Below are 144,179 nucleotides of genomic sequence, written 5' to 3'. Positions count from 1 at the left end.
GGAATTTACAAGGGCATTTTAATAAGTTTGATAAAAAGCAAGAAAAGTGTTTGTTTCATAAACAACTCACATTATTTCACAACATAGTCTCCTTTAGAAGGATATTCACTTGATCCAGTGAGCCTCCAGATTTTTAATTCCATTGGAAAAATAGGTTATGCCAGTCTCTGCAACATATTTGTTGACTGCAACTACCACCTCCTCATTTGATGAAAATTTCGTCCCAAAAAGCCAAAGTTTCAAGTTAGGGAACAGGATGAAGTGACTTGGGGCCAAGTCTGGTGAATAGGATAGATGAGAAACCAATTTAAAGGCCAATTTATGCACTTTCACCACTGTTATGCTGATGTGTGGGATGGTACATTATCCTGCTGAAAGAGCACTTTTTTGAGTGCCAACCTTGGCCCTTTTTCAGCCAACACTTGTTTCAAACACTCCAATAATGAAGTACAGTAGGGTCCAGTTATGGTTCTGCCTTTTCCAAGTAATCTTTGAGGATTATTCCTTGGGAATCCCAAAAAACAATGGCCATCGTCTTAACATAATCAGCGAACAATCTTGGAGAGAAGTATACGATACCTCTAATACTAACGAAAAGATGGAACATTTTTTGAACATTTTCAAGCATAATTTTGACATAGCTTTTCCACAAAGCTAAAGTTATTTCCAAAAGCACAGATAGATTCAAAAACTGGATTACACCAGGCATCAGAGTATCTTGTAAAAGAAAGCAGGAACTTTTTCTGCAGTCAAAAACCTACAGCAGTCCAGAATTTATTAATTATTTCAAAAAATACAAGCTAGTTTTGAAACACATCATAAAGGAGGCAAAAATTAAGGAAAATGACAAATATATTATGAAGTCATCCAATAAAACTAAGTCCATGTGGAAAGCTGTGCAGGATCTTACAGGGAAGAAGACAACTCACAAAAATGTTGTGATATCATATGATGGCAAGAATGTCACTGACCCTAGGGAAGTTGCAAACAGTTTCAATTCTTACTATGCAACTGTTGCTGGGAAATTAGTGAAGGAAAAATTTGGAAATCCACCTAATACAACATGGAAAGAACTTTCATCTATTGAAATAAATAATATATCCATGTTCTTCAGTCCAGTAAGCCCAACAGAGCTCCTAAATACCATTAATTCACTAAAGAGTAAGTACTCAACTGGTATTGATGATATTCCAGATTATATTATAAAAATAACAGCAAGCAAATACTTTCACCTTTATTGGAATATGCAATTCATCCTTATCATGTGGTGTCTTCCCTGAGCAATTGAAAATGGCAAAAGTAATACCCCTATATAAAAAAGGTGATCAGCAATATATGGGTAATTATAGGCCTGTGTCTCTATTGTCAGGGTTTTCGAAAATTGTTGAAAAAGTGTTCCTTTCAAAACTAATTACATTCTTCGACAAGAATAATATTATTTCTGGATGTCAACATGGCTTCAGACCACAGAGATCATTTGAAACTGATAAACCATGTCTTAAATGCAGTGGACAACCACAGAAATATCTCAGGTTTATTCTTGGACCTAACAAAAGCTTTTGACATGATTGGTCATTCTATACTCCTGAGGAAGTTCGAATGGTATGGTGTAAGAGGTGTGCCAAATCAGTGGATTAAATCATATTTGGAATGTCGCTCTCAGGTAACTGAAATTAAGTACGTGGAGGGAAATGAACTCCAGGTACACCTTTCAGAACCATGTGGACTAAGTCATGGTGTCCCACAGGGCTCCATTTTAGGTCCCTTTCTTTTTTTGGTCTACATTAATGATTTCCCATCACATGTTAGGGATTCTGAACCAGTACTGTTTGCAGATGACTCCAGTCTATTGATTGAAGGGAATAATGAAGAAAATGTTACTGCATCTGCAAAAGATATTACAAAAGGAGTGTCTGAATGGTTTACCAGAAACAGGCTAATAGTTAATCCCCAAAAAACGGTACTCATGAATTTCCACACTGATCAAAATACAATTCCCGCACAACCTGTAATATGTATAGATAACCAAAACATTAGTGCTGTCAATGAAACTAAATTTCTTGGGACTCATATCCAGGAAAATCTTAAATGGAACACTCATATCACAGCCCTAAATTAAAAACTAGCAAAAATGAGCTATGTGGTAAGAATTCTCTGCAACAGTACTAGTGCAGAAACAGTTGGGGCTGTATACTTTGCTCGTGTACATTCAATACTGAAGTATGGTATCATTTTCTGGGGAAATGTACATCAGGCCATAATAGTTTTCAGGAAACAAAAGGCAATTATAAGAATAATGAAACAAGTGAGCAGCAGAAAATCATGCAAACCTTTCTTTAAAGATCTAAAGATCCTACCCCTTCCCTGCATTTATATACTGAAAGTAGTCACGCATGTCAAAAAAAGCATACTGAGAAAAGAAAACCTTTTTCCTCAAAACAAAAGTGTCCATGATTACAGTACCAGGTCAGACAGTGACATACATGTTAATCATTGTAACACCACATTATGCCAAAGAGGTGTATATCATTCAGGAACAAAACTTTACAACAGATTACCAAGACATATAAAATCTCTTACTGAACTACAAAGCTTTAAAAAGTATGTGACATCCTACCTTCTGAAAAACTGCCACTATTCAATCTCTCAGTATCTTATGCAAGAAAACATGTAATTTGTATCTTTAATTGTAGAAATAAGTTATAAATATAGAGTATTTCAAAAATTTGTAATTATTAACTGTATGGATCCAATTTGTCATAAAAATTTATAAAATGTATGTTTGACATTTGAAAATCCAATAGCTAAAAGTTTTTCTGTCCAATATCCTGTGTACAATATATGTGCTTAAAAAGTGATTTATATGGACAAATAAATAAATAAATAAATAAAAACAGCTGACAAAATGTTTGCTTGGCTGGTTGGTTGATTGGTTTGGGGCAGAGGGGACCAAACAGTGAGGTCATCAGTCCCAATGGATTAGGGAAGGATGGGGAACAAAGCAGCTACACCATTTCAAAGGAACCATCCTGGCATTTGCCTGAAGTGATTTAGGGAAATCCCGGAAAACCAAAATCAGGATGGTCAGACACGCTTTTGAACTGTCATCCTCCTGAATGCAAGTCCAGTGAGCTAACCATGACAAAATGGTCTTTGCCTTCTTTGGTGAACTTTCACCAGCCTTTGTCTATTATTTTTACTGTGGTGTGTAATGATGGATCCAGGTTTCATCAATAGTCACAATTAGAAGCAAAAGGCCTTGTATATTGTAACTAAACATCACCAGACATTGTGTTGAAATGTTGTGCCGGATGCGCTTTTGGTCAACTATGAGCAATCATGGCACTCATCTTAAGCACAGCTTCTTCATAGCCAATTATCCATGCTGGATTTATTCACTCACTCAGTTGAGATGCCTACAGCCTCAGAAATTTCTAATCCACAATCTTGCAATGCCATATCATGGGTTTTATCAATGGTTTCCTTTGTGGTGGCCTCAACTGGATGGCCAGAGCATGCTTCACTTCATCTTTGGTGCTTGTCTGACTATATTTAAATTCATTAACCAAAAGTAAATAGTCCTCAGTGATCGTGTACTCCATTCAATTCTGTTTTAGTCAGGTGGGCAGTCCAGCTTTTCAAATAAAAATGTTTAAGAACAGCACAAAATACAGTTTTCGTCATTTTAAATCACAGTCAACACACTTACCAATTCAGAGGGCTGTCAACAATGAACTGTACACTATATGTTGTTGAAATTCTTTGTACATCCTTGGAATACTCAAGCTTACCAAACATGAAGGCACAACAAAAACATTCCATTCTTTCAAGGAAATTTATCATACTTATCGAACCACCTCATACTGAATGTATCATGTGCAGTATGATGGACAGTTTTGTCCCTTGACAGGCAATAATGATCTGAAGTATCTGTTACACCAATGTATTGTTTATGTAAGTGTGTACGTATACAACAGATGACACTGATGCATCATTTTTTAATGCTTAAAGATGGAATGGCAGTGAGAATTTCTGAATTTAATGCAGCACCAAACACTGATCGTGTATACAGAACTTGTACAACTGTAGAAACAGTGCCAGCAACAATAACAAAACTGCTGCAACTAATGCAAAACCTCAAGCACCACCATCAAATGTAGCTGTTGGTACTACTTAAATATAAAATCCATGACAGTGACTACAGTACCATGACCAAAATTCTCAGCATTTGCCTTAAAAAATAATTACTGGGGCAGCTATTTCAAAGGACTTAATCACATCATTGTCTTGCAGGTATGTGATGAAAATAACAAGTGAACTCTCTTGTATCTTGGACAAGCTCTGAAATATTGTCACTTTCATGGAAACTATGAACAAAGTGACAATTCCCATGTCAAATTCCTCCACGAAAAGGTGCTGAAATATTTGCAGGTTAATGTCCATGGTGAATCTTTTTTATTTATTTATTTATTTTTTTGCGTCATACCAATGGATCACAGCAGTGACATGTCTAATGGATCACAGAACAGGAGGAGCCAATGACAGGGCAAGGTGGTATTACCTTGCTTGTTATAGCGATGTCATTATTATAATTTTTTGATTTTATGGTTCTTTTCATTAGTAGTTCATGCACAGTAGTTGCACCAAATAATTGATTTCTTGTTCAAGCAGTATTTCATTATTCACTGTATAATTTATTAATTACTGATGACAGAAGTATATTTAGTTCTTATGGAAACATTTTATTTAAAGAAATATTTATGGTTTAATACACCTACAAGCCATGAAAATGTTAAAATTCAGTTATGCTAAAAATTTCTTGTTTTAAGGTTGGCCTAGCTTTTTTAAAAAGCCCTTATCCTCTACTTTTCAGTAAACATCTCACTTCTTCCAAAAACTCAATATTTCAAAAGTTGTTTGTATTTAAAAATTTTCATATTCCACAGTGTTCTACTCTCAAAATGTACTCTTTTCCAAAATCCAGTGCTTTTGTTTTGTAGCCCTAAGTTTTCTATTTCTGAAAATGCATACTTTCACTGAAATAGCATTTCAGTGGGTTTATTATTTAACTTAGAAGATTTCACTTGTTAAAAACTCATTGGCAAATTTTGGGACTCCCTGTGCACATTAAAACTCCTCTCACATACCGAAGCACTGATAATTTTGACATATGCTAGCTGTACAGCTCGTAGTCAAACTTACTTCTCTTCTTATTTTATCTTTGTCCCTTTTAATTTTTCTGTCTTTTATAATTACATTAATATTTAAAATGAAATAAACTGATATTTTACCAAATCTTAATTTCTGTAACACACGTGTTTCAAAGAGGTATTACGCACATAGCCTCAGTCAGTCAGGGTCTAGCAGTGATCTCACAGATAATCTACGTTTTCAGTCAGCACAGTCACTACATTAGTCAGTCTGCGCCTTTTAATAGAAATCTTAACTTAAAAGTCATTCAGCTAAAATGTTTAGATACTGTGTGTCAGTACGGTAAATTTCACAGTGAGTCTGACAACACACACAGTTATTTTGTTGATAATTTCCTTTCATCTTCGAACTAAACTTTGTGTTAGTAAATGTGAAGAGAAATGGAAACCAAATTCTACAGTGATGTATGGATCATTTATTAATAGATTACCACCATTAATAATCACAAGAAGTACATGTCGAATCAGATAAACCTGCCAAGGAAGAGGTCTCGGCAGGTCCATCTGATGCAACATGTGCCTCAGTCTAGCACAGAGCTGTTATATTGTTTTTAAAGTGTTGTGGAAGAAAATTTTAAAGTCAGTTGTTGTTGTTGTGGTCTTCAGTCCTGAGACTTGTTTGATGCAGCTCTCCATGCTACTGTATCCTGTGCAAGCTTCTTCATCTCCCAGTACCTACTGCAGCCTACATCCTTCTGAATCTGTTTAGTGTATTCATCTCTTGGTCTCCCTCTAAGATTTTTACCCTCCATGCAGCCCTCCAATACAAAATTGGTGATCCCTTGATGCCTCAGAATATGCCCTATCAACCAATCCCTTCTTCTAGTCAAGTTGTGCCACAAATTTCTCTTCTCTCCAATTCTATTCAATACCTCCTCATTAGTTATGTGATCTACCCATCTAATCTTCAGCATTCTTCTGTAGCACCACACTTCGAAAGCTTCTATTCTCTTCTTGTCTAAACTATTTATTGTCCACGTTTCACTTCCATACATGGCTACACTCAATTCAAATACTTTCAGAAACGACTTCCTGACACTTAACTCTATACTCGATGTTAACAAATTTCTCTTCTTCAGAAACGCTTTCCTTGCCATTGCCAGTCTACATTTTATATGCTCTCTACTTCGACCATCATCAGTTATTTTGCTTCCCAAATAGCAAAACTCATTTACTACTTTAAACATCTCATTTCCTAATCTAATTCCTGCAGCATCACCCGATTTAATTTGACTACATTCCATTATCCTCATTTTGCTTTTGTTGATGTTCATCTTATATCCTCCTTTCAAGACACTGTTCATTGCGTTCAACTGCTCTTCCAGGTCCTTTGCTGTCTCTGACAGAATTACAATGTCATCAGCAAACCTCAAAGTATTTATTTTTTCTCCATGGATTTTAATTCCTACTCCGAATTTTTCTTTTGTTTGCTGTACTGCTTGCTCAGTATACAGATTGAATAAAATCGGGGATAGGCTACAACCTTGTCTCACTCCCTTCCCAACCACTGCTTCCCTTTCATGCCCCTCAACTCTTATAACAGCCATCTGGTTTCTGTACAAATTGTAAATAGCCCTTCGCTCCCTGTATTTTACCCCTGCCACCTTCAGAATTGGAAAGAGAGTATTCCAGTCAACATTGTCAAAAGCTTTCTCTAAGTCTACAAATGCTAGAAACGTAGGTTTGCCTTTCCTTAATCTATTTTCTAAGATAAGTCGTAGGGTCAGTATTGCCTCACGTGTTCCGATATTTCTACGGAATCCAAACTGATCTTCCCCGAGGTCAGCCTCTACCAATTTTTTCCATTCGTCTGTAAAGAATTCATGTTAGTATTTTGGAGCCATGGGTTATTGTGGGTGAATGTCTCCATTCACTACCTGAATAATTTCTTTTATCTCATCATACATTTCATCAACTTCTTCACCATCTACAGAGCTAGTTGGCATATAAACTTGTACTACTGTAGTAGGCATGGGCTTTGTGTCTATCTTGACCAAAATAATGTGTTCACTATGCTGTTTGTAGTAGCTTACCCGCACTCCTATTTTTTTATTCATTATTAAACCTACTACTGCATTACCCCTATTTGATTTTGTATTTATAACCCTGTATTCACCTGACCAGAAGTCTTGCTCCTCCTGCCACTGAACTTCACTAACTCCCACTATATCTGAATTTAACCTATCCATTTCCCTTTTTAAATTTTCTAACCTACCTGCCTGATTAAGGGATCTGACATTCCACGCTCCAATCCATAGAATGCCAGTTTTCTTTCTCCTGATAACAACATGCTCCTGGGTAGTCCTCACCTGGAGATCTGAATGGGGGACTATTTTACCTCCGGAATGTTTTACCCAAGAGGACGCCATCATCATTTAATCATACAGTAAAGCTGCATGCCCTTGGGAAAAATTACGGCTGTAGTTTCCCCTTGGTTTCAGCCGTTCGCAGTACCAGCACAGCAAGGCCATTTTGGTTAGAGTTACAAGGCCAGATCAGTCAATCATCCAGACTGTTGTCCCTGCAACTACTGAAAAGGCTGCTGCCCCTCTTCAGGAACCACAAGTTTGCCTGGCCCATCAACAGATACCCCTCCATTGTGGTTGCACCTACGATACGGCTATCTGCATCGCTGAGGCACGCAAACCTCCCCATCAACGGGAAGGTCCATGGTACATGAGTGGGGGAGGGGGGGGGGTTAATATCAGTAAGAATTTCTGTTTCCCATTTAATTTAGAGATGTGCAAGATAGATCATACCTTATTTTTGCTCATGTTGTTATCCCCATAAATAATCTTAAGACACCACATGAAGGCAAAACATATTGTTAATAAAAGAATAAATTGCAACCAAAACTGTTTTTAATTAATATATTCTGCATATGGTTGCTGCACCAGATGGCCTAATGGAGTGGAAGAAATTTTACAAATCACAAGAAGGAGATTAAAGCAGAAATTCTACTAGATGTATTAGACAGAGGCATATTAACTAAGTCGGTAGGTTATAAGCTAAGCAAAGACTTACAATTTAAGCATACCTAAATGAATTATAATCCAAGCAGATATAATCAGAGGTGTGAATAATCAACACTCATTCATTTAGGCCCTTTTTATTACATACATTCTTTATATTTATGTTTAAATGCTGGTAAATTGAGTTTATAAGCAGAATCCCCCAAAATTTAATTCTTGGGCATATTGTGGCCAATTTGTTTAATTAAGCTTATAATATGTATAGGGTAACATCAACAGCAACATGAAAATGGTATAACTGGAGAAGGATTTATGATTAATATAAAGGGAGGGCAAAGAGTGTGTTACAGTGAACAGTCAAGTAGTATGGTTGTTCTTGTCAGAATTGATAGCAAACAAACACCGACAACAATATTTTTTATACACTTGCTGACATTGAAAGCTGATGGTGAAGAGATAGAGAAAGTATATGATGATACTGAAAGGATAATACAGTACATAAAGTGAGATGAAAATCTAATAGTCATGGGAGACTAGAATGCAGTTGTAGGTGAAGGAATAGAAGAAAAGGTTACAGGAGAATATGGGTTTTGGACAAGGAATGAGAGAGGAGAAAGACTAATTGACTTCTGTAATAAATTTCAGCTAGTAATAGTAAATACTCTGTTCAAGAATCACAAGAGGAGAAGGTAAACTTGCAAAAGACCGGGTGATACAGGAAGATTTCAGTTAGAACCATGGCGTCTGGTATAGTAGGACAAATGAGTTGCTCCATGAAAATTAATTGCGTAGTGTCTATAAAGTGTGTATTATGTAGTGAAATAGTACATAAGGGAATAAAAATTTGTTCTACATTGCAAAAATGGTACCACATAGAATGTTTTGGTGTTACTAACTTTAATAATCCAAGTTGTGAGTGCGGGGTAACAACATGTAACAGCTGACAGATTGCAGCCAAAATGTTTGCCGATGGACAAGACAAAAGTGTATTATGTTCTCTACAGCATGATGTGGAAATGTGCGAACAGTATACAAATCTACTTAAGAAAATGCTGAGAAACCTTCTTAGCAGCTCGGATAGTATTAACGACGATAAAAGTGAATATGTGCAGTGCATCGTAAATAGTGTAAAAATATGTTTCATACAGCTGTAAACACAGTGATAAATACGCAGAGTGAAGTAACTACAGGTAGTCCTAGTGGTTCTGTAAATCACACAAAGGAACATGTGCAAATTAATACAGTGTTACATTCACAGATTTCTGAATCAAATGTTTGTATATATTCTGACAGCCACGGACATGGTCTTGCTGAAATCTTACATGATAATTATCATGTAAATGTGACCGCCATTGTAAAACCGAGGGCACCCATGTCTGAAATCACAACAAACATAAAAGTCGGAAATTGCCCCAGCAAAACTCAGTGTACAATTATAATAGGTGGAGCTAATGATGTCTACAGGAATGAACTTTACAAATCCACTAACAATTTGAAAGAAATTTTGGGCTTTGCTAGGACACCTGTAATTGTCGTTGGTATTCCCCATAGACACGATCTTATGACTACTTCTATTGTTAATAAAGAAATCATTAAGGCTAACAGACAGTTCAAGAAGATATGCAAAGCATTCCAGAACTCACATTTCTTGAGTGTAGATTCACTCGAGAGAGAACATTATACCCAACATGGTCTGCATTTAAACAACAGGGGAAAGATTCTATTAGGACAAAAAATCCGAGATTTCCTTTGTTCACTAGGCAGATGCAAGAAAAGTGAGCCCATTATTCTTCCACCTCCAGTAACCCAGTCTACAGCATCGTGTGTTGGACAACAATCACCATCTTCAACAGAAGCAGATCAGCCTACACTGCTGGCAGCTTCAACAACAGTACCTACTAAGGAAAGTGAGCCCATTATTCTTCTGCCTCCAGTAGCCCAGTCTACAGCATCTTCTCCAGTACTACAATCACTGTCTTCAGTAGAAGGAGATCAACTCACATCACTGACAGGTTCAACAACAGTACCAACTAAACCAGCAGAAGCAATGAAAACCACCTGCCCCTTAAGCAAAAGAAGAGTGTCACCACCAGGCCATCTCAAAGATTTTTTATTGGAGGCAGGCAGCAATCAGCCAATGCGGTGACCACTGCAACAGATGCTAAGGATAAAAAATTAGTAGTTTTGTATCAAAATGTACAGGGTATAATTAGTAAGATTCCAGAATTAGGAGTACTATTGCTTGATGAACTAAAGAATGTTTCAGTTTTATGTGTATGTGAACATTGGCTAAAAGAAAATCAAGCTTTTACTGCCGGAATAACAGGATTTGAAATGGTTAGTAGCTTCTGTAGAGAAACTTTTAAAGGGGGAGGAACATGCATTTATGTCAGACAAGGAATTGAATGTAAAGAAATCAAGTTCAGTAAGATAAAAAACATTGAAAAAGTTTTTGAATATTGCGTTTGCAAACTTACAGACATTAAAATAATTATTGTGTGTGTATACCGTTCCCCTCAGGCAACTTTATGGAATTTTTGGACAGTGTTGAAAATCTTTTTAGTGAGTTAAGACATTCTACAGAAAGCATTATTGTACTTGGAGATTTCAATGTCAACTTTAAAATCAACTGTTTAAATGTTACAAAACTGATCAATGTCTTTTGTTTGCATAATTTTGCACCAACTATCTTTGAATACACTAGACATGGAAAGAACTCTGAAACAATAATAGACCAAATATTTCTTGGCATACATAAACTAGACAATGTTGTAGAAGTAATTGACAGTGGATTCTCTGATCATAAAGCACTAAAACTTAGTATAAATGATGTACTCTGTAAAAACTGTAGGCCAAGTGAGAAACACATCCACAGGAGATGTATTAATGAGGACAACATTAGGATTTTTAATTCCTTGTTAAAAAATACAAGTTGGGATCTAGATAAGTATGACAGTATAGACATGAAGTTTGAGTCATTTCTAGCTGGTTACAAACATAACTTTGAAATTGCTTTTCCCCTTAATAAAATGAAAGTAAAAGCAAAATTAACACATGGATAACACAGGGCATAAGAAAATCTGGAGAGCAACTCAGAATGTTAAGTAAATCAGCAAGGCAAAATCCCACTTTGAAACAACATGTTAAGTGTTATAGGAAATTACACTCCTGGAAATTGAAATAAGAACACCGTGAATTCATTGTCCCAGGAAGGGGAAACTTTATTGACACATTCCTGGGGTCAGATACATCACATGATCACACTGACAGAACCACAGGCACATAGACACAGGCAACAGAGCATGCACAATGTCGGCACTAGTACAGTGTATATCCACCTTTCGCAGCAATGCAGGCTGCTATTCTCCCATGGAGACGATCGTAGAGATGCTGGATGTAGTCCTGTGGAACGGCCTCAGTTGGACCAGCGTTCGTGCTGGACGTGCAGACCGCGTGAGACAACGCTTCATCCAGTCCCAAACATGCTCAATGGGGGACAGATCCGGAGATCTTGCTGGCCAGGGTAGTTGACTTACACCTTCTAGAGCATGTTGGGTGGCACGGGATACATGCGGACGTGCATTGTCCTGTTGGAAATGCAAGTTCCCTTGCCGGTCTAGGAATGGTAGAACGATGGGTTCGATGACGGTTTGGATGTACCGCGCACTATTCAGTGTCCCCTCGACGATCACCAGTGGTGTACGGCCAGTGTAGGAGATCGCTCCCCACACCATGATGCCGGGTGTTGGCCCTGTGTGCCTCGGTCGTATGCAGTCCTGATTGTGGCGCTCACCTGCACGGCGCCAAACACGCATACGACCATCATTGGCACCAAGGCAGAAGTGACTCTCATCGCTGAAGACGACATGTCTCCATTCGTCCCTCCATTCACACCTGTCGCGACACCACTGGAGGCGGGCTGCACGATGTTGGGGCGTGAGCGGAAGACGGCCTAACGGTGTGCGGGACCGTAGCCCAGCTTCATGGAGACGGTTGCGAATGGTCCTCGCCGATACCCCAGGAGCAACAGTGTCCCTAATTTGCTAGGAAGTGGCGGTGCGGTCCCCTATGGCACTGCGTAGGATTCTACGGTCTTGGCGTGCATCCGTGCGTCGCTGCGGTCCGGTCCCAGGTCGACGGGCACGTGCACCTTCCGCCGACCACTGGCGAGGACATCGATGTACTGTGGAGACCTCACGCCCCACGTGTTGAGCAATTCGGCGGTACGTCCACCCGGCCTCCCGCATGCCCACTATACACCCTCGCTCAAAGTCCGTCAACTGCACATATGGTTCACGTGCACGCTGTCGCGGCATGCTACCAGTGTTAAAGACTGCGATGGAGCTCCGTATGCCACGGCAAACTGGCTGACACTGACGGCGGTGGTGCACAAATGCTGCGCAGCTAGCGCCATTCGACGGCCAACACCGCGGTTCCTGGTGTGTCCGCTGTGCCGTGCGTGTGATCATTGCTTGTAGAGCCCTCTCGCAGTGTCCGGAGCAAGTATGGTGGGTCTGACACACCGGTGTCAATGTGTTCTTTTTTCCATTTCCAGGAGTGTATACAAGAAAGTAATTACTGCGGCAAAAATGTTAAATAATGATTCATATATCAGTAGAAATAATGGCAACAACAAAATGAAATCAGTTTGGAAAGTGATCAATAGTAACTTAGGAAGAAGCAAAGTAAGAAACAACATTGTTATTAAAACTGAGGACAAAACTATAAATGATCCATTACACATTGCCAATATATTCAACAGTAACAGTCATTTTACAAGTGTAGTTCAAAACCTCATATGAACCCAAAGTAGTACAGACATCAGTCATAACATCACATTGAATCCCAAAACTATGTTTTTGTATCCTGTAACAGTACATGAAGTAGAGAATGTCATCAGCAAACTAAAAAATAAATTATCCTGTGGCACAGATGGCATTCCAGACAAAATCATTAAACACAGCTGATATATTACTCCTCTTCTTGTAGATATAATTAATGCATCTTTCAGTACTGGCACTTTCCCTAGAAAGCTGAAACAATCAATTATAAAACCATTGTACAAAAATGGGGATCGTTATGATGTAAAAAACTACAGGCCTTTATCAATGTTATCTTGTTTTTCAAAAATTATAGAAAGAGTAATGTATGGAAGACTCTCTACTTTCCTAAAAAAAAAAAAAAAGTGGAATATTGGTCAATGAACAAAATGGCTTTCGAAAGACTAGATCAACTGAAACAGCTATATACAACTTTCTAAAACTTGTCCTAAATTCCATTGATAATAATGAAGTAAATTGTGGGGTCTTTTTAGATTGATCAAAGGCCTTTGACATTATTGATCATAAACTACTGCTCGAAAAACTTAGTTGCTATGGAGTCCATGGTACTGCTCATGCATGGTTTAAGTCATTCTTATCTGGCAGATCCCAGAAAGTAGAAATAGTTCATGATGGAAAGTCATACTTTTCTGGTTATAAGGAAGTTAGATATGGGGTGCCCCAAGGTTCGGTGTTGGGACCCCTGTTGTTCTCGATCTTTGTAAATGACTTGCCAAACTATTTAACACAAGCTGATTGTGTACTTTTTGCTGATGATACAAGTCTGTTTATTAAATCTCAGAATGAGACTGACCTTAACAAGAAAATTGAAACAACAGTTGAAGCAAGTAAATGGTTCAGGGACAACAGTTTATTTGTGAATGAGAAAAAAACATTATGGATGAATTACAGACATGTTTCAAATAATGTGAAGCCCAATATAACTGTGAAGCTAGGTCAATAGGATATACTACAAATGCCAAATACAAAATTCTTAGGAATTTGGGTAGATGAGCATCTAAAGTGGGACAAGCATATAGATGTGCTCAAGAAAAAATTAAGTAAATGTTGCTATGTATTTAGAATGCTTAAAAATTGCTGCAGTGATCAAACAGTACTGTGTACATATTATGCATTTATGCATAGTCTTTTGCGATATGGTGTCATATTTTGGGGCAATCCAAGTCAGGCAAAACCCTCTTTTATTATTCAAAAACGAGCGATAAGGATCATAAAAGGAGCTGCACCTAGAGATCCATGTAGGGAATTTTTCAAGGAATATAAAACCATGACTCTTCCATCCATTTACATCTATGAAAGTATATTCTTTCTGAAGTCTCACCCCCAGTTTTCTTCTTTAAACAGTGAGTTCCATGACTATACACCAAGACAGAGTAATGACTTTCACAGAGAAGTGCATAAGAAAGCCCAGTACAACAAGAGTGCAATATACCACCCAAAAATTCTCTATAGTGCTCTTCCCTTAAAAATTAAAAGGATTCAGAAGCTGAGCAGTTTTAAAAGTGAACTCAAAAGAATGTTAATTAGCAATAGTTTTTACAGTGTTAGTGAATACATGAATTCTTCAGAAAGATAGCGTGCCTTCACCTATCTTACAAGTCACTCATATACAAACTTGTGTCGTGGGGTAGACTCTTTTATGTACACACAAAAATTAATTAATTTGTCAATATATAGTGTTATAATCATTGTTTCTTGTTGCTGTCCATTATACACAGAATATATATAACTTATTTGTGTCCTATATTGTTACAAATTTATATCATGTAAGCTATAATTGTTTTTGCCCATATATTTAATTCAGATTGTTCACTGATATTTCTTACGTAACAAGTTGTTATTCATATTTTTTCTGTATTTAACACATGACAAATCCCATATCATTGTACATGATAAAACAGGTGCTCAATAATTCAAATCAAATCAAATCATGTTCAGACACAGATTCTGAAGTCAGATACTGGATTGTAAGGCATGCCCAGAGCAGATATAGACTCAGATATAATGTAGTAGTGAGGAAGAGTAGCCCGAAGTTCAAGAGATTAGTTGGGAAGAATCAATACGCAAAGAAGTGGGGTACAGAAATGCTAAGGGATGATGAGAGATGCTTGAAGTTCTTTAAGGCTATAGATATAGCAATAAGGAATAGCTCAGTAGGCAGTACATTTGAAGAGCAGCTCAGTAGGCAGTACATTTGAAGAGCAGCTCAGTAGGCAGTACGTTTGAAAAGGAGTGGACATCTGTAATAAGGGCAATTACAGAAGTTGGAAAGAAAAACATAGGTACAAAGAAGGTAACTGCAAAGAAACCATGGGTAACGGAAGAAACAGTTCAGTTGATTGATGAAAGAAGGAAGTACAACAATGCTCAAGGAAATTCAGGAATACAGAAATACAAGTCGCTGAGAAATGAAATAAATAGGAAGTGCAGGGAAGGTAAGGTGAAATGGCTGCATGCAAAATGCGCAGAAATCGAAAAAGAAATGGTTGCCAGAAGGACTGACAGGAAAGTCAAAAGAACCTTCAGTGACATTAAAAACAAAGGTGGTAACATTAAGAGTGCAATGGGAAGTCCACTGTTAAATGCAGAAGAGAAAGTGGATAAGTGAAAAGAATACACTGAAGGCCTCTATATGGGGGAAAACTTGTCTGATGTGAGAGAAGAAGAAACAGGAATCAGTTTAAAAGAGATAGGGGATCCAGTATTAGAATCAGAACTTAAAAGAGCTTTGAAATACTCAAATTAGGCAGAAGGGATAGACATCATTCTGTCAGAATTTCTAAAATCATTAGGGGAAGTGGGAACAAAATGACTATTCGCATTGGTGTGTAGAATGTATGAGTCAGGCAACATACCATCTGACTTTCAGAAAAATATCATCCAAGCAGTTCCGAAGACTGCAAGAGCTGACAGGTGCGAGAATTATTACACAATCAGCTTAACAGTGCATGAACCGAAGTTACTGACAAGAATAATATACAGAAGAATGGAAAAGAAAATTGAGGATGTGCTAGATGACCATCAGTTTGGCTTTATGCACAAGAGAGGCAATTCTGATGTGGTTGATAATGGAAGCAAGACTAAAGAAAAATCAAGACTCATTCATAAGATTTGTTGATCTGGAAAAAGTTTTCAACAATGTCAAGTGATGCAAGATGTTCAAAATTCTGAGGAAAATAGGGGTAAACTATAGGGAGAGATGGGTAATAAAAGAATATGTACAAAAGCCAAAAGGGAATAATAAGAGTGGATGACCCAAGAGGGAACAATAAGAGTGGACGATCAAGTAAAAAGGGTGTAAGAGAGGGCTGTAGTCCTTCCCCCCTACTGTTCAATCTGTACATCAAAGAAGCAATGTTGGAAATAAAAGAAAGGTTCAGGAGTGGAATTAAAATTCAGGGTGAAAGGATATCAATGATACAATCTACTGATGACATTGCTATGAAAGTGAAGAAGAATTAAATGATATGCTGAATGGAATGAACAATCTAATGAGTACAGAATATAGACTGAGAGTAAATCAAAGAAAGACAAAAGTAATGAGAAGTAGCAGAAATGAGAAAAATGAGAAACTTAACATCAGGATTGACGATCATGAAGTAGATGAAGTTAAGGAATTCTGCTACCTCGTCAGCAAAATAACCAATACAGTAGAGCAAGGAGGGCATCAAAAGCAGACCAGTAGTGGCAAAAAGGGCATTCCTGGCCAAGAGAAGTCTACTAGTATCAAACATAGGCCTTAATTTGAAGAAGAAATTTCTGAGAATGTACTTCTGGATCACAGCATTGTATGGTATTGAAACATGGACTGTGGGAAAACCAGAACAGAAGACAATTGAAGCATTTGCGATGTGGTGCTACAAGTGAAAGTTGAAAATTACGTGGACTGATAAAGTGAGGAATGAGGAGGTTCTGCACAGAATTGGAGAGGAAAGGAATATGTGAAAAACACTGACAAGGAGAAGGGACAGGATGATAGGACATCTGTTAAGACATCAGGGAATTACTTTCATGGTACTAGATGGAGCTGTAGAGGGTAAAAACTGTAGAGGAAGGCAGAGATTGGAATACATCCAGTGACTTCATTTACTTATTTTAAAGTTTATTTGTGTTAATATTTTGCTGTAAAAGTAACTTATTAGTGGATTTTGATTAATCTCAGTCTTTCTTCCTGTGTTATTGACTCAAGTGGTCTATTATTTGTGAGTGTGCTTTCGTCGTTTGTCTAAGCCTCGCGTCTCAGTAGTGTGTTTACATTTTGTGGCATACACTGCAGCTGTAGCGGTTATAACCTAAGTACTGACAAACTTATTTGTGCTCTGTAATACAGTTATTAAATTTAATAGATTGCAGTGGTGCTGCATGCCGTTTGTGGTGAAATAATGACTTAATAAACTTTTGTAATCGTTCGCTTGCTGTGTTTTATAGAGTTTTCAGTGTGTTGAGTCATTCAGTAAATTTCATGCTTTAGTTTTCAACTGACATTTATTATTCTTCCTAGTGAAATATTTGAGTAAAATTTTCATTCAGTGTTTTAACTTTGCTCAGTGTTACAGTGGTCATTTTAATTTTTTGGTTTTAGCTAATAATTTTGTGAAGTTTTGCTGCTATTGGTATCGGCTGTGTTGTAGTAGTATTAATACAAGTAGCTGCTTTCTTAGTAGGCAGAGAATTTCGAGACCATTATTGTTAGTTCTTAAATAGTTCTACTGGTGTAACTGAACTTTGGTAACGTAGACATATAGCTTTTTCTTTTTTTTTTTTCAGTTTTTTTCAGTAACTGTAAAATTCTACCGTGATTGAAAAGTGTGGGCTCTGTCGTAGGTTTGTGAGTAGTGGATTACGGTGTGGGATTTGTTCAAAGTATTTTCATTGGGGGGAATGCAGTGGGGAAGCCAGTGGTCATTTTAGGGAGATCCTGTCCTGGGAATGTAGAATCTAAAGGAGGAACTAGATAGGTTGAGGAGGGTGAAGGGTGGTGGGGAATGGGAACTGGCAGTCAGCAAGAAGGTAGCTAGGAAGAGGAGGTATTCAGACAGTTTTACTTTGGATACATGCAATAGATATGACCAACTGTCAGAGTTGAGTGGAGAGGAGCCTCGAGTAGCTGTAGATGTAGGTAACTTGCAGCAGTCCTCAGCAATTAGGAGGCCTAGGTTAGTTGCGAAGTCTAGCAGAAAGAAGGTTCTGCTGCTGGTAGTTCCCATGGTAGAGGTGTGGGCCAGCAGTTGCAGGAAGTGTTGGGGAGTGAGTACCAGGTCACCAGCATTGTGAAGCCTAGTGCAGGGTTGGCTCAGGTGACTGAAAGCACAGGGGAGTTATGTAAGAATTTTACAAAGGAGGATCAGGTAGTGATAGTGGGTGGAGCAGGGAACAGTCTCGATAGGGACGGGGAATATGATGTCAGTGGTGACACTAATGTGCATTTCATGCAACTGTTTCAGCGTCATGATCAGCCTCACCTTAATGCAGCTGTTAGGTGCGCTAATGTGGGTTTGGGGAGGGCACTGATGGCGGAGGGCATGGATCACATCTCAGTGGTGCCAGTTGGGTCTATCAGTAGATGGGGTTTCACTAGGCATGGCCTGCACCTCAATAGGTATGGGAAGGGGAGGCTGGCTAATCTTATACGTGACAGTGCAGGGGGTGGTGGTGGTGGTAGTGGTGTCACTCATGGAAAAATTCCTGTAGTAGTTGGTGTTAGAGCTGCACCTTTTTTAGACTGAAGTCAGCTGATAAGTATACCTGCTTAAAGGAAGTCCCTCTAACTAAGGGCTCACCTCCAGAGGATGTAATGTTTCCAAGTAGAGAAGGAATTAGCATATTTCATCAAAAATAAGAGGTATTAGAGATAAAGTTAGTGAACTGCTAATAGATGTTAACTCTGAAATTATTGGTATGTGAGAGCACCACTTAAATAATTTGATAATTCAGAGGCTTCCTTTAGCAGGCTACAGATTAGCTGACTGTTTCTCAAGGAGTTCCTTGCAGGGTGGAGGAGTGGCTCTGTATGTAAAAAACAGTATTTCATTTGAGTCCATAGACGTATCACGACACTGCACTGGACAGATATTTAAAAGTTGTGCAGCATTAGTTGAATTTAGTGAAACTAAACTTCTAATTGCTGTTGTTTATAGGTCCCCTAACTCCGACTTCAGAGCATTTTTGCTTAAGCTAGAGAGGGTTCTTGATTCACTTTGTAGGAAGTACCAGAAAGTAGTTATATGTGGTGACTTCAATATTAATTTTGTATATGATTGTGCATGAAAAAGGATGTTGGTAGGTCTCCTAAATTCATATGATCTAATCCAAACTGTGTTTTTTCCAACTAGGGTGCAGGAAAACAGTAGCACAGTCATAGACAATATTTTTATTCATTCTTCATTACTAGATGGGCATTCTGTTAGTAAAAGGGCGAATGGCCTTTCAGACCATGATGCACAAATTTTAACACTAAAAGGTTTTTGTACTCAAACCAATGTCATATTTAATTACAAACTATGTAGGAAAATTAATCCAACAGCAATAGAGAGTTTTTTAAAACTTGTCAAGGAACAAGAGTGGCAAGATGTTTATAGTGCCAATAATATAGATGATAAATACAATGCTTTCCATAACACATTTCTCATGCTCTTTGAGAGTTGCTTTCCATTAGAACATTCTAAACGGGGTACTAGCAGTAATGGACAGCCCGGTTGGCTGACTAGTGGGATAAGGATATCATGTAGAACAAAGCGGGAATTATATCAAAATGTTAGAAGTTGTCACAATCAAGCTACAGTAGCCCATTACAAAAAGTATTGTAAGGTGCTTAAAAATGTTATTAGCAAGGCAAAAAGTATGTGGTATGTAAATAGAATAGCTAATTCACAGGATAAAATTAAAGCCATATGGCCAGTTGTGAAGGAAGTGTCTGGTCAGCAGCACAAGGTTGATGATATAAAGTCAGTTCGCAGTAATAATATTTCTGTTACTGATAAATCAGATATATGTACAGTATTTAACAATCATTTTCTGAGCATTGCTGGTGAATTAAATATAAATTTGGTTTCTACAGGAAATCATATAACTTTCTTAGCAAATGCCTTTCCGAGATTGACGTCTGAAATACTCCTCTGTGATACAGACAAGAGGGAGATTGAGTCAATAATTAAATCACTGAAGATTAAGGACTCTCATGGTTATGATGGAGTGTCTAGCAGAACATTAAAGTACTGTGCTGCACATATGACTGCTGTATTTAGCCATATTTGTAATTTTTCCTTTATGACTGGCCAGTTTCCTGAGCGATTAAAGTACTCAGTAGTAAAGCTGCTTTATAAAAAGGGAGAAAGGGATAATGTGGATGATTTTAGACCTATTTCTATGCCATTAGTGTTTGCAAAATTTATCGAAAAGGCTGTGTATGTAAAAATAAGAGACATTCAATCCAAAATTAAAGTCATAACAACCATAGAACCATTTAAATTAAAAAGCTCTCATTCAACAAAAACTCTATAATCAATTATTAAATAATAAATACCCAAAATAAAAATTATAGTTCTAGAAAAAAATAAAGAAAAAAAACTCAAAGAACAAATAGAAAACAAATTCACGGCCTAAGATGAAAAAATTCATATCATTGATTCCACAAAACAACATTTTTAATTATTATATCACACGATTTGCTATCAAATGTACAGTTTGGCTTTAGAAGTCGTTTGACAACTGAAAATGCTATATTCTCTTTTCTCTGTGAGGTACTGGATGGGCTAAACAAAAAGTTTCGAACGCTTGGTGTTTTATTATTATTATTATTATTATTATTATTATTATTAATTTTTTTTTTTTTTTTTTTTTTTTTTTTTTTTTTTTTTAACGAAGGCATTTGACTGTGTTGACCTCCAGAAGTTGAACCATTATGGAATAAGGGGAGTAGCTCACAATTGGTTCACCTCTTATTTCAGCAACAGGCAGCAAAAGGTCATTATTCACAGTGTTGATAACGGCTGTGATGTGGGATCTGAGTGGGGTACTGTCAGGTGGGGGGTGCCCCAGGGATCAGTTTTGGGGCCACTCCTGTTCCTTATTTATATAAATGATATGCACTCTAAGATATTTCTGTTTGCTGATGACACTACCTTGGTAGTAAAGGATGTCATGTGCAATATTGACTCGGTTTCAAATAGTGCAGTACATGACCTCAGTTCATGGCTTATAGAAAATAAACTAACGTTAAATCACAGTAAGACTCAGTTTTTGCAGTTTCTAACACACAATTCAACAAAACCTGACGTTTTAATCTCACAGAATGAGCATATGATTAGTGAAACTGAACAGTTCAAATTTCTAGGTGTTCAGATAGATAGTAAGCTGTCGTGGAAAGCCCACATTCAGGATCTTTTTCAAAGACTTAATACTGCCATTTTTACTATTCGAACGGTATCAAAAGTGAAAGATACTTTGACAAGTAAATTAGTCCACTTCGATTATTTTCATTCCCTTATGTCATATGGTATTATGTTTTGGGGTAACTCTTCCCATTCTAGGAGGATATTTTTGGCTCAGAAGCGGACGGTTTGGGCAATAAGTGGTGTGAGTTCACGAACCTCTTGTTGACCTCTGTTCATGAGTCTGGGTATTTTGACATATACCTCTCAATATGTATATTCCTTATTGTCATTTCTTGTTACCAGTATTAGTTTATTCCCAAGAATAAGCAGCTTTCACTCGGTTAATACTCGGCAGAAATCAAACCTCCATTTGGATCGGACTTCCTTAACTCTCGTGCAAAAAGGTGTGCAGTATACTGCTGCATCCATTTTCAATAAGCTGGCACTCAAATTCAAAAATCTTAGCAGTAATCCACACCCTTTCCATTCGAAACTCAAGAGTTTCCTCATGGGTCACTCCTTCTATTCTGTCGAGGAGTTCCTTGAAAAATTAAGCTGATTCTTATTATATTGCTGATAGCGTTTACTTAAACTTATGGACTGACTTTTTTTCAAATTCATGAACATTTGTTTTCATCTGTTATTACTTTTATGTTGTAAGTTCATGTACTGACACGTTCCATGACCTAGGAGATTTGCTCCTCAATTTGGTCCTACAGAACTTGATGTGTAAATAAATAAATAAATGAATATTTGAAGATGTAGGTTGCAAGTGTTGCTCTGAGATGAAGAGGTTGGCACACAGGCAGGCCGCATCAAACCAATCAGAAGACTGATGACCCCCCACCAAAAAAAAGAAAAAAAAAACTATTTAATTTTAAAGTAAATTAATTAATATATGGGACCTATTGTCATTTTAAATTGGTATGTTAGTTAAGAAAACCATTTCTGAGAGCAATATGGAGATATGTTTAGTGACCAGTATCCATCATCCAAGGCAACAAAGGTCCAAGATGGCAAGTTGTATGCTGCAGATTATTTTTTGGAAGGTCCCAGGAGAAGTGATACAACCAAAGAGGAAAATTCTGTGTAGTTTCTCTACCAAGACACCCTTTAGGAGGAAAGACGATGCAATTATGTCCTGAATTAATGCTATCTTTTTCTATTAGTTACATTACAAAAAATGACATTTCTTTTCTTGGACTGCTGAAGATCATCTTCATTAGTTGCAGATCTTCAAAAAGATGAAACAGAACAAAATATGAATATGATGAAGGGCTAGGGAGGCGATACAACCTCCATCCTACCAGTCAAAGGGAAGAACGAACCTGAGGGTCAGTGAAAGGAAACACCTGTGTCATGTTCCACTGTCTCCCATCCCAGGCCTTCCTCTTCTATAGGTGAGGCAACCACATTAAACAGCCAACAGTGGGAACCTAAATATCGTGAGAGTGATGCAGCTGCAAATTCACTACTAGCATGTGAGAAACTGCATACTCTTATGTGCTCAGTTTCTGTAATTATCATGTTTTAAATAACTTCTTGGCAGCTGAGAATAATCCAGAATTGTGTATGTAAATGGATGGCAAATTAGTATGTACTGCGTTTTTTTTATATCTGATGAAATTAAATAAATCTACATCACAGCAACTCTGTCAGACAAAAAATACTCTCTTTTGTAACCACGGCTCATGTTATGGCAACCTCTGCACCAGTACTTGCTCACAGCTTACTGTGATGGTCTCTGCTATGTTACTTAACTTTTGGGGCCAAATGCTTTGTACTTTAGCGTTAGGAAAGATCCATTTAATGATATCAAATAAATGAATGTTTACAAAGTACACTCACTTTTGCAACATTTATTCATTTATTCCTCCTTTGAACCATATCCTTTGGCTAATTTTAAGTGGTAGGAGATGTGACTGCCATTATGGTTCTTCACTGATGCGTGATCAGTCCAGAAAAATTAAGTGAGAGCAACTTCATTGAATTACGGTTAATATTCCATGTTTGCAGCAGGTGGGAACAATTCAGTTCCAATACTGAATTTTTCATCAAATTAGCCTTGCTGTTAGCCATAATATACTATAGATCCCTCAAACATAAAACTGTGCCCAGTAGTTGGGAGAAAGTGCAGGTCATACTGATCTCCAAGAAGGGTAGCAGAAGTGATCCACAAAACTACCATCAGTATACCTGTCATCCATTTGTTGTAGAATCTTAGAACATATTCTGAGCTCAAATATAATGAGGTATCTAACAGAATGTTGTCTTCCACATCAACCAGCAAGGATTATGAAAACATTGATCATATGAACCCAACTCGTCCTTTTCTTACATGACATTTTGAAAGCCATGGATGAAGGCAATCAGGAAGATGCAGTATTTATAGACATAGGACTCAGTGCCACACATGTGCTTATTACTGAAAGAATGATTGTAAGAAGTACTAAGCAAAATTTGTGAGTGAACTGATGATTTCTTGGTAGGGAGGACACAGCATGTTATCCTAGATGGAGAATCATTGTCAAATGTAGAAGTAATTCAGGTGTGCTCCATGGAAGAGTGTTGGGGCCCTCACTGTTCATGTTGTATATTAATGCCGTTGCATTGATAGTATCCTCAGATTTCTGCAGTTAATATAGTTAACTATAATGAAACACTGCCTGAAAAAGCTGTCCAAATATTTAGTTGGTTCTCAAGAAGATTTTATTGTGGGGCAGAGATTGCTTTAAGTATTCATAAATGTAAAATAATGCATGCCACAAAACAAAAAAACAAACATAGTATCCTATGACTGCAATATCAGTAACTCACAACTGCAATCAGTCAGCTCATACAAATGCCTGGGGGTAACAACTCGTTGGGAAGTGAAATGGAATGATAACACAGGCTTAGTCATAAGTAAAGCAGATGCAGACTACAGTTCATTGGTAGAATACCATGGAAAAGCAAAATCAGTCTTCAGAGAGTACTACTTACAGGACACTTGTGTGACCCAGATTAAAATATTACTCAAGTGTGAGGGACGCATACCACATAGGACCAATACAGGACACTAAATGCACACAAAGAAAGGTGGCACGAATCATTACAGGTTTGTTTCACTGATGGAAGGGTATTATGGAGATTCTAAAAAAAAAAAAAAAGGATTTGGAAGACACTTGAAGACAGATGCAACTCTCTTAAGGATCATGAGGATGAGATTAGGTACTAACAGCACACACAGAGGAACATAAGCAATCATTCTTCCCACACTCCATGTGTTACTGGAGTGGGAGCAACCCCTAATAGCTGGTACAGTGGGAAGTACCTTTTGCCATGCACTTCACAATGGTTTGCAGAGTATGGATGTAAATATAGACATAGTTCTAATTGACACAGTACCAGTTCTACAAATACCCAAGGGCTGGCCACAGGTCAGTAACAGGGTGTGTCGCACATTTCCTATTCCTGTTGTATTACGGAGTTATATTGGAGAGCAGTGCTCTTGAATGAAAGATAGTATTTATGCTGCAGTAAGAATATTGTGTAAAGTTTATAGCTCCACATCTTGCAAGAGGCCTCTTCCAGAATATGAAATATGATAGAGTGTTACTCATCACATGAGGAGGCATTGGGTGGCAGGCAGACATGTTTAAAAGTACGCTTATATGTAGACTAAGTTACTGGACAAGTCCTTATTCAAATTTAGAAAAACTCACGCACATTCATATTGTTGTTAAAAGTAACTTTCATGTAGACTTTGCCTCCCCCCTGTAGAGTTAAAAGCAGAATTGTTACTCTGACGTAAAAGATGTTGACAATCTCCCATATAACATAAGCAAACAGTTGGGGGCCCCTATAAATTTAACAGAAAATTACAGTATGACAGATTGGCCAGCCACATACTGCTGAGATTCATCAATAGAAAATTCGTGTTAGCTACATGTTCACTACCACTGTTCATTTGAAGTTGCACGGCAAATAGCCAGTTATCTATAGTGGATAAAATGCAGCTGTTTGATAGAACTCCAGAAGAAACAATCTTTTTTATAATCTGGCAGCTTTCCCACCAATTTACTTTGTTACATTTGTCTGGTGCAGCACAATTAGTATTAAGCTTTATAATTATAGTTCATTGTTAATACAGTGAGCATACTGAGTTTTTTGTAAAGTGTTGCTTCAGTCTTTTGTCTATGTACATTGTTACTCATTCCACATCCCTGAATGTTTTTCCTTCTTGATGAGATTTACAAGAGCATCATGAGTAAATAATTGATGAACTAAACAAGAAGCTTTACTTGGAAGTTTGGTCAATTCAATTCAATTCAATTTATTAGCGTCCTTGTAGTACATCATCGAAATGATATAGGACTTGTCAATAAACATTACAATTTAAAATACATATACATGAAAATTTGTAATTGAATTTACATGTCACTTAGACATTACAATTTTAATAGAACTTTTAGAACATTAACATAAAAATACACAAGTAGGATAACAACGTACCAAAAAAAAAAAAAAAGAAGTTAGTGATTCTCACATCAAAGATTATTTACATTCTTACATTAACAGTTTCACACTTTCATAGAAACAGCAAGTATTTAAATGTGAGCAATTACACATATTTAGTATGTCAGGGAAATATTAACTGCGCTTTTATTGTCAACGATTCACAAACTCTTCAATACTGTAAAAACTATTGCTTAATAACATGTTTTTTAATTCTCTTTTAAATATGTACAGTTTTGGTATTATTTTTAGTTCTTTGGGGAGAGCACTGTAGAGGATTTTGGGTTGGTATAGTACACTTTTGTGATACATAGCTGTTTTATGAATTTCTCTGTGGAAATCATTCCTATTCCTTGTTTCGTAGTTGTGAAATTCTCTGTTTAATGTAGAAAATTCCTCGTGTTCTTTTAAGAAACATATGCTTTCATATATGTATAAAGATGGTAGTGTCATGATTTTTAATTCTTTGAAAGCTTGCCTACAAGAGTCTCTATATCCTATACCTTTTATTATTCTGACTGCCTTCTTTTGTAGTCTAAATGAGTGTTTTGTTAGACTGATGTTCCCCCAAAACTGTACGCCGTATCTTAATAAACTGTGCATGAATGAGAAATAAACACATAACACTGTTTTAATATTACATGAGCTTTTAAGCATTCTAAGTATATAACATGTTTGACTTAATTTTTTGTTCAATGATATTACATGCTTTTCCCATCTTAAGTGTTCATCAAACCATACTCCCAAGAATTTAGTGTATGATGCTTGTTCAATCTTACACTTACCCAGTTCTACTGTAAGGTTAGTTTTTATTTTATTTGTAATATGTCTGAAGTTGATCCACGTTGTTTTTTTGGCATTCACAATGAGTCTGTTTTCATTAAACCATCTGTCTGCTTCGTCTGTTGCTAATGTGACTTTTTCCTGTAAGTCAGCTTCACTATTTGCTTTAACAAACAAACTTGTATCATCAGCAAACAGTACTGCCTCTGCTTCAGATAGATGACTTGGTAGGTCATTGATAAATATTAAAAACAGTAATGGCCCTAATACAGATCCCTGGGGTACTCCATACAAAACTCTCTCGAATCTTGATGAATATGTCCTATCTGCCTGGCTTATCTCCACCTTCTGATACCTGTCTGACAGATATGATTCAAACCATTTGTGGGCAACTCCACGTATCCCATAGGCATATAACTTCCTAAGCAGTAACTTATGGTCGATGACATCAAAGGCCTTTGATAAGTCTAAAAACAATCCACAATTTAATTCCTTTCTGTTTATGGAATTTAGAACAAGTTGCAAAAAATTGAAGATAGCTGTTTCAGTTGATTTATTTTTACGGAAACCATTTTGCGCATTAACCAATATTCTATTCTTAATAAGAAATTTGTATAGTCTCTGATACATTATCCTTTCTATTATTTTTGAGAAACCTGACAACATTGATAAAGGCCTAAAGTTACTAACATCATATTTATCACCATTCTTGTAAAGTGGCTTTATAGTAGACATTTTAAGTTTTGATGGGAACACCCCTGTCTTAAAAGATTCATTTATAATTTCAGTGAGATGCGAGGCTATGTTTCTTGCACTTTGCTTAATGACTTTGTCAGGAATCCCATCACACCCACATGACATTTTATTTTTTAACTTATTTATAGCATTTAGTACCTCTGAATCAGATACTGGATAAAGGAACATTGTCATGTCATTCATGGGGATTTTTACCTTGCTATTGGAATTGCATTTAGTTTTAATTAAATTTATGGCTATATTTGTGAAATGTTCATTAAATATGTTGGCAATCTGAAGTGGGTCCTTAACAGTTTTACCCCCACTTTTAATGACAAAGCTGTTATCTTTTCTTTTGTGTCTACCTATATTTTTATTTATTACCTCCCAAGTTGACTTCATTTTGTTGTTACCTTTCTCAATATAGGTATCATTATCAAGCTTCTTAGCTGCAATTATTACTTTCTTGTACAGACTTCTATAACATTTCACATGTGCTTTCAGTACTACATTCTTCCTGGCTGATTTATTTAACTTTCTGAGAGTGTCTGATGACTTTCTAATCCCCTGTGTAACCCATGTTTTGGTTTTATGTTTAGTTTTGACTCTTTTTATAGGAAAGGCAACATCGAAGCAGTGTTTGTAGCTTTCAAGAAATGAGTCAAAGTTTCTGTTGACATCACCACTTGATTCACTACCCCAGTTGTTATTTTCCAGAATGTAATTAAAAATTCTTATGCTGTCATCATTTATAAATCTCCTTTCTCTGTAATTGTTATTGATAACAGGGTCCTTGTAAGATGTGACATTTAAACTCAATTTGATACCCTTGTGATCCGAGAAACCAGTGTCAATTACTTCAGTGTTATATTCACACTTGTCCTTGTTTATAAATACTTGATCTATTATAGTTTCAGACATATTTCCGCATCTGGTAACTTCATTTACAGTTGCCATGATATTATGACACAAAAACAGATTGCACAGTTGCTGTTGTTTACTACAATCATTCTTAAAGATAACATTAAAATCACCAAGAACAATTACATTATGTTTAAGTTCATTCAGCAGTCCCTCAAGGTTTTCCATAAAAATGGCAAAGTTGCCCAGTGGTGATCGGTACAAACACACAATAGTAATTTTTAATTTGGTTAGCTCACACATACTGTATTCAAAATCTTTTTCTATGCATTTTAGTTTACATTTAATTTCTTTTGATTCTACCCCTGTCCTAACATAAATACATGTCCCACCCCCTTTATGGTTGATTCTACAAAATTTGCTAATCATTTCAAAATTTGGAATAATTATGCTAGACGCTTGCATTTCTTTTACCCAGTGCTCACTTATGCATAGAATGTTAATGTCTTTTAGATAGTCAGTTAATAGAACTTCTATTTCAGCTAATTTACTTTCTAGTCCTTGCACATTTTGGTATACAACTGTTAAAGTTTCATGTAGTGGATTTGCTGCACTATTTACCTTTGTACTTTCTTGTTGCTGACACTGTAAAGATTCTGCCTTTTCTTCTTCTTCAAATTGTGAAGGTCCCATAAAAAATAGTCACTACGCACAGCAGCTCTTCTTATCCTGAGGCTCTTCCTTTGAGATGTCTGCAGAGCAGCTGATGAGTTTCTGGATCTAATTGAATGGTTCTTGGCTGTTGGTGTGGTTGCAGTCCTAGTTACAAGTGAGCATGAAGCATCGAGTGTGTCGAATGTGCTGACAGCTTCATCCTTGGAGGTTTCAGGTGCACATGAGTTTACACTAGGTTTGTAGGCTTTCTCATCTGAAGAAATTGTTTCCTCTTCAACTCTGCTGGATGTTCCTGACATTTCTGCTGGTACCCCATATTCTACCACTCCTTCAGATACTGGTACCGGTATGTTAGGTATCTCTCTCATCTTAGACGTTTCCTTGCAAATTTCCATTTGCTCAGTTACTGCTATGGTGAGGATACCAGGCAGTTTGTGTTGATCATTGAAATTATTTATTGTTTTCATAATTTGAGCACAGACATACAGTTGTCCTGCTCTATTTAGGAGATCTCCACTGTTTATGAAATGATGTTTTCTGAAATCTAGCTGGACAAATGTTGAATTTGGGTAGCACTTTGTTATTTTGTGAAGCAGTCTGTTAGTTTTTTTTTTTATTTCTTCGTTAACACGAGATTTCTTAAAAAAATCGTATGGAATGCTGGTTACCATCACATGTACATTTTTGAGCTTTTCGAGCGTCTCTCTTAGCGCTCGTCTTGCTGATAATACATCATTGCAGCGGACGTCTACTCCGCCCCCTAGGATTAGAACACAATCATTTTTCTTTATCTTGATACTCAGATTTTCGCAGTTGTTGACGATCTCTTTCAGCGGAGCATCAGGTTTTGTTACGCTAGTAACACTGCATCCTGAGTTATATAGGGTTTCTGCCAGTCTTTTTCCGAGACTGTCGGCAAGTATATGTACAGTAAAAGCATTATTTGTTGTGCTCAAGTCTTCCGAAGTTTTGCAGTCTATTATACGATCTTCTTTCTTTTCACAGTCTCTATGTATTATATTATTAACAGATTTTAACGTTTTGAGCACATTATAGGCTGAGTTGTTAAGTTTTCGCTCGAGGTTTCTGTTAACAGTTGCTTGTATGTTAGGTGTAACGAACTTTTCGGAGGCTTGTTTACTTTCAGTTCTCACGACACTTACTGCTTCCACTCTCTCTCCGCAAGATTTTATCTCATCACATATTTCCCGAGCATTGTATCTGTTTTGTACAGCGATCTTTTTAGTTGCTTTTAGTTCGTATTTTTTTAAATTTTCGCTCGTTTTTGGAAGAATAGATGTGCTGTAGATTTCGGAGTTTGTGATAAGTGATGATACTCCATTCACTTCACATTCACGAAGCTTTGCTTATAAGTGTTTCTCATTATGTTTACATAGTTTGTCTAGAGTCAATCCTTGTTGTCATACAGAATGTCATCGTGGGCAAGGCAACTGAGATATGTTTTCGCCCAGAAAGAGCAGACTGTAATAATGTTGAAAATTCCTTGTTGATGAAAACTGTGTGTTGGACCAGAATTCCGCTTTTAACGAATATTTCTGTTGGTCCCATTAGGATAATGTTGTTATTACCCGCTTTTAAGGAATAAACATAAAATGTTTTGCAACATGAAATGTTCGAGTTTTTTTTATTTCTTTCCATTTCATTTCGCTTCAGGGGTAGTCGTATTATAGTCGTGTGACGCAATAAATGGTAATCGATTCAATCAGTCGACATGTACGTAGATCGCAGTCAATAACTCGACTTCCCTTGTAGTGCTACCGATATATGCGTCGAAACAATCGGAAATCGATTCGACTTGCATCACGTGATATGATGAGTTTCAGTTTACGAAGCGCGAGAACTGGTTATTCGTTTTCTGAACTGTCGAAGTTATCAGTTTTACTTTTGTGGAAATATGGCCTACAAACGTTGAAAGCTTACAGTTCAGCAAAATCTGACGATCATCCTTGACGTCGACGACAATTTTAATATAAATATTTTCGCCATGGCAAAGAAGTGCGCGATTAAGCGCCGTCTACATGTGCTGCTTATTCAAAGATGATAAATTTTTCTAACAATTCTTATGGATCCAAAAAGGAGGAATAATCGTATGTCTACATTCAGTGACGGGAAAATATTTTTGTACTGTGGTTTCAACCACTGAGAAGTAGAAGCATTCCTATAATCTGAAACCTAAGCTGCAAGAGGAGGTTCCTGAAATCGCTTTGAAAATCGACACAGAAAATTTCAGTGCATCGAATGCACGATGGATCGCTTTAAAAAACACTATTATATCTGCCGTTTCAAAGTGTAAGTGAAGGAAGTGAGGTCCTGATTATAGAAATCGTAAACTATGGAAAGAACATTACATTGCCACGATCGACACGGCGTTGTGACCCCAGATACATTTTCAGCGCTTATGAAACAGGCGGCTACATCCTGCAAAACCATATTCCATTAAGGCAAAAAAATACCAGGGAGATAAAACAAAATAGAGAAACGTTGACGACGCTGTTGGGTAAAAATAGTGATGGAAGTGAAAAGGTGCGTCTACTATTAATTCCTTGCTGTTTCCAAAACGTAAAAACGGTACCATGTACTTACGACAAACCCTGGAGACGTCAGAAATCTTTACGACTTTTTCAGGCATTTTGATACCAAGATGAGTGCAGCAGGAAGAAACTAGACTTATTATTGGCATATGCCCAGTATATCTCACAGATACATAAAATGAGGAATGTAAATGTTGTGTATCTTCCTCGCACTTCACAAGTCACCTACAGCCTCTGCACTTGGGCATAATTTATTTATTTATTTAGCAGCTTATGATGTACATCTACGGAGTAAGTCCAAGTACATATTTGCTTTGTCAGTTCTCCAATAAAATACATTCCTTTTACTGATTCTAACTATAGTTTTACTAAGATATAAATTTTACACGCTGTCACAGCCAAACACTGAGTAACAGTTGCACAGAGGTCAGTTTCATTCTTTGAGTGGTAGGAAGTGATGAGACTGCTTGTACAGGCTAAGCACAATTTTATTGCTGCCTAGAATTCTGTTACGCAGCAGATTATGTTAAAGTGGCTGTGATACGTCAGTTGCAGCACAAGACAAAGTTATTCCAGAAGATGGATGGAATAACAAAACTGATAGTTCTGAAAATGCAAGAATCCAGGACAGTTTAGTGATGTTGATGTTCTGGTTTCCATACCTGAGATGCGAGTCACCTGCTTATGAAGCAACACAGGTATGAGCTGGTGGTGACACTGAAGAAAAAAGGAGGGTGCTGTGCGAGGTGTTGATACGGTCAGGAATTTCTTCTCTTTTAATGTAAATGAACCTTACATAAACCAGCTGGAGTGTTGGCTCCTTCCACTACAATATATTGGAAGGATTAAACAAACAAGACTCCTTGATTTCTTAAAAAAGTTAAGGATTTCCTGCATTTGAATTTGTAGTGCTGTGTATTGTTAATTCGGGTTAACAGAAGCGTCCGATTCCACCCATCTACTCTGACCCATGACGTGACCAATATGGCGGAAACGACAATTCACAACTCCCATATTGCACCTATGACGTCATTACGTAAACATGACAACAAACACGAAAATATCCTGAAAAACCATCAAACACATATTCCTCCAAAAATATAATGAAGCTAACGGGACAAGTGGGGGAAATGGGGGTTTTAGGGTGGGGACAAACTAAAAGTGAACACACACCACTAAACCAAATGAGAAAACTACAAAGTAAAACAACCACAACCTTTCCAAAATCAACTAAAACCCATATCCACTGGAGTTGATCACTTCCCTTGACCTAAATAGCTCAAATGAAACTACCGATTCCAATTCATACAACCCAAAACTACAACCACCTCCACAATCACTGCTACCTCAAAAAAACCACTGACAACAACAAAATTACAATCAAATACTTCCACTCACCTACATAAATCAACAACAATTCACAATACCAAACCACCCACAATTACAACCACCCACTGGAATCGGATACTCCCACGCACCTTCACAGATAAACAACAACTCACAAAACCAACTCACCAATACCAGCAACAAAATCTCCCCCACTCACACATACATAATCCACAAATCCTCTAACCAGTCAAAAAAAATAACAAAAAAAGAAACAACTCACCACAACAAAGCTCCAGCACTGCCCCCTAGGTCGGACACCACAAAATTCCCAACCCACCCACCACCCCTCCAAAAATCAAAACAAAGAAATAAATAATAACCAAAAGCAAAAAAGAACTACAACAAAACAAATCCTCCACAACAAAATCAAAAATCGACAACCACTCCCCATCCGCCTACCTCCCCAAACCTCACCAACTCCCCCTCCTCCCCCCCCCCCTGTCCATGGAGCTGCAGCCGACCCCCCCCCCCCCCCAAATCTAACTAACCCACAACCTTCGGCCTGTACATCTTACTAACAGCCCTTAAGAAAACCCTAAAAATACAATAGCCCTCAGGGATGCTCTTCCGCCAACAGTACTCACCTAAATGAGCCTGAAGGTTGGAAGAGCGCCTCTTCCCCCTCCCAATAACAGATTTAACAGCTCCTTAAAACCCCTCTATAGTATTAGTACTCTCGAAATTCTTAAACTCAATGTTGTGATTAACTACTAAGTGATGGTAACCCTCGTGACCCAACCCACTAAAAGAAGCAAACCCATCAGAAACTACAGTGCTCCCCTGTTCTACATACTCCTGAACCAACCCCACTAACCACCTTTATGTATGCCGTTCAGCAACCCTAAAAACATATTCAGAAGACCCAGACCTCGTTACTACAGCCCCCCCCCCCCTTCCCATAACCCAACCACATGCTCACCCCTCCCATACTTCCTCCTACCAAACTGTGACTCATCAATTTCTACAACTACTCCAGCCCCACCCAACTTATCCCTGTATTTAATGTATTCCGAACAAACCTCACGACAAAAAGAATACCAGTCAAGAACTGTCCGCTCACTCACACCCACCTCATATGCACAAAAACTGTGAGAGGACTGATAACAAAAATGATAACTCATCAAGATAATTTCACGCATGCCCAAACTGGACTTCTCGAACCAGGTACCCCAGCGTATGGAGTGCCAAATGTTATCACACCGGCACCTCCACATATAGCCATCCCTGGTCCAAGACGCCGGAACTTTGGTTAGCCTCATATTTTCCTGCCATACAGCGCACTTCACCAACTCAGCCAGAAGACCAAAAAGCTGAAGAAATTTGATCAGCGATATTGGACTATCGCCCATCATGTTCCACAACCAAAAACTGTTGATCTTGCTGGTCATATCCATTCCTAACAATGACATAACAAAAGTAATCTAAAAAAATTCAGACACAACAAACCAAACACGACACTACATTAACTTAGAAATAACCAAAAACTGAACTGTCACCTCACTGGAAAATATTCCACTATACAGTCAGTAATCACCAGCACAAAACCTGTCAATGTAAACAAACCAAACATGCAACCCGCAAACACAACACCAGAGAGCACCGCCGATAGCACAGCAAGACATCTACAAACACGCGACACTCACAAGCTAAACTTCGCACCGTCATACATCACACACCACAACAGCCTTACGTCACAGGTCTAAGCCGACAGATGGAATTGGACGCTTCTGGTCACCCGTTAATTCTGTAATTAAATAGCACAGATATAATGTAAACATGCTCTAATTATGAATTTGGGTCACCCTTTCAGCATACTCTGGCAAAACTCACGTTTAAGGAAAAAATGTTTGAGTCACTAGAGATTCATTAAAAAGGGTTTTATTGTATATAAAACTGATGATGTAGCAGCCTCCTCAAAGAATTTGAAATTCCTACACTTACTTCTCAGCCTATTTACTTCTTAATGTTGTTTGTTGTTTACACTTGGTTATTCTGAAGTAGCACTACAGTCTACATGCACTCAAAAAGTCTTCAAAAAACAGTAAACCTGTCATAGTAAGGTCACATTATTTAGAAATTTGTAGCTGTAAATGTTGTGAGCTCCCTTAAGAAATGGCATTCTCACAGTACACATTACGCAGAAGTGACAATGGGATACCTCCTAGTACTGTGTCAGGCCTCCTTTTGCCCAACAAAGTGCAGTAACTCGATGTGGCATTCACTCGACAAGCCATTGGAAGTCCTCTGCAGAAATATTGAGTCATTCTGCCTCTGTAGCCATCCATAACTGCAAAAGTGTTACCGGTGTAGGATTTTGTGAATGAACTGACCTCTCAGTTATGTTCTGTAAATGTTCAATGAGATTCATGTCTGGCAATCTGGGGGGGGGGGCCAAACCATTCACTCGGATCTTCAAACCAGTCGTGAACAATTGTGATCCACTGACATGGCGGCGGATTGTCATCCATAAAAATTTGATCACTCTTTTGGAACAGGAAGTTCATGAATGGCTACAAACGGTCTCCAAGTAACCGAATATAACCATTTCCAGTCAATGGTCGGTCTGGTTGGATCAGGGGACCCAGCCTATTCTGTGTGAACACATTCCATACCATTATGGAGCCACCACCAGCTTGTACAGTGCATTTATGACCTTGGGTCCATGGGGTCTGTGCCACACTTGAACTCTACCATCACCTCGTGCTGTCTGAAATCAGGACTCATCTGATCAGGCCAAAGTTTTCCAGTCATCTAGGGTCCCATCCAGAGCTTTTTTTATAAAAAAATGTTTGAGGGTACTCCGACATGGGATATAATGCAGCGAAAATTAGTTATAACTGAAGCATGGGATACCACCCGTCTGCTTTTAGCCATGACATCATCAACATATCGGACTAAAAAAAAAAAAAAAAAAAAGTGTATCAGACTCTTCAATTGACTTTACAGCTCAAATGAAGCAGGCGACACCGAGAAAAACAGAAACAAACAAGAGAAAGTGGTATCGAACACTTCAGTTGACATCACCTCAAATGAAGCACGCGATTTGAGTATATGCGTATCCGTTTAGCACTACCATCGTCCACTATTAGCGGGCGAAAGTACTACATACTTGTCGAACTGGCTGCCAGCGATTCAGTTGTCAAGAACGATTGCCGCAGCTATGAAATGCTTGAAACAGTCAGACATCAATTTTCGCACCAAAAACTACACTGGTGGCGTTCGTATTGCAATTACCAACACGAAAAAATTAAATAAAAAGTTTACGTCCATGAGATAAATGTTTGGCACTCTTCCAAGTTCTCAACATGGTAAAAAAAAAAAAAAAAAAAAAAAATATATATATATATATATATATATATAAAAATCAAAGATGAGGTGACTTACCGAACGAAAGCGCTGGCAGGTCGATAGACACACAAACAAACACAAACATACACACAAAATTCAAGCTTTCGCAACAAACTGTTGCCTCATCAGGAAAGAGGGAAGGAGAGGGGAAGACGAAAGGAAGTGGGTTTTAAGGGAGAGGGTAAGGAGTCATTCCAATCCCGGGAGCGGAAAGACTTACCTTAGGGGGAAAAAAAGGACAGGTATACACTCGCACACAAGCACATATCCATCCACACATACAGACACAAGCAGACATATTTAAAGACAAAGAGTTTGGGCAGAGATGTCAGTCGAGGCAGAAGTGTAGAGGCAAAGAAGTTGTTGAAAGACAGGTGAGGTATGAGTGGCGGCAACTTGAAATTAGCGGAGATTGAGGCCTGGCGGATGACGAGAAGAGAGGATATACTGAAGGGCAAGTTCCCATCTCCGGAGTTCGGATAGGTTGGTGTTGGTGGGAAATATCCAGATAACCCGGACGGTGTAACACTGTGCCAAGATGTGCTGGCTGTGCACCAAGGCATGTTTAGCCACAGGGTGATCCTCATTACCAACACACACTGTCTGCCTGTGTCCATTCATGCGAATCTGAAACCTCTGTCCTATCCAAAGGCCTCACCTTCAGCCCCACTCCCAGATTCAACCAAACAGCCCTCGTCAAAGATTTACTGTCCTACACCCGTACTCTCTGCTGGAAGTATCACTTTGCCACGAAGAAAAATGATCCTAATCCTACTCCTAATGATCCGACTTCTCAAGACACCATCCAAATTGAACCCTGCCTGGAACTGTTCCGTCCTCCGTCACAGCGGGACCCACCTCCTCTTCCTCAAAATCACCCTCTCCAAACCTTCCAGGAATTTCTGACTACCAGCCTTGCATCTCAATCCTTCTTAAAAAACCTTAATCCTACACCCAACATCACCATGCTGAAGCCCAGGCTATCCGTGATCTGAAGGCTGACCGATCCATCGTCATTCTTCCGGCGGACAAGGGTTCCACAACCGTGGTACTTGATCGTCGGGAGTATGTGGCTGAGGGACTGCGTCAGCTTTCAGACAACACCACATACAAAGTTTGCCAAGGTAACCCCATTCCCGATGTCCAGGCGGAGCTTCAAGGAATCCTCAGAACCTTAGGCCCCCTGCAAAACCTTTCACCTGACTCCATCAACCTCCTGACCCCACCGACACCCCGCACCCCTACCTTCTACCTTCTTCCTAAAATCCACAAACCCAATCATCCCGGCCGCCCCATTGTAGCTGGTTACCAAGCCCCCACAGAACGTATCTCTGCCTACGTAGATCAACACCTTCAACCCATTACATGCAGTCTCCCATCCTTCATCAAAGACACCAACCACTTTCTTGAACGCCTGGAATCCTTACCCAATCTGTTACCCCCGGAAACCATCCTTGTAACCATTGATGCCACGTCCTTATACACAAATATTCCGCACGTCCAGGGCCTCGCTGCGATGGAGCATTTCCTTTCACGCCGATCACCTACCACCCTACCTAAAACCTCTTTCCTCATTACCTTAGCCAGCTTCATCCTGACCCACAACTTCTTCACTTTTGAAGGCCAGACATACCAACAATTAAAGGGAACAGCCATGGGTACCAGGATGGCCCCCTCGTATGCCAACCTATTCATGGGTCGCTTAGAGGAAGCCTTCTTGGTTACCCAAGTCTGCCAACCCAAAGTTTGGTACAGATTTATTGATGACATCTTTATGATCTGGACTCACAGTGAAGAAGAACTCCAGAATTTCCTCTCCAACCTCAACTCCTTTGGTTCCATCAGATTCACCTGGTCCTATTCCAAATCCCATGCCACTTTCCTTGACGTTGACCTCCACCTGTCCAATGGCCAACTTCACATGTCCGTCCACATCAAACCCACCAACAAGCAACAGTACCTCCATTATGACAGCTGCCACCCATTCCACATCAAACGGTCCCTTCCCTACAGCCTAGGTCTTCGTGGCAAACGAATCTGCTCCAGTCCGGAATCCCTGAATCAGTACACCAACAACCTGAAAACAGCTTTCGCATCCCGCAACTACCCTCCCGACCTGGTACAGAAGCAAATAACCAGAGCCACTTCCTCGTCCCCTCAAACCCAGAATCCCCCACAGAAGAACCACAAAAGTGCCCCACTTGTGACAGGATACTTTCCGGGACTGGACCAGACTCTGAATGTGGCTCTCCAGCAGGGATACGACTTCCTCAAATCCTGCCCTGAAATGAGATCCATCCTTCATGAAATCCTCCCCACTCCGCCAAGAGTGTCTTTCCGCCGTCCACCTAACCTTCGTAACCTGTTAGTTCATCCCTATAAAATCCCCAAACCACCTTCCCTACCCTCTGGCTCCTATCCTTGTAACCGCCCCCGATGCAAAACCTGTCCCATGCACCCTCCCACCACCACCTACTCCAGTCCTGTAACCCGGAAGGTGTACAGGATCAAAGGCAGAGCCACGTGTGAAAGCACCCACGTGATTTACCAACTGACCTGCCTACACTGTGATGCATTCTATTTACCCAGCAACAAACTGTCCATTCGCATGAATGGACACAGGCAGACAGTGTTTGTTGGTAATGAGGATCACCCTGTGGCTAAACATGCCTTGGTGCACAGCCAGCACATCTTGGCACAGTGTTACACCGTCCGGGTTATCTGGATACTTCCCACCAACACCAACCTATCCGAACTCCGGAGATGGGAACTTGCCCTTCAGTATATCCTCTCTTCTCGTCATCCGCCAGGCCTCAATCTCCGCTAATTTCAAGTTGCCGCCACTCATACCTCACCTGTCTTTCAACAACTTCTTTGCCTCTACACTTCTGCCTCGACTGACATCTCTGCCCAAACTCTTTGTCTTTAAATATGTCTGCTTGTGTCTGTATGTGTGGATGGATATGTGCTTGTGTGCGAGTGTATACCTGTCCTTTTTTCCCCCTAAGGTAAGTCTTTCCGCTCCCGGGATTGGAATGACTCCTTACCCTCTCCCTTAAAACCCACTTCCTTTCGTCTTCCCCTCTCCTTCCCTCTTTCCTGATGAGGCAACAGTTTGTTGCGAAAGCTTGAATTTTGTGTGTATGTTTGTGTTTGTTTGTGTGTCTATTGACCTGCCAGCGCTTTCGTTCGGTAAGTCACCTCATCTTTGATTTTATATATAATTTTTCCCACGTGGAATGTTTCCTTCTATTTTTTTTATATATATATATATATATATATATATATATATATATATATATATATATATATATATATATAAAAAAAAATGAAGGTATATATGTTTGTCTACTATGCGCTCACAAACCATTCATCCGATTGCAATGAAACTTTCGTGAGTTGTTCTCCGAACTGGACGCAGTGTTCACAGGCTCGGCACAATCTTCCACACTGAATAAAATTCCGCTATCGTGTCGTGAATGACACGCTGGTTGAAATCATCGATCATTACTTCGATTTCTCCACTTCTTTTTCTAGGTTAAAAGCGAGAAAGATTTATAAGAAAATGCCTTCTGCACTGCATGTATTTTTTTTAATTTGGAAATGTACTGTACTGTACTGTAAAATGAATGTGTTTCGAAATAATACAGTAACCAGTGGTGTTTCCATACAAAGGAATACGGTAGCAAGGAAAAATGAAATATAAGGTAATTCAGATGAAATAGGGGGCTCCTTCAAAGTGATCGCGAACAAAATATCTGAAATGAAAACTCACCTTTTCTTGCCAGGCGTTTGTGGTGATACGCCAGGATGATTCTTGGAAAACTGTTTGAATCTTCCAATGCTACGCATGCTTTGTCCTGTGTATGTAGCAGCTCTCACTGAAGATTTGTAAATTGGGTGAAGCATTTTTTCTGCTCCCTTTCCCTTTCGCAGCATACAATCACATGCAATATAATTTTGCGAGCATCGCTACGTAATACTGGTTTCCTTCTAACCGTAGGCCTACTGGTAGGGGTTGTTGGCGACTCCCAAGATGGGCCAGCAACTGCCTCTTCACTCATTTTGATAATGTTTAGCACAACTGCACAATAAAAACACGCAGAACAGTACAGTGCAAAACAATAACGAAGCAGACGACAATGGCTACCTTGTACAACACAGTCAGCTACATAATGTTGGCAGCAGTCGAAACTGCGTGCCTACCGAAGCCTCCCGACGTTTACCGACTTCTACCGATTCAGGACAAGGGAGAGGTCTGCCATCTAAACGTTTACACACTGTATGTACACATGCAGATCCTGTGTGCATAATTGAGATCACAAATGCACAGAGTTCAAAGGAACCTAATTCAGGTATTGGGAATGGAAGAAATTTTCATCACCAGAGTTTGCTAGCAGCAAAGCTGCTTGTAAATGCAATATCTGTATTAAAGCAAAATTGAGATAATAAATGTTTGTATTAATATTTTAATACAGTTTTGTATATTGGTATTATTATTTGCACTGTGAAAGTATGACAGTCGCTAAAAGTACAAACAATTGCAAGCAGTTGTTGCACTGAATAGTGTCAGGCATAGTGTCCTGTTGGCAGTGTCATTATTTTGGACAGAGGAAATAATGACCACTATGTTAATAAACTCTAAGCTGGAAATTTACATTTACACATGGTTAAGACTTTGCTTAATGAAAATAAGAGGAATATTTGGTTTATAAGTGAACATTACTGTGATGGCATCTGCTATCATTATTAGGTTGCAGGAGACACTTTTCAAGAATCACAGTTATCAGTGTTTTTTTCTTTTCCTAATTTGCTGATCCAAGTTCAGATAAAACACATTTTTGGGCATTTTCTGATTGTTGAACACCAGTACAATTTTGGCCATTATTCATTTCCACTATTTCAGGGTCCCAATGATTTAATCACTGTATATAATAACCTCTCCTCAGGTAATAAAGTGGCTAAGAACAATGTAATGTAGTTGGACTGATGGCATCATTTTAACAATTTCATTGACTTTTGTATGTGTTGTCAAAACTCTGGGCATTTTTCTGCACCATGATTGTGTGTGGTTCCACGAAAGATTTCATTGGTTCCTACAATTTCTTTTATCTAAGGAGTGTGTGGAGAAAGTTACCAATTAAAATGACTTCCTCTATGCTTGGGGACACCACATTGTGTAACCCCACTGACAATCAATCTTGCTTCACAGCAGACAGTCTTTGGTGTTGACTGTGCAGGGATGACGTATTTTAAGCTTTCATGTATTATAGATGACCTTTTCCCATTGTGTATCATTTGCAGAAAATAAAGAATATTTCTGTACTGTATCGTGTTGTACATATTCCTCACCATACTTATGCCGTATGGATCTAAATGCTTTCCTCAGCTAAGATTAGTTATTACTTTTCTGAGCACAGTCACTGACTACCATACTGCATGCCAAAGATCTTGGTTATATTCCAAGCCTATGTAATGTGCCATGCTCTAGGAAAATGCAACATTGTTGGTATGTTCACTGGATGAGTCTTTAAGCTCCATGATACACTTGTTATTCAAGAGACAGTAGGTTACCATAACACCAACAGAACACAAGTGTTTCAGAAGCGTCCATGTAATATAGATATGTATCTAACACTTTGTGTATGGAGGAAAACATTGGCGACTACTAGTAACATGATATTCAGTTTGGGACTGAATCGCTGAAGTATTCTAGATGTTTGTGGAAAGAAAACAATTATTTATTTATTATGGTTACTTTCATAGCAATGTAACAAACAGTATCAGAATTTTTTCATATAATTTATTTTTCAATGTCAGTGGCCACTGCATCCTGCTAATGGCTGCTGCTTCTGTATTTGTGTATCAGAATGCAGGACTTCATTTGGAAGAGATGCAAAACCTGTGTGGATAGTGTTTTTATATCCTATATTGAGACTATGTTTATTGAACTGACACTGAGTATCTGTATTGTATTCAGCCTTATACATTCACAAAACAAGCAGGTTTTGTTGAAGGGAAAAAATCTCGTGAACAGATTCTCAATATAAGACATATAATTGAGAAATCGTGAGAGGTGTGTGTTCCTCTTTTCATAAGGTTTGTTGACTATAGGAAACCGTTTCACTGTGTTGTCACGGAAAAGTTGGGTTACCTGCTTGTAGAATTCTGTCTCCTAGCACAGTTGACAGAACTGATCAGAAGCCTATACAGTAGTCACTTCATACCTGTGAAGACAAGTGCTGCACATCTGATTTCTTCAGTACATCAAAAGGTGTCAGACGGGTTGTGTTCTGCCTCCCCAATTTTACATCTATGCAGAAAATATCATTAGGAAAGCTCTTAATAACTGACCTAAAGGCATCTCAATTAGTCGTACAACTATTAATGACTTCCGATTTGCTGATGACACCATGCTTTTAGCTAGCACTGAAAGTGAACCTGCTGAACTAAAGGTCTGAGGTAAAGGTCATTAATCTATCCTATGGATTAAACATCAGTCTCAGTACATCCAAACTCATGAAACTGATTGAGAATATTAGGCTCAACTCGCAGATCAATTCAAGGAACTAGAAGTTATGCATTCTTTTATCTACATCGGTGACATGGGAAGCAGTGAAGATGAGATAAGAAAATGGATCACGTTAGAGCAAGTTGCTATGAAGCAGCAAGGGTTAGCAAAACAGAGTGATACCTAACACCACAAATGTCTGGCTTGTTGAAACACTCATTTTTTCTGTCTTTTTGTATGACTGTGAAACAAAGACTCTTATGGCCAGAGACAAACAGCATTTGAGTTCAGATGCTTGTGCAGGATGCTACACACAGCAGGGACAAAAAGTAATGTATCCACTGTCTCCAGACACTTTTTATTCTCATGTCTAGTAAAACATTCTCCAGCTCTTTGGCCATATTGTGTGAGAAGAGATAGTGAAAATTAAGAGAAATAATCATGAAAGGGAAGACAGGGGAAGAGACCAGGGGAAAGAGCAGCAATCAGGTGGATGAATCAGATCAAGAAGATCTTTGGTCTGCCTCTTAAGCAGGCTCTATGAGAAGGTGGTAACCATATGGGATGGAGACACTTGGTTCACAGGGTCACAACACTCAGCAATGAGCACAACGACTTGTGGTGATGATGATGATGGATGATGATGATGAGTGAGCCGACCTACTAACTACCGCATCCAGAAGATTTATTTACACAGATGACATCACTCTTGCATGCCAACATACTAATATGAATGCTCTTGAACAGACTCTCACCCAGGATCTGGAATTAATGACTGAATACTTCAGGAAATGGCGACTAATCCCAAGTGCCCTTAAAACAGAGACCTCATGCTTCCACCTAATAATAGGCTGGCTAGAACTCCTCTACAGATGTCTTTGAATGGTACTGCACTTCCTTACAATTCCCATCCAAAATATCTGGGCGTAGCATTAGATCGCACTATCTCTTATAAAAAAGACATATCAGACCTGGCCACAACACTGAAATCCTGAAACAAGATCCTTCACAAATTACCGGGAACGGCCTGGGGAGCTGGTGCAGACACACTCCGTACCATCGCTCTAAGCTCAGGTTACTTAACAGCTGAACACTGTGCATTAGTGTGGCTAAACAGCCCGCACATGGGAAAAGTAGATGTGGTGCTAAATCAGACAATGAGAATAATTGCTGGAGCTACTAAAACCACTCCACTCTACTGGCTACCAGTCCTCAGTTACATCGAACCACCTTATAAACGATGATGCAACGAACTCATACGGGAGTTTAAAAAGATCTCCAGTAATACAGCCCTGCCAATCCACCAGGACTTTACTGTATTTAGAAGACTCAAATACAGAAATCCTCCTGTGAAGACTGCACAGCAACTTCTGAGCCAAAACTACAATGGCATTGAAATCTGACGAAAGGACTGGAGAAACAGAACCAATCCCAGGTGGCATACTTTATTTGAGACTCCCAAGCTTCCAGCGGGCTTTCACCTCCCAAGGAAAACCTGGGTAACACTGAACAGAATACGGACAGGTCATGGCCGATATGGATCCTCGATGTACAGATGGAGCTTGAGACCTGATCCTGGGTGCAACTGTGGTGCCAAAGAACAAACCATCCACCACATCATCAGTGAGTGTCCACTGAGGGCGTTCACCAGCACTGATGACTACTTCCTGAGGGCAACACCACAAGCTGCGGAGTGGCCGCAGAAGTGTGGAATTGTGGGTGCTGAAAATACTGGAAGCTGAACTTTATGCAATCTTATTGTTTGTAATATAATTTTACATTTATTGTTATGTGCCAATGTTCAATTTACATTATTTTATTATGTTTGTATCCTATATATTAACAATGTATATTCTCTTTTATGTTGTTTCCAAAGTAGTGTCTCATGCCATAAGCTAAATAAATAAATAAAGTGACTGAGAAATTTCAGATTCTGTAGTAATCTGCTCATCAAGATGTATAATCTTTCAGTGACGGTTCACCACAGTAAGTCAAATATTAAAAATAGAATTTGTGTGTGTGTCTTGAGGCATTGTAACTCATGGCATGCAAATTACCCAGACTACATTCATCCGATGTCTGAGAAAGAGTGCTAAGCGACTTCCAACAAAATTTAAACATGATTTGAAGCTGTTTTACACAAGGAAGTTAGATTGTTTGACGAATAAGGGGTGATGGGGCTACTATTTCCTTTGCTAATAATTGTAACAATAATTTGAAGCTGTTTTACACAAGGAAGTTAGACTGTTTGACGAATAAGGGTGATGGGGCTACTGTTTCCTTTGCTAACAATTGTAACAATAATTTGCTTGAGGCATCAGTCATCATTAATAAACTGTCTTCCAGTCGTCCAGCGTCATAATACCACATTCCTTTCTGAGGTTCCGATTGACTGTGCTACTTGCTTAATGCCTTAAATTTTCATTACTCATAAAGTTTATGGGGCTACAGAAAAGAAAAAAAATCTGCTGTGGAGCAAGCTGCATGAAATAACTGACAACTGTGCAATTTCTTGAGCAGTTAACATGGAAACTAAGAACATTTTTTCCTATTTTTTTTAACTTAATGTTAAAAGTAATCTTGTACTCATTATTGTTGATAACTTTTGCTCAAAAATCAAAAAGTTGATTTATCTTTTCATTCCAGGGTAGTGGCCAAAATAATCAATGCTCTATGGACAACAGTTTTTTATATTATAAATATTGTACATAAACAAATGTGTGTGTATAAAAAGCCATTGTGTTTTAACTTAGAGGAAAATAATAATATTATTAAATTCAAATCATGGCTATTTTACATTCAATACAAAATAGAAATAATTAACATTTTACCCTGCAGGTATGTGCCTATGCACATGCAATTGGGGCCACACTTTGTATATATTTATATACAGTATCAGATCTTCCATCAAAATCCAAATTTTGGACATTTAAATAACATTTTTGGTTTCTTATTAAACAAATACCTCATAAATAAATCATTTTTACATGAATGTTTACACCATACAGCTGAATTGTACACTACAGACAGTAAAATAAAATGCTGTCACAGTAAACTTTGGAATGTTGAAATCAGTTCTTTAAAGTAAAGTATAATCAAAGCCTCAATAACAATAATAATAATAACAAATTAAATCTGCAATTCTTATTTGTAGTGTATGAAATGATACGAATGTAAATAAATAATTTTAAAATAGTTTCTGTAATAGGTTGATTAACAATTAGTGACTTGTGCAACACAGAATGATATTTAATGCCGCACTCATTGCTAGATTTATCACACAACTCACTCATACTGTGCAGAATATAAGTGAAGATAAAGGCCTTTGCTCTCTTTCAGAATATACAAGGAAAATGGATGAATGATTCTCTTCTCAACAAGTAAGTCTATGAAATGATGTTCACACAATAAAAGTTTTTAGAACAAGAAGTTGTCTCATTATTTAATAACCTTTTCTTCATATTACCTGAATATATAACAAATTGGGTGGATAATATGTACTCCAGATGTAAGACCTCACAACTGACCTTCCTTTACAGTAAAAAAAAACTGACCCGTTGTGAATCTAATGTGATGGTAACTTATTAGAATGACAACCATCAAGCAGTAGCAGGTTTTTCTTCGCCAAATAACTGGCACAAAATGTCTTTTGCATTTGCGCAGCTAGGTACCCACAAATGAAGAGTCTCTCATAATCAAAATAGACTGTGTTGAATTTGTCACTCTAATCACAAATTATTTAACACTTTTGGAAACTAGCACCAAAGTGAAAAAAGTAAGTGACATAGCACAGCCAACATCTTTATCAGCAAGTATGTCCCAGACTAGAAAACTTTGAACAAGACTAAAACTTCAGTTTTGGAATGTCAGGAAAAAATGTTATTAATAATGATTGCCTTTTGTTATATAACTTGTAGACACCACCATTAGTTACAGCTTTAACTGAAACATTATTTTATACAACTTAGTTTTCACAAGAAAAATATGGTGCAATATTGTACATCACCTACTTAATATGGCCTGAGCTTTTGTATTAAATAAGTAAGAAGTAGTCACTTTATCACATCCTTATATTTTGATTGTCTGGCTATCTAACCACTAAAAGAATAAAAATAATTAGCATATGTTGATGAAACTGAATTATTTTATAACAGCAAATCAGTATCTGCAATGTAAATACTAATTAGCCAGTACCAGTATTTACATTGCTAGCCTCCTGTAATGTATGTTTGTGTTTCACACACTTTATAATTATTTTGGTAATACTTGTTTGATATCTACTCAATAAAATAATCTTACTCATAGAATCTTTGGATATTCTGTAGCTTACGTGTGCACAAAGTGCACCCACCAGCTACATGTTCATGCATTAAGCAACTATACAGACTTACACTAGTGAAGCTATGTTGTAAAAATGTATTACCAGAGCATTCAGACATAATTTACAACAGGACTATAACCATTAACATTCATTATAGTGTACATTTATCATTACTGTATTGTGTTCAACTACTTTTTGGCATGGCATAATACTTAAATGAACTTCAGAAATTAAAGTGAAAACTCTTGAATGATTTTTTGCAAATGTAATCCTACAATGTGAGGTAGAAAACACTGCAAACATAACACACAAAATAACCACACAACAAATATTCTGTTACCCACACATCTTACCACATGTTCAAACAAAATAGTAGAAATATACTGACAACATCACTAATTTAAATATATAATTCTCCTCAAGTCCAATACACACCAAAATTTGTTTATTGCCATATTACTTAAGTCTTTGATCTGCGTGTAAATAATAGTTTCTAGATCTTTCACAGGTAACTGCCAGTCTGTATTCCCTAAGTTGACATGAGAAACTCTTTCATTGTTTGACACCAAGAAGTTTTGCCGCATCATCGGCTGACCGAGCCTGGAGAGCTTTGTCTATGATAGAACGGTCCTGGATGCCAAGCAGATTACCTATGAGATCTGACGCGTCTTCTGATTCACCCCGACCTTTAACAACTGACGGTGTGGTAGCATCATCATTATTGTTGTTGTTACTATTGATGTTGTTGTTGTTGCTACTACTGTTGTTGTTGTTGTTGTTTCCCGGGGGGTGGTTGTTATCAGTCACACTTACACATCCATCACTTTCAGTCACAAGTGGTGTCACACTAGCTGCTGCACAGCCTCCATGTTTTTTGCGGTGTCGAAGCATACTGTGTTTCAATGTGAAACGCCGGCGACAGACATCACAAGAGAATGGCCTCTCACCAGTATGTGTACGCATATGACGGCGCAAATCCTCTGCTGACCAAAAACGTCGCATACAGAAAGCACACATCACCTGTAAAAAAAAAAGAACAACACTTACATTTAAGTGCACAACTGTACTTTTAGTTGATTCCTGTTTTAAAAACTTGCCTATAATTATAGTCTCCCATAGGCATTGATAAAATAATTTCGGTGAACATTATTGACAAAATGAATCAATGAAACAATATCTTTGCTGTAAAAGCTATGAATTTTAACATACATTAATGAACATTCAAGGAATAATGCCTAGGACTTATATCATTCTTCATGGAATAACGTACTTTGCAACAAAGTCGAGATGTTTAGGTTTTCAATCATTAATTCCTGTCTGAAGGTGCCCCAGAAATAGTTGTGTGAGCACAAACATGAGGATTTATCCAACTGTAATTATTTAAAAACCAAACTGCAGTCCAAGTAATTAATCAGTAACATGTTGATGTCTTATTATTTGTAACAACAATACAGAAGGGCAAACTAGTAGTAACCACATAGAGGAGCTAACGAGTCACAAAGAGGCACAATGGAAAAGACTGCCAAACATTTAGCTTACGGACAAGGTGGCCTTATTCTAAAATACAATGAGTTGTGTGACAATGGGTGTGTTTCCTGTTTCAGAAGAAGGACTTTTTTCCATTGATAGACATACTTTCTATGTGATGTATGGCAATTACATTTTTGCTCTTTTCAACTGACTTACAACAGAAAACTTTATGACTCTTGAGTATAGAGGGTGTGAGGCTAGATTCAAATTATTATTGTGTCAGATACAGCAGAGGATGGCTGGGATGATGAGAAAGTACCACAGAACTGAAATCACAGTAATAAAAACTAAAGGTTTACTTGTGGTAGTGTATCCAGATTATTTTATACCATACGACTGGAGTAGGGGTGTGGGATGGAGGAACCGGGGTTGCACTTCATCAGTTGGGAACCTTGCATGGGCTCACAGTATTTTTTAACTGCCAACTGTGGGGGTTTATGTGCAAGCTGGCTTTACCAATATCAGCTGACTGAATACAGTTGTGACTGTAGAAGCCAACCAGCATTTCATTCTCTGAGTGGCCAACTGCTGCTCACTTCTATCAGATGCACTATTTTATAACTATAACAGAGACATTTCCAGAAGAGCAGTGGCACAGTAAGGTGCGTGATGAAAAACACAACTGAGTGACTACTGTTCACTCATCCCTAGGGTGTGTTCCAGCCCAAGCATTGCCTTCCTTCATATAATTTTGGATGCTGCAGCTAATGAACCAAGTTAATGACAAGTTCACCACAGGGCACAGGTATGAGGAACTCTGGTGACTACGTATAAGAACCTCTCGAAGGCATTCAACATTAGCGAAGATAATTTGCTACCCACAGTTGCTGTAATATTAACCAGCAACATCAAACTACTAGTTGACAGTGCATTACTTGAAGTTTCATAAAAAGTCCTAAAGGAAGGAAATGTGTCAATGGGTGGATGAATGCAGGACGCCGATAGTTATACAAAAAGGAGTTATGTGAAATATATTACCTCAACCACTTTATGTATGTATTATATCCCTGTGGAAGATCCTGGTGGAATACATGTCCTATGCACCTACCAAGCACATAATATTCCATTCCCCTCACAGGTATATCCAACCCTATCAGAGACAGGGCCAAATGAAACTTTTTGTGTAATACGTAAACAGTGTTGTAACTGAGGCACAGCCTTTTATGTGGGCATGACCACCAACCAACTGTGCACTCAAATGAGTGCCCACTGCTAAACTGAGTGAAGTTGATCACGCAGTGCTAAAGCATGCCACAGAGTACAGTACAGCATGCTTAACTTCATTAGCTGTACCTGTACCATGTAGATCCCCACCACTCATACCAGCTTCTTTGAATTGCTTTTAGAAGCCATTTTACAAACCCACAATCTGGCCTCAACCTCTAGTAACCCCTGTCCCTGCCCCTCATGCCTCTGGCTTCATTTCACAATTTCCCCTATGTAATATTCTTCTTCCTCCATCTCCTTCCTTCCTCCCTTCTCACAACCTTCTTGCTACTTTGTCATTTTCCACATACAGTTGCCTGTATTTTGATCAGAGTGGTTGCACTGGAGCCACATTTCTATCCTGTTGCCTTGCTGGCTCTCCCTCCTAGTTGTTTTCCTCCCTTCCCTCATGTGTTTTTGTTGGTCTGATAACTCTGAGGAAGGAGTTTTGTGCAGATTTCAATCTAGTCCTGTTAAAACCCCATGTCTTAAATATATTGTGAGTGGTTACCTTTACTCCTACCATTGTTTATATACAATACAGGTCCTTCATATAACATGGAAAGTTACTGAATGTCCACCACAACACAAACATTTACCAAGCATTTTAGGTAGCAGAATGTCTGGCCTCACCACCCTTCGTGAGGTCCCTTACTAAGAACACCAACCTTCATCAAAAGAAAGGAAGCCGTAAGCAGCCTCAAAACAAACCCTGACCTAACTGTCCTACCTGCAGACAAAGGTTTCACCACTGTCATTATGAATCACAGTGACTACATGTCAGAAGGCCTCTGCCAATTATCTGACTCGTCAACCCATTAACTCTGCCAAAGTGATTCCATCCTAAAGTCCAACATAACCTCCAATCCCTGCTTAAAGCCTTGGGTCCTTCCCAAAACCTCTCCCTCAAATCCATTTCCTTCCTCACCCCTCTGACACCCCGCACACTCATCTTCTACACTCTCCCCAAAATTCATGTACCCAACAGTCCTGGATGCCCCATTGTTGCTTATTATTTTAACCCACTGTCCACCTCCATAGCTGAGTGGTCAGTGTGGATGACTGCAATGCCAAGAGCCTGGGTCCAATTCCTGCCTGGTTCAGAGATTTAATTTGCCGATGTCCTCATCATCATTTATCATTGTCAACACACAAGTCACAGAAGCAACATCAAATCAAAAGACACCAGGCGGCCAAATACCCTGGATGGGGATATCCTGCCCCGAAATGCCATGCGATCATTGTGGCCCTACTGATAGAATTTTGGCCCTCATTGACCTACAGCGCCAATCTGTTGCTCAAAACACCTAGGCTCCCACATCAAAGGTATTAACCACTTCCGTTATTGACTCTCCACCATCCCCACCCCTTTGCCTCCTGGATCCACTCTCATCACTGTTGATACCACTTCTCTAATGCACATGGTCTTGCCTCTACTGAACACTACCCCTCCCAACTCCTTCGGTCTCGAAACCTGTTACCTCACTCCTCGAATGCCTTACTAACTTTATCCTAACTCGTAGCTACTTCCCGTTTGCAGGGAAGGTACACAAACAAATATGTGGCACAACCATGGCACCCTCCTAGGCCAACCTGCTTATGGGCCATCTATAGGAGACCTTTGCAGCTTTCCAAAACCCCTGTTCCGGTTCAGGTTCATTGGTGAGGACTTCCCCACCCATTTCACCTGATCCTCCTCAGCCCAGCATGCCACCTTCTTGGGCACAGACCACCTCCTCTCTCACAGCTCCATCCATCCCTCTGTCCACATTAAACCCACAGGCACCAAGGCACTTGCATTTCGACATCTGCCATCTCTTCCATACCAAAAAATACCTTCCATACATTCCGGCCATCTGAGACTGTGCATCTGCTGTGACAAGAACTCCCTTGCCAAGAATGCTGAAGGTCTCACAGAGACCTACACAGAGACATTATCCCCCAGACCCAGTCAGCAAACAGATTTCCCTGGCCATATCCGCACACGCCCAATCCTCCCACCACCTATGACAACCGTTTACAAAGGAGTGCCCCCTTTTTGACCCAATACCGCTCCAGACTGGAACAAATGAACCACTTCTATTGTCAGGGCTTTGGTTATCTATCGTCATGCCCTGAAATGAGGGACATCCTACCCAAGGTCCTTCCCACCCCTCCTACAGTGGTGTTTCATCACACACCCAACTTCCAGAACATCCTAGTGCATCCCTATGCCAGTCCCAATCCCATCTCCTTGCCACAGGAATCATATTCCTGTGAAAGACCCATTTGCAATACCTGCCTGATCCACCCACCCAGTACTTCCTATTCCAGACCTGTCACCGTCTTATCTTACCTCATCAGAGGCCAGGCTGCCTGGCTCTGCTACAATCCTTGTACAACTTTTCTGGTATGACTACCAACCAGCTGTCCATCAGGACGAATGACCACCACCATACTGTGACCAAAGCAGAGTGGAACACCCTGCAGCACAAGGTGCAGCTGAACATAACATGCTTCATTTCCATGGCTGCTTTGCAACCTGCACCATCTGGATCACCCCTCCACCACCATATTCTCTGTACTGCTCATCTGGAAGTCATTCTTTCTCCACTTCCCAAATTATCCCAGTTTCAAACTATGGTAACCTCCTGTTCCCACATCCTCCACCCAACAGTGTCCACCGCCTCTGTCCATCTCCTCCCAATTCACATCCCCTCATCCTCCTCACGCGCTGCTCTCTGCCAATTTGCCATTGCACCCACCTGTCTTTTTCACCTTCTCTGCCCATCTCCTCTTCTGCTACCTGTTTCATTCCCCCTGCCCCACTCACCATAACCTCCTGAATGTGCACCTGACAGCCTTGTCTGGCTACCTTCTAGACCTGCAGGCTCTGACAGGCAGCATGACTCCCCTTACGCGTACCTCGCTATCCCTCCTCCCTCCCTGCCCCACTCTCGACTGTTGCTTGACTGCATCTGGCCAGAGACAGCACTCGTGTGTGTGAGATGTGCTTGCTTGTGTGAATATATGTGAGTGTATGTGTGTTTCCTTTTCTGAGTAAGGTTCTGGCCAAAAGCTCAATGTGAAATGAACAGTCTTTTTGTTGTGCCTATCTGCAACTCAATGTGTCATCTTCATGGTGAGCAGCAGTCTATCCTTTGGATAATATTGTTGAAGGAAGTCTATGTTGCCACTATTTCAGCTACTGAAAATGACCACTGATCTGTGCAACTCACCTTCCGGTTGGCATAATCTGGAAATTTTCCTCTGGCCGATTCCATCCCTTCCTCTGGATTGTGTTGTGCCACATGTGTATGGTTTCCTTCTTCCTTCACAACACCCATTGCTCCACTGTTACTGATGTTGTTATTGTCTTCAGCAGCTTCAAGGGCACCTTTCATTACAAGTAGCTCAAATTCAGCAGTATGGCATTCTTGTATGTGATTGAGTGCATCTTGCCTTTCTGCATAACTCCCATCACATAAGTGACACTTGAATGGCAGCTCAGAAGATGGCAATGTGTCCACTGCTGAAGAGGTTTGATTTAGTTGTGAAGATAATCTGCTGTAAGATTAATACCACTCATTACAACCTTTCTCTAGCTGAAAGTTGATTTTGACATCATAATATTACTGAACCTAATACTGAGGTACAAATTATTACTTAAGGAATAGTGTTAAGTGGACACTGGCTGTTTTTACAAATCACAAATTATTCTAGTTTTTTGAAAAGTTTTTGCATTATGTGCAAACAGGCAACACTGAGCCCTATGGTGTTTCTACAAACACAAGTGATTTTAAAGCATCAGACCACTATCGTGAAATGTCCCACTATGCAAAACAAATCATCTAGGAAATCATTCATCAAGATCATGTTACAGTTATATCACAGTGGAAATTTTATGCTTATGTATTTGGAAGCTGCAACTAACTCAATCTTGTAAGGTGAAACTTTTGACTTTTTTCCAAATTATTTTAACTTTCATGGCTATAATCAAAATTCCATCTAAATCATAAATTTATTTCATCACCTTATACAACGGTGCATGATGCATGTCAGGACAATTGGATGAAAATGTTTGTGGTACATCAAAGCAGTACACTCAGCCCATTCCTGTTCAGTATTTTTTATTAATTACCTGACTTCCTCAATACAAAAGCTCGCCCCCCCTCCCCTCCTTGGAATCTTTCGTGCGTTGTTGACGTGTTTTTGAAATCAGAAAGTAAACAAAAAAGAGGACAGACCTCAGAACAGTGGAGAGAGGCATTAAAGAGTGCTTTCCAACTACTACACAACCAAACTCAAATTATCCAGTGGCAGTGTCCAACTCAAAAGAACCAAATCACCAACTGTTATCATATTCAAATGTCTACAATCAGTAATATCAGACAATAGAGCTATAGACGCAGATGTTAACCATTAGATAACCACATATTACAATAAAACAGCACTTACTTCGGTCTTGTGTGACAGAAAAATTCCTGTTTGCACCAAAGTTAAAGTACAACAAACAGCTCTTAGAGAAGGAGTGATCTTTGGCAGTAAGGTTTAAGCTGTAAAGAAATCACCTGACCAAAATCTGACTTCAGATAAAATTCCCAGGTTGCGATGGTCAGGTGGTGTCACCCTTCAGGGTAAATTCAATATTGAATATAAAGAGTGACTTTTCATTGCATGTGGAAATGTCGCTTGCAGAAAATACAGATAATTTGCAAACAGAAATCGCTCTTCAGTTTTTGTTTGACCAACAGGTTAGTCAATAATTATTGTCAATTTTTACCTTCAGAAACCACCAGTAGCCAGGACAGGCAGTTGCATGAAGGTATTGGAACAAGTAGTGGTGTGATAGACTTCTGGTTCTTCCTGGCAATATGCAGGAGATACATAGAAGGAAAAGTATGCCACATTCTCTTAACAGCAGTCGAGAAGTAGCTTGTTAGCCTGGAGGAAGCATCATTTCCAAAGTTATGACAGCCTTTCGCTTGGTTCACTACTGAAACTTTTTATCCATTTTGTGACAAACGTGCTTCATTTAGATTAAGCAGCTCGATGATAACTTTATAATGTGATCATTTTATGTACAAATTATTTTTATGAACTTCTGACTTTTCATTTGTGAGATAAAGAAAAGCAACAATATCTAAAAAAATGGCCCGAGTGATAAATCGCACACAATCTTTCATTTCCTTTCAGCACTACCTGTAGATTAATCTATTTTCCATACATGTCAAAAAGTCATCCTTTACAAGTGCTAGTATGAAAATAGCACCCATTAATGATAAAGAGTACAAAATCCAGACTGAGATGACATGGCTACTTGCTTTGAGAACCAGATGACCATGTAATGAAGAACAAGTTTCCCATCATTGTAGAAGAGAAAGGAAAAGGATGGTCTCTGCCAACCTGGCCATCAGCAGACCAAAAAGACTTACTAATAGATGGGTCTGATTAAACAAGAAGCATACTCACCATGCAAATGAAACCTCAAGATTAGAAAACATCATGTAAGGGTACTGTGCACAGAAGAGAAGGCCTTATGTTATTTTACATGGTGTGGCCATCGGTATCAAATAAATACAGTACAGATACAGTTTATAGTGTCAGGAATGGTACCTCTTTATACCACTTACTGTCCAAGAACAGGTGCTCTCCTGATGTTTTATATTATACATAATGCATTCATTTTTATTCGGATAATTTCAATAGCCAAAACCTGCATAATTGATCAAGGTACTGAAATGATGTAGATGAAACACTGGTTGTAAGTGTTAACAGGATTGCTAACCTCAACTTAGAATCTTTTATCCTAGCTTGTTAATTTTAATGTCCACATCAAAGTAACTCAACAAATATTGCATAAACATTAGGTGTGCATACATACCTGGGTACAATGCAGGGCACCACTGTAGGTGAGGCTTCCTCTACAGTCACAGCAGGAGGTGCAACGGGTGACACAGCTGGTGTAGCTACTGTGCTCGCTTCAGGCACTGGAGGTAGTGCCACAAGCACAGGAGTTGTTGGAGGAGGTGAGTCCGTCAGAACACTGACTTCGGGGTCTGCAGACGATGGTTCATCACTACCACTGCCAGTGGGACTACTGCCAGTTTGATTCCCATGCTTCGTGGACAAATGTTTACGCAAATTGCTCTGAGTTGAAAATGTTGAACTCGGGCACTGGTGACATTTGTATGGCCGTTCAGGTACGTTACGTGTTGCAGAGTTTACTGCCCCAGGAGAAGTTTCCCCACTGCTGCTTGCGCTCCCAACTGCACTTGCATTAACAGCCTGACTCCCACTACTTCCACCATGTTTACGCAATAAATGACGGTCACAGTTTGATTTTGTAGTGAAAAGCAGTGGGCAGTGTTTGCATTTAAATGGTTTTTGACCCGTGTGGGTCAGGACATGACGCCTTAGTGAGGATGACCATGGGAATTTGCGGTTGCAGTAAGGGCACGAGACCCGATTTGGTGCCAGGGAATATGCACTTTTCTTCTTGACATCTGATGGGGGTGTAAGCTCCGTCTCAGACCTGTAATAAAAAATCATCTTACTAAACCAAAAAATAGTCATTACATTAGTCAGTCATTACAGTGTGGTGACAATTTGGACCATTGTTCAAGGACAAGTGATAAAAGTTCAATGGCTGGCAGCAGAGACTAAAAATTTCACTTATTTTTCAGCATAGACCAAATTAAGCCAATGTAGTTCATCCATATTCTATCCTAGAAGCAGAAAATACTTTTCTCCAGCTGCTAGAACATCATCAGTGGACTCACTGAACTTCCGGCACTAATGGTTTTAGATGTGGGAGCAGGTAGAAGTCAGAATGTGCCAATTGTGATCTCCTGTGTGACACTTCCAACAATTTATACTTCAAAGCCCTCTATTTTATCACTGCCAAATCTTTTGTGAGTGGCTGCATTAAGGCAAAAAAATTGATTTTTCCACCTCTTTGCAGTTCAGGACTTTCCTTAGACGTTCTTTTTTGTCCAGTGGAACAGAATGCTTTTGTTGTGTTCATCAGCTATTGATTTACCATATGTAAAATAATCTATTAGAACATTGTATGTTGTATTCCTAAAATCATTCATTATAAGCAATCCGCTAAACTGCCTTTGTTCTTCCTAGTGGAGGACCACTGGTTTCACCCACTGTTTGAAGTACTGTTTTAATTCTGGAGTGAACTGTTGGATCCACAGCTAGTTCATAGTGATAGATAGGAATATGGATTCATATTAAAATTGTCCAAAATTTTACCTTTACATGCATTTATCTTTTGTCAGCAGTCAACCAAATGTGAAACCCAGCTTACAAAAGGACTCTTACAGTTAATTCTTCTCTTTCATCCGATATGCCTGACATCAGCTGTTTCGCACACCTTTAATCACTTATTGTACATTACTATATTGTAAATTTGCTCAATAATCTGTGAGAATAGTTTAAAGAAAGGCTGCACTCGAATTCAGGTGCCTATATCTTTAAATGCTCCAAATGAAAGATCAACTCCTTACATCATCAACTGTGGGTGATTTTTTGCTGAAAATAAACTGCCCAAAATGTAATAATTTATAACAATATGGTATTCCAGTTTATCAACTTGAATGAGACACACACAAGTACTTTAAAAAAGTTGTAAACAAATCTATTGCACAGACTGAGTTGACACTGCATTATTTCATGAAAGCCAATGGCATCTATGTGCTATGCTTTGACATCAAACAATAATCTGCATCCTCATACTGAATGCTAAACACTGCAGTACATGAGATGAGTGGTGCCACAGGCCTCACAATAAAGTGGATATTATCTGGGTTGGAAATTGCTGTTTTAGAAAGAACTTGTAAATATACTGTGTATTTAGTTGACGGCTACAGGGTTACTTGCATTAGAACAGGCTGTGACTAACATGACAGCAAAAATGTGGAATTATAGTCGAACATGATACCCTATGCAGGCAGAAAAAGAACTTCGAAAGAAAACAAAATGAGATCTGGATCAATCTTGTACTTATGGAAATGTGTTCCTCACACTTGTGAAGAAGGAGTAGTTTACATGGTCTTCACACTTAATCATTGCAGGTAAATAAAGATAAAATTAATCTACACAACAGCAGCCATCTTTCTCTGTACGATGGATGCTCACCTGTTCTCATCACTGCTTCCAGCAACAAGGCCATCCTCATCTTCCTCACTATTGTCCTCCAGTTTGAAATATCGCTGGAAAGCATGGGTTTGTTGATTTGCTGCATCTAGCAATCTGGAGACACTAGCAAGGTCTGTGCCTACTCCTGCTCTCATTTCCAGTTCCTCTGGTGACACAACTGTAATAGAAGGAACTGGAGGCTGCGGAGTTGGGTTTGGGGACTGCTCACTCTCATCAATGACCAGTTCAGCTTCATCATCTGCATCATCAGCTGATACAGACAATTTTGATTTCAGCTGTTGAGCAATTGCATGTTTCACTTCATCTGAGATGTAAGTCTTTGAACCACAATTATTAGTGTTGTGACTGTTATCTTCATTCCTCATGGAAGTGGCTGGAGTAACAACTGTAGTGCCTGTGGTAGGCACCACTGCTGTTGCTGCAATATGTATGCTAGTGGTAGGAGTGACGGTAGCAGTGGAAGTAACACTACTACTGTTGAAGATTGTGCAGTTGTTGCTGGATGTAGACCGTTGCTGCTCCTTCAGAACCTGTGGATAATTAAAAATTTTATTGAATAACTGATTTATTGATTTGTCAAGTTCTCATCAAGAAGGAGAACCATCAGAAATTTAGAATGAACCAATGTATGTGTTACTAACAAGAAAAAGTGGTTATAAAATACCAAAGTGGTATATACTAGATTATGGACACAATAAGATAGTCGATATACCCAGATGTGGTCTCACCGTAAGCATTTCTTGACTTTAGATAATGTTCTGAAGGGATAGTTTCCTCATCTGCTGTCCAGTGTATTTTGAATGTTTGTATTGCACTGCAGCATCCATGAAACATGGCTCAAGGGATTGTGTGGAGTGTGAATTTGAATTAAATGTACATCGTTAGAGTGTTTTTCTGTATGCTTCACTCATTTGACATCACTTTCCCTACCACGCAATAGGCCGTCATGACAAAAACTTTCCTACTACTACTACTGCTGCTGCTGGTGTCCCCTCACTTGCACAATTCTCTGCACAAATACTGTTGTTATCACCATTATCATCACCCATCATCGTTATAGTATCAATCATCATCAATTTGACATCAACATCCTAGACTTTTCTCGTTACAGTCTTTAGAGTCCATATTACTCAAAGATGTTTTCTAACACCAACAACTCACTTTCTGTTAAATAAGCTTCCTTGGTCCATATGCCTTCCATCTGCCAAGCTGGATGTCCAACACCCATCTCCAATGAGTTTTCATTACTGTCATAATTACACACACCTTCGACTGCCGTATGTACCCTGGTCCAGTTTTTATTTTCTTGTCTCTCCTAATACAGTATAACTCCACTTTTATGTTCCTAGAATTAACATTTTCCTGCCGTTTATGACATTTTTTATCAGTCCCGTCAAATTTCCTATGCCCACAATGTTAATTTGCACCTGATTTTGCGTCAACATATTTATAATTTTCCCACAATTTATGCATTACGAAAAAATGTTTGCGAAGAAAAAATGGCACCAGCATGATGTTGGCCATCCAGTAACATTTACAAATATTATGTGGTTAAATTTCTTGACACCAGGGCACTCTACTCAGCGAATTTAAACCAGTAAATGTGTGAAAGTTGTAACAATTCATGGCGTATCTCCTGCCACTGCTCTGCTTGGCATGGTGGCTGATATGAGTTACTAGGTCCATTTGAATGAAGATATCATGACCAATCACAACCATTTCCAAACTAACTCGACTGCACAAATGCAGCTTCGTGATTGTTGTGATCATTGTGACACCTTTGTCGTACCATATTTAGCGTGTTTCAGCATATGGCCACTTGGAGCACTAGTTGACACCATCATTATGTATTTTATTCATCGTGAGCAAAACGTGTTTTGAGAATTTATTCTCGTTATCAAGTGCAGTATTTACGTCTGCATTTTTTGTGATGTTACACAAACAATCAATGTGAGTGATAGTTTGCATGTGTGAGTGGTTTTCCACACAACTGATGAGGCACAGTACCTGATAACATCAGAAAGACGGCTACAGTGCAAGAGTCGCAGAATAACACATATTCAACCACCAAACAAAATGCTTATTTACATATTTGCACTTGTCAACGAGAAAAAAATTCTCAAAAAGCGTTGTGCTAAGCATGAAAAAATACGTAACTAGTGCAGTATTTCAGCTACAGACTTTCAAAAACATCGGTTATGACAAATGAAATTGAGTCAAACGTTCCTACTTCCCAGACAGTTATCATTTCCAGTTACCTCAGCAGTTTTTATGCATAATACCCCTTCATTAGATAATAAACAAGTCCCTGACAAATCTTTTGGTGCCTGTTATGTACATGTATCATGAAAATGTTATTTCCCACATTTTACATTGTACCATGTTTTACACCATTTTTTGAAGTCTCTTGAAAAGTGTAAAAGCAGGGTTTCACTGTAATTGTTATCTTATTTTACTGTCTCCCCTAGTAATTCCCAAACTGAATTTCTTCATTACTCAGTGAACCCCCTCAAATTATAAATGGTCTTCAAATGATTTTTATGTGTTTTAATATAAACTGCATGAGAAATATTGTTTGTCACTACTGCTACACAATACTGGAAAAATAGCACTTAATCATGAAACTTCAAGCTGATTTGGCAATACTAGGAGACGAATTAATAATTTTTGAAAGCTGCAGTTTGCAGGAGTTATGTTAGGTCTAGACTAGAAGGCTGGATTACAGTCAAGCATTCAAAATCAAAGAAGAGAACCAGGAGATGGCGCAAGTCTTATAGCTTCAGCCTATCTGTCTCCAGTAGTGTTAAATGGTTTGAAGACTGGACAAAAGCATTCAGACAAATCAAGAAGTTCTGGTCTGAGAGTGAGGAGCATAGGATGCTGGCTAAATGTAGAAAGAATCATTTTAAGATGACCAAGAAAGTCTTATTGTAAGGTAGCAGTCATGTGAGGAGAATGTCAGAAACAGTACAGAACTCTTTGGGATTTAATATTTTTTAGACAAGGGCAGGGCTCCATAATATCACTTATGCTTCAGGCTCTTTGGGAATAAAATCATGTAATAATAATGGGGTGGAAATAACATTTTAGGCTGTAACCTTAATTGCGCAACTGAGGGTCACACCTGGTACATTGCTGAAATGCTTCTGTCACTACTGACAAGGACATGTCACTGAGTGGCATGATAAGCACAGATGATGCATTCTGTGGAGCAAGGTAATGCAGAACTTGGAAAGTCACTCAGAGAAGAGAATGTTCACACATGGATGTGATGGATGTCACACTCAGTTACATTGTACATGGCATAGTTTGCACCTGTATGCTCCTGCTAAGAGGTTACTTGCATGGCTAACTTTCAGAATATCCAGTATGACTAAAGCAGTATCCATATTATCCCACAAATATTTTTAAGTGAAAATTCATCTGAAAGACAGAGCTGCAGAATAAATATGCCTACAGTTGAAACAGTGAAATGAAATACAGCAGCTTGGACAAAGCCATGGATATTAAATAGAATGCCTTTAGTATCCTCCATCAAAACATTAGAAACCTCATGAATAAGAAGTATGACATCAGCATATCCATACAGAAAAATGAAAGGATAGATGGAGGTATTTTCAGGAACAGGTTACTTGCTTAAATTTAGGTGATATTCATATGAATTTGCATTAGGCAGTACAGCGATAGTTTATTGTGAATACATTATATAGATTAAGTTTCTGTGATTTCCTTATGTTTTGTTAATGTACACCTTGAATCATTCCATATCCCAGAAGATTCTCCTCCTCCTTAGTGGGGCTGGAAGTCCATGTCTCAGTGGTGTAAGTTAGAACTGATTACTACACAATGGGTGTAAAGTTTTCTTTCAAATGCATCATGTGTTTCATTCTGAAAATTTTATTTGCTTTCCCAAAAGCACTTCAGACTTTTTTTTACCTTCTGATTATCTCCTTTCATTCCACTGTTTTCAGCTGCTCCGAATACAAGAATTAGTCAGCTATTCTATGAACTCATTCAATTCTCTTCTTGGTGTATTTTAATATACATTACTTCAGCCTTATTGTCAGGCTTAATTTCCAACTTGCTCTATTAAATTTGTCTAATGAATGAATATCACTAAATTACTTTTTGAAGTTTATCTGCACTAAAGGCAAACAGTAGTGCCATGAGCACAGTGAAGGTGGTTTTGACATTTACATGACCACACAACTTTTTAAGTACAACATTTATTTGGATGCAGCAAGAATGATGGTGCATTTGCAATGAACAATGCAACCCACACTGCAACTAATAGAAATCTTGAAACTTCCTAGCAGATTAAAACTGTGTGCCGGACCAAGACTCGAACTCGGGACCTTTGCCTTTCGCGGGCAAGTGCTCTACCATCTGAGCTACCCAAGCAGGACTCACGCCCTCTCCTCACAGCTTTACTTCTGCCAGTACCTCGTCTCCTATATATCTTCACTCCTTCATTTCAAATTATCAGATGATTTGCAGGAGTGCCCAGTTATTTTCTTTCAGACATATTTGGATTGCTACTTTCTTGAATCATGTCTGATCAAAGCTTGTAAAAGACATGTCCATCATAAAACAGAACCTCTTTCTGAATCTTGGGAAATTAATTGGTGTGAGAAGATGAAAATCACAGTCGATTTTCATTATTAGCAACAAACGCAATTAAGGCATGTTGAAGTACTGTAAACAGAGTGTAAAAACTCCAGGCCTTTGAAGAGCAACTTCAATATTTTGCACATAATCTGAAAGTGATGTTAGTGTAGTGTAAGCTGTATATGAAGACTTGTAGATAGTGTGGATATCAGCTGAAGCACAACTGCAAGAGAAGTTCACAGCAGAGAAATAAACAACGCCACACCAAAATGTGTTAGATAAACATAAATATATATGTATCTAGATGATATCAGTAGGTTCATATGCATTAGGGTATGGCTGATGAGAAAGGTTCATATTTTCTTTCACATTGGGCATCTGGAGAAAATACTCATAATTAACTATTGGTTGAAGAGATATGTACATTCAGTGTGAGATCTGGTGGAATTAAAAACGTAATGTAAGGTATGTGCTAACTTCTGTGGATCACGTTGCCACTGACAGAGATCCATTAAGGGAAAATCCTTTTTAAAAAAAACTGCAAATAAATGCCAAATTTTATACATCTCTAAGCAATGGTTTGTAAATTGGAGAATTGAAGGCAAACTTGGGATTACAGTAATTGTCATTTCAGAAATGGATGCAGAATGAATTTTACACTGCTGTGGGACATAGTTGATTCAGCTTTAACACTATGCAAGCATCGTATCAAAATGGTACCAATGGCTATAAGCACTATGGGACTTAACATCTGAGATCATCAGTCCCCTAGAACTTAACACTACTTAAACCTAACTAACCTAAGGCATCACACACATCCATACCCGAGGCAGGATTCGAACCTGGGACCATATCGGTCGCGCAGTTCCAGACTGAAGCGCCTAGAACTGCTTGGCCACAACGGCTGGCAAGCGTCGTATCAAACAGTGAGATTACTGTGAAGTGTTGAAAAACTCAAGTCACCCATCTACACTGAAGCACCAAACAAACTGGTATAGGCATGCATATTCAAATACAGAAATATGGAAACAGGCAGAACACAGCACTGTTGTCGGCAATGCCTATGTAAGACAACAAATGTCTGGCGCAGTTGTTAGATTGGTTACTGCTGCTACAATGGCAGGTTATCAAGATGTGTCGTAGTTGGCACACGAGCGATGGGACACAGCATTTCTGAGGCAGCAATGAAGTGGGGATTTATCCATACAGCCATTTCGTGAGTGTACTGGGGATATCAGGAATCCAGTAAAACATCCAATCTCAGACATCACTGTGGCCAGAAAAAGATCCTGCAAGAGTGTGATCAATGATGACAGAAAAGAATCGTTCAGTGTGACAGGAGTGCAACCCTCCTGCAAGTTGCTGCAGATTAAGTGCTGGGCCTTCAACAAGTGTCAGCATGTGAACCATTCAACAAAACATCATTGATAAGGGCTTTCGGAGCTGAAGGTCCACTTGTGCACCCTTGATGACTGCACAACAAAAAGCTACTTTACACATCACCTGGGCCCATCAACACTGATATTGGATTGCTGATGACTGGAAACGTATTTCCAAGTTGGACAAGTCTCATTTCAAACTGTCTCGAGGGGATGGATGTGTACAGGTATGGAGACAACCACATGAATCCACGGACTCTGCATGTCAGTAGAGGACTGTTCAAACTGGTGGAGGCTCTGTAATGGTGTGGGGCATGGGCAGTTGGAGTGATGTGGGACCCATGATATGTCTAGATACAACTCTGACAGGTGACACGTTCGTAAGCATCCTGTCTGATCACCTGCATCAATTCATGTCGATTGTGCATCCCGACAGACTTGGGCAATTCCAGGACTACGTGACACCCCACACATTTAGAATTGCTACAGAGTGGCTCCAGGAACACTCTTCTGAGTTTAAACACTTATGCATATCTGGGATGCCTTGCAACATGTTGTTCAGAAGAGATCTCCATCCCCCTCATACTCTTTCGGATTTATGGACAGCCCTGCAGGATTCATGGCATCAGTCCCCTCCAGCACTACTTCAGATATTAGTGGAGTCCACGCCATATCGTGTTGCGGCACTTCTGCGTGCTTGCGGGGGGTCTACACAATATTAGACAGGTACACCAGTTTCTTTGGCTCTTCAGTGTATCATACGCTGTTTTGGTAGTTATTTGAAAATTTTAAGTAGTTAATATTTTAATGTAAAGCAATTATTAATGTTTCAAGTAGAATGTGGAACCAGCTAATAGCGCAGTGATGTAATTACTTAATCCTATGCATGGTTTTGATTTAACACATACTGCTGAATACTCTAAATTTGTGTAATGCAGAAAAAGTAGTGAGAAGGAACTGAGACAGTGAAACGGCTACTAAATTATAAAATAAATACTTGTAGATACAGTGCATTATAGTTCTACAGATATATTTATTCACATTATTGCAACTGAAGCAATGTATAACAGATCTTAGATACGAGCTCTCACCTCTGTAACTGGTCGTGGAATAGTGAGAAGATGAGGCACATCTTGCATATCAGTGCACGTAACATTCGGAGGTGGTTGTGGCCTCCTTCCTGGTCCTCCCACTGTTCGTTGTCGCTGACTCCATAATTGAGGGTGTTGCTGCTTTATATGTCGCTCCATATTTGAACGGAGTGTAAATCGTGCTGAACAGTGTTCACATGCAAATGGCCTCTCAGTGCGGTACCTTCTTTGCTTTTGCTTCGGCATCAGAACACCATTCTTGATCACCATTTTTACAGAGGATGATGGTACAGCAGGTAGGTCCCGGGATATAGTAACTGGTTTTGGTGGCATGTGATGTATTATATCTGCCTTTTCAGCCACGGGGACAGGAACATTGGTGTCAATTTCCTGCTTCAACTTCATACTGGCATTCCTGGCAAAAAGAATATGAAGTCTGTGTTAGTCTACGTCACTCCTGCTGTAGTGTTTATAGTTATTTGGATTATTACAAAGTACAAAATATGATATAATTTGGGTTCTGGTACGGCATTGTTCCCCATAGTTAAAAATTTGATAATAATACTTAAAGTATCTCAATGTGTCACTTATCAGAAGTTTATTTAGTTAAGCAAACATTCTGTACTCTAGTTTACCTGCTACTGAAATCATTTGAAGAATCTTGGAAAGTTTGTGGGTGTCTATTAATCTGTTCATTTCCAGGCACTGCACTTAATACTTTTCCACCACAAGTGAGTCGTATTTCACGAATTAATTCCTTTTGCAGCAAACGTTCCTTCATTTCTTCCACTTCCTGCAAATTTGATGTGGGAGGAAAGATTGGTCTAGAAGGTGAGGGCATCAAAAAATAAGGGAAAATAGATGATATGTATGGTGAACCAAACTGTGGAAAGTATCTGGTTGCAGGAACATCTGTATTGGGTGACTGTGGAGGATTCTGGTTAAGATGAGGTGGGAGATTTGAAGCATGATTGCTGACTGTGTTCAAAATATGCTGTGCCAAAATGGAGCCAGGGCTATTGCTCATTACTAAGGGGACTTGATTTTCAGCTTTGACCTGTGTTCCAAAGAGAGATTTTCGGATTTTGTCAGTGTAGTGACTAGATGATACAGGAGTAGCAGACTTTTTGGATAAATCCTGAGGCTTTTCAGCATCTTCATCATCATCATCTGCTGAAGGAAATGGTGAATGACATGGGGGAGGTGATGGTGAGGGTTCCTTCTTCTTCTTCTTGCGCAAGTCCAAGGCATCCATACTGAGATCCAATGGTGAATTTACATCTCTACCATATGGTGTTGCACCACACGTGATAGCTGAGGTACATATAGGTCTTTGGCTTTGACTGACTAAACTGGAAAACTGGTTTGTGAAAGTGACTAGTGTTTCTTTGTCTTGTATATTTTGCTGAACATCTTCAGGCTCTACCTCTGCCTCTGGTTCATGTTCATGCTCATTTTCCTCTTTCTTCACAGTCACAGACATTACACTCTCCTCTGATACCTGTGGTAGTGTGTTACAAGAAATGGTTGGGTCCTCTATCTTGTCTGGTTTATCTATTAGTAATGGTGTTTTTACACTGTCATTGTTTGTAGTATCAGTAGTAGCAGTGGGTCGTAATCTTTCCTGCAATGACATGGGAATGTCTAGTTTCGCTTCCTCAGTGGTCTCTTTGGTGATATCAGGTCTGGAATGTGATAATGCTGTACTCAGAAGATGTCCAGTGCCATATTCTTCTGATGAGCCAGATGCAAATACAAGACTCCTCTTTACATCTAATTTTGTTGTTATCTTCCCCTGCAGCTCTGGATCATTTGTAGGATCCTCAGAGGGATGATAAATAATAGATTTTTTCACATCATCACGAGACAGTTTGGAATGGCGATTTCTCAGATGCCTCTCACAATTTGCCTTCGTTGTGAAAGCATAGTTGCATAGAGCACATTCATAAGGGCGGTCTCCATTGTGAGATCGCATATGCCGCAGAAGAATGGTGCGATCAGAGTGGGTGAACGGACACACATTGCAGCATCCGGCTGACAAATGTGCTCTGCTGTGACCTTTGAGTGCTCGTAAATTTGGAAAAACTGCATCACACAGTCGACACGGGAATTCCCCACGCAACTTCATGCGTCGAAACTCTGCCGCAAATAGATCTTGTTGTTCCTCTTCTTTGACAGCTGAATCTGGAGGTGTGAGATCACCACTGGCACTATGGCATGATGAAGGAGGAGGAGGAGGAGATGGGGATTTGGAGAGCTCTGGCAATATCCCACCAACTGATGTTACAGAGATCATGCTCTGAATATCTGCCAAATCTCTAGTGCCCATTTGTGGTGACTGATCAAAGTTTGAAAAGTCAGAAGGTTGCTCCAAACTGTCTTCCTTGAACTGAGGTCCTGGTGAAGGTGTTTCATAAGGCACCTGGAAAAAGTTGATTAAATATATTACGGAAAATGTGAACCATAATCTCTTTGTGGCATCAGTACTACTACTACTATTATTACTACTACTACTGCTACCACCACCACTACTACCAAAAAAACAACCAGTGCCTTCAAGACTGATACTGTTTGCTTCCTACCCTACAGCAATATTTCACTGGAAAACCAAATAAGAAAATCCACTCTGACATTCTAATGAAATGGCACTTTTAAATCATGAAACTACTGTAGTTATTTATCACGTTAGACATTTACTCACAAAAAAGAAAAAAAAATCTAACTCACCCACACACACACACACACACACACACACACACACACACACACACACAAAGTGTATTAACTGTCTTTATTTTTACCTGAGATGATACTTTATTACGGAGATCAAGGCATGAAAAGAAATCATGCCTCTTCTTTTCTTCAGGTGTTTCATCTTCTGATTCTGATGGAGAGACTTGCCGTCTTCCTGAGTGACAACTGAGATCAGTAGGACCATCACTTTCAGCACTATCTGAAGAAGTCGTCGCTGCCAAGCCACAGCCAGCATGTATATGAATCTTAAGAGCACTATCGCAGGGGAAGGATCGGTGACAGTGGAGGCACTGGAATCTTGGACATGTTGCTTTCGATGGCCGGTGCAGGGATTGTTCACACACAGCACGGGCAATATGTGGAAATTTTGAGCTGGAGAAGTCAACAAAAGTGAGGTCCTGCAAAAATGACAAAAATTTAACTTGTGAATTACATACATTAAATATTTTTTAAAAAATATAAAAATTCAGTGTAGCAGATTCTTTGTCTGCAACAAATAACCATTTACATTCAAGATCCAGATCTTATTGAAAATGAATTTTGTGGCATTAAGTGACTTAGTATCAACAAAAAATGGTTCCTGTTTCACTTGGGATGAAAAATGTGAGGGGACCAAGTTTAAGTGATGTAGATTGCAGTACACCCAGTATGGTCAAAACCATATATAGGATGATTAAAAAAAAGTTTACAAACTGACGGGGGAAATAAGGCAAACAACAATGATCAGTTATCACATAGGAACTGAGGGTCACAAATGCCATCCTGGACTACTAAATGGCATTGCAGTTATTTAGTCACATGCTACAAATGAATGCCCTCTACAGGAGATGCTCAAAGTTTTGTCCAGCTGCATCGAGACACTCCTGGCATTGATGCTGCATTCAATAATGCATCCTCTCAAAGATACCTGGTGTATCTGTAATCCACCCTGCTGGTGTTTCTCTAAGCCATCCTGCTGCCATAACAATCCTGCCCAATCGGTCCTACAGTGATGTAACAGATGTTTCATACTCAAGGCCCTTCACATACCCCCACAGGAAAAAGTCAATTTGGGACAGATCAGGTGACTGTGGTAGCCATGCAACTGGCCCACTGTGACCAATCTATCAGCCAGGAAAGGTTGCCTGCAGATATGCCCTCATTTGTTTGCCGAAATGCGCAGGGTATCCATCATGCTGAAATCAAATGTGGCTTTGAACAGGCTTCGGAGCATCATTCAACATGCCTGGCAAAACCTCTCACATGAATATGAGATACACGCAAGCATGAAGTTGGTTCAGTAGCCCAATTAAACAGTCTCTAATGATTCCAGCCCACACATTAAGCATAAATTTGCATGTGAGGCATGCTTACATGTAGCATGTGAGTTCACATCCACCCACGTACACAGATTGTGAATGTTCATCACACCCTCAAGTGAGAATGTAGCCTCACTGGTGAAGAAGGCACTTGCTGCGAAGCTTCGGTCTGCAGCGGATTCGTGCAGAAAGCACCAGGCAAATCCCATGCACTTGTAGTCTCCCGTTTGCAATGCCTTGACATGTTGGAAATGAAATAGATGCAATTATTGTGTACAATGCACCAGATGTGGAGGAGAGGGGTGAGGATGGGGGGGGGGGGGGGGGGGTTGAGACATCAGTGGCGTGGGATATTTTGCACGGTATAATTGCACAGCTTCTCGTCCATTCCAGTTGACCGCACAATAAATGAAATGCATCTCAGCCATTTCGCAGTACATGTAGTCACAACCCTTCCACACCATGAATGGCAACTCTACCCATGTTTGTATAGCGACGCCCCTCGTGACAACATCCTCTCATGACTGTAGTGTCCTCCTATGCCATTTGTGACCTCCAGTTCCTATGTGATTAGTGGTCCTTGTTGTATGCCCAATGTGCCATGTTAGACTGTAAACTTCCCCCCCCCCCCCCCCCCCTTTTCATCTTTTATATTGAATGTAGGCTCTCCCAGCATATATTGTAGGTGAATAGCTGTCAGGTTTCCAGCCAGGTGGTGGTCTTAAAATGGCACAGTGTCAACACTGCCACCGGTCTGTAAACCTGAGAACTTTTCCCCAACCATGTATGTTACTAATGTGCTATTTAATTATAAAATCTCAAAGTCTCTGAAACTGCTCATGTACCATTGCACTGGAATATAGATCCATTAAAACATTATGTCTATATAGCGAGAAAAATAATTAATTTTATAATTTCTCTCTTTTCATGTCTTGTGCTATACTGAGAATTAACACCAGGATTAAGATCATCAAAATCTATGTTATTTAGGAAATGAAGATGAGTTGTGAAGAAAAGGAAAGAGAAAAAAGAAAACACAGACCTGGTCATACCTACTTATACGTTATGTTTAAGGAATTTAGTGCTTAGAAAACTGATTTTAAAATAATTTATCAGTTTTATGACCAGCAAAAGGGCACTTTCTGAAGATCTGCAATGACCAACACAGCGCCATAGAAACAGGAAGGAGTATTTAGTTATTGGATAACCAATTTTAAAAATCATGCATAGATTGTGTGTTATATTGTGACTTACCTGAAATCCGACAACTGTGTCATGAGCAGCATATCTGTGCATATCGAGGTCACGACTATTGCGGAAAGCAGCTCCACAAATATCACAGCGTATTTTGTTGTCCTGCAGCTGATTCAACTTGTAGAATGGTGTATCAGTACCTGGGTGCATCTTATTGATGTGTAATTCAAGTGAGGCAACAGAAGGAAATTCATGTCTCTCACACACTGGGCACTGTAATTTGCCATCACCACTTAAATCTTCGGGCGAGCCTGCGCCCACGGAACCACGTAACCGTTGCCTGATGGAAGTTTCACAGGCATCTCCATCCTCCTCCACCTGCCACAAGATGAGAGATCAGATCAGAGTGTCACATGCTGCACTCTGTAAATTTGCTTTGTATTTAGATAATACAGGAAGACAGAGATATTTATAGTATACTACAATAACAGAGCAATTAATACTTATTGGGCTATGAAAAATACAACTAAATTTGGCAGAAAAAACAGCAAATCATTTGTTACAATATTTTTTGAAATAATGGGATCCTGAATTGCCATCTACAATTTACCAGTGTCAGTTACAAATCACAAATATGGTTGAACTGGTTAGCTTATGCAGCTAAATTATTAGTACATTGATTTTTTGTTCTCTCTGCTCAGTTTTAACGGGCACTCATATAGATTCGACAGCAGCACTTTTAAATGGGCCTCACTAGCTGTAACTTGACAGACTAAATAAAGCATAGAGAATTAACATCAAGACAACAATATCAAAATGATAGATTGCTACTCTTTTTGTTGTGCCTGTTTGCAACTCAACATCTCCACTATATAATGAGTACCAATCTATCCTTTTCACAATACTGTCATTATTCTATCCTTGATTTTCCATTGTCAGAATTAACATCAAGATAGCCAGCATCACATCCAAACCACAGTCTCACAAAACATAATGCATCATTGTCATTTATCCACTGTGTTCTGTAATACATAACTATTGGGAACTGCTAAAGTTGATTTTTTTTTTTTTGTGAGTGCGGTGAAATGATCTTAATTCATATTTGTCTTGTAATAGTCATTAGTTACGGCATTACCTGAAGCTCTAATTCATATCTTGTATGGGTTGGAGTTACTTATTTGTTATATTTAGGAACCGAAAATGTCTCACAGTGTTATCACCTATACATAACTTTGACTTCAGTGAAAGACCCAAATTTCACAATTCAAAGATGACTCACCAGGATGATGATACCACCAATAATCAGTCTGAAATAGTGATGATAGATGATGTAATAACATAATAATGAAATAATGACGATATTATTGTAGTGTGGTAAAACTCTGCTGATTTTATTACAAGCCAAACAAATGCATTATCTGCAATGTTAAAAACTACAAGAACACTAAAATGGCTGGCCAGCATTCTTACTTCCAGGAAATGAAATTCCAGTACCACCAATAGACACATTTAAAAGTGAAAAAAACTATTTCTAGCTTCCAGAACTGTTAGTTTCATGGAGGAAAGAGAGATATATTTTGTAAAGAGAGGCTCATCACTCAGACCCCCAGGTTTACACAGATCCACGCATCCCCATAGCCCCAAAACTTAGCTTCCTTTGGAGGATTGCACAGTCTCTTTGGTAGACCTGTTGCACCTTCTAAGTGTTCTGCCAACGAATCGCAGTCTTTGGTTTGCTCTACCCACAATATTATCTATGTGATTGTTCCAATTTAGGTTATTTGTAATGGTAATCCCTAAGTATTTAGTTTAACTTACAGCCCCCAGATTTGTGTGTCTTATCGCTTAATCAAAATTTAGCTGATTTCTTTTAGTACTCATGTGAATAACTTTGCACTTTTCTTTATTCAGGGTCAATTGTCACTTTTCGCACCATACAGATATCTTATCTAAATCATTTTGCAAGTCGTTTTGATCATCCGACGGTAAATGACAGCATCATCTGCAAACAATCTAAGACGGCTACTCAGACTGTCTCCTATGTCTTTAATATAGATCAGGAACGATAGAGGGCCTATAACATTTCCTTGGAGAACGCCGGATATTACTTCCGTTTTACTGGATGACTATCCGTCCATTACTACGAACTGTGACCTTTCTGACAGGAAATCACGAATCCAGACGCACAACTCAGGCGATACTTCATAGGCACGCAATGTTGTTAGAAGACGCTTGTGAGGAACGCTGTCGAAAGCCTTTTGGAAATCTAAAAATATGGAATCAATTTGATATCTCCTGTCGATAGCACTTATTGCTTCATGAGTATAAAGAGGTAGTTGTGTTTCACAAGAATGATATTTTCTGCATCTGTGCTGACAATATATCAATAAATCGTTTTCGTCGAGGTACTTCACAATGTTCGAATATAGTGTATGTTCTAAAACCCTACTGCAAATCGTAGTTAGTGATATAGGTCTGTAATTCAGCGGATTACTCCTACTTCCCTTTTTGGGTATTGGTGTGACTTGAGCAATTTTCCAGTCTTTAGGTACATATCTTTCTCTGAGCGAGTTGTTGTATATAATTGCTAAATATGGAGCTATTTTATGCGCATACACTGAGAGGAACCTGACTGGGATACAATCTGGACCAGAGGCCTCGCCTTTATTAAGTGATTTAAGCTGCTTCGTTACACCGAGGTCGGCCGGAGTGGCTGTGCGGTTCTAGGCACTACAGTCTGGAGCCGAGCGACGACTCCGGTCGCAGTTTCGAATCCTGCCTCGGGCATGGATGTGTGTGATGTCCTTAGGTTAGTTAGGTTTAATTAGTTCTAAGTTCTAGGCGACTGATGACCTCAGAAGTTAAGTCGCATAGTGCTCAGAGTCATTTGAATAATTTTGTTACACCGAGGGCATCTACTTCTATCTTTTCACACAAATCACGTGACCACGAATGACAGCCCCGCCAATGCACTGCCCTTTTATACATCGTGCATACCTGCTAACTCTCCCGATTTAGGCGGGAGACTCCCGATTTTCCACTTTTTCTCCCGCCTCCCGATTATTCCAGTATTTCTCCCTATTTTTACTAGTTATCGTTGTTCGCTTTTTGTACCGTTTGCCGATGTGATATTTGTGTATCACATGGTGGAAGAAGTGATGTTTCCAAGCATGCGGAAACAAAAAAGCACAGAGACAATTTGAAGTGCGACAATAACAACAACAAACTGGAATTCAGTGACAAAAGTGAAAGTGATGGACTGTAAATGCTGAATTTTATTTACGTCTTTTATTTTAGAACATAATTTGCCGATTAATTGCGCCGACCATGATAGTCACCTGTTTCGGAAAATGTTCCCGGACAGCAGTATAGCGAAAAAATACTGCTGCGGAAGGACAAACACTGTCGCAATTATCGGATTAATGGCAAAAAAGGAAAAAGAAGAAATCGCAGACTTTGAAAAAACTGCCATTTTCTACTGCAACGGACTGTAGTTCCTATGTGTTATATAGGTTGGTGGCGCCTTAAAGGAAAACTTTTCAGTTGTCTTAGGCAGGGGTAAAATACAGGGAGCAAAAGGCTATTTACAATTTGTACAGAAACCAGATGCCAGTTATAAGAGTCGAGGGGCATGAAAGGGAAGCAGCGGTTGGGAAGGGAGTGAGACAGGGTTGTAGCCTGTCCCCGATGTTATTCAATCTGTATATTGAGCAAGCAGTAAAGGAAACAAAACAAAAGTTCGGAGTAGGTATTAAAATCCATGGAGAAGAAATAAAAACTTACATGACATTGTAATTCTTCAGAGACAGCAATGGACTTGGAAGAGCAGTTGAATGGAATGGACAGTGTCTTGAAAGGAAGATATAAGATGAACACCAACAAAAGCAAAACGAGGATCATGGAATGTAGTCGAATTGAATAGGGTGGTGCTGCCGGAATTAGTTTACGAAATGAGACGCTTAAAGTAGTAAATGAGTTTTGCTATTTGGGGAGCAAAATAACTAATGATGGTCGAAGTAGAGAGGATATAAAATGTAGACGGGCAATGGCAAGGAAAGCGTTTCTGAAGAAGAGAAATTTATTAACATCGAGTGTAGATTTAAGTGTCAGGAAGTCGTTTCTGAAAGTGTTTGTATGGAGTGTATCCGTGTATGGAAGTGAAACATGGACGATAAATAGTTTGGACAAGAAGAGAATAGAAGCTTTCTAAATGTGGTGCTACAGAAGAATGCTGAAGATTAGGTGGGTAGATCACATAACTAATGAGGAGGTATTGACTAAAATTGGGGAGAAGAGAAATTTGTGGCACAACTTGACAAGAAGAAGGGATCGGTTGGTAGGACATGTTCTGAGGCATCAAGGGATCACAAATTTAGCATTGGAGGGCAGCGTGGAGGGTAAAAATCGTAGAGGGAGACCAAGAGATGAATACACTAAGCAGATTCAGAAGGATGTAGGTTGCAGTAAGTAGTGGGAGATGGAGCTTGCACAGGATAGAGTAGCATGGAGAGCTGCATCAAACGAGTCTCAGGACTGAAGACAACAACAGCAACATAGATGTATACAAAAATAAGCCACAGCCTTTTTATCTTTCATATCTCCTGATTTCTCCTGATTTTTAAAACTGAATCTCCTGATTTTTGAAGGTTGGTAAGTATGATCGTGTAAAACGATACTACTGCCATCTGTGTATGTGCATATGCCGTAACTTTTGTCCCCTCAGTGTAAAGCCGTCAGCTTCCTACCGAGCTGGAACCTACCTTGCGTTTGTTGCACACAGTCGGAGAAGGGGGCGACGAGCCTCTGGTACTCCCCGCGCGGCTACTGCCGCCGCTACTGCTGCTGCTGCTGCTGCCGCAGGACTCGCGGCGGCGCTTCGAAGCGGGCGAGGCTTCCGGGGCCGCATCGTGCGTGCGGAGATGGCGGTGCATGTTGCCGTTGGTGGTGAAGGCGACGCCGCACACGCGGCACTGGAAGGGCCGCTCGCGGGAGTGCACGAGCGCGTGGCGGTCGCGCGAAGACGCCGAGCTGAGGGCCTTCCCGCAGACGCCGCAGGGGAAGGGCGCGCCCGCGCCGCCGCGGTGCTGCTCCGAGCGCAGGTGCAGAGTCAGCGCGTGCTGCGACGGCAGCGTCGCAGAGCACGCGGGGCAGCCGAATGCGCCCCCGCCGGCTCCCGTGCACTCGTCGCCGTCGCCGTCGTTGCTAGAAACAGAGCCGCTCGGGGTAAGCTCTCATCCCAGACGTAGATTTCAACAGCTACCAGGTGTACCGGTACGAAATGAGCGTTTCTTTGTGAAAATGAAACACTAATTTTGAATTCAAAAGTAAAAACATTTTATTCAAAGTACTGACCATTGCTTTCTATGCATTTTGACCACCTTTCTGGCAATTTGTGGACACCAGGCCAATTTCGTCTTTTGAAGCAGACTAATCAGAAACCCAATTTTCGACTTCTTCGTAGGAATCGAAGTGTTCCTCAGGCAATGCGTGTCCCACTGATGAAAACAAATGGTAGTCGGAAGGGGCCAAGTATGGTGAATACGGCGGGTGGGGTAGCAGCTCCCAGCCAAGTGGTTTGGTTGTATCCCGAACCAGTTTTGCTTTGCGTGCAGGTGCATTGTCGTGTAAAAAACTTACTTTGCCGTGTCTTCTGACCCATTCTGGTCTTTTTTCGATCAATGCATAATTCAAATTGATCATTTGTTGTCTGTAGCGATTAGTATTCACAGTTTCACCGGGTTTTGGAAGCTCATGATACACCACACATTTCTGATCCCACCAAACACAGAGCATTGTCTTCTTGCCGAATCGATCTGGTTTTCCAGTCGACGTTGATGGTTGTCCCGTTTAGGATACTTAAAATAAATCCATTTTTCATCGCCAGTAACAATTCCATGCAAAATTGATTTTCTTTCATTTACTTTGAAGCGAAATTTGACAAATGGTTTTTCGGCCTTTCATTCAATTCATGTGGCACCCATTTTCCACACTTTTGGATCTTTCCCATAGCTTTCAAACGGTCAGAAATTGTTTGTTGTGCAACATTTAGCATTCCTGCCATTTGCTTTTAACTCAAAGTATCATCTTCATCCAATATTGCTTGCAATTCGGCGTCTTCGAACTTTTTTTGTGGTCTTCCACGTTCTTCATTTCTTACATCAAAATCATTATTTTTGAACCGTTGAAACCATCTTTTGCAAGTTGCTTCTGATAGAGCATGATCACCATATGCCTCGAAAAGCATTCGATGCGACTCTGCAGCACTTTTTTTTTCTCAAATGAAAACAAAAAATTAATGCTTTCCGCAAATCATCACTTTCTGGTACAAAATTCGACATTGTTAACACGATGAAAACATATGATGTTTGTTCCATGACTTGATGTATACTAAATATCTTTGACAAGTGCCTTACCAACCAAACAAAAAAATTAAGGCTCGTTCACAACAAATGTTCCCTATCGACACATTTGTATCTTAACGCTCATTTCATAACGGTACACCTGGTAATATTGCTTTACTGGACACGATCCACGCGTATGTGGCGTGCCCATGTGCGGATCCAGGATCTCGGTCAGGGGGGATCCGCCCCTGAGCGTGCCATTGCGATCTTTGAACTTAGGCAGTTACCTACAGTTGAGGGAAGCTGCAGCTCGATGTTGAGCCCAAAGCATGGTGATTTACTGGCTAATAATATGCAATTAGAACAGTGGTCATCAAACCTCGTTGCTCAAGAGCCAATACTGACACAGTGGACAGCACCTCGGGCCCCATATGTACCAATCTCATAAATTAGTAACCTACTTAATATGTTAATGAGTCCCCAACAGCAAGAGAAAGGACGCGGTAAGTTGGCCACTGGCCCCTAATATAGCAGTCGTGAAAAGTCACCGCCATTCGGAACACTTGATGACGAATTACACTACTGGCCATAAAAATTGCTACACCACGAAGATGACGTGCTACAGACGCGAAATTTAACCGACGGGAAGAAGATGCTGTGACATTCAAATGATTAGCTTTTCAGAGCATTCACACAAGGTTGGCGCCGGTGGCAACACCCACAACGTGCTGACATGAGGAAAGTTTCCAACCGATTTCTCATACACAAACAGCAGTTGACCGGCGTGGACTGGTGAAACGTTGTTGGTGGTGGTGGTTGTTGGTATGTTTAAGGGGGACTAAACAGCGAAGGTGAAACGTTGTTGTGATGCCTCGAGGAGAAATGCGTACCATCACGTTTCCGACTTTGATAAACGTCGGATTGTAGCCTATCGCGATTGCGGTTTATCGTATCGCGACAGTGCTGCTCGCGTTGGTCGAGATCCAATAACTGTTAGCAGAATATGGAATCGGTGGGTTCAGGAGGATAATACGGAACGCCGTCCTGGATCCCAACGGCCTCGTATCACTAGCATCGGGATGACAGGCATCTTGTCCGTGCAGCCACGTCTCGATCCCTGAGACAACAGATGGGGACGTTTGCAAGACAACAACCATCTGCACGAACAGTTCGACGACGTTTGCAGCAGCACGGACTATCAGCTCGGAGACGATGGCTGCGGTTACCCTTGTCGCTGCATCACAGACAGGAGCGCCTGCGATGGTGTACTCAACGACGAACCTGGGTGCACGAATGACAAAACGTCATTTTTTCGGATGAATCCAGATTCTGTTTACAGCATCATAATGGTCGCATCTGTGTTTGGCGACATCGCGGTGAACGCACACTGGAAGCGTGTATTCGTCATCGCAATACTGGCGTATCACCCGGCGTGATGGTATGGGGTGCCATTGGTTACACGTCTCGGTCACCTCTTGTTCGCATTGACGGTACTTTGAACAGTGGACATTACATTTCAGATGTGTTACGACCCGTGGCTCTACCCTTCATTCGATCCCTGCGAAACCCTACCGCATGTTGCAGGTCCTGTACGGGCCATACAGAAAATGTTCAACTGCTGCCCTGGCCAGCACATTCTCCAGATCTCTCACCAATTGAAAACGTCTGGGCAGTTCTAGTATAATACATTTGTCCAATGAGTACCCGTTTATCATTTGCATTTCTTCTTGGTGTAGCAATTTTAATGGTCAGTAGTGTATTTATTTCATCTTGCAACCACCCTCAGTAACCCGACAGGCATGCCTAACGACGTGTTGTTATATTGCCTGTGTGAATGAATGATTAATTGATTAACAACAGTACTTGCACTTAAATTTAAATGCACTTTACAAAATGACACGCAGTCAAAAATATCAACTACATGTTTCGAACGCCATTTTTCTTACACTCACTGCGTTGTATTATAACAGCCTTAATTTAATTTCATGTACTTTGCTACAAATACGTACCGCATTTGCATGTTACTTCCACGTTAGAATTTATACTACAGCGTCTTAGTCCGCCCCGGTAGCTGAGTGGTCAGAGTGACAGACTGTCAATCCTAAGGGCCCGGGTTCGATTCCCGGCTGGGTCGGGGATTTTCTCCGCTCAGGGATTGGGTGTTGTGTTGTCCTAATCGTCATCATTTCATCCCCATCGACGCGCAGGTTGCCGAAGTGGCGTCAAATCGAAAGACCTGCACCAGGCGAACGGTCTACCCGACGGGAGGCCCTAGCCACACGACATTTCCATTTTATTATCGGTACGAGTCGCGCATGCCTGTGAGTTGTCAGTACTGGAAGACAGACAATGAAAGATTCCCCTTCTCACATCCACAGCTTAGTGGCCATGCTGCTTACCTCTCTGCCCCTGAGGTAAACGACCAACGTTACTTATCTCACAGCCGAATTCACCAACGTCAATTAAAATCAAGCACATCTTAAAAGTATTACTGTCTCTGACAGTACGTTTATTACAGAGCAGGAAAATTACACTCTCAAGAAGCTCTTAACGTTAGCTGACGTTAGGATTCGGTTATCAGATACATATTACTACAGGATGGGGCTGAGAACATCGGCCAGCGCGCTCACAGCCGCACAGCAGGAGAATCGTGCGGCCATCAGTAAGAAGGTGCTTGGAAATAGAAACGGCGATCACAGGTTCCTGGAAAAACCTATCGTGAAACGTGAAGAATAATAGCGTGGGGCGGAGTGTCTTTTTCGCATTCCGTGTCCGTGAGGAAATAAAGAACTGTAGGCCTACTACAGTATTTAAAGTCCGCCCCCGGTAGCTGAGTAGTCAGCGCGACAGACTGTCAAATCCTAAGGGCCCGGGTTCGATTCCCGGCTGCGTCGGAAATTTTCTCCGCTCAGGGACTGGGTGTTGTGTTGTCTTAATCATCATCATTTCATCCCCATCGACGCGCAAGTCACCGAAGTGGCGTCAAATCGAAAGACTTGCACCAGGCGAGCCGTCTACCCGACTGGAGGCCCTCGTCACACGCCATTATCGTTAGTATTTAGAACTGTGCACAGAAAGAGGCCTCAATCTACAATAAAACTAATCGTGGGCTGTTCAACGCAATTCGACACTGCACAAGTTTCGTGTCTCATCTATCCCACTGTCCCTCTTACCCCCTGCTGCCTCTCCTGTAGCCGATGATAAAAGAAACATTAAAACACCACCGCTTGGAGACCACAGACGTGATCCAAAGCTACTGCACTGGTGGAAGCGTTTCGACAATGACGGAAAAGGTGGGAGTCTTCCGTTATGGATTACTCTGAAGGGAAAACACAAAAATAAAAGGTTTATGACAACAGTTTTATTAGTACCGCTGCTGCGCTCCCTTACCTCTTGGCGACGGAATCCTCCTTTGGCAAGACGTCCTCATCTTCCACAGGCTTGGCGGTCTCCGCTGCCACAGGGCGCTCGCCGGACATTTCCACGTCCGTGCGAGACGTCTCTTGCTGCACGGCGGGGCTGCATTTGTCGTCGGCAGAGACCGGATCCGAACTGGCATCTGTGAAATAATACTATGTGATAGCAGTTGTATTTCACTCGGAAGACGATAAAAATCACTTTCCAGGGTAGCCGACGCGCTGCTTCCTGGACTTGGGTAGGCGCGCCGGGCCCGGATCGAATCCGCCCGGCAGATTAACGACGATGGCCGGTGTGCTGACCAGCCTGGATGTGGTTTTTAGGCGGTTTTCCACATCCTACTAGGTGAATACTGGGCTGCTCCCCACGTCCCGCCTCAGTTACAGGACTTGCAGACATTTGAAACACATTGACACTATTTCACAATTTACACTAGACGCAGACAGCTGGGGTACACTCATTCCGTCCCGGGGGGTATGGGGTGGCGGCAGTAAGGGCATCCGGCCACCCCTTAAAATTAACCATACCAAATCCGTACTTGACCCTGCGCACAATGCGGGATAAAGGCAGTCGCGAAAGAAGAAAGAAGATTATACTTGTGACCGCTGCGGTCGGGTTCGAATCCTGCCTCGGGCATGGACGTGTGTGATGTCCTTAGGCTGGTTAGGTTTAAGTAGTTCTATGTTCCAGGGGACTGATGACCTCAGATGTTAAGTCCCATAGTGCTCAGAGCCATTTGGACCATTTGAAACCAAAGCACAGTTTACACAATGTCACGCCGCTAACATCCTTAACATGCAGTTGCAGTTGCGATAGTATATTGAGCCAATGATGTACTAATCGAGTAACAAATCAAATTAAAAGCTTATAATAAAAGAACATTCTCAGTATAAATATAAAAGTGTGACATCTTCACTTATCTTGTTGCAAAGCCACACTAATTCACATTTCACCAGCTGTCCGTGTCTGTTAAAAACTTACACCATTTTATTGAAAAAGTCTGCAGTTACTCGCATATAGCGGTAGATAAGAAACTTCTGCGCATTTACCATCCGGCAAAATACTCTCTCCTTTGCGCGCTACCATTTCCCAAAATCTATTTCGGTATCTCAAACCGTCAGTGAGTTATGAGGGGGTGTTATGACTACTTTTCTAGCTTTATCGCTGGCGCTTGCGGTCGCAAATTTTCATTGCAATCTTTCGGAACTTCAGGCACTGTGATTCTTATATGCAATATAACACAACTACTATGATCATTACCGAAATGTTAGGCACTTTGTAATGAAGCTGACATATAAGGCTACAACTGACGTAAAAACCAATTCGCTAAAATCCGCTCGTGTGCGACCAGCTCCGAGTGCAGTTCGCCTGTTCTCCAAAATCCTCATCTGAAATCTCACAACAATCCGACATCGACGGTGATTATGTTATAGAGAGTACGTTAGCACGAAAATATTTTTAAGTGGTCTGAATCTTCACGTTTCGCGTAATCCTTTTTCTTCTTGGTGGTGGATGCCTGTGCTGGGTTAAAATGTTACGTACTGAGACCAGTAAGGAATGTTCGTGTTGGTACTCGACAGATTATAAAGTGATGTGTTATTGATACAAATGATGTAGACACGTTGAAATATTTCATCCAGACGTCGTCGTTGTGCTCGCGTTGTTTTCTTTTCGCTGGAACAACAAAAGCTTTCTATTGTCCAGCAAATTTCTATTATGTTCATTGTCTCTGTAGTACTCAAGTTGAGCAGTGAGGGCGCGAAAGCAAAATTTGTTTGAAATCCAAATTATCGCCATTGCTGTCTAATTGTCTCCAGGCTCGAAGTAAGCAGTTCGTGCATTTTCCTAGGGCCTCCCACTTTATCCCGATGACAGCATATAAAATAGAAACATATTCTTCACCGCAACAGCCTTGGCGGTGCTGCATGTGGTCTTAAGATTGCTGGTCCCTCCAAATGAAGGACGCTTCCATCGTCACACAATGACGAGCCTAAAGCTGCAGAAACGGTCAAAATTTCGAAGGGAGAAGTCCTTGGAGCACGTTCCCGGGAACCAAGATTCACTGTCTTATGTAAGCAGTAATACGTCGCCAGAGAGGAAAAAGTCACTGCCATTATGTGGTCGTGGGAAAACGCGATTATTCTCCCGCACAGCGCGGCGACATCTCTCGTGGGTAATCTGCGCAGAAGATTACTGCAGGTCACAAACTTCAACCTCCCACAGTTTGAGTTTTCCACGCATTTCAAAGTTTAATATATTATCCATCACTGTTCCAGAGCAATCTTCTGCCCGGAATTCAGCTGCGGAGTTAGCTAGTTCGTCAGTGTTAGTGGTACACACGGAAGAGTTGCGATCCTGTCACCAGTGGCTGTGTTTGCAAAGTGCTGCGCTCTGCCGGCGCAGCGGAATACCACACCGGAGAACTTGGGCGCTCTTGCCACCTGCTGTCGACAGGGGGAACCACTGTACAACAGCTGAACGTAAAAAAAAAAAAAAAAATTATTTTCACATCTCCAAGGCCACAAGGAGTTTAATTGTTCCATCATCGACGTACCTGCATTGGTTCTTGAATTAAGAAAGACAGGGTTTTTTTCAGGTCCAGCCGTTGTAGAAAATATTAACTTTCTCATTTCGTTTAACAATACTCGCTGTAAAAATCTGAAGTCTGATTCACCGCTCGTTTACTCAGACATCATTTTACCAAATATCTGCCTGCGACGACGATAGTTTCAAGAAAAAAATTAAACAAAGGTCCATCTTCTAAGCCTATCGCAATTTTCAGGTGCTGTCCGTTGATTATGCGGTTACAGATTCCCTCCATCAATGTATCTCTTTGGAAGTTCCCTTGCCTCCTATCGCGGTCCGCTGTTATCTGAGAGTAAAAAAGGAAAGTTCAAGATCGCGGAAAGAAAATGAAAGCCGACAAATATTGCATTAAAACACACAGCGGCGTTCAAACGACGCAGTATCATTCGGAGAGTAACTTCACTTATATTAAGTACCGGCGAGCCACGCTGCACTAAAGAGTTTTTGGTTGTTTGAGAGATATCAAATCCTTACCTGTGTGGCCTAACATTCGAAACGGGCATTTCGTTGATTCTGGAAACTTAAAATTGCTAATAGTCGTTGGTCGTCCATCTATAAACTTCGGATTTAACATCGGCAGGTGTCAAGTGCCGTTCTGGAGGTATCAACTCAGCATTTTATTTCTTCTTCTCTCGCTCGGAGGTTACTTTAGCATCACAGCTGTTACAGTCCAGTAACCAGCCTGAGATTTTCCTCTCTATTGTCTAAATTTTGAACAGCGCGTTATTGTGAGAACTGGACAGTCTAAAGCATATTTCGTTAGCGCTATGTATATCAGCCTTTGCCTCGCAATCAGAAATCTTCAAATCAGATTTCGATACATAACGATCGGGAGAAATAAGTGTGTCAACGTATATTTGCAAGAAATATTAGTGATGAGTGTAAGATACATCCAAGTTAATCGGTATATATAGCTTATCTCTTAATTTTTAAATTAAAATTCCTTATTTCTTTTGGTAATTTCCGGGAGATGAGAAGACGCGAGGGACCACAGGCATCTTGGGGCTGATAGGTGATGCAAGAGACGGCGCGATAAGGACTGCGGGCAGATGGTATTGCTCAGCCATATAATTCTGACCGCTTCCTGGCTGTGGTAAGACAGACGCTTCCACATCCGCCTGTAGCGCATCTTCACTGTACCACAGATCTCTGCGGGGCTCCATTCCACAGGCCTCTATCCTGTTTTCCTTTCTAAAAAAAAACAACACGTATCTGTGACCCTCAAATGACACAAACGAAGAAAAACCAGGAAAGTTGAAATCTAAAGTGCTTCCTGAATAAAATGCAAGCCTTGTTTCGCAGGAAAGCAATGCACGGTGCTTCATATAATAGGAACAAACGCATGCTTCATTATATCCATGGAAAGCCACAAAACTGACCAAAGTACTCAACACACACGTGTATGGGCTGAACATCCAATAACCGAAGTAGAAATGCAGGAGGAAATACAAAACCTCGATTTAGAGGATACGAGAGAAACACCTGTAACTACTGCAACTGCATGCGTAATTACCGCACTTTAAAGGAGGTAATAAAAAAAACCAACCAAACAAATCTAAAAATTTTCCCATGAGGTTCATTCTCGCTGTGTTATCAATCACTTTTAAAAATTGCTTCGTTCAAGAGGGAGGGTCATTTAACTTATTGCTGATATAATCCTCTTTCGTGAGGACGTACGTTGTCTTGCAGACATAATTTGAGACTTCCCCTGCTGTGGGAAAAGCCTTCGAGAACGTGTTTCATATTCTTGTCTCCCTTTATTTTGATTACCTTTAAAAAAAACTACAGGAGACATTTCTACTTTTTCCACATTGGAAAACAAACTGGTATCGTAATATGGATTGTTTTTGATATTTAAATTGAGGTTATCCATAAGATAATGTAATCATAACCACTGAAGCACAACACCGAAAGTAAAGAATCTCATTTCTGCTCCATGCTGTAAATCTCATTGTTGCTTGTAGTTAGTTCTGAATGCAGATTATGAACTGATTTATTTACTCCAAAACAATTCAATGTGCAAGAACGAATGGTGTTGGTTCACACAAGAGAATAAAACAAAGGCTCTCAGTATGTCCAATTGCTGCATTTGATCAATAAGGCTCACAAAACAGAGTCTTGTTAGGGAAGATGTACATTTCGAACGGATTCTATCGCTAAGCTGTACTATCAGATCAACAGAGTGTTCAGTGGCAACTGTGACAATTTGAGTATTAATCTTGTAAATCCTTCGACCAAGGTTTCAGAAGCTAGTAGCTCCACACAATACTGGCAGTTCATATTCCACCCTGCCGCCGTCCGTGACTTTTGGGCATTGTTGTGCCGAAATGAATGCAGATTCTCCCATTGCGTAACTGCAAGCACGCCAAGCTATTACTCGTGAGATGTGGTTGCTTATGCAGCGAAACAATTACAGTCTAACCCTTTGTAAACACCAGATTTTCTCTGTAAAATTCCACTGTCCGAAATTCAGATCAATCTAGTACCCTATGTTTATGGATTATGTGCCTAGAATACAATAACGGCAAACAGTTATTACCAATGGAAGCTGTTACTCCATGAGATTCTCAAACGATGCAAGGCTACCACGTAAATAACCACAACTTTACTTTGCACGGTATATAGAAATGACGCAGCGGATAACGTCGGGAAGTTCCATGAGGCTTGCCGCGGATCATGCTTTCGTATACAGAGAATCACTAGAAAAGTGTAGCCAAATGCAGGAAGACACGCAAAGACCAATTATTGTACGATTACACTATTGAAGTATCACCGAAAACAATCACATCCATAACATATCTAGGAGTATGCGTACGGGGAAATTTGAAGTGGAATGATCACATAAAAGTAATCGGAGGTAAGACAGAGGCTAGAGAGATTCGTTAGAAGAATCCTCAGGAAATATAGTCCACGCATAGAGGAGGTAGCTTACAAAATTCTCGTTCGACCGATACTTGAATACTGCTGGTCAGTCTGGGAACCGAACCAGATGGGATTCGATAGAGGAAATAAAGCAGAGCCAACATGTTTCGTTACACGTTCATTTAGTAAGCGCGAAAACGTGACGACGGATTATTTGTTACTTATTCGTATGGCTCACATGCAATTTAAAATTACAGTTATATAACATTAGTATTACTACACATAACAGGAGTATGAAAATACAAAACTACGCATAAAACTAAATAAATGTCAATATCTAGGTTCTTAATCCATACAAGAGCCGTATCACCAGCTTTCATGAGGTCGCTCCAAATCCCCTGGTAGCAATGCAAGGGGGATTCATCTCTAACGTGCTTGATTGTCTGTCTGAGAGCCCCACAGTCGCAAACCAGAGATTCTGCAGCACCCCATTTGTAAAGAGAGTCTGCGCATTGTCCATGCCCAGTGCGAGTTCTGTTCAATCTGACCCAGCTTCCTGTCGAGTTCTGTGCCAGCATGCTCCCAGTTATACTTCTGGAACCACTCATGCTCGTCAGGATTTTCAGTAAGTTGACAGCTCTGGTTCCACAGGTCTTTCACTCTAGTATTATTCGCGTCTAGCTCTTCTGCTCGCCGTAAAGATGTGTTTTTTGAACGGAGTCTACTTCGTCGTAAATTTGGTATGTCCTCCTGTATGAGTAATTCCAGGTTCTCCTGTAGCTTGCCGTATTCCATAAACAAGGGCTCGTTTCTGCGGTTTGCTGGTGGATAGATGTTGTTTCTGCGGATTGCTGGTGGATAGATGTTGTTCAGCAGAGGAAGCAAATAAGTCGGTATTGGTCGGATTACCCTGTTATTAACCGCGCAATGGATGATGTGCGCAAGCTACCCATGTCGTTCCACACAATTTTTGAATAATATTGTTACGGGTTTTTATCTTGGCAGCACTATTTTCAAGATATTTTCTATATGAAAGGGTGCGGTCAAGGGTGACACCAAGCGTACTTGTTATAGCAAAGAGTGTTTCCACTAAGTTTCACTCTGAGCTCCGCGGTAGTTTGTTTGTTTGTCAGATGGAATGTACATACTTCAGTTTTACTTTACTGGGTTTAAGTCGCCACTTTCTAAAATAGGCGCTCATGACGGCTAGCTCTGTGAGAATTGTCTCTGCACGCCTAAGATCCTTGGTTCTACGAGCAAGAGCGATATCGCCCGCCTAGCAGATGCTCTCCGCCAACGCAAGTGCCACACGTTTCAAGAGAAGCGTTCTGCACCACGGCATTCTTTACTGTTGAAATTCCGAGCGCGTACATTCCTGGAAGAGCCAACCAATATATTGCTTCATCACACGAATCGTTCGCGAGAGGAGCATGAAGGCGAGATTAAAGAGATTCGAGCTTGCACGGAGGCTTATCATTCCCGAATGGAACAGGAAAAGCCGCAAGTGAGAGTGGTATACAAATTACCCTGCGCCACAAACCGTAAGGTGGTTTAGTGTAGATGTATATAAATTAAAAAGTAATGGAACATGCTGACCCTTTCTGGCAACGTCCGCTGTATTAAAACTGAATAGCGCAGTTTGTTCCTTAAATTCAACTTAACTGTAATAGGTACAGATGTACTACCTAAAGCGAGGAATGAAAAATCAAACCGGACCGGGGGTCTTGACTGGGTTTACAGTTTAATTCCTTTATCTACACGCCGAAATCTCGAGATTCCTGTCCAGTTTTAGAATTAAGACCACGAGAAGTCCTAGGCCGTCTTGTAATTTTTGTCACAAGCACATCTTCGTCATCAGATATGAATAGCGTAGACAATATGAACTCCCCACGTCCTAACAAAACAAGTAAAAATCCTACTGCACTTCTCTGGCACATGAAACTCTCAACGGTTCCGAAAACGCACGAGAGAATGTAGAATAATTACTCTTCCTTCAGTATCACTCCCACAAAACACCAGAGGAATACCACACTTGCCACCGAAATTACTGATGAGTTCCACGTCTACATCAACATACTCAGGGCATCTCTAGAGGAATGAACAACATTTAGGGATACGATCATTCGAAGCATACAAGTCCAGTAAATATCGACGCTAAAACGCTTACCTTAAGAGCTATGAGCACTTGTGCGATAGAGGATGTGCGTTTCACAGTAACCAAGAAGAACAAGTGCTCATAGGTCTTATGGTATGCACTTTAGAATAATTTTTTTCTTATTTTAATCCATACTATAACCACTAAAAATATGGAAAGAAAAGAGCTAGCAGTAGAATAAATTTGACTCACAGTATCGAAGATGTAGTGTTCATAGCTTCTAAGACATACCGCCGTATGTTTAATGTGTAACTGCCGGAGGGTTCACTGTTGTATGTCTGTCAGTTATTGTTCAGTGCTCTATTGGGTAGAGCCGCGCGGAGTGGCCGTGGTGTTTGAGGCGCCATGTCACGGACTGCGCGGCCCCTACCGCCGGAGGCTCGAGTCCTCCCTCTGGCATGGGCGTGTGTGTTGCTCTTAGCATAAGGTAGTTTAAGTTACTTTAAGTAGTGTGTAAGTCTAGGGACCGATGACCTAAGCACTTTGGTCCGTTTGGAACTCACACACACTGGAACCTTTTTACTGGGTAGAACGTTGTGTCGCACAGTTTCCGAATTTCGAGATAGCAGAGTAAGAGGAGCAACGCGTCTGCATTAAATTTTGCGTGAAGAAACTTACGAAAACCTTTACAGAGACACGCCAAACGATACAGGAAACCGATGGTGATGAGTGCTTAAGCCGCACTCGGTGTTACGAATGGTTCCCATGGTTAAAAAATGGCCGGACCGAAGTTAAAGATGGCCCTCGTTCAGGACGTCTACCAACGACGCTCATGTCAGGAACTTCAACGGAAATGTGCATGCCAATGCGAGGCAGACTGTCCGAGAAATTGCAGTAGAACGTAATATTTCAGTTGGATCATGTCATGAAGTCCTGACACAGCATCTTGGAATGCATCGTATTGTCGCCAAGTTCGTCCCACGGTTCATGAGTCAAGACCAGAAACACCCCCGCCTCGCAACCTGTGAAGAGCTTTTGGATCGCGCAAATGAAAACGAGATGTTTCTTAAGAGAATCATAGCTGGTGATGAGACGTGGGTCTATGGTTATGATGTTGAGACCAAGATTCAGTCTTCACAGTGGGACGGGAAAGGTTCTCCAAGGCTTTTTAGCCAGCTAGTCAGGTCATATCAAACGCCAAAGTCCTATTGACAGTTTTCTTTGACTTTGAAGGATTAGTTCATCATGAATTCGTGCCACAAGGACAAACTGTTAATGATGGTACTATCGGGACGTGATGCGGCGCCTGAGAGAGAAAATGCGAGAAGGAAATGGTCTGAAAAGTGGCGAGACAATTCATGGCTCTTGCATCACGGTAACGCATCCACACATTCATCCCTGTTGTTGCGTGACTGTTGCATAAAAAACGAAATCACTGTGCTGCCTCATCCTCGGTATTCTCCAGACCTGGCCCCCTGCGGACTTTTTTAATTCCAAAGTTGAAAACCCCGTTGAAAGGACGAAAATTTGCGACGATAGACGAGATAAAAGAAAATTCGCAGGCTACGCTTCGCGGGATCCAGCAAGAGGCGTACCAAGGCTGCTTTCCGAAGTTTAAACGGCTTTGGAAGCGATGTATCAATTGTGGAGAAGAGTATTTCGAAGGAGACCACGCACAATAAGTAAAAGGTAAGCGTAGAAAATTTTGTGTACGAAGTTCCGGAATTTTCTGAACAAATCTCGTACACACACACACACACACACACACACACACACACACACACACACACACACACACACACACACAAGATCTGTTCAAAAAATGCCGGAACTATGTTACAGAATTGTGAAGTCTTCCTCCAACACCGGTTCTCGAAAGTTATCCAAAAGTATATCCCCAGTATAGTACCACCCTTCTTAGAACGATTCCCATTTAAGATAGCCAAGTATCTCGGTTAAACTTTCGTATGGTCTATACCGATGTGTCACAATATTAGGAGCAAGTTCAAATTCGTTAGATTTCTTCTGGTAAGGTAAGGACTCCAACCGCTGGAACAGCAGCCTAGAACTGGCCACGCTAACGTCTTTTATGCTATTTTCTCAGCTGCATCGGAATTTCCTAGAAACCTTCCAGGAAACATAAGTATTTGTAAACTGCACACATCAAATCATCCCTATCGCTCAGTGAAGAAAACCAAAAGTCCTCCACAAGACACTCAAAGTCTTGCGTCCCAGAATTGGTTTCCAATAGTAACTGCGCAACGTCTGCTTACCAACTTCCACTTATACTGTTGGCTACCCTCGTAGACCTGTAAAGTTAAGTGGCCTACATTTTCTACCGATTGTCACCACACCACTTGGTAAACACAAAAACACGAGATTCACACGTGATTCACTACATCGTACGATGCAGCGAAGAATTCTCGCAGTACCGAGACGCTGAGTCCCGGGTCCTAATGCTTTTCCCCTCTGGGTACGACACTCTCGGGTTATTCCAGCGCTACTGATCTCTCCCGCTTGCACAACTGCGTCGGCTGGACCTCCCCTATAATCGTTAGCTTCTGCCCAACGGCGGACTTCCACGCGTCATCTCTCGCCCGCGATAACCAAAACTCAACAGTATCTCAGAGTCATCGTTTCCTTGTAGCCATTCGGTTTGCCGGAAGAAGGAAGATAGGTTCTACGTCCCGTCCACGACAACGTCATTAAAAACAGAGCGTAAACTCAGATTGGAGGAAGGTGAGAAACGAAATCGATCATGTCATTTTCAAATTAACCTTCCCAACATTTGTCGAAATGTAATTAGGGAAACCAAGGAAAACCTAAATCTAGGTGACCTAAGGGAGATTGAACCATTGCTTATTTTAATCAGAGTCCACTACGTTAACCACTGTGTCACCTCGCTCAGTCCATTCGGTTGATGTGATTTACACGTCGGGGAGCACCCAGAAGGGCAGGAATAATCGAATGAAAATGTCTATATTTGGTAAATAATGAAGACTTTTACAAACGCGCATGTCCAGCAATAAGACTTTATCATCAAACAAAATAACTTCTCCTACGAGGAAATGAAAAAGAAAAAAAAAAACCTCAAAACTCAAGTAGTGTAGAAAACGCAGTCTTCAAGCTTTCCACTGAGCCTGCACTTTACATAACCTGGACTACCTGCCCTTGTTTTACTATCTGCCGATAAACAACTAGAAACCGTCGTGTATTTACCTTGAGTAACACCCACTGTAGTGGCCGGAGCAGGTGACGTTGCAGTGTGTTGCTGCATTGTTGCCATATCTTGCATAGCTGTAGCAGCTCTAGGCTAGACTCGACGACGGACGGATTGTCTAGAGTTCCCAGCAGTGTGGGCAAACATCAACCACGCCCGCTAGTCGTCTCTCTCTCAGCATTGCGCACACCTGCAACACAAACAGTTCCACATGGTGTTAAACATTTTCAAAATCAAATTGAGCATTCTTTCGTCCATCCCCCAAAATACAAATCTTGGTAACAAAATATTTCAAGTGAGACGAAGGTTTGACCCTTCACAGTTTCTGCACATTGTCGTTTTGTGGCAGATTCGTAATGATAACAAGTCTCGTCATCTGTGATGCCTTTTTCAAAACAAAAAATTTTCCGCGCTTTGCATGTCAATCGAGTCGTTGTTTGGGAGAAAGGTGTGTGGGACAAACTTTGAACACACTTTTCTCTTTTTCCAAACATTCTGGAGACTTTCTTAAGCAATTGATTTACAGATGTTGCTCTATTGCGATGTGTGACAACGCTCACAAACCACAGTCGCATGTCCACTACTTAAAGATTGTTAGTTCAACCTGCCGCCGTAGTTACTTCGCTGACACCGGGTAAACGCCACGAATAAAACCAGTCTCGAAACTTTTTGGACGTAATTATTATGTAAGTGTTAAAAGAGTGTGTATTGTTTCGAGAGGAGATTATTGTTGTTGTTGTTGTTGTTGTTGTCTTCAGTCCTGAGACTGGTTTGATGCAGCTCTCCATGCTACTCTATCCTCTGCAAGCTTCTTCATCTCCCAGTACCTACTGCAACCTACATCCTTCTGAATCTGCTTAGGGTATCCATCTCTTGTTCTCCCTCTACGATTTTTACCCTCCACGCTACCCTCAAATACTAAATTGGTGAACCCTTGATGCCTCAGAACATGTCCTACCAACCGATCCCTTCTTCTAGTCGAGTAGTGCCACAAATTTCTCCCCAATTCTATTCAATACCTCCTCATTAGTTACGTGATCTACCCATCTAATCTTCAGCTTTCTTCTGTAGCACCACATTTCGAAAGCTTATATTCTCTTCTTGTCCTATTTATCGAAATAAGAAAAACGCACTCTTTCTGAATGGTTCGAATGGCTCTGAGCACTATGCGACTTAACTTCTGAGGTCATCAGTCGCCTAGAACTTGTAACTAATTAAACCTAACTAACCTAAGGTCATCACACACATCCATGCCCGAGGCAGGATTCGAACTTGCGACCGTCGCAGCAGCACAGTTCCGGACTGAAGCGCCTAGAACCGCTGGGCCACATCGGCCGGCCATTAAACTCCTTATTACGTGAAATGTTCAAATATCCTCATGGTTAAGTCTTTTTACGTTTTAGTTGCTGGATTCACCGCCAGTGTTTTGTGTTCCATTTCAAATGGTTCAAATGGCTCTCAGCACTGTGGGACTTAACATCTGTGGTCACCAGTCCCCTAGAACTTAGAACGACTTAAACCTAACTAACCTAAGGACATCACACACATCCATGCCCGAGGCAGGATTCGAACCTGCGACCGTAGCGGTCACACGGTTCCAGGCTGAAGCGCCTAGAACCGCACAGCCACACCGGCCGGCTGTGTTCCATTTGAGAGCAGGTTATGTTGACAACCAATTCACTGCTTTGACTTATTTACGCTTAGCATCAACTGTTTAAAAGATCATTACAGACTCTTCGTGTTCGTGTTGTGGAAGGCTGTGTAATCAGACGCAATATTCCAGAGATACGACAGTGATTCGTTACTCAGTGCGATGGCGGGCTGATGAATAGATCAGTACTGGCAGTGGGAATTTTGGAAACTGCATTTAAGAAAGCCTCATGTGGCATCGTGGTCCGTTCTGTTGCTGTCTGTTTCCCATAATAAATGTACAGTGAAAAGTTGCAGAAAATGTATTTTAACAAGGAAATAAAGTTTCTGGGCTTGGGCCGAGGCACCGTATTTCTTCTTTACAAGTCGTCGTTGCATCCTGTATATGCGCCAATCACAGGTACATCGTGTATACAATACCGCTTGGTCGCCCCATAAATTACGCCAATTTGACTACTACGAGTAACGCCTACAAAACCATCTTTTCATAGGACGTCGGCTATGAAATCAACGTGTTCCTCTGAATTGTAGAATGTTCTCGATGCATGGAGCACAGATACTGTCGAAAACAACAAATGCATCTCGAACTGCCCGCATCTCGTGGTCGTGCGGTTGCGTTCTCGCTTCCCACGCCCGGGTTCCCGGGTTCGATTCCCGGCGGGGTCAGGGATTTTCTTTGCCTCGTGATGGCTGGGTGTTGTGTGCTGTCCTTAGGTTAGTTAGGTTTAAGTAGTTATAAGTTCTAGGGGACTGATGACCATAGATGTTAAGTCCCATAGTGCTCAGAGCCATTCGAACCATTCATCTCGAACTTACAAATCAATTGAGATGGGTTCTACTTTACTTCAGATACCATAGTTAACGAACTAAACAGGACGAGCCAATTATTCTGAAGCGTGGAAAGATGTTTTGCAAAAGAAAGCGGTGGATACCTGGAAGATTACACCAAGCGAAGTTGGTGAACATATCTTGGACGTCCGCTAGTAAAGCAGTTCTGGGAAGAAATGAATGCTTAGACACGGAGACCAATTTCCAGCCTGTAAACTCTACGCTTATCTAGTCTAATGAGAGACCGTACCTGCTGTGAGTTACGCCGCCGCAAAGTGATAAGGAGAGACGTCCGAGGAGAACAAAGGAAAACAGTTTCGACAGGATTTCCAAAGTACTTCATCCATTTTCTCCGTCATACACAGACACGGCACCACGAGCAGGATTACGTAATCATAACTTTGGCAACACAGGGGAACTTTGGCAACACAGGGAAACAACGAAAGCAAATTGAACACCTTACTGCACTAGCAGGTCCTACTTCTCTGATCAGATGTAGGATCTCGACATTACTTTTACAAAGAGAGGACTTACGAAACGGCCTAAGAATTGTTTTTGGTCCTACTGTAAAATTGCTGACAATCTACATTATATTTTCGTACCATGTAAATAGCATTAACATGATGATCCCAGTATGACCCAATGAATATGACGTTCTTAACTCTGACTGCGGAATGCGGTGTAAGTAATTACAAAAGGCAATAATGAATCACTTGAAAGTGATCAAAGAGCCGAAATTGCAGTAGTGTATCCAGAAGGAAATAAAATAATCAAATGGTGAAGGCAATAGCATTTAGACAGTTGTAGGATATTTGTGGTAAGAGCTTCTGGGACCAAACTGCTGAGGTCATCGGTCCCTAAGCTTACACACTACTTAATCTAACTGAAACTAACTAACGCTACGGACAACACACACACACACACACCCATGCCCGAGGGAGGACTCGAACCTCCGACGGGGAGAGCCGCGCGAACCGTGGCAATGCGCCTCAGACCGCACGGCTAGGCAGTCCTACATGACTAACTTAAGAAGAACAAAAACATCTATTATTTCATTCATTAAAAGATAAATTTCGCTTTCAGATTTTTAAAATAATATACAAACGGTGTATAGGAAGCGCACAGTGATCTGGTGTCTTCGTACGACATTGCACGTTCATCAGGAATACTAACACGGTGCTTCAGTTACGTATGTCTCATTTCGACAGTGGTCGCGAACTATAGGGAAGACAATGCAGACGCAAGGCTCGCTGCAGCTGAAGGAGCGGTCTGCACAATAAAACTACTGCTGCTGTCCCCTGTCATGTCCAGCGAAAATCACTCTAGATTAACCACTGGCAAGTTTACTCAGGACGGAATGATGCTATAAACTAGAACTTTCAGTACCGTTTTTGTTTACCGTTCTTGTATGTTTACAAATGCATCTCTGTTATTAAGAAGGAGCCAAACGCCAAAAACTATAAGAGATGAGCTTTATAGTTCAAGTATTGACAGCAGTCACTACCAGTAAGAGAAAAGGGGTTTAGAGAATCGGTCCCATTCGTAGCATCTATGCCCCACAGAGCATCTTCCCGCTGTTAAGTCTACATGAACGTATGATCAAACTGCATCAGCAGAGTATAATACACAGCAATCATAATCGAAACGCTGTTGATGGGTAATGGGAAAATCCTGCCTGGGATGCGACTACCTCTCTCAAGAAATTCAGCCCAAGTCACAGGCTTCATCTCCTCCCACACAGATTCCGCTGGTGCCTGGCGTGAGTGTGACGTGCAACCGCACACTGCGTCAGAGCGGACAGGAAGACACTGCGACTCGGATCCGGAGTTATTTCCTTTTTCCCGAAACTGAATCATCCACGCTGCGCCACGAAATGACACTGCAAATGTTGCCTTCGCTGCTGCCGGCTGGACCGGAGAACATTTAATGTCTTCCTACTTTAAGTTTTCTGTAGCCTCACACAAGAGAAGGGTAATGCTGCGGTGGTTACTTACTGCGATAGAAACTTGTGGCGGAAGGCAACCCCGCCACCTACCCTACCCTACCCAATCCAGCAGCAGTAAGTTAATCGTAAACGTGAAAGCTAAGAATTATTTTAAGAAATAGATTAGTGTCCGGAACTGCATCAAAACAGTCTTCAGACTGGAGATCGCCACAACATCCTGTTCCATTTGCGTATGCAGCGAAGGAAAAATTCACTGCGTGCATCCACAGTGGCTATATGCATATGAAGATATATTGTGGAAGCCGTAGAACTGTTACATACGTACGCTACTTCGTTCCAGTGTTTCGCGATATAATGCTGCCTTTTTCAAACTAGTCCCATTCCCTTTCTAGAGAGATGCACAGAGACAAAACAGGTATGTTGTTGGAATCAGAGACCAGACAGTATGATTTAATTTTTATGAATTTTGGTTAATATTCAACTCAGAACATTGGGGCCATTGCCTTAGTTCCATTTTTGCAGAAACCATTGATATGTTTATTAAACACGTTATACAACGTTCATCATAGAAAAAACACCACAAAATGGTTAACGTGCTCTCTGATACGTTAACGTCACGTATAAATTTGCAAAAAGTGACAAAAACTATGGTAAACCATAAAAAATGGCTCTGAGCACTATGGGACTTAACAGCTGTGTTCATCAGTCCCCTAGAACTTAGAACTACTTAAACCTAACTAACCTAAGGACATCAGACACGTCCATGCCCGAGGCAGGATTCGAACCTGCGACCGTAGCAGTCGTAAACCATAAAAGTGAATATTTAGTGAGCGCTTCACAGCTTGTTTTATGTAAGACAGTAAAATGAGTTAATGAAGTGATGTTTAAAGCTTTCCCGGCGTACTGATTGTTCCATAAAAACACGGGAGAACTGCCGGATATCAGTAACGTCCTACCGCGATATTTCGGCGCAGAGTCTTCTGGCCATCTTCAGGTGAGTGCCACTGTAGTAGTACCTTTACAGACGGTAAATAATGTGCTGAACCATATATGGTTGAAGGAAAAGTAAATGTTTATGTTAAATGCATATATCAATTTTCTTTCTCAGCTTACTTCTCACATATCAAACAGACAACCGTGTTACGTCACAGTAACGTCATTCAGAAGTTAAGGACTCTGCAAATTGTTACAATAGAGAGGTGCTAATGACATCGAATGCGGTGAAAAGTAAATATCTCAACATATATCCCAACAGCCTCTCAGCATAAAGCACCCTATTACGTGCAACACTAACGCCTTATTACATTGTTAACAGGTGTTCACAAATCATATAGAATGTAAGCCTTTAATCCCTATCAAAGCCGGTCGAAGTGGCCGTGCGGTTAAAGGCGCTGCAGTCTGGAACCGCAAGACCGCTACGGTCGCAGGTTCGAATCCTGCCTCGGGCATGGATGTTTGTGATGTCCTTAGGTTAGTTAGGTTTAACTAGTTCTAAGTTCTAGGGGACTAATGACCTCAGCAGTTGAGTCCCATGGTGCTCAGAGCCATTTGAACCACTTGAACCCGATCAAAGAATCTTTTGTATTTTACATTTATACAACAGGTCGGTATGTCTTTAAGTTACATTTAATCTGACAAATCTTTTATAAAAGCACTCAAACTTTCATAAAACATGTCGTAAAAGTACGACACTGCACCCTCAAAGATTTTGTAAAATATGTTTTAGGAAAAGATATTTTATAAATTTCTTTTAAGAAATAATAAACGCCCAAAAGCGGTCCCGCTAGAAGTCTTGTGTAAGTAGTTTTGTTAGACTCTTTGTAGAATTCTGCATTACAGCCCCAGGAAAATTTCAATATAAAATATCTAACTTATTTGCAAAATACAGAACTTTAACGGAATTACTTAATCCACAAAAACAATAAAACGTTAAAAACTATATTTTGAGCTGCCATGCTCATTACAACCTGTGGTGCAAATAAAACACATACTGGCTAGTGAAACATTGAAGATAATAAATACCATACAAGAGAAAAGCGTTGCTGACTTAGCTCTTTATGTGCGGAAAACGATATTCCCATTAGGAAATCCCATATCTGGATATTATTTGGAACCTGCATCGGGAGTTGGTGCTTTAATTGGGTAACAGAAAGAAAAACTGATGACATCCCTCATATCTCGTGCGCGCAAACAGCACGTCGTTAACACCCCCAAAAGAAACGATGTCACAACAGCAGTAAGGGGCAACTTTCAAACTCATACATTAGAGACAGAAAGTTATTGCACATTCTGATCTCGACGCTTCGTTGCTGACAGAATCACATTAGGTCTAAGTATGGGACAAACACAGTGTCTAACCTCAAATATAATGATATACATATTTCTTTGTGGCACCAAGCTTAGCAAATCCTAACTTTTGTCAAATCCTACCACGGACAAAGGACCTGACGCGGCCAGAAACCTGGAAAAAAATTATCCATAACGTTAGCGGTTGTGCCACAAAGTAATATAATCTTCATTCCATTGTTGTGGTAAAGGGAACCCTAGTACCTCACTAACAGGCCAACACATCTAAATAGCGCTTAGGCAACGCAAGGCATAGTACGTCACAAAAAAGGCGCAGAGAGAGAGAGAGAGAGAGGCGTTAAACTGTTGTATACTCCTCGCTTTTTAGACACCGGAGTTACAGAAAGGGCTGGTTTCGTTTTATTGAGGCATTAAGCTTTCACAACATTCGAGATCTCTTGTGAAGGACTACAACAATGTTTCACATGAAAATGCTGGACATGACATAAATGGAAAAATAATCCAGAAAGGAGCTCGAAGATAAGGATATTAAGCGTCTATAGATCGACGACGAAGTCATTGTACACGGAGCACAAGCTTCGATTGGGAAAGCAAATCGGCCATGTCCTCCATGTCCTCTTCAAAAGCACTATCCTAAACGATGCAGTGAAACCATGATGAACTGGTTGGATCGGGATTTGAACCGGTGTCCTCCTGAATGTGGGTCCAGTGCCTTAATGCAGAGTGCTGATGCCGATGAAAAAATCGAACAACGGGAGAACTATGATGCGGCATCGAATTTCTGCCTCAATAAAACTTCAAATGTTCAAATGTGTGTGAAATCTTATGGGACTTAACTGCTAAGGTCATCAGTCTCTAAGCTTACACACTACTTAACCTAAATTATCCTAAGGACAAACACACACACCCATGCCCGAGGGAGGACTCGAACCTCCGCCGGGATCAGCCGCACAGTCCATGACTGCAGCGCCTCAGACCGCCCGGCTAATCCCGCGCGGCCAATAAAACTTTATTTCCCTATTTTTGCGAAACTGCGAATCATGGTTTTGGATTCAGACTCGCCCTTTCAACACCATTCTGTTTGAAATACTGCATCCTATGCAACGTGTCAAATTTTTATGAACATGATTGCTCTTGCTGCCTATTTGTACTAGTCTTTTCCTGAGCTAACTAGTACCGTTAAATAAGGAAATTGTTATACTTTAAAAGAACGGAAGAATCGCAGCCGGATGTACCATCTGTTTCTTTCATTAAGGGCAGATATTGTTGAAGAGATATCGACGCAGGAACTGGTAATAAGTTGAATATTTCAGCTGAAATAAAATTCTTATCAACATTACAGGTTTTATTTTCTAGCGGACACTATCTAATCTTTGAGAGAGCTGGTTACAACCAAGTCGTCGTAAGATTCCACGACGTGTACGCCTGCCTCTATTGGAACAGGACACGGCGGAGTATATTGTATGTGACTCTTTAGCGTTATATCAATTCGCAAAGATTTGAAGATGCTCCTAGAAGCTGAAACTGCCGATGTTCATCAGACTTACCTAGCCCCTGTGACTGAAACAATAATTTTATAGACTTCTTTATGATATGTCCATTAGATTGATGTTTCTATTAGAAAAAAGATTAACGGAAAGATAAACACAGGAAGTGACGGCTGCTGCCATTTTTCACGAATACTTCCATCGTATGTAGCAGGCTATACAGAAATTATACAAAGAAATTGATGCGAGTCCTGTTTTGAGAAACACACTCCCTTGCGTCATGCTGGACATGCCAAGTGTACCCGATGGGGATCCTTCTCCATTAGCTACCCATATCATCCAGCAATGAAAACCACACCCACACTTGGTTTAGGTTCGTCAATTTCTGCAAGAGCTGTCACAGTGCGCTTTAAGATGCTTACATTCGCGGAAGTATTGCTTACATAATGGTTTTGGATTCATGCTCTCCCTTTCGACGTCATTCTCTTTGAAATATTGCGCCCTATGCATTCGTGTCACGTACCGATACCACTTCTGTTTTGGTCGATGATTTTCCGTCGATTACTACATAGTGTTACGCTTCCGACAGGAAATAACAAATCCAGTCGCAGACTAAGGCGATACTACATAGGCACGCAACTGCATTAGAAGTCTAGAAATATCGAATCAATTTGAGATCCCCCGTCGATAGCATTCAGCACTCATTACTGTTTCACGAGGACATTTTTCTCAGCCCCTGTTACGTGTTAAATGGACCGTTACCTTCGAGGTAATTCATAATGTTCGAACATAGTACATGTTCCAAAATCCTCCTGCAAATCTACGTCAGTGATAAGGGTCTGTAATTTTGCTGGTATTCATGCTTCCTTTCTTGAGCAACTGTGTGACCTGCGCAACTTTCCAGTCTTTCGGTACGGATCTTTCGTCGAGCGTGAGGTTATATATGATTGCTAAGTATGGGCTGTTGCGTCAGCATACACTGAAAGGAACGCAGTTAGTATGCTATCTGACCGGAAGATTTGCCTTTATTAAGTGCTTTAAACTGCTTCACTACATCGAGGATTTGTGCTTCTATGATAAGTTGGCAGTTGTTGTTCATTCGACTTCCCGAATATTTATTTCGTCTTCTTTGGTAAAGCTATTTCAGAAAACTGTGGTTAATAACTCCACTTTAGTGGCCCTGTCATCGGTAATATTACCATTGGCGCCGCAGTGACGGTATTGATAATGTCTTGCCACTGTCGTGCTTTATAAGCGACCACAATCTCTTTGGATTTTCTGTCAGATTCCGAGACAGAGTTTCGTTGTGGAAACGACTAAAATCATCTCGCACTGAAGTTTTGAGCTTCAGTAAAACCGCACCAATCTTGGAGATTTTGCGTTCTTTTAAATTTAGCATGCTTCTGCAGCGAGGTTCTGAGCTGTTTTAATATTTTCGGTATAAATCTCTCAATTGTCTCAGATACTATTTCTTTGAATTTAAGCCACATCTAGTCTACATTTACATAGTCGGAATGGAGCTGAGACTGTCTCTTAGGAAGGCGTCAAGCGAATTTATTTTATTTTATTTATTATTTTTTTTTTAATAGATATATTTTCCGTTTACTTTTGTCCATTTCGATGTTGCCCGTAGTCAGTCTCGCTACAACGATCTTATAGTCACTAATCCCTGTATTCCTCATGATGCTCCCTAATTGCTCATGATTATTCGTTAACGAAGAGGTCAAGCATGTTTCGGAACCTTTTACATTTTGATTGGGCTCCTGAACTAGCTGCTCTAAATAATTTTTGGAGAAAGCATTTAGCACAGTTTCTAAAGATGTTTTATACCTGTCACCGGCTCTGAATACGTATCACCGCTAACATGTCGAGGTTAGATAGAAGTCATCACCAACTATAATTCTATGGGTGGGGTACCTATTTGACATGCTGTTCATGATTTCTTTGAACTGTTCAGCAACTGAATCATCTTAGTCGGGAGATCGGTAAAAGGTACCAATTATTAATTTATTTCGGTTGTCAGGTATAACCTCTACCCATACTAACTCATAGGAACTATCTACGTAAACTTCGCTATTAGATAAACTACTTCTACCCGCAACAAAGACGCCGCCATCAAATCTATTTAATCTATCCTTTGAACACCGTTACGCTCTCTTGTAAAAATTTTGGCTGATCTTATCTCTGGCTTTCGCCACCATTCGGCACCTATAACGATATGAGCTTCAGTGCTTTCTATTGGCGTTTGAAGCTCTAGTTCCCTGCCAACACAATTACGAAAATCTACAACTACAATATTGATTATCGGTATGCCAATTCTCTTCCCGTGTTCGTACAGCAGTCTTCGAGAGTGAAACCGTTTCTGCATTTTCCCGAGACTAACCTAAGAAACCGTCCAGTCCTTTTCACACAGCCCCCGCTGCGCGTGTAGACGGCCTCCTCCGTGTAGTGGGCACCTAACCTATTAAACGGAACCCGAAACCCCACCACCCAGTGGCCCATCTCGAGAAATCTGCAACCTGCATGTCGCAGATCGTTAGTACCAACATATGTCCTCTTCATGACATCCGGAAGCACCCTTTCCACATTTGGAACACCTCCTCCCGGTATGCATGCAGAGTGGACACTGGATTTCTTTCCCACCTTGGCAGTGATACCCCTAAGGAGCCTCTTTACGCGTACAGAGCGTGACGGAGAACACTTTGTATCAGAGTAAACTATATTTTTGTCCTGTTCCATTGTATTGTAAGAGATATTATGACTGTCTCTATGCCTATGTATATATCTTTCACCTTCCGTCTTTCGACTAAATATCCGAATTTAGGACCCATGACCGTCTCTATTACACTTTGGTGCAAGCTATACCAGTCTTCTACGACTCCCGCAGGGCTTCTCTGAATGCATTCCATTCCTGGTATCAAGCCCATTTGATGACTGCAAACGCTACAATAACCGATCGCATTTGCGTGTTGTATGCGATTCCCTTTATAAATGCACTGTGCTCTCCCGGAACATTACCAAAAATCTTCATCTTCCATTCTTCTTTTCTGCTACCGGGTGGTTACAATTAAAGTGTAGCTACACACAGAGATCCAGTGCGGGCTGTAATTACACTACTGGCCATTAAAATTGCTACACCACGAAGATGACGTGCTACAGATGAGAAATTTAACGGACAGGAAGAAGATGCTGTGACATGCAAATGATTAGCTTTTCAGAGCATTCACACAAGGTTGGCGCCGGTGGCGACACCTACAACGTGCTGACATGAACAAAGTTTCCAACCGATTTCTCATACACAAACAGCAGTTGACCGGCGTTGCCTGGTGAAACGATGTTGTGATGCCTCGTGCACGGAGGAGAAATGCGTACCATCACGTTTCCGACTTTGATAAAGGTCGGACTGTAGTCTATCGCGATTGCGGTTTATCGTATCGCGACATTGCTGCTCGCGTTGGTCGAGATCCAATGACTGTTAGCAGGATATGGAATCGGTGGGCTGAGGAGGGTAATACGGAACGCCGTGCTGGATGCCAACGGCCTCGTATCACTAGCAGTCGAGATGACAGGCATCTTATCCGCATTGCTGTAACGGATCGTGCAGCCACTTCTCGATTCCTGAGTCACCAGATGGGGACGTTTGCAAAACAACCATCTGCACGAACAGTTCGACGACGTTTGCAGAAGCATGGACTATCAGCTCCGAGACCATGGCTGCGTCTACCCTTGACGCTGCATCACAGACAGGAGCGCCTGCGATGGTGTACTCAACGACGAACCTGGGTGCACGAATGACAAAACGTCATTTTTTTGGATGAATCCAGGTTCTGTTTACAGCATCATGATGGTCGCATCCGTGTTTGGTGACACCGCCATACTGGCGTATCACCTGGCGTGATGGTGTGGGGTGCCATTGGTTACACGTCTCGGACTCCTCTTGTTCGCATTGACGGCACTTTGAACAGTGGAAGTTACATTACAGATGTGTAACGACCCGTGGCTCTACTCTTCATTCGATCCCTGCGAAACCCTACATTTGAGCAGGATAATGCACGACCGCATGTTGCAGGTCCTGTACGGGCCTTTCTGGATACAGAAAATGTTCGACTGCTGCCCTGGCCAGCACATTCTCCAGATCTCTCACCAATTGAAAACGTCTGGTCAATGGTGGCCGAGCAACTGGCTCGTCACAATACGCCAGTCACTACTCTTGATGAACTGTGGTATCGTATTGAAGTTGCATGGGCAGCTGTACCTGTACACGCCATCCAAGCTCTGTTTGACTCAATGCCCAGTCGTATCAAGACGGCCAGAGCTGGTTGTTCTGGGTACTGATTTCTCAGGATCTATGCATCCAAATTGCGTGAAAATTTAATCACATGTCAGTTCTAGTATAATATATTTGTCCAATGAATACCCGTTTATCATATTCATTTCTTCTTGGTGTAGCAATTTTAATGGCCAGTAGTGTAAATAATTGAAATCTGTTCTTCCTTTTTGGATCACCCTGTACCTTCTGCCGGGCGGGCGATCTTATTTAGTGAAGGACGGAATACCGGCTTGGACAAGACGCGGAGGGCAGCGCGGCGTGGGAGCTGTTCTTGGGGAGACGCAGGAGGGCCCTGCGAGGGTGGGCGCCCAGCGAAGCGTGCCCTCCTGGGGAGGACTTCCTCCGCCCAACGGCTGCCCGGACGCCGGCCGGCGTCTCCGCTGCCCACATCCCGGCGCGCCGACGCCTTCAATCCCAGAGCCCCTCACAGCTCTCGAGCAGTAAGTCCTCCGTCTCAAACGCCGAAACCGTTCCGCACGACAATCACATTAGCTTAACACAGAATGTCTATCATATGAGCCGACGGGTGCATTTTCTCTGGATTTTCGGCCAATTGCAATTCGTCCAACGCGTAGCTGGAGTCAGCCCAAACAAATCTTGCTCCACACGTCCTTCAAGCAAGCCCAGCGCCGACAGAAAGCGTCCGTCTGTTTCCCGTTACAAACAAAAGTATTTTTAAGGTGGAAATTTTACGTGTCCATTCGACAGAGCAATGCTAGTCTAGTGCAACATTCGCTTTATAGATATCTATTAAGAGGGACAGCAGAAGACAAAGAATAACCACTACTGCAGCAGCGGCAGCCCGCACAGAGTGCTACCGCCATGCAGAGGCGCTGCTCAGTAGCTGCTGGAGTACTGCTTACTCTGGGTCTTTTACTCTTCTTGCCAATACATACTGATAAAATGAATAACGCACTAGGCTAATATGGGGTCGCTCTGTTCAACCGGCACGAAAAATTCCGATTGAAACATATATTTGTTTGTGATGGTAAACAAATGGACGCCTTCCGTCGAAGCTGGGCGTCGTATGAAAGACGCCATTATCAGTACTTGTGCTAACTTCAGCTACATATTACAGGAACGAAATTGTAAATATCCGTCGAAGCATAAGAGAAAATGCGCCTGACGACCCATAGGAGAAACACCTGGTATAGGTTGTGTAAAGTAAAGCTGACCCGGGATGATGATGCATAGGGGCGCATTTTCTGTGAGTTCATTTACGCTGACATGCTGAACCAGGCATCTGCAGGATTAACTCATGCACAACAGCACATTTGTAAGCGTAGAGCATCAAGTCTTCTTTAATAATCCAGAATGAGATTTCCACTCTGCAGCGGAGTGTGCGCTGATATGAAACTTCATGGCAGATTAAAACTGTGTGCCGGACCGAGACTCGAACTCGGGACCTGCGTGCATTCACTAAAGATACTGCTATGCGTCTGGTGGAATAGCGACGGTGTGGTCTACTGCGAACTGCTTCCCCAACGTGTAACCATCGCTGCTGACATTTATTGCCAAACAACTGTGACGTCTTGATGACGCAATACAAGAAAAAGGACCAAGAAGGATGCGTAAAGTGATACCACTCCACGATAACACCTGCCCGCATTCTGCTAGTTTGAGGAAAGTACCATCTTAATTACCTGATTTGCACCCTCCGATTTTCACGTTTTCCGCTCTCTATTAAAAAGACTTCAAGTAAAGTCCTTTCCGGTCGAAAGTGCGCTCCGAACATGGCTCTACGAGTTCTTCGCCTCTAAACCACATGATTTCTACAGTCGCGAAATCGAAAAGTTACCCCAGCGTTGGTAGTCTGTTGTACGTAATGAAGGAGAATATATTATTAATGACTAAAGTCTCTGTTATGTACATCTGTTGCGCTTATTAAAATTACGAAAAAAACGCTATGAACTTATGCACTAATCCAATACCTTACAGGGTAATACTGCCCTAAAAGTCGTGAAGGGCTGGGGAAAGGAATTGGCCGCTTCTTTTAAAAGTACCCACCCTGTCATTTGCCTCAAACAATTTGGATGGCCAGACTTTCTAACCGCCGTCCTCATGAGTGCGATTCTAAAGAAGGAAAGGAAAAGAGGAGTGACACAAGGAAATTCTGTTACAACTCGTTGCTGTCCTAGAAGGAGGTCTCCGATCCTAAAGCGGGAAAACGATAAAGGAATTCCTAGTGAAATTAGTCTTTTGAGCAAATCCAACGGCGAATGGAATAACGTAGCACAGCAAGTTTGAAAGCAGGAAAATCAACATAAATGTACAGCCAACACACTAAGAAGGAAAGAATACAAATTGACCACAAAGCCACAGAAACATCTGATCTGTTTGAGTATTTATACTTGAAGAAGGCAATCACTGGATGAATACAAAAACCACTGCAGGCAATTTTTACTCTCCTCTTTCTTTTGTTAAACTAATCGTTTCCAAAACAAAGCTTCTGGTGTGTCTGAAAAGCTAAGTTCACAATCCGTATACATTATTATTTTTGCGTAATGGCAGTGAAGCATGGACTTTTAATGCGAAAACCTTTTAATAGCCTACGGCTCATTCAGTGAGCGAGGGTTAGATGTATGTCGGAAATTGTTGGGACGAACATGAAAAACAAATGGGAAAGGTTCAAAATGGTTCAAATGGCTCTGAGCACTGTGGGACTTAACATATGGGCTCATCGGTCCCTTAGAACTTAGAACTACTTAAACCTAACTAACCTAAGGACATCACACACATTCATGCCCCAGGCAGGATTCGAAACTGCGACCGTAGCGGTCGCGCGGTTCCAGACTGAAGCGCCGAGAACCGCCACACCGGCCGGCCCCAAACGGGACAGGAAACAGACTGGAGTGAAAGACGTAATTGCGACTATAAGCTGATGGATAGTACATGGATCAGAAAGTCCTTTGTTGGATTTGAATAAAAAAGGAGACGAGACTATGGCGTAGGAGGAGGAGGGGGCGGGGGGAGGGGGTAGGTAGGTAGGTAGGTGACATTAGAAAATCGACAGGATCAACAGTGATGCGTGTGTGCAGTAGTCCAGAGGAACCTTTTATAACAGCACTGGATGTCATACGGATCATGCTGAAATCAGAGTGACCGCCTGACCACTTACATGTGTTATCTGAATACGCTTGTTGTCCGCATGAACACGGGGCTGTTACGTAGCTACACTTGATTATGTTCAGGCCAAAGGAAACCTACCCAAGAGTAAAATTCTCAATATTCATAAACTATTTAAAGACTGTAATCGTACTAGGTAATTCAAAAAGAAGACTGATTTCCTACCAGAACTCTGGGGAAATGTAGTGTATCCGTTATGGAGAGCACTTACCACGCCCAAGTACGATCTATTTTAGTTGTGTACTGATGCAGTACCTGGCGCATGGAACAGAGGGGCCATTAAGGTGGTGCGTCGGTCTACGCACGATCGGATCACGCGTGTCTAAGAGAAACGGAGCGTTGCAAAAATTCTAGATTTTGTCGGTATTTAATGGCGATGAAAAACTATTTGGCAGCGCTATTGACTGGTATCACAGCAAGACCCGAGCCAAGGCTCATCTGTCACGAACGCAGAAATCTTCCAACTTCTGACATGTGACACGAAATGAATTATTACTTAGATTCTGGCGACTTTGTGTGTGTGTGTGTGTGTGTGTGTGTGTGTGTGTGTGTGTAGTTTCTCTTCATTCCTCTCAGTGCTTAATGGTATTCCGGTAGACCGTAACGCTCCTCACAACGCTTTGGATAGAGTAAGGAGATGCTATTGCTTTAATCGAAGCGTACTGTATCACAGTACTAAATTCCTCAAAATTTTAGGCAGATTCCTCTAGTCCTCTTCCCTGCATATTGAAAAGTTGGCTTTGTAGCTAGCAATGCTTCTTCGGCTTTCCAGTTCCCTTGCGACGTAGAACGTCCAAAACAAATGTAATTCCAACGTACAACAGGTGGTTATAAAAAGGATAACGCACACTGCTGCCTGACACTCCACTCCGGAATGGTATCAAAATTTCCGTATGACAACATTCGACATTACGCAAACGCTCCGCGTTTCTCTGAAGAATGTCAGATTGAAATTCCCCGCCGGAAGAGGACATGACGAAGTTTTGTACGTCAAATTATTGCAGCTTCGGAGGATGCGTAGTCCCTCTGGGTCAACTCAAAAGGTGTTTTATTTCCTCAAAGGTGTTTTATTTCAGCTCACCGATATAGGCATGTCGGGGTTTTCAAATACCGTCTGCTGGCTTTTCAGTAGCGTCTTTGGTTCGCCAGTGTACATTTCTAAGCTTCACCATGAAGCACTGAGCTGTTAGCTACGGACCTTCATCGCAATGTTAATATGCCAAGAAAATGTATTGTTGTATGACTTCATAATGAAGTAGTGTCTACATGCTATTATGTGATCATATTTTGTTGTTCCACGTTCTAAAATAAATAGAACTGCATATGTTTTCAAGTGTTTTCCACTGATGGAATGTACTGAATCAAGTACAGTTCCCATTCATTCGAGGTTACGGCGCAAAAAAGGGGCGCACATCACGTAGATCTAACTCCACCTAGCCGGCCGTAGTGGTCGAGCGGTTCTAGGTGCTACAGTCTGGAGCCGCGCGACCGCTACGGTCGCAGGTTCGAATCTTGCTCGGGCATGGATGTGTGTGGTGTCCTTAGGTTAGTTAGGTTTAAGTAGTTCTAAGTTCTAGGGGACTGATGAACTTAGAAGTTGAGTCCCATGGTGCTCAGAGCCATTTGAACTATTTTTTAAGTGTAGTGAACAGATGTCTCTGCGCCTCCGTGCTAACTGGACGAGCTCTGACGTTCGTCAATCGAATATTTCGGGCTGAAAACCAAGAACCTGATTTATTACACTTTTATTTTAATACTCCTTTCATGAGGTTTCACATCTTCCAATCCTCTGCATCTCAGACGTTTAACCTTCACACTATCTCTATCCTGTGGTCGATCTTGTCGTTATGCCTTCTCATACTTTGAATCGTGTATGTAACACAAATCACGTTAAATCGTAGTGTGAGTTATGTAGGCTTGAGTATCGTTAGAGATGAGGGACACAAGGATATGGAAGGAAATCAATGAAGGAAGGAAGATAGACATAAATGCCCCGATGGCGACAAGGAGCACAAGATCGAATTAGACAGAGGTGGGGAAAGGGAATCGGCCTAATCCTTTTCGAAGGATTTACCCCGACATTTGCCTTAATGAGCGAAAACCATAAATGTGGATGGCCGTACTGGGGATATGAACCGCCGTCTTCCCAAACCCGAGCCCCGATTGCACCACAAGGTGCAAAGAAACCGCCTGCGCACGTTAGACCTGACGGTGCTTATGAACGCTGTGGAAGTCATTAAACAGGTTGACCGGATAGAAATTCTGAGTGCTGCTCATTTCCTTGCATCTCAACGCCTGCATAAATTGGCACGGTAATTTTCTGACTAGGAGAGCGAACATGCTACCTTCCACGGCTAATGCAGCGGGAACCGGTGACATTTCAACATACGTTCCTGGTCATACATCGACGTACGTTTGCCAGAATTTTACTGTTTGTACATTCTTCCAGTCGCTTACAGGAATACTTAAAATCAATAGATCCCGCTGTAAAATTTTGTACAACACATTTCCACGCCTGTACAGAAATCCCTAATATTATTTTGTCAACATCACATCAGAAGTGTGTATTCCGATTTTCCAAAGGAAACAACATAGAAAACACTGAACCTGGGTAGAGCTACGTGAAACATGCCGTCAAATGCCAGCAGAGTTACGAGGTGCACGCGCGAATCGTTTCGTATGGGGGAGAAGAGTCCTTTAAACGAGTGGATACGCTGTCAGGAGTGAATGGAGGCAACGAAAATATTGACAGAGAGGCTTCGGGTTCACCACTTTCCGTCCCTCCGCGGAGGCAAGCGAAAGCTAAGAGCTATGCGGCTCAAGACGTCGATAGCCAAACCCAATATGTAAAGTAGTGAGTTGCGATGCGCGAACCATGTGCGGATGACGAACAGTCTTAAAGAACGTTTCTGAATCAGCCGCATAGTATCCAGGAGAGAAACAACGTATTCCCAAAAGACGCCAATCGCACCGATGACAGGTAATTTGGAAACTCAATACTGAGCCAAGAGGCCCCACATGTGGGTAACTTCAAAGGTCCAAAAATTATCTGGATTCGTTGTACATAGCCTCATTCTTAGGGCAAAGGCGTGAAGCATTCTGAATGGGCGTACAGTATTCTTCCACTAGGAATTAATGGTTTAAGAGAACCTCAGAATATCTACCGGTCATAAACTACCTCATAATGTTTTAATACTAGTTTGCCTGACCATTGTTTCAAGTTCAGCTTTTGCTTCGGAAAGAAGCTATAGCAGGACGGCACCAATCTATTTGTATTGACGCGCTAAGAAGTGAATATAAAAGAACGACATCGCACATTAACATTTCGTAGCAGGAGAGATTACGTGTTGTCAACTGAAAGGACATTCGATCGTCTGGTTTGCATACAACACTACATGCTACACAAGTTTGGTGTGTCATCTCTGGCGTATTGCTTTTTCAGTAAGACCACTGGCGATTTCACGTCGTCCAATAGAACCAATCCAACAAGCCCGATGTAGAAGAAAACTAAATGCCATTGTTTTGTGCTTGCAACAGACCGATCTGTTAATTCGCTACTATATTGTTCTGGCTAAATGCATCACACTGATTTGGATCATACAAGTATCATCCTATCAAACGACTAATGAGTTAGGTGTTACAAGTGACAACTATTGGCTATACGAGAGGCAAGATCTGAACTGTAACAATGTAACAATTCTTATCTCGAATCTTCTAACCATCACAAATCTGAGATAATAAAAAAAATTCTAGGGTAGCTATCACGTAAGCTGTACCGGCGACCCGGCTCTACAGTCGAAGCGGCATCTGAAGGCGACGATCGGCTTCCTTGCAGAAACACTGCGCAATTACTGTACAGAACATCTGACAGTAAACCGTAAAACCACGTAAGCAGTTAATATGTCGTGAATGCCCCAAATGTCATGTTACGAAGCTCTTTCTGTAGACTGGCGTCCGTATCTTACAAGTAACCAAGACGAGAAAAAGCTAAGAAAAGTACAGGTACGTGGTTCTAACCGACACGTTTTCAATTAGCTGCGAAGATGCAGCCGATCTTCATTTACATTGTACTATACAAAGTGTAAAAACATAAAATTAACAGCAAATGAAACTGCAGCTTCAGGTTTTTGCAATCGCCGCTTCATAGAAAGACAGAGCAACTTTTTTGTTAAAAATACTGTACTTTTGACACAGTTAAAATTACTAATGCGATCGGTGTTTTTACTTATAAATTCCGCGGAACATGAAAAAGGAAAGAAAATGCCCGACAGTGATATTAATGTTATAGAAGCGTGCAAAATCATGTAGATCAAGATTAACGATTATTTCTGGAGAAAAGATGTAGCGGAAAACAATACTAAGAGATTTAGTACTCGTTCGGAAGTAATCACGGTTTTTACACAGTAGAAAATATTGCAACGAGCCACAAGTTTTCTTGAAATGATTTTTTTTATACCATGGCTAGTTTCGGGCCTGAGCCCATCGTCAGATAGTAGTAGCGTTGACTTCTTGGAAGTTTTACATTTGCGTCTCCTGAAAAGCCCTACTTTACATAGCAGTACTTCCTACAGTGTAATTTTCGAAAACAGCTGCGGTATTCTCCAACCAAAATGGATAGAATAAACACGTTTTTGTCCCATCAGTGAGAGTTTTATAAGAGTACAATGGCGCGCGTCGACCGCGCAGCGTATATTTAAAAGGCGCAAAACGCCTGGGCGACGGCTATGCTACGCAAGACAACGTAACTAGAGACCGTAGGCAGAGCTGCTCATTGGTCCCAGACAAGAATACGGCGCAGCGGACAACATCCCGCTGGTGCTGGCTGGTTCTGCGTGCAAACGGAACTCACCGTATCATCTGGTCAAGAGCTAAAAGTAGCCACACCACGCCACTTTCTAATGCCTAAGTTATTAGATTGGAGCTTAAGTAGGTTGGGATCAGTTTAAGCTATCATTAAACGTTGCACGTTTGCGTTTTCCCCTAAGACATTTTTACAAGGATGCACCCAGCTCTTTCAAAACAAAAGTTCGAATATCTCGAATAAACACTGCTTAAATGGCGCAAATGACAGCGACGTTATAAACACAAATTCCTTTTTGCGCAACCACTGGCTACACGTAATCCCCCAGTGCTAGACTAGTACAAAAATACAAACAAAGCAGCAGATTTCTACTGAAGAATCAAACTGACATTAGAAACTTCCTAGCAGATTAAAACTGAGTGCCGGACCGGAACTCGAACCTAGAATCTTTGTTTTGCTCGGACAATCGTTTTGGCGACTGAGGTATCCACGTACTACTCACAGTTTTACTCCCGCCAGTGCCTGTCTCCTAACTTCCAAGCTCCCAGGTTTCGAGTCCCGGTGCGGCTCGTATTTTTAAGTTTCGAATCAGTGCTCACTCGGTTGCAGAACGAGAATTGATTTCGGAACCTGTAACTAGACAGCTAACAAGATATTCCTAGGGATGGCAACGACGACAAGTGAATCGATACATTCGTAGGCCGCTGGGATCACCGACTCTATAAGGGAACATCGATTCAAAATAAGAATTTAACATCACAGCATCCCCTGAATGAATGTTTCAGTCTACGCTGTAGTTCTTACTTTCCTGTTTGTTCTCGGTGTTCAGCTTGAAATCATGAAGACTTTACCCAAGCATGCTGCCGCGGTCATCTCCAGAACACATCACTTTGCTGACAGATGTAAGCCTACTGGTATGACAGATGCGGATTGAGTTCAAATCCTGGCACGGCACGCAGCCACAAACATTCTGGCGGGTTCACCGTCGTACGCACTCCAAGACGCATGGCCTTTTGTGAGACGTTACCCTTAAAAAGTCGGTCAGTTACAAGCGGAAATAACTACCGTTCATCATGAATACGTTCAATAGTGTAGCTGTTACCATGTCCCCTACCTTCACCAGTTTTAAAAGTCGCATGTGTAAGAAAGAGTGGGAGCACAAAACAACGATAGAGTAACAAATAGCCGCGCGGGATTAGCCGAGTGGTCTTAGGCGCTGCAGTCATGGACTGTGCGGCTGGTCCCGGCGGAGGTTCGAGTCCTCCCTCAGACATGGGTGTGTGTGTTTGTCCCTAGGGTATTTTAGGTTAAGTTGTGTGTAAGCTTAGGGACTGATGACCTTAGCAGTTAAGTCCCATAAGATTTCACACACATTTGAACATTTGAGAGTAACATATACCAGAAAACAAATAATAATAAATCCGTCAATCAACCGAACTATAGACAAAAGCTCCGTTCAGACAAATTGTCACCGCACCCGTGCTGTCCTAAACTATGTGATCACGCTAATACTTTTGAAGTCAGCTAGCAATTAAGATACAGAAATTGAGAAACAGTTGACTGTGGAACGAAGATGGTTGACAGTGAGATTTGAAAATATAGCACTTTCGTAGCAATGATCGAGACGCTGGTTAGGCCCTGTCTCGGGCGGCAGATCAAATGAAAAAAACCTCGTAGACTTCTCTGTGCTGAAACGCAGAACATTGAATCTGGCATCCTCACTACAACTATTCTTGCTTTGGTAACAACAAAGCCCAGGAAAGCAGGCGGTGTTGCAAGAACCCGCCGATTCTGTAACGCCACGTCGCGAAAATCAATTGCAAAAGTTGCTAAGTGTAAGCAAGGAAAACATTTACTTACATCATCAGTGTACTGGATGCACGCAGCTCTCTCGCCCGCGAGGCAGATGATCACTGTCCACAACCGAGAGTTCACAGAACGAAGTACAACACCCCGTGTCACTGTACACAAATGTGAGGAATGGTGAACACACACTGTGCGAAGCTGCGAGAGGAACCGCAGATCACTGTGCGCGCGGCACTTGTCGACCGGCTGTCACGCACGCGGACCGCTGGCTGGAGCTTGCCCTTCGCCTCTCCGGAGCTGACTCCATCTGACGCCCAGCACACGCTTCCTTCGCAGTCGACTGGCGGCGCGCGTCTGAGTGGCTCTCCTGGTTAGGACCCCGTCCTCCCCTCCGCCAGCGGCTGCTGCTGCTGCTGCCGCCCCTCCACGCCGCCCGGCTCCCCCCCTCCTGGTGGATCAACGCCCCCTCCTCCCTCTCGCGCTCGCCCCACCTCGGACAACTGGTGCAGCGAATTCGCTTCCCGGCGGAGCACGGAGCGGAATGGGGAACTGCCTTTCCCGATGGCGGCGAAGACAACAGCAACGGCCGCTTCCCTGCCGCATGCTTAAGAGCGCGCGTATTACTCACCGAGTCCCAATAACGCACGTAAGAAACTAGGCAGCTGCACGACGATCTCGTAAATCTTTACTCCCACAAGCCACCTTAACGTGTGTGGTTTTTGTTGCCCAGTGACTAGCCCCCTTTCCTGCCACTAGTGAATGGTGAGAGGAAGAATGACTACTTGCAATTCTCCGTGTGAGCTCGGATCCCTCTAATTTTACGAGGGGTCAAATACAGGGAGCGAAAGGCTATTTACAATTTGTACAGAAACCAGATGGCAGTTATAAGAGTCGAGGGACACGAAAGGGAAGCAGTGGTTGGAAAGGGATTGAGACAGGGTTGTAGCCTCTCCCCGATGTTATTCAATCTGTATATTGAGCAAGCAGTAAAGGAAACAAAAGAAAAATTCGGAGTAGGTATTAAAATCCAGGGAGAAGAAATAAAAACTTTGAGGTTCGCCGATGACATTGTAATTCTGTCAGAGACAGCAAAGGACTTGGAAGAGCAGTTGAACGGAATGGATAGTGTCTTGAAAGGAGGATGTAAGATGGACATCAACAAAAGCAAAACGAGGTTAATGGAATGTAGTCGAATTAAATCGGGTGATGCTGAGGGAATTAGATTAGGAAATGAGACACTTAAAGTAGTAAAGGAGTTTTGCTATTTGGGGAGCAAAATAACTGATGATGGTCGAAGTAGAGAGGATATAAAATGTAGACTGGCAAAGGCAAGGAAAGCGTTTCTGAAGAAGAGAAAGTTGTTAAAATCGAGTATAGATTTAAGTGCCAGGAAGTCGTTTCTGAAAGTATTTGTGTGGGGTGTAGCCATGAATGGATGTGGAACATTGACGATAAATAGTTTGGACAAGAAGAGAATAGAAGCTTTCGAAATGTGGTGCTACAGAAGAATGATGAAGATTAGATGGGTAGATCACATAAATAATGAGGAGGTATTGAATAGGATCGGGGAGAAGAGAAGTTTGTGGCACAACTTAACTAGAAGAGGGGATCGGTTGGTAGGACATGTTCTGAGGCATCAAGGGATGACCAATTTAGTATTGGAGGGCAGCGTGGAGGGTAAAAATTGTACGAGAGGCCAAGAGATGAATACACTAAGCAGATTCAGAAGGATGTAGGTTGCGGTAGGTACTGGGAGACGAAGAAGCTTGCACAGGATAGAGTAGCATGGAGAGCTGCATCAAACCAGTCTCAGGACTGAAGACCACAACAACAGTATGTTGGCGAGATCTGTTGACTTCTGGGAAAGTGCGCTCTCAGAATTTCAGCAGTAAACCACACAATCACGTACAAAGCCTCTCGCTTAGCGCCTGCCATTGGAACAGGATGAATATCTCCGTGCCGCTTACTCGCTTAGCAAACGAACCTGTGACGAAACGCGCAGGTCATTGGATTGTCTTTGTTTCCTCTATCAATCCTAAGTCGTAAGGATTCCGAACTACGGAGCAGTACTGAATTGACGGTCGGATGAGAATTTTATAAGCTACTTATTTCGATGGCAGATTACACTTGCTGGGGATTCTTCCAATAAATCTCAGTCTGGCACCTCCCTTTCCTACGACTGTTTTTGTATGGACGTTACACTCTATATCGCTCCGTACGCATACTCCCACTTATTTAATGGATATGTAGGTTTCCGCCGGCCGGAGTGGCCGAGCGGTTCTAGGCGCTACAATCTCGAACCACGCGACCGCTACGATCGCAGGTTCGAATCCTGCCTCGGACATGGATGTGTGTGATGTCCTTATGTTAGTTAGGTTTAAGTAGTTCTAAGTTCTAGGGGACTGATGACCTCAGAAGTTAAGTCCCATGGTGCTCACAGCCACTTGAACCATTTTTGTAGGTTTCCAAGAATTGTGCGGCAATCGTGTAATCTTACAATAATTATCATTTCTGATTATTTAAGCTCAATATGTTACATCTCTTTATGTTAAGAATCAATTGCCAACACCTGAACCAAGCGTCGATTTTCTCTAGGTCTTCCTTCAATTCGCTAAAATTTCCTAGCGTTCTGATGCCTTTATATACAACACCCACGAACTGCATCATGGAGCCTTCGGCGTTTCCCACTGGTTATTTATTGTGAACGGTAAGACCCTTTTGGCATACGCCCGAAACTACTCTTACATATGAAGACTTCTTTCCGTTGCTAATCTGTTGCTATATTTTATTTATTAGAAACTCTTTAGTCACAAAGGTAGTGCGATCTTCTGGACACTCGTCTTTTGTTTAATAGACGACAGGGTGACGCTTTCCGAAATCCAAGGAAAAAAATTAATCAATGTACGATATCGACATGAAAGATACTGTTGGCCCCACGACTGCATTTTAAAGTTAGGCTTTCAAGCCAGAGTATTTAAAGCCTCATAGTTCAAAGAGGGTGTCTGTAATCTGCGCTTTGCTTATCATCGAAGTGGATGGCAGGTGATAATTTTTATTGCACCGTGTGTTAAACCATCTTCCTGTTTCGTTTGCTGACGGCGCGTGGGAAGAATGTGTATCTACGCTCACGTGCCAACTCATACCTAGGGGCTTGAATATTATTCGTACTGTCTATATTGCCAGAACATCTTTAATTTTCAAGCGAGATGAAGTTCGTCTTCTTTTTTTTTCTTCAAGCGTCTGCCATTTAAGATTTTTCAACATGGCTGCTACACTCTCTCTCCAGTTAGACTGTAGTTAATCACATTGCCCTTCTTTGTACGCGCCAGATGTCTCGTGCCCCAGGGGCCTGTAAACCTGAGCTGTATTCATGGATAGATAGTGGAGGTCTTTTGTATCAAACCTCTTTTGAAGACGAACTCTAGTCGTAACTCACTAATATTGTATCCAATGGATACGCAAGCCTTTTTAGATATTCCTACGTATTTTCCTTATACGGCGGCGATGCCGTGCTGGATCAAAAGCTGTTTGAAAGTCTTACGAACACCGAATCAACCTCGTTCATATATGCATAGTACTGGGGATAACATCCCGTCGATATGGAGATCATTGTGGATGCGGTACAAGCTGAACTGGCAAAGTTGTAGGACTTTCGTTGTTGCCTAATTGCACGAACCAACTTAGTGGTTTACGAAAACCACTAAGTCAGGATTTCCGCTCGCGTATTTGAACACCGACTGTCTCGAATATGACACTCGTTGTCTGAGCTACAGCCTCGATTCGCAAAGTACGCGCCGTCAACACTACCACAATTGCGGAGTGGGTCATGCACTCTAAAAGAGAGGAGTTTCGCATCACAATGTGGTTCCGAGAATGTACGTGTCTGGAAGTCAGTAGAGTGATCGTTCTGTTCGTGGCGTAAACAGTTACGCGCTTGAGAATATTTCAAAGAAGCTGAGAAGAAGCAGGTTGTGCGAGTAAAATTACAACTTCGTTGGCGACTGAAATGTTTCATTAGAAGCATCTTGCAGTCAGCAGCTGCGGAAGTTCGGCCATTGGGGAAGTGAAAACTCAACCACTTTCACATGAACAAAACAATAGGGTCATCTTGATGAGTATCTCAGTGAATTTTCGAACAAGTTCAGTCATCTGGAATTCGAAAAGCTTTGTGCCTATTACGATGTTGGTGGAAACTACGTCAGTATCATACAGTTTAATTAACCAAACTAAGACTCCTATTTTAATTAAAGAACGATGTGTTTCGGATAAATGCATTTATAACCAATTTATGTTAGGATGTCCGAATGAGCCTACCAGAAAACATTTCCACAAAAGCTTTATTTGGAGCACAGGTACTTACGCCTCAGAAATCGGAGGGCAGACTTGGAAAAGCTGTAAATTTTCGAAGCTAACGTGAGTGACACGAGTAAGCACCGCGGCAATACTGAGAAGACCGGAAGAAAGGAGATCCATACTTAATAGTATTGGTTTATTAAGCAATTTATACCTGTTCTATACCCTTTAAATGTTACACGGGCTCTAGAGAGTTGGTAATTTTGCAGAGTTATCAAATCTGGCGGTCAACATCAGATGTGGTCAGTTCGGCAGGTCAATGTCCATCAGTGAATGAAGATAGGTGGCGCACATTTCTCATTCTGTCAGCTGAAACTACACGTTTACTGTCACCAGTTACAATTTATTTCCACTGCGCGTTTCAGAGGTTTAAACCATCAGCAGGTGAGTTTGTATCAATTAATAAGACGTGTATAGGTTGTGCGTACGACGCTGGAGTTAACCTGTAGTGCAGTCTAGTAGCATAAGACCAAAGCAATACAGTATCTTACTTAGTACAAGTCTCAAGTTTTGCGACTACGCTCAATGTAAATATTTACATTTATATTTCTGTTCATCTTTACAACAGAAGATCTCTACAGAACTTTGAGACTTGTACTGAAGCAGAGTTTTGTTTTCGTCTTTAACTACGAGACAGCGCCACAGGTTACTCCAAGGTCGAACACACAACCCATACATGTCTTATTAACTATCATAAATTTACCTGATGATGAAGGTTTAAATCTCTTAAAAGGTGTAACGCAAATAAAATAAATTGTGGCTGCTAAAGGTAAAGTTATAGTTTCAATTAAAATTAATAAGCCATAGTAAACCATAACCTTAAATGTACGCATTTGAAGTTCCTTATTTTTAGTGTACTAAGTATCTGGATGCACAGGAAGCGGAATTGAATAGTTCTGGTGGTGACTAAAACTAGCCAAAAACGGTAATCCTGCAAAATGAATGATGATGATCGAGACTGTATAAAAATTATAAAAAAGGCTTAGTGAATAGTACTATCACTTACTTAACACACAAGCCAATGTATTACGGGAATGATGGAGGAACGAAGTATCGTCGAAGTCTGAAGTCGCTACAAGAGGACGTGGATGGCGTCGGAAGATGGGAGCGAGTGTAAGGGCGTTGAGCGAAGGAGAAGCTGGCATCTCATCAACGTTCAGGAGCGTGAGAACTGGACAGTTTCGAGTTCTTATCCTCGTGCCGCAGTGCTTACTCGAGCGGCGGGTGGTACACGTAACACTTCCAGGACAGCTAATAGTCATATCGCAGCTCAAGAATGCGGCCGAAGGCTTCAGAGAGAAGGCGGCCGCCAAAGTACCCAGAAGCACCGGCGAAGTGTCGGCGACTGGGCAGAGACACTTCGGAGGTCCAGGCAGTAAAGCAGGAAGCGATGCCTACACGCGGTCGCGTAAGCCTGCGGGCCATCCCTGGGAATACCAGGTCTAGCCGCTGAGCAGGTAACAACGCATATGAGGTGGTACCTCGCACTTCCTCTGAGATTTCTGGTCAAGTCCCACACCAGGCTCGTTAGGAATTCCTCAGTCCGTCCCATCTCCCAACGTCACTGCTTACGGGTTGCGTGTTGATACTCACGGCCCTCGATGACCAGTGTATCACTGCTCAGAATCCGTGCACGTATAAATCGGGAAGGCCGTAGTTATAACTTAAAAATAAGGATAGAAGGCGGCTCACACAGAATTTCTAGTTGGTGTGATGAATGGCAGATTACTCTGAATCCAGGAAAATATAAGTTAGTGCGCACGAATACGAAAAACAATGCTGTAATGTTCGAATACAGCATTAGAGGTGTACTGCTTGACACAGTCACATTGATTAAATATCTAGGTGTAGTGTTGCATTAAGATATGAAATGGAGCGAACACGTCAGTTTGGTAGTAGGGGAGGCGAATGCTCGACTTAGTTTCACTGCGAGAATTTTGGGAAAGAGTAGCTCATCTGTAAAGGAGACAGTAATATCACAAATTGAGTCCGCCTTGATGCAAAACACCTTGTTATTCGTTTATTTCTTTATTCTCCCAAAATAGTTTCGGCGACAAATATCACCCTCATCAGTGGTTTTTTAAAACCTTATTTATTGTATAAAACCCACTGATGATGGTGATATTTGTCGCCGAAACTGGTTTGGGAAAATAAAGAAATAAACGAATAGCAAGGTGTTTTGCATCAAGGCGGACTCAATTTTTGATATTACTGTTTTTCTATGCAAACACGAACCAAATGGAAGAGTTCCAAGATAAAAATATTGTAAAGGAGACGACGTGTAGAAGGCTAATACGACCCATTCTTGAATACAGCTCGAGTGTTTGGGGTACCCAGCAGGTCGGATTAAAGAACGACATCGAAGCACTTCAGAGGTGTCCTGACAGAATATGTTACCGTTAGGGACTGTCAGAACGCAGTTATTACGGAGAGGCTTCGGGAACTCAAATGGGAATTCGTGGAGGGAAGACGACTCTCTTTTTGCGAGACACTACTGCGAAAATTTAGAAAACCGGCAATTGAGGCCGACTGCAGATCGACTCTACTGCCGCCACAGTACATTTCGCGTAAGAGGCACGAAGATGAGAGACGTTCTATTTGCGAGTGAAATTAGACAGGAAACGACTATAATAGCAGTGGTACGTAGTACCCTCCCCCATGGCTTGCGCAGTATGTGTACGGATGTAGATTAAATAAGATGAGCAAAGAATATCGACTGATTATGAATTGCCGGCCGCGGTGGCCGTGCGGTTCTAGCGCTGCAGTCCGGAACCGCGGGGCTGCTACGGTCGCAGGTTCGAATCCTGCCTCGGGCACGGATGTGTGTGATGTCCTTAGGTTAGTTAGGTTTAAGTAGTTCTAAGTTCTAGGGGACTGATGACCTAAGATGTTAAGTCCCATAGTGCTCTGAGCCATTTGAACCATTTGATTATGAATTAGAACTGAGACACGCCGCCTGTATCAAATTATTAAATGACGTTATGTTTCCTTAATTAGTCTATCACGGTCAGTTGCGTGATCTGATTGTGACTCGTCAATATATATACGTGTGTGTGTGTGTGTGTGTGTGTGTGTGTGTGTGTGTGTGTGTGTGTGTGTGTGTTTGTGTGTTGTGTATGTGTTAAGTTACTGATTACAGAAATGCACTGTTTACATGTAAATTTCATAACATACGAAAGTATCTGATACATTTGTGTACAGAGACTGATGTAATACTGAATTTTTAAGTCGGTACTTACAGATCGTATGAGGTCGAAATCAGCTGATCGTGATACACTAATAAAAATGACTAATAAGCAAAAATTATGTGCGGTAATAATATGGACCGAGACTGAACCGACGGGAGGCAAAAGTATTAAGGTGCAGCAGAAATAAAAGTAGCGACAAACTTAATATAAAGATTGTAAACCACGTACCAGATGAAATAATTTTATCTGCTACCGAGGAACCCATGTGTGCATCCAGGGTTCGGTTCTAGACGGAGTCAGATATTCTCACTGTCCTCCCCACCCCCCACCCACGCAATTTAATTTGCCGTCACCCCCACATTTAACGTATTGCAGATGCCTACGATTTTAATAATAATCACAATAAAATATATAAAACATTTCAATATAATCATAATAATTTGCTTACGTCGGTGCTTGCTACAGTGGTTTTTCTTTTCTTGAATCCGCACCATTGGAAGCAACATAATCCGTAACGGACTAAGATTGACATAAAAGAAAACAGAAGAGCACACACAGAGACTGCACTCTTCGCCAAAAGAATTTAAACGGTTCAGAGCACTATGGGACTTAACATCTGAGGTCAACAGTCCCCTAGAACTTAGAACTACTTAAACCTAACTAACCTGAGGACATCACATACATTCATGCCCGAGGCAGGATTCGAACCTGCGACCGTAGCAGTCGTGCGGTTCCGGACCGAAGCGCCTACAACCGCTCGGCCACCGCGGCTGGCCAAAAGAATTCCATTGATATCAAGTGAAATAATTAATCTGAAAAAAAAAAATATTTCTGAGGACCTACACCTGGAGCACAATACTCTATGGATGTGGTGAATCACGACCTGAGAAGAGTCTTAGATGTGATGTTATTTTGTAGAATGATGATGAAAATAGTGTGGACTGATAATATACGAAAGTACGAGGTTCCCTGCGGAATCGACGAGGGGAATAATATGTGAGAAACAATGGCTAAAAACGAGGAACAGGATGACAGAGCATCTGTTAAGACATCAGGAAATAACTTCTGTGGTACAAGTGCTACAGAGACGTAAAGAGGAGAGGAAATCTTGCGGGGTAACACTTTTTTAACAAGTCAGAAGAGTGGTGACAAATAAAATTTGTTTCCAACTCTAGATGCGAACATTAGACATTAGGTCATATATAAGTTAAAATACTAATTCCAAAGAATTTTATTTTCATTAGCAGATGGATTAATTTAAATCACACTATTTTTCTCAGCAATGTGTGACACTGTCTGCCAGTGTTCACATACAATTTTTCCGATCGGTATTTACATGAGACCCACTGTTTTCACTTTCTTATATAAAAGCATCTACGCTTATTGCGATAGTTCGTTACGGAGACAGTTGGTGAGAATGCCGAGTTTTATATTACGTGGGAGAAGGCTTTGCATTTCGTGACGTGGCGTCCAGTGTGAATCGATCTTTGGACTTCAACGTCCCGCCGGTATTGAGGTCATCAGAATACTGGTTGAGTTACATAAGGATGAGAGAAGGAATCAGGTGCGGCTTATTGGAGAAATTATACTGGCGTTCGCATCAAGAGACTGAGGAAAACTGACGAAAAAGTAAATCAAGAGGGCCGAGCGGAAATTTTCTATAGTGTCTTGTCATTAAAATTTGAAAGCTGTATCTCTTGAATATGAAACCAGGCTTTTATCTACCGCATTTCTGTCCTTTATGGGGTTCATGGATACTGCGTCACAATGGAAAGATAGCCATTAAGAAGTTCACCACTAGACAATAACATGTAGAAAAAATGGTTCAAATGGTTCTGAGCACTATGGGACTTAACTTCTGAGGTCATCAGTTCCCTAGAACTTAGAACTACTTAAACCTAACTAACCTAAGGACATCACACACATCCATGCCCGAGGCAGGATTCGAACCTGCGACCGTAGCGGTCGCGCTCTTCCAGACTGTAGCGCCAAGAACCGCTCGGCCACTCCGGCCGGCTAACTCGTAGACAGTCGGTTCCCTGCCACTGATGATGATAACAACAAAGGCGGTTCAAGTTTTATCCAGATATGATAGGACAACATAAGCCCGTGTTGTACACGGCACTTGCAACCGACCGAGCGAGGTGGCGCCGTGGTTAGCACACTGGACTCGCATTCGGAAGGACGACGGTTCAATCCCGCGTCCGGCCATCCTGACTTAGGTTTTCCGTGACTTCCCTAAATCGCTCCAGGCAAATGCCGGGATGGTTCCTTTGAAAGGGCACGGCCGACTTCCTTCTCCATCCTTCCCTAACCCTATGAGACCGATAACCTCGCTGTCTGGTCTCTTCCCCCAAACAACCGACCAACCAACTTGCAACCGAGTGATCGCTTTGCAGCCACTATAAGATATCAGTAGTCGATCGAAACCGGTAATCAGAGCAAAAACAGTGCAACATTAGGCTGCAACAAAAGCTACCCGAAAAATTGACTTGTACGTTTCTTCATTTGACGGTGAGCCAAGCCTTCATTTAGACTGTTCCGGTAACCTTAAAGAAGAGCAGCGACATTTTCGCTAAGAATTCCACATGTTTTCACTTCCTCAAACACTGCGGGTTTTGCATGAACACGCTCCAGAGAAATCCTTTCTTGTATCTCTCAGCCACAGGCAATTGAGATAGTATTAAAAGCGGTTTCTGTTTATTAATTAATCATCATCAGACAGTTCTCATCAGTTTGAGTGTTAGCTTCAGGAAATTGTGCACAGATCCTAGGTCGCTCTATGCACAAACATACACATACCAAGTGGGATTTCTACCTAAGCGCAATGTAATGGTTGTCGTATATCGAAATTGGCCTCGAGTCACACAAACAGTATCGGCGTCCACAGCAGAAGCTTTTAATTGGTTTCTAATTACAAAGCCGCTCATACTGTCGCAGTATGCGACATAATTCATTTTTCGATACAACTCGCCGTGTAAATTACTCATGGCGATGAATTACAGTCTTTTTATCTATCTTCTTGTGTCAAAACCAGTATCCAGCATTACGCTATGGAAATAAACATGTAACTTAGATATGCACCATCTGACGATGAGCCTGAAAAGGTTCGAAAGCTGTAACACAGGAGTATTTCAAAGGAGTGTCTGATTGCAAAGTACCGGGTGATCAAAAAGTCAGTATAAATTTGAAAACTTAGTAAACCACGGAATAATGTAGATAGAGAGATGAAAATTGACACACATGCTTGGAATGATAGGGGGTTTTATTACAACAAAAAAGCAAAGTTCACAAAATGTCCGACAGATGGCGCTGGACAGCAAAACGTCATGACAATCGTGTATAAAAGGAGCTGTAATGAGAGGGAGAATCAGATGCGCCAGCAGTCGCAGTATGTAGACGTTACCTAAAAAGGCGCTTTTCGTGAAGCTGTATTATCAGAATGGGGAATGTGCTAGTTCAATGTTACGATCCTATCGCCATAAGAAGGGGATTCAAACAGGTAAAGGTCCGATGACAAATGCAGCTGTGGCGAGAATGATGGTGTGGACCGACGAAGTTCATTTCACGCTCCGAGGGTCTGTCAATGCCACAACTGCAGAATTTGGGCTACCGAAAATCCTAGAACTGTCGTGGAAACTCCATTGCACGACGAGAAAGTCACGGTATGGGTTGGATTTACCACATCTACCGTTATCGGGCCTTTTTTCGTCAAGGAAATGCGTGATTCTGGTTTCGTAACTGCTACCGTAACGGGTGAGAGGTACGTCGATATTTTACAGAATCGCATCATCCCCAGCCTGGCTGATAAACACCTGCTGGAACGTACGATGTTTATGCAGGATGGCGCTCCACCCCATATTGCTAGACGCGTGAAAGATCTCTTGCGAGCGTCGTTTGGTGACGATCGTGTGCTCAGCCGCCACTTTCGTCATGCTTGGCCTCCCAGGTCCCCAGACCTCAGTCCGTGCAATTATTGGCTTTGGAGTTACCTGAAGTCGCAAGTGTATCGTGATCGACCGACATCTCTAGGGACACTGAAAGACAACATCCGACGCCAATGCCTCACCATAACTCCGGACATGCTTTACAGTGCTGTTCACAACATTATTCCTCGACTACACCTATTGTTGAGGAATGATGGTGGACATATTGAGTATTTCCTGTAAAGAACATCATCTTTGCTTTGTCTTACTTTGTTACGCTAATTATTGCTTTTCTGACCAGATGAAGCGCCATCTGTCGGGCATTTTTTGAACTTTTGTATTTTTTTGGTTCTAATAAAACCCCATGTCACACCAAGCATGTGTATCAATTTGTACCTCTCTATCTACATTATTCCGTGATTTATTCAGTTTTCAAATTTATACTGACTTTTTGATCACCCTGTATATTAATGAACGAGCATCTGATGATGATTTACTAAGAAGTCGAAACAGGTCGTACAGTTTGTGTGTCCAGAGGCTGAGAGGTGCAATAAATTAATTTCGTTATAAGATGGACATGATGTTCCCACAGATAGTAGCCGTAGGCCTACCCAATCCTCGCAACTTCCCAAGAGCAAATCTAGGGCCTGGCGAGCTTACTGGTTAAGGCAGAGAGAGAGAGAGAGAGAGAGAGAGAGAGAGAGAGAGGGAGGGAGGGAGGGACGCCAGCGGTTTCCCGATGCTGGCGGGGGCCAGGTGAGGGGCCGATAAAATAATCATCATCGCGGCAGACCGTTGGGGTCGGCGTGAGGCAGGGCCTGGAGAGAGGGACACCCTGCAGTCAATAAGCACACAGCCTGGGGGGACGCAGCACGCGTGCTGCGCTGCGCCGGGCTGTGCGGAGCAGCAAATTGGCGCGTGATGAGATTGGGGCTGCCGGAAGCGGCGGGGGTTGCGGGAGCGCGTGCGTGGGCCGTACCACCCCACCCCCACAGCTGGGGAGGGCGGTCCGGCGGGAAACGCACGCGCTGTGTGCCAAGCAGCGTGTAACGAAGTGGGTCCCCCTGAAGCCACAGGGACCTTCTGTTGTCACATCTTTAATCTAAAATAGGCTAGGCCGTAGTTACCATAGAAAAGGACACATCCCATCATACGCAACCCACACCGCCAAAACAAAGATTTAGGGGGGGTAGGACGTCAAACGGGCCGACTTGGAGCAAGAGAGATACCACAGGACATTTCAATTTCCACTGTCTATACTTTTACAAATAAATTCATAAAACTTTGTCAGCATCACCAGGCAGGATTCAGAATTCACACTCATAGCAGTGGAAGTTCTAAAACATAACGAAGTAAATTTTTTTTACGTGTGAAATTTCATCATTTGTTTCACTTACTAATGGCGGCATTTGTTGCTATAGGTACACTTTTCTTCATAAGTAAGAGAGATTCTTCGATGAATTTTGCGCAGCATGCAAACCATACTTAAAGGTGTATGAAACTCTAAAAATTTCCAAATCTATTAAAAATTGAGGTAATTAACTATAAAATTTATGTTTTTTCTAAACATGAAGTTTAAAATATGAGAGTTCATTCGTTTTTTCATAAATAAAATAAATTCTAGAGTTTCATACACCTGTGAGTATGGTATGTATGCTGTGCAAAATTCATCGAAGAATCTCTTTAACTTATGAAGAAAAGTGTACCTATAGCAACAAATGCAGCCATTATTAAGTGAAAAAATGATGAAATTTGGCATGTAAAAAAAATATTTTGTTATGTTTTCGAACGTCCACTGCCATGGGTTTGAATCCTGAATCCTTCCTGGTGATGCTGATAAAGTTTTATGAATTTTGTTTGTAAAAGTATAGACACTAGAAATTGAAATGTCCTGTGATGCCTCTCCTGCTCCAAGTCGGCCCGTTTGACGTCCCACCCCCCTTAATATCACTTGGCGATAACGTACGTGGGGCGTTCAATAAGTAATGTAACACTTTTTTCTGAAAGCAGGTTGGCTTTATTCAGGAATCCAGTCCACCATATTATTCTCCACTCTTCCGACTACAAAACTCTATTTTCTCAACATGCGAGGGGCGTTTGAAAAGTCCTTGCAAAAATAAAAACCACTTACGTGTTTGGGATAAACCTTTTTTATTTTTCGACATACTCTCCTTTTAGACTTATACACTTCGTCCAACACTGTTCTAATTTGTTGATGCCTTCCGAATAATAGGAATTGTCTGCAAAATAGCTATTAGTTGCTGCAATCAGCTCCTCGTTTGAATAGAATCTTTGTCCCGCCAGCCATTTCTTCAAATTGGGGAACAAATAGTAGTCCGAGGGAGCCAAGTCTTGAAAATAGGGGGAGGGGGGGGGGGAGGGATGTGAAAAGAGTTGGAATCCTATTTCCATTAATTTTAGGACCACAACTGCTGAGGTATGTGCTGGTGCATTGTTGAAATGGAAAATGACTTTTTTGCGGTTCTATCGCCGGCGTTTTTCTTGCAGATCGGTTTTCAAACGGTCCAGTAACGATGAATAATATGCACCTGTAATAGTTCTACCCTTTTCCAGATAGTCGATGAGGATTATCCCTTGCGAATCCCAAAAGATAGTTGCCATAACCTCTCCGGCCGAAGGATTAGTCTTCGCCTTTTTTGGTGCAGATTCTCCCTTGGTAAGACATTGTTTAGATTGTTATTTGGTCTCAGGAGTATAGTAATGTATCCATGTTTCATCCACAGTGACGAAACGACGCTTAAAGTCCTGCGGATTCTTCCTGAACAGCTGCAAACAATCCTTGCGACACTTCACACGATTCCGTTTTTGGTCAAGCGTGACCAATCGCAGAACCCATCTTGAGGATAGCTTTCACATGTCCAAATGTTTATGCAAAATATTATGTACCCATTCATTCGAGATGCCCACAGCACTAGCAATCTCACGCACCTTAACTCTTCTGTCATCCATCACCATATCATGGATTTTCTCCATGATTTCTGGAGTCGTAGCCGCCACACGGCGTCCAGAACGTTCAGCATCACTTGTGCCCATATTGTCACTCCGAAAATCTTGAAACCACTTATAAACTGTTCTAATTTAAGGTGCAGAGTCACCGTAATGTTTATAAAGCTTCTCTTTAGTCTCCTGAGTCGTTTTGCCTGTCATAAAGTAATGTTTAATCATCACACGAAATTCTTTTTCGTCCATTTTTGACAGTCTCTTGACTCCCTTGATTCACACGAATGCCAACACAAAGAAATAGACCAATATGGCTGAAACTTGGTGTGCGTTCTTTGCAAAGATGCTACTAACTAAACATGATCTCGATACGGGCCGGTGGTGCCATCTCTCGGACTCTGCACGGACTTTTCAAACGCCCCTCGTAATCTCCGTTCAGTCTTACTGGTAGCGCCTGTATGTCCTCAAGGTACCACTCTACTTTTCGACGCCGGAGCCAATGTCTTACTGCATCAATAACCTCCCCGTCATCCACGTACTACTTCTCCGGAGTGCATCCTTCGTAGGGCCAAAAGATGGAGGGTGCGAGATCGGAGCTGTTGGGTGGATGAGGAAGAGCAGTCCAACGAAGTTTTGTGCACGTTGTCATGGAGAAGGAGAAGTTCTTTGTACACTACTGGCCATTAAAATTGCTACACCAAGAACAAATGCAGATGATGAACGGGTATTCATTGGACAAATATATTGTACTAGAATTGACATGTGATTACATTTTCACGCAATTTGGGTGCAATAGATCCTGAAAAATCAGTACCCGGAACAACCACCTCTGGCCGTAATAACGGCCTTGATACGCCTGGGCATAGAGTCAAACAGAGCTTGGATGGCGTGTACAGGTACAGCTGCCCATGCAGCTTCAACACGATACCACAGTTCATCAAGAGTAGTGACTGGCGTATTGTGACGAGCCAGTTGCTCGGCCACCATTGACCAGACGTTTTCAGTTGGTGAGAGATCTGGAGAATGTGCTGGCCAGGGCAGCAGTCGAACATTTTCTGTATCCAGAAAGGCCCGTACAGGACCTGCAATCATGCGGTCTTGCATTATCCTGCTGAAATGTAGGGTTTCGCAGGGATCGAATGAATGGTAGAGCCAAGGGTCGTAACACATCCGAAATGTAACGTCCACTGTTCAAAGTGGCGTCAATGCTAACAGTCATTGGCTCTCGACCAACGCGAGCAGCAATGTCGCGATACGATAAACCGCAATCGCGATAGGCTACAATCCGACCTTTATCAAAGTCGGAAACGTAATGGTACGCATTTCTCCAACTTACACGAGGAGGCAACTGCTGTTTGTGTGTGAGAAATCGGTTGGAAACTTTCCTCATGTCAGCACGTTGTAGGTGTCGCCACCGGCGCCAACCTTCTGAGAATGCTCTGAAAAGCTAATCATTTGCATATCACAGCATCTTCTTCCTGTCGGTTAAATTTCGCGTCTGTAGCAAATCTTCGTGGAGCAGCAATTTTAATGGCCAGTAGTGTATTTGCCTAGATACTCCGTATGCTCTATCTTGGTTTGTAATCGGCTATATGGTACAGCGTCGAACGGGGTAGGAAGACATCAGACCGTTCGTTGGCAGTGCCCTGCGCCTGCTCGCGCCGTGTGCTCGCGAGGAGCAGTATGGTGTATCGGCTGAGCGGCGTGAATCATGGCGCTATCTCCCCTTCCCCACGTGCCGGCCACTCCATTAGGCCGCAGCCTGCAGGTAATGTTTAATGCACGCTGGCCCGGCCGGTCACCTGCCTCTGGCTCCCCGCCCCCGCCCTCCCCTCCACCGCCCACCCTCTGGAGCCGATTATTGATTCGCGCTGGGGCGCTGCAGCCGCCGCCCGGTCGCCATGGCGACGGCTCCACCTGCGCGCCACACGACCGCCTCGACAGCGCAGTCCCAGGCACGGCCAGGGAAAATTCTGTACGCGCCACTTCCAGACATGTGTAAAACACAGTTTTCCGTAGAAATTGCTAAGAGTCTCCACTCCGTAACAGCAGATGCGAAGGGGGCGCGTGTGGTCGGAGAAGTTCCTACCTAAATCTACACCTCTACTCCGCAAGCAAAGTGGTGGGAACTCATGGTACCACTATTTATTCCACCCCTCTGTCCCCCAACTGGCCCCACTTTCTTCCCACAAAAACTGTATGTAAGATCCATTATGAGCACAAAATTCTCTGATTTTACCACCATGGTCATATTGCGTGGTACATCTATATCTACATCTACATGATCACTCTGCAATTCACATTTAAGTGCTTGGCAGAGGGTTCATCGAACCACAATCATACTATCTCTCTACCATTCCACTCCCGAACAGCGCGCGGGAAAAACGAACACCTAAACCTTTCTGTTCGAGCTCTGATTTATTTTATTTTGATGGTCATTCCTACCTATGTAGGTTGGGCTCAACAAAATATTTTCGCATTTGGAAGAGAAAGTCGGTGACTGAAATTTCGTAAATAGATCTCACCGCGACGAAAAACGTCTTTGCTTTAATGACTTCCATCCCAACTCGCGTATCGTATCTGCCACACTCATTCCCCTATTACGTGATAATACAAAACGAGCTGCCCTTTTTTGCACCCTTTCGATGTCCTCCGTCAATCCCACCTGGTAAGGATCCCACACCGCGCAGTAATATTCTAACAGAGGACGAACGAGTGTAGTGTAAGCTGTCTCTTTAGTGGACTTGTTGCATCTTCTAAGTGTCCTGCCAATGAAACGAAATCTTTGGCTCGCCTTCCCCACAATATTATCTATGTGGTCTTTCCAACTGAAGTTGTTCATAATTTTTACACCCAGGTACTTAGTTGAATTGACAGCCTTGAGAATTGTACTATTTATCGAGTAATCGAATTCCAACGGATTTCTTTTGGAACTCATGTGGATCACCTCACACTTTTCGTTATTTGGTGTCAACTGCCACCTGCCACACCATACAGCAATCTTTTCTAAATCGCTTTGCAACTGATACTGGACTTCGGATGACCTTACTAGACGGTAAATTACAGCATCATCTGCGAACAACCTAAGAGAACTGCTCAGATTGTCACCCAGGTCATTTATATAGATCAGGAACAGCAGAGGTCCCAGGACGCTTCCCTGGGGAATACCTGATATCACTTCAGTACATGTAGGAGCAACTAATACGAGAGGTAGTCACATAAAGTTTTAATTGTCACCTAAAAATGAAGTTACGTAATTAATTTTCCGTTTGTTTGCAGGTGCTTCTCTGTCGAAATGCCGAAACCCTTGCCCCACAGTATCGTACCATTGATAATTTGACGACAGGGGTGTACCACTTCCTTTTGTCTCTTCTAGCGGCGTGGTTCGATACTGTGTCACAAGATTTACAATGCGTACAGCTTCTCCACGGTAATGTGCGCAGTGGCTGTTGGGAATAGCAGGAGGCGTGCATTGCCCCCTTAAATGACTGTCAATGGCAGAGCAGCGGTGAGGGGAAGGCAGCGTCGGTTGCTTCCCGCAGTGCTGGCACCATTACTCCTAAAATGTATACAGTAATACTTCGAGTCTTGGGGCAACTTTACGTTGGCAGCGCTCTGAGACAAATGAATATCCTTTATCATTGAGCTACAATATAGCAGGTCAGCAACTGGAAGCAGTTAATTCCATAAATTACCTGGGAGTACGCATTAGGAGTGATTTAAAATGGAATGATCATATAAAGTTGATCGTCGGTAAAGCAGATGCCAGACTGAGATTCGTTGGAAAGGCAATCCAAAAACAAAGGAAGTAGGTTACAGTACACTTGTTCGCCCACTGCTCGAATATTGCTCGCCAGTGTGGGATCCGTACCAGATAGCGTTGATAGAAGAGATAGAGAAGATCCAACGGAGAGCAGCGCGCTTCGTTGCAGGATCATTTATAATCGCGAAAGCGTTAAGGAGATGATAGATAAACTCCAGTGGAAGACTATTCAGGAGAGACGCTCAGTAGCTCGGTACAGGCTTTGGTGAAGTTTCGAGAACATACCTTCACCGTGGAGTCAAGCAGTATATTGCTCCCTCTTATGTATATTTCGCGAAGATACCCTGAGGATAAAATCAGAGAGATTAGAGCCCACACAGAGGCATACCGACAATCTTTCTTTCCATGAACAATAAGAGATTGGAATAGAAGGGAGAACCGATAGAGGTACTCAAAGTACCCTCCGCCACACACCGTCAGGTGGCTTGCGGAGTATGGATGTAGATGTAGAATATATCTCAACTAGTGCGAATTTTCTCCGCTCCTGGGAGCACAAGTAAAATCGTCAACGCACTGCGGACAAGCTGTACCAGGACTGGAGATACGTAACGGTAAAAAAAATAAAAAAATTAATTACCTAATTTCTCGTTTGTTTCGAGGTGAAACTTAAAAACTTTATGACTGCACCCCTCATATAATATATGACCCTTCTTGGGCTGCATTCTCTAGAAATTTTAGCAGTAAGTCTCTCTGTGATGCACAACACCTCACTTACAGCATATTTGAGCAACTCCGTAACCTTCTTGCGCTTACTTGAGGAAAACGTGACGAAAGAGCGTCACTTCTCTTTGGATCTTCTGCATCTCCTCCTCTAATACTACCTGATAATTGTTGCAGCCTGACAAACAGTAGTGGCCGGGCGGTTCTAGGCGCTACAGTCTGGAACCGGGTGGCCGCTACGGCCGCAGGTTCGAATCATGCCTCGGGCATGGATGTGTGTGATGTCCTTAGGTTAGTTAGGTTTAAGTTGTTCTAAGTTCTAGGGGACTGATGACCTCAGAAGTTAAGTCCCATAGTGCTCAGAGCCATTTGAACCATTTTTTGACAAACAGTGTTTATGAATCGAGTATTTTGCAAGCGGCTTTTTCCATGGATGAGTTACATTTCCTTGGGTTTTTCCCGGCAAACCTGAGCCTAGTTTGTGCTCTTCGTATAATTAATTTTATGTGGTCGTCCCCTGTTACGTTACTTACATGTATTTTACTACTCCTGTTGCTTCGGCTTACTCATGGCCAGTAGCGTAACAGAAAAATGTGATCTGGTGCAATCTTCTTTCTCACCCTCTGGCGTTCAGGTTGCTCGTCTCGTAATTTCTGCAAGTGCTTCACTCGTCAGACACCGATGATCACAATATCGATCTCTATACCGTTGTACTGTATTTCTTTGTACAGCATTTCTTGGACAGTCACCGTATGTAAGTATCAAGTCTAGCTTCTTCTCATTGATATATATATGTCCCGGGGGGGGGGGGGGGGGGGGGAGAGACGAGGCAAGGAATATTGATTACGAAATAAACTACCCACACAAGACACATTTCCTGCTAGTTTTGCAGTGCAAAGGAGTAAAAAGTCGAAAAACTTGATAAGAAGACTGGCACTTGGCGGTGTTTACACGTTAATAGCCGTCACCGACCGCTTGCCAACCAATTTTAACTCGTTTTCAAGGATCTTTGCGCAAAGTTTCAACGCTAACATTAACCAGAGTTACGTCGCTTTTCAATTTCGAATGGTAGCATAATAATAAACAACACTATGAAATCACGTCCAAAGGTTTTAGTATGATGTTCCGTCGGTACTTGCTTCGATACGGCCTTGATTCAAATGTCCGTCTGGTTATTCACTTATTAATGTTTTCCTTGGAGTCCCTAGCCACTTAGAAACGGATGCTGGGAAGTTTTTTTTCTGCGTCTCCCTATTTCCTCTATCAGTCCCATACTCACGAGCAATATTCAAATCCTGGTCCAAAGAGTATTTTGTAAGCTAGTTCCTTTGTTGGTGGAGTACATTTGCTAAGGATTCTTACAACCGATCTCAGTCTGGCATCTGCCTTATTCGCAATTATTTTTATGTGGTCGTTCCATTTCAAATCGCTCCGTATGGAAACTCCTAAGTATTTTGTATGTGGAAAATTCCTGCCACGGACCGTGGCCTAACTAGTATAACTTTCGCCCAGGGGAGAACTTCCACGTTTCGCCCCACTCGCATCCCCTCCCGCTCTCTCCTGCCGATTTATCCCCATTTTTATGTTTATACCCCTACGTTGCTTAGCCTGTTTATTCGCTTATTGAGTTCAATGCTTTTCAGTGAATTTTAAGATACTCATTTCAATAATACTTTTTCTAGCATTGGACGATTCAAATCGTGTAACTACAAACAATTCGAATTTTCAGTGCGATAGGGTACGCAGCTGTTATGAATTGTTTGAATGATTTCTTGAAGCCTTCAGCTGCCATTTTCTTTATTTCCCGTACGTTTGTACAATTTCGGCCTTACGTCATTTTCAAATATCTAAAACGGAAGTTTCATACATTGGGCCCTTTAGTAACACTTGTGATTTTGATGTAGGAACAAGTCATATCTGTAGATACACTAGGCGCATTATAACTTGCTTTAGGGGTGACTTTTTGGTAACAGATTATGTCATATACGTCCTATGACATCATATCATGCTCATAGATTAGTTCGAGGTGTTCACGCTATTTAAGGAGCACGTTACTTTCGAGCAGTTGTTGCAAAGCTCTTATACAGTATATAACGTACTTCACACAAGGAAGATTATAATTATTTTACAGAATTTTGCTACTTAACTTTCATATGCTTTTGTTCTCTGTTATATTTAATTATCGTTCATCATTGGTGTAAATATGACTGTATGTAATTTCTTTAAAGTAACTTGAAAATATTTGTTCTGTTATTGTAGGAGCACGTCATTTTTGAACAGTTGGTACAAAGATCTTATACATCACATTTATCACACTATTCTAATGAGATAGTATTGGGAACCGCGAGAGTCCAGTAAAAACTGCTTTATGGTTATTTGATGTTTCGCATTACAGTCATATTTACTAATGAGTGTAGCGATAATTTTACATTTATGCTTCTGTAACGCTTCGCCCTAAAACTGCAAGAAAGTTGTCTAGGAATTTCCCATTTCGCAGGTCTTTTTGCTCATTTAATACTCTGTCTGGCAGATCTTTTAATGCACCTAGAGTATCTACAGATACGACTCGTTCCTACGTCAAAATCACAAGTGTCACTAATGTATCCAATGTATGAAACTTTCGTTTTCGGGCTAAGGCCGAAATTGTACAATCGTACAGGAAATAAAGAAAATGGCACTAAAGGCTTCAAGAAAAATTCGAAGTTGATTTGTTTGCAACAATATCGGGATCCTTTTTTGTTTTTTTCATTGCCGATGAATGAAAATCCGTAAAAAAACCGCAAAATACTCTCTTCATGCTTTCGATGGCTCACTTGGCATAACGAGAGTGGTTTATGCTTTTGTTGTTGTTGTTGTGGTCTTCAGTCCTGAGACTGGTTTGATGCAGATCTCCATGCTACCCTATCCTGTGCAAGCTTCTTCATCTCCCAGTACTTACTGCAACTTACATCCTTCTGAATCTGCTTATTGTATTCATCTCTTAGTCCCCCTCTACGATTTTTACCCTCCACGCTGCCCTCCAATGATAAATTTGTGATCCTTTGATGCCTCAGAACATGTCCAACTAACCGGTCTCTTCTTCTAGTCAAGTTGTGCCACAAACTCCTATTCTCCCCAATTCTATTCAATACTTCATCATTGGTTATGTGATCTACCCATCTAATCTTCAGCATTCATCTGTAGCACCACATTTCGAAAGCTTTTATTCTCTTCTTGTCTAAACTATTTATCGTCCACGTGTCACTTCCATACATGGCTACACTCCATACAAATACTTCAGAAACGACTTCCTGACGCTTAAATCTATACTCGATGTTAACAAATTCCTCTTCGTCAGAAACGCTTTCCTTGCCATTGCCAGTCTACATTTTATATCTTCTCTACTTCGACCATCATCAGTTATTTTGCTCCCCAACTAGCAAAACTCCTTTACTACTTTAAGTGTCTCATTTCCTAATCTACTTCCCTCAGCATCACCCGACTTAATTCGACTACATAATTGAATAACATCGGGGAGAGGCTACAACCCTGTCTCACTCCCTTCCCGACCACTGATTCCCTTTCATGTCCTCTTATAACTGCCATCTGGTTTCTGTACAAATTGTAAATAGCCTTTCGCTCCCTGTATTTTATCCCTGCCATCTTCAGAATTTGAAAGAGAGTATTCTAGTCAACATTTTCATAAGCTTTCTCTAAGTCTACAAATGCTAGAAACGTAGGTTTGCCTTTCCTTAATCTTTCTTCTAAGATAAGTCGTAAGGTCAGTATTGCCTCACGTGTTCCGATATTTCTACGGAATCCAAACTTGTCACTTACTTTTACAAGTCGTTGCCCCTTCCCATTCTAGTAGCCCCTGATCAATTCCCTTCTTCTTCTTCTTCTTCTTCTTCTCCCTTCTTACGTTTTTCTTTCACTCTCCTTCGTTTCTCCGCCAGTCACAAAATTGCGCCCCCCCCCCCCCCCCACTCTACACACACACACACACACACACACACACACACACACGGAAAATGCGCCCAGCACACGCTCCCCAGCTGCCACAATGACGAAACGGCGCGCAGAGCAGCTGATGACTGGCACGGAAATGCGACTGCAGCAGTGAGGCCTTCCTGGGGCGAAGTGTGCGCGTGCTGCGGGTAGCGGAGCCGCGCGCTGCAGGCGCTGCGTGCCGGCGAGCCCTCCGTCAGCGGCGGCCGCGTCCCCCGGGCGCCGTTGGCTGGTCGGCGCGCCGCCACCCGCTAACGACGACGCCATCAGGGAGAGACGGCCACGCTAATGGCTGAGAGGCCAGGGAGCCGAGCTCAGCCGCAGTCTGAGACTATCACCTCCAGCTCGTGTCCATTGACTACATCCAAACTTCTCTTCCTACTTACGGTTTGTGGCGGAAGGCACTTCTTGTTTAACTTCAATTTCTCCCTTTCCTGTTTCATTCGGAATGCGACGATCCAAGAGGGGGGGAGGTGTCATGACCTTCGCCTCTCAAAAGTGTTTACATTTTTACGTATCTCTTCAAATTTCTCGACCTATTACAAGGTTTATAATTTAAAACAGTAACCAGCCACAGGTATGCTTTTAAAAAATTTTACTGGAATAAAAAAAATCACCAGTTTTCCATTTATTACAAATCCGAGTCCAGTTCTACATCTACATCTACATTTATAATCCGCAAGACGCCCAACGGTGTGTGGCGGAGGGCACTTTACGTGCCACTGTCATTACCTCCCATTCCCGTTCCAGACGCGTACGGTTCGCGGGAAGAACGACAGCCGGAAAGCCTCCGTGCGCCATCGAATCTCTCTAATTTTACATTCGTGATCTCCTCGGGAGGTATAAGTAGCAGGAAGCAATATATTCGATACCTCATCCAGAAACGCAGCCTCTCGAAACCTGGCGAGCAAGCTACACTGCGATGCAGAGCGCCTGTCTTGCACAGTCTGCCACTTGAGTTTGCTAAACATCTCCTTAACGCTATCACGTTTACCAAATAACCCTGTGACGAAACGCGCCGCTCTTCTTTGGATCTTCTCCATCCCCTCTGTCAATCCGACCTGGTACGGATCCCACACTGATGAGCAATACTCAAGTATAGGTCGAACGAGTGTTTTGTAAGCCACCTCCTTTGTTTATGGACTACATTTTCTAAGGACTCTCCCAATGAATCTCAACCTGGCACCCGCCTTACCAACAATTAATATTATATGATCATTCTACTTCAAATCGTTCCGTACGCATACTCCCAGATATTTTACAGAAGTAACTGCTACCATTGTTTGTTCCGCTATCATATAATCATACAATAAAGGATCCTTCTTTCTATGTATTCGCAATACATTACATTTGTCTATGTTAAGGGTCAGTTGCCACTCCCTGCACCAAATGCCTATCCGCTGCAGATCTTCCTACATTTCGCTGCAATTTTCTATTGCTGCAACATCTCTGTATACTACGGCACCATCCGCGAAAAGCTGCATGGAACTTCCGACACTATCTGCTGGGTCATTTATATATATTGTGAAAAGCAATGGTCCCATAACACTCCCCTTGGCACGCCAGAGGTTACTTTAACGTCTGTAGACGTCTCTCCACTGAGAACAACATGCTGTGTTCTGTTTGCTAAAAGCTCTTCAATCCAGCCACACAGCTGGTCTGATATTCCGTAGGCTCTTACTTTGTTTATCAGGCGACAGTGCGGAACTGTATCGAACGCCTTCCGGAAGTCAAGGAAAATGGTATCTACCTCGGAGCTTGTATCTAATATTTTCTGGTTCTCGTGAACAAATAAAGCGAGTTGTGTCTCACACGATCGCTGTTTCCGGAATCCATATTGATTCCTACAGAGTAGATTCTGGCTTTCCAGAAATGACATGATACTCGAGCAAAAAACATGTTCTAAAATTCTACAACAGATCGACGTCAGAGATATAGGTCTATAGTTTTGCGCATCTGCTCGACGACCCTTCTTGAAGACTACATCTACATCTACATTTATACTCCGTAAGCCACCCAACGGTGTGTGGCGGAGGGCACTTTACGTGCCACTGTCATTACCTCCCTTTCCTGTTGCAGTCGCGTATGGTTCGCGGGAAGAACGACTGTCTGAAAGCCTCCGTGCGCGCTCTAATCTCTCTAATTTTACATTCGTGATCTCCTCGGGAGGTATAAGTAGGGGGAAGCAATATATTCGATACCTCATCCAGAAACGCACCCTCTCGAAACCTGGCGAGCAAGCTACACCGCGATGCAGAGCGCCTCTCTTGCAGAGTCTGCCACTTGAGTTTATTAAACATCTCCGTAACGCTATCACGGTTACCAAATAACCCTGTGACGAAACGCGCCGCTCTTCTTTGGATCTTCTCTATCTCCTCCGTCAGACCGATCTGGTACGGACCCCACACTGATGAGCAATACTCAAGTATTGCTGTGCTCTTTTCCAATCATTTGGAACCTTCCGTTCCTCTAGAAACTTGCGATACACGGCTGTTAGAAGGGGGGCAAGTTCTTTCGCGTACTCTGAGTAGAATCGAATTGGTATCCCGTCAGGTCCAGTGGACTTTCCTCTGTTGAGTGATTTCAGTTGCTTTTCTATTCCTTGGACACTTATTTCGAAGTCAGTCGCACAGGTTTTGTGCGACGAATTCGTCGTGCATTTGTGTTATACGACATTTTAAAGTTACCATATTTTGACAAATGCTGTTAAATTCTCCGGAAAGTACTTGAACATTGGTTTCTACGTTTATGGGAGAACACTGGCTCGAAATTCAGACAACGTCGTTCAGCCCTCGTGTGTTGCAAAAACACTAGAACCTGCAAAGTGGTGCGTTCCTTTGAGAAAGCCACAGACTAATTCCTAGCTCATCCTTTCAAACAAGAGCTGCTATTTCTCTAACAAGCTCGTCGAAAGCTAGTCTTTAACCTCTAATTTTTTTTCCAGGTGAGTTGGCGCTGTCCGTAGCAAAGTACTGTCGGAAGCACTACAGCCAAATTATGTTACAGCACCCGTCAAACATCTAAGAGTATTCGCGTTAGTTAAAGAAAATCCATTTAAAGAAAATCCTTAGAAAGTGCGTGATATTCACGTCCTCAAGGAGGAAATAACCTAGAAAATCCTCCCTTGTCCGACCACTCCCGGATGACGGCTGTCAGGTTACGACTCTTACCTATCGTAGCAGATTAGATAGCGAGCATTCAGGGAGTAGCGCGACTGGTCACTGCCTTGTCACTTGGGCGAGAGGATGTCACAGAAATAACCCACAAATTAGGAGGGCAAACATCAATACAAAGACAATGTGCAGCATTTGGTGCGTTGTGGGTCTGGGGGGGAGGGTGGATGGAGGTGTTACTTTCGCCTTCGAGAGGCAGTTCCCTAATTCATTTTTTGATTGTTTCCGGATATATAAACTCTCTACATTCACTTCCATTCTCTGCAAACCATCGAAGGTGCACAGCACACGGTGCGCCCCATTCGATTCACGTAAGGTACGTAGGTGTTTAAATGCTTCCATGTCTGACGTAATTACTCTAATTTTGTCCTCGGCATCCCAGTGGGAACGATATGTATGGGGTTGCTGTGTACTCCTAGAATCGTTATTTAAAGCCGGGTCTTGAAATTTTGTAATAGGTTTTCTCGGAACAGTTTATGCCCGTCTTCAAGAGTCTGCCCATCCACTTGCTCCATCACCTCGTGGGGGAGGGGGGGGCGGGGGGAGCCTGTGATATGCACTTCCTCGAGGCGGAAACTGCCTAGAAAATCCTCGTTTGTCCGAACATTCTTTAGTGATGACCATCTGGTTAGGACAATATCCCCTCTTAGTCGTATCTGGTACGTATCCCACACGTTTGGGATATATTCTCGAATGGGTCGCAGAAGTTATCTGTGAACAATCTCTTTTGTAGACTGATTGCATTTCCCTCGTATTCCACGTATAAACCGAAGTCTGCTACCTGCTTTACCCACGACTGGGCCTATGTGATTGCTCCATGTCATGTCCTCACAAAGTGTCACGTCCACGTATTTGTAAGAGTTTACCTATCCCAATTGTGAATTTCTGATACAGTCACCGGTTACTACGTTTGTTCGTTTTAGAAGTGCGTAGTTTCACATTTCTGAACATTTGAAGCAAGTTGACAACTTTTAAATCACTTTGAAATCAAGATCTGACTGAATATTTGTGAAGCTTGTTTCGGACATGTGTCTATAGAATACAGTCCGTGTCCCTCACTTCATACACTACTGGCCATTAAAATTTCTACACCACGAAGATGACGTGCTACAGATGCGAAATTAACCGACAGGAACAAGATGCTGTGATATGCAAATGATTAGCTTTTCAGAGCATTCACACAAGGTTGGCGCCGGTGGCGACACCTACAACGTACTGACATGAGGAAAGTTTCCATCCGATTTCTCATACACAAACAGCAGTTGACCGGCGTTGCCTGGTGAAAAGTTGTTGTGATGCTTCGTGTAAGTAGGAGAAATACGTACCATCACGTTTCCGACTTTGATAAAGATCGGATTGTAGCCTATCGCGATTGAGGTTTATCGTATCGCGACATTGCTGCTCGCGTTGGTCGAGATCCAATGACTGTTAGCAGACTATGGAATCGGTGGGTTCCGGAGGGTAATACGGAACGCCGTGCTGGATCCCAACGGCCTCGTGTCACTAGGAGTCGAGATGACAGGCATCTTATCCGCATGGCTGTAATGGATCGTGGAGCCACGTCTCGATCCCTGAGTCAACAGACGGGGACGTTTGCAAGACATCAACCATCTGCACGAACAGTTCGACGACGTTTGCAGCAGCATGGACTATCAGCTCGTAGACCATGATTCCGGCTACCCTTGACGCTGCATCACAGACAGGAGCGCCTGCGATGGTGTATTCAACGACGAACCTGGGTGCACGAATGGCAAAGCATCATTTTTTCGGATGAATCCAGGTTCTGTTTACAGCATCATGATGGTCGCATCCGTGTTTGGCGACATCGCAGTGAACGCACATTGGAAGCGCGTATTCGTCATCGCCATACTGGCGTATCACCCAGCGTGATGGTATGGGGTGCCATTGGTTACACGTCTCGGTCACCTCTTGCTCGCATTGACGGCACTATGAACAGTGGACGTTACATATCACATGTGTTACGACCCGTGACTCTACCCTTCATTCGATCCCTGCGAAACCCTACATTTCAGCTTGATAATGCACGACCGTATGTTGCAGGTCCTGTACGGGCCTTTCTGGATACAGAAAATGTTCGACTGCTGCTCTGGTCAGCACCTTCTCCAGATCTTTCATCAACTGAAAACGTCTGGTCAATGGTGGCCGAGCAACTGGCTCGTCACAATACGCCAGTCACTACTCTTGATGAACTGTGGTATCGTGTTGAAGCTGCATGGGCAGCTGTACCTGTACACGCCATCCTAGCTCTGACTCAATGCCCAGGCGTATGGAGGCCGTTATTACGGCCAGAGGTGGTTGTCCTGGGTACTGATTTCTCACAATCTATGCACCCAAATTGCGTGAAAATGTAATCACATGTCAGTTCTAGTATAATATATTTGTCCAATGAATACCCGTTTATCATTTTCATTTCTTCTTGGTGTAGCGATTTTAATGGCCAGTAGTGTACATAGAAAGTACGGAGTGTAAATATTCACATTTGTATGAAATGACAGCAAAAATGCTAATAATTATCAGGAACAATAATCAGAAGGACGACATATTGGAAGACTGAAGTACTCGTTTGTCAGCCTGGAAGGCCATATCCTAAGCGACCACGACTAAATTTCTACTTTGCAACGTAGCTGCCACAGGAGTGTAAGAGGCAAGGGCGAGAAGCTCGGGCTGGCGGGCAGGTGTGGCGTAGTCGGCCGCAACAAAGGGAGAGGGCGCCGCCTGGCGCCGAGATGAAAGCCGCCGCCGGGGCGCTGCATTGATCCAATCCCCGGGCGGCGGCGGCGCGGCCAGCCAATGGCGCGGCGACCGAGGGCGCGGCGGCGCCTGCGTGAGCAACAAGTCCCATTACCACCCCCGCGGTCCCTGGCGCCGTGGCGACGCCGCCAATCCCGTGGGCCCGCGTCCGCCAAGTGCCCGCCGCTGACGTCATCACGCGCCAGATCAATGGGCGCGAGTCTCGGTGCAACAAGTCCCCCCCCCCCCCCCCCAGACGTCAACATACACTCTCCGCAAGCCATTGTACAGTGCACGGCGGTAAGTACACAACTGGCCATTAAAATTGCTACACCAAGAAGAAATGCAGATAATAAACAGGTATTAATTGGACAAATACATTACACTACGACTGACATGTGATGACATTTGCACGCAATTTGGGTGCATAGATCCTGAGAAATAAGTACCCGAACAACCACCGCTGGCCGTAATAACGGCCTTGATACGCCTGGGCATTGAGTCAGACAGAGCTTGGATGGCGTGTACAGGTACAGCTGCCCATGCAGCTTCAACACGATGCCACAGTTAATCAAGAGTAGTGACTGGCGTATCGTGACGTGCCAGTTGCTCGGCCACCATTGACCAGACGTTTTCAATTCGCGAGAGATCTGCAGAACGTGCTGGCCAGGGCAGCAGTCGAACGTTTTCTGTATCCAGAAAGGCCCGTAAGGGGCCTGCAACATGCGGTCGTGCATTATCCTCCTGAAATCGATCGAATGAAGGGTAGAGCCACGGGTCGTAACACATCTCAAATGTAACGTCCACTGTTCAAAGTGCCGTCAATGCGAACAAGAGGTGACCGAGACGTGTAACCAATGGCACCCCATACCATTACGCCGGCTGATACGCCAGTATTGCGATGACGAATACACGCTTCCAATGTGCGTTCACCGCGATATCGCCAAACACGGATGCGACCATCATGATGCTGCACACAGAACCTGGATTCATCAGAAAAAATGACGTTTTGCCATTCGTGCACCCAGGTTCATCGTTGAATACACCATCGTAGGCGCTCCTGTCTGTGATGCAGCGTCAAAGGTAACCGCAGCCATGGTCTCCGACCTGATAGTCCATGCTGCTGCAAACTTCGTCGAACTGTTCGTGCAGATGGTTGTTGTCTTGCAAACGTCCCCATCTGTTGACTCAGGGATCGAGACGTGGCTCCACGATCCGTTACAGCCGTGCGGATAAGATGCCTGTCATCTCGACTGCTACTGATACGAGGTCGTTGGCATCCAGCACGGCGTTCCGTATTACCCTCCGGAACCCACCGATTCCATATTCTGCTAACAGTCATTGGATCTCGACCAACGCGAGCAGCAATGTCGTGATACGATAAACCTCAATCGCGAGAGGCGACAATCCCACGTTTAGCAAAGTCCGAAACGTGATGTTACACATTTTTCCTCCTTACACGAGGCATGACAATAACGTTTGACCAGGCAACGCCGGTCAACAGCTGTTTGTGTATGAGAAATCGGTTGGAAACTTTCCTCATGTCAGCACGTTGCCAACCATGTGTGAATGCTCTGAAAAGCTAATCATTTGCATATTACAGTATCTTCTTCCCGTCGGTTAAATTTCGCGTCTGTAGCACGTCATCTCCGTGGTGTAGCAATTTTAATGGCGAGTAGTGTTTTATATGCAACATGTCGCATACGAATGAAGCAAGCTGTTTCTCACCCGAGCGGTTATTCCTGAAACTGTGCTGATTCTTTGAGAATGTATCTCCATGATACTGCTGCTATGCGGCCTCGAAATATGGGGACGCTACTACTAAAATAAAATGACAGAAAATACATTCTTATGGAACAAGAGCGACGACAGATCTGCTGGGACGCAGAAACTAAGATTGTGGTCGACGACGAGTACGGATTGCCGAAGCTAGAAGAAGAAATTTGGCTGAGTCGTTTTTAAAGGAGACATCTTGACACAAGTCTGGACCGGGACTGGATTGCCGACGTCTAGGCTATAAGCTTTTGTCTTAATCACTTCGACACTTTGCTCCTAAGATCTGCTCAAGAATTTCCGTGGACGCAGAGAGGCAAAGTACGGCAAATCCCTCGCAACACTGGACCGTGACGTACTGGAACTACCACAGTGCGAGCTTTTCGCACACAACTCTAAAAGCAGAGAAGTATTTTGGAGCCACCGCACTATCACTTCCTTACCGTGGGAATAACTATGGCCGAGTCAGGAGGGCACGTGAGAACAAGTAGTTGATCCTGTCCACAGT

General features: G+C 41.7%; 1 protein-coding gene and 2 long non-coding RNA genes across 3 annotated transcripts; 1 reads left to right on the top strand and 2 right to left on the bottom strand.

Moving 5' to 3' along the window:
* The first annotated feature begins 30,815 nt into the window (after window positions 1-30,815).
* On the top strand, window positions 30,816-31,852 carry LOC124619912. Its single transcript, XR_006980163.1, has 2 exons — window positions 30,816-31,490; window positions 31,593-31,852. It is a non-coding gene; the product is annotated as an uncharacterized LOC124619912 (long non-coding RNA).
* Window positions 31,853-45,418: 13,566 nt separating this feature from the next.
* Window positions 45,419-78,636, bottom strand: LOC124620068 (ras-responsive element-binding protein 1-like). The gene is made up of 10 exons (XM_047146735.1): window positions 78,626-78,636; window positions 75,036-75,477; window positions 70,336-70,653; window positions 67,831-68,181; window positions 65,665-67,451; window positions 65,030-65,444; window positions 57,931-58,481; window positions 55,667-56,317; window positions 53,022-53,349; window positions 45,419-48,087 (listed from the first exon to the last, which is right to left on the bottom strand). The coding sequence occupies exons 1-10, from the start codon at window positions 78,634-78,636 to the stop codon at window positions 47,620-47,622; spliced, it is 5,322 nt and encodes a 1,773-aa protein (XP_047002691.1). The 3' UTR covers window positions 45,419-47,619.
* Window positions 78,637-80,046: 1,410 nt separating this feature from the next.
* On the bottom strand, window positions 80,047-113,408 carry LOC124619236. The gene is made up of 3 exons (XR_006980062.1): window positions 113,131-113,408; window positions 90,796-90,986; window positions 80,047-80,175 (listed from the first exon to the last, which is right to left on the bottom strand). It is a non-coding gene; the product is annotated as an uncharacterized LOC124619236 (long non-coding RNA).
* Window positions 113,409-144,179: the final 30,771 nt, after the last annotated feature.

This window comes from Schistocerca americana, chromosome 6 (genome assembly GCF_021461395.2).
Source record: "Schistocerca americana isolate TAMUIC-IGC-003095 chromosome 6, iqSchAmer2.1, whole genome shotgun sequence".
NCBI classification, from domain to species: domain Eukaryota; kingdom Metazoa; phylum Arthropoda; class Insecta; order Orthoptera; family Acrididae; genus Schistocerca; species Schistocerca americana.
Note: the sequence above shows the minus strand (reverse complement) of the source record. Positions and strands in the feature narration are given on the sequence as shown.

Excerpts from the sequence above, each read along its gene's own strand:
- LOC124620068 (XM_047146735.1), bottom strand. Across the intron at positions 58,482-65,029 it reads TTCCACGACCAGTTACAGAG|GTTCTGAAGGAGCAGCAACG; the intron begins GTGAGAGCTCGT and ends AATTATCCACAG. Across the intron at positions 48,088-53,021 it reads CAGATTATGCCAACCGGAAG|GTGATGTGTGCTTTCTGTAT; the intron begins GTGAGTTGCACA and ends TTTTTTTTACAG.